The sequence below is a fragment of the Papio anubis genome, chromosome 18 (genome assembly GCF_008728515.1).
Source record: "Papio anubis isolate 15944 chromosome 18, Panubis1.0, whole genome shotgun sequence".
In the NCBI taxonomy this organism is placed as follows: domain Eukaryota; kingdom Metazoa; phylum Chordata; class Mammalia; order Primates; family Cercopithecidae; genus Papio; species Papio anubis.
This window is the reverse complement of record NC_044993.1, coordinates 47,519,791-47,663,429: the sequence shown is the minus strand read 5'-3', so window position 1 is coordinate 47,663,429 and position 143,639 is coordinate 47,519,791. Positions and strand designations below refer to the sequence as shown.

General features: G+C 48.1%; 1 protein-coding gene and 1 non-coding gene across 2 annotated transcripts; both read left to right on the top strand.

Annotated features, from left to right (window-relative positions):
* Nucleotides 1-23,812: 23,812 nt before the first annotated feature.
* Nucleotides 23,813-128,266, top strand: LOC116271249 (translation initiation factor IF-2-like). Its single transcript, XM_031657984.1, has 3 exons — nt 23,813-23,849; nt 24,402-25,184; nt 124,618-128,266. The coding sequence occupies exons 1-3, from the start codon at nt 23,813-23,815 to the stop codon at nt 124,749-124,751; spliced, it is 954 nt and encodes a 317-aa protein (XP_031513844.1). The 3' UTR covers nt 124,752-128,266.
* On the top strand, nt 90,391-90,497 carry LOC116271411. Its single transcript, XR_004179966.1, has one exon. It is a non-coding gene; the product is annotated as a U6 spliceosomal RNA (small nuclear RNA).
* Nucleotides 128,267-143,639: the final 15,373 nt, after the last annotated feature.

Below are 143,639 nucleotides of genomic sequence, written 5' to 3'. Positions count from 1 at the left end.
CATCCTCCCACTGGGGGGTTGCAGGGCTTTTCTTTCCACCCTCAACCACCCCCTGGGGGCCCAGCTCCTGCTGCCCTTCCAGATAACTCTGGGGAGGCGATGGCATTTGAAAAGAGAGTAGCGGCCAGGTGCAGTGGCTCACACCTGTAATCCCAGCACTTAGGGAGGCTGAGGCAGAAGGATCACTTGAGGCCAGGAGTTCACGACCAGCCTGGGCAACATAGTGAGACCCTCATCTCTCAAAAAAACAAAAACAAAAACAAACAACAACAACAACAAAAACCTGACGTCAGACACATCTGCACTGAGACCTTGGACTCATGACTTATGACCTCGGGCCACGGTCATTGACCATCTCTGAATCTCAGTTTCCTCATCTGTAAAATGGGAGTCATCTTGGAAATAGGCCAGAAAGAGCCAGCCTATTTCATTATTTGAATATCTATGTGGATTATTTTGAAATGAATTTTAAGTGATAATTGAAAACAGCAGTACAAAGCTGTACTCCCCAGCCCCCTGGTGTGGCCCAGCTGCCTAGCCTGCCCTGTTTGGAAGGGGACCCCGCCCTTCCCTGCAGCAGCCCGTGCTGGGGCTTCCACGCCTCTCCTCCAGACTCAGGCAGCCTAAGTGCCTGCCAGCCCCTCTGGCCCACAAAGGGAACAGCAGACGGGCAGTGCCTCAGAGGCTATGTGCCAATGCGGCCGGCCGGCTGTGGGTCGCATACAACAGATTTGCCCATCTTCCATGGCAGCTCTGGTGGTGGAGACTGTTTTGTGGGATCAGTGACCCTCCTTGAATGTGAAAACAGGACCGTCCGCCGGCTCCTCTGAGCTCCTCCAAAGCCTTCTGCTGTTGCAAAAATGTCTGTTGCTCTTCCATCTGGCCCAGGCTGCGTTTCTGTTCCTCCCAACTGTCCTCCCTTTTTCTTCTTTCTGTTTCAAGAAAGCCCCTTCTGCAAGCTCTGGGAGGAGGCAGTGAGGGTGGGGGCCCTGGGTTGGGATGCCGGCACTGTGCCCTACTCCCTAAGTGACCCAGTGCCAGTCACCTCAGTGTCCTTATCAAAATCATGGTAAGTATTTTGATATTTTTATCAAAATAATAGGTATAAAGAATCTTTTTATTGTTTTGTTTTGTTTTGTTTTGTTTTGTTTTTAGACAGAGTTTGACTTTGTTGCCCAGGCTGGAGTGCAGTGGCACAATCGTAGCTCACTGCAGTCCCGACCTCCTGGGCTCAGGTAGTCCTCCTCGCTTAGTCCCTCCAAGTAACTGGGGCTACACATGTGTACCATCACGCCTGGCTAATTTTTTGTAGAGATGTGGTCTTGCTATGTTGCCCAGGCTTGTCTCAACCTCCTGGCCTCAAGCGATCCTTCTGCCTCAGTCTCCCAAAGTGCTGGGATTACAGGCATGAGCCACCTTGTCTGGCCATAAATAAACTTCTAAAGGAAAAACCAAACTGTTTTCTCTCTACGCTCACACTCAACACAGAATGTGTCTTAAAATATGTGGGGATTTCTCCTTATCAGCAAGCAGTTCTCCAGTGGACACGCTGGGCATCCTCTAGTTCAATTCTGACACTGTCTACCCGAAGTTAGCATCAGATCCCACAGAATGAGGGCTCAGTCCCACGAGACTGCCCCCCACTTCCGATACCAATCGCAACCCCAGGTTGTTTAACCTGCACTTCTGACCAATGGACTGTAAATCAGTGGGTTCCCACAACCCCCTCCTCAGATTTCATAGATCTAGAGCAGCTCACAGAACTCAGGGAGACACTTTCGCCGTTTGTTTTAAGGGATATGACAAAGGCTGCAGGTGAACAGCCAGGCGGAAGCGGTGCGCAGGGCTGGGCATGCCGGTGGGTTGCGGGGCTTCCATGCGTTCTCCGGGGATGCTATCCTCCGGGAACCTCCACGTGTTCAGCAACCAGGAAGCCCTTCCAAACCCTGTCCTTTTGGGTTTTTGTGGAGACTTCATTACATAGGCATGATTGGTGACATCACTGGACATGGGTCATCAACCTCACCTTCAGCCCCCTCCCCTCCCCAGAGGTCCAACCCTCTGATTACGTGGTTGGTTCTCCTGGCAACCAGCCCCCTATCCTGAGGCCCATACAAAGTCCGAGTCCCCTTGTTATGACAAAAGCCGCTCCTATCGCCGAGGCATTCCAAGGGATTTAGGAATTCTGGGTCAAAAACCAGGGTCAAAGACCGAATATTAGGCTGGGTGCAGTGGCTCACGCCTGTAATCCCAGCTACTTGGGAGGCCAAGGTAGGAGGATCGCTTGAGCCCAGGAGTTTCAGACTAGCCTGGGCAACTTAGTGAAACCCCGTCTTTACTGAAAATAAAACAAATTTAGCCAGGCATGGTTGTGCATGTGCCTGTAGTCCCAGCTACTTGAGAGGCTGAGGTGGGAGGATCACTTGAGCCCAGGAGTTTGAGGCTGCAGTGAACCATGTTCATACCATTGCATCCCAGACTGAGTGACAGAGCAAGATGCTGTCTCAAAACCAACAAACAGCAAACCCCCAAATACTAGAACAAAAGAGTCCCCTTAACCCCCTGTCTACAAGGGTTTTTACTTAAGAACCCACGGCAGAGACTATATATTTCTTATTTTATGTCACAATACGAAAGATATCTTACAATATACCATACCTCATTTTTCTAAAGGAAGTTAATCATAACAGTTTCAAGTTAGGGTTCTTTTTTCTAGAGATAGAGTCTCACACTGTTGCTCAGGCTGGAGTGCAGTGGCGAGAGTATAGCTCACTGCAGCCTCAGCCTCCTAAGCTCAGGTGATCCTCCTGCTTCAGCCTCCTGAGCAGCTGGGACTACAGGTGTGCACCACCAGGCCCGGCTAATTTCCTTTTTGAAGAGATGGGGTCTCGCTATGTTGCCTGGGCTGCTCTGGAACTCCTGGCCTCAAGTGATCTGTCTGCCTTGGTCTCCCAAAGTGTTGGGATTACAGGCGTGAGCTACCACGCCTGGTCCCTCAAGTTAGAATTGTTGAAGGAATTAAATGCGATTGTCCACTTGAATCATGGGCACGTTAAAAAAAAAAAAAAAAAAAAAAAAAAAAAAACCCTACTAAGAATCGGTCCTTATTATATGGTGACTGACCTGGAATCCTAGCCCTTTAACCTACGGCACCCATAACTCTTCTCCCTCTTGCTCACCCGCCTCCTGCCACCCGGGTCTCCTTGCTGCTCCTCACATGGGAACACACTCTTCCACCTGGGGTCTCTGCACCTGCTGCCGCCTCCCCCAATGTCCCATGGCTCCCTCATTCCCCTGCAGGGCTCACACCCACCTTGGGTGTCCACAAAATAAAATGCACACAGCAACCCCCCTTTCCCTTCTCCATTCTCCTGGCACAACTCTGGTATTCTTCACGGTGCTTATCAACACTGGACTTCCTATTTAGTTTTTTGAGTGGAGAGTTATCATTAGTATCCCTTCAAAATATTGGAAATGACCGGGCTCGGTGGCTCACGCTTGGAATCTCAGCACTTAGGGAGGCTGAGGTGGGCAGACCACTTGAGGTCAGGAGTTTGAGACCAGCCTGGCCAGCATGGTGAAATTCCATCTCTACTAAAAATACAGAAAATTAGCTGGGCATGGTGGCTTGTGCCTGTAGTCTTAGCTACTCAGGAGGCTGAGGCAGGAGAATTGCTTGAGCCCGGGAGGTGGAGGTTGCAGTGAGCCGAGGTTGCACCACTGCACTCCAGCTTGGGCAACAGAGTGAGACTCCATCACAAACAAACGAACCAACCAACAAAAGAATGGAAGGTTATACAGCCTGGGCAACATAGCCAGATTCCATCTGTATGAAAAAATACAAAAATTAGGTGGGCATGGTAGTGTACCTCCCAGCTACTTGGAAGGCTGAGGTGGGAGGATTGCTTGATCCCAGGAGTTCGAGACCAGCCTGGGCAACGTGGCAAGATCACATCTCTACAAAAAGTTTAAAAATTAGGCTGAGTGTGGTGACTCATGCCTGTAATCCCAGCACTTTGGGAGGCCGAGGTGGGTGGATCACCTGAGGTCAGGAGTTCGAGACCAGCCTGCCCAACGTGGCAAAACCCTGTCTCTACTAAAAAAAAAAAAAAAAAAAAAAGTACAAAAAATTAGCTGGGCATGGTGGTGGGTGCCTGTAATCCCAGCTACTTGGGAGGCTGAGGCAGAAGAATCGCTTGAATCTGGGAGGCAGAGGTTGCAGTGAGCCAAGATCACGCCACTGCACTCCAGCCTGGGAGACAAGAGTGAATCTCTGTCTTAAATAAATAAATAAAGATGTGGTGGCACGTGCCTGTAGTCCCAGCTCCTCAGGAGGCTGAGGTGTGAGGATCGCTTGAGCCCAGGAGTTTGAGGCTGCAGAGAGCTAGGATTGCACTGCTGCACTCCAGCCTGGGTGACAGAGCAAGATCCTGTCTCAAAAATAATAATAAATAAAAGATTACAAAAGAAGTTTCTAGAAGGTAAGAAACCACTTACAGGGTGCCCTGCCCAAAAAGATACATCCACATCCCAGAACCTGTGGATGTGACCTTATTTTGAAAAAGTGTCATTATCCATTGGGCTCTAAATCCTGTGACAAGTGTCCTAAGGGACACACAGAGGAGAGGCACCTCAAGGAGGAGGCGAGGCAGGGACTGGAGGATGCGGCCAGGAGGGATGCCTGTGGTCCCCAGAGCTGGGAGAGGCGGGGAAAAATTCTTGCCTAGAGCCTCCGGAGGGAGGTGGCCCTGGCAGCCCCTTGGTTTCTGACTTCAGGCCTTCAGAACGGTGAGCAGATGAACTCTGTTGTTCTAAGTCACTGCGTTTATGGTAATCTGTTTCGGCAGCCCTAGGAAACTAATCCACCCCTGTGTGGCCAACACTCAGGCAGGGACTGGAATGTAGCAGAGCCGGCAGCAGCGAACATTCTCTGGAAAGAGCCAGATAGAAAATATTTGAGGCTTTACAGGCCATTGTCTCCGTCTCGAATGCTCAACTCTGCCACCAGAGCATGAACTGCAGCCATGGAGAACACTAACAAATGGGTGTGGCTGTGTTCTGATAAAACTTTATTTATGGACACCAAAATTTCAACTTCAAGTAATTTTCATGTGTCACTACATATGATTCTTTTTATTTATTTATTTGAGACAGTTTTGCTCTGTCCCCCAGGCTAAAGCGCAGTGGGGTGATCTCCGCTCACTGCAACCTCTGCCTCCTGGGTTCAAGGGATTCTCTTGCCTCGGCCTCGCAAGTAGCTGAGACTACAGGGTGGGGCGCCACCATGCCTGGCTAATTTTGGTATTTTTTTTGTAGAGATGGAGTTTCACCATGTTGGCCAGGCTGATCTTGAACTGCTGACCTCAAGTGATCCGCCCACCTTGGCCTTCCAAAGTGCTGGGATTACATCTCACCTGGCCAATATGATTCTTATTTTGACATTTTTCAACCATTTAAAAATGTAAAAGCCATTCTTAGCGTGTAGGTCAGACAAAGGCAGATGGTGGTGGAGTTCGGCCTGGGGGCTGTAGTTTACTGCCTGGTCTAGCAGATGCTCCGTACTTGTTGAAGGATTGAAGGAACATTAGAGGTGACAGCTGAATGCTCCGGTCAAGTAGCCCAGAGACTGTGATGAAGCCACTCGCAACAAAAATCCCTGAGAATTCAGGTAGGGTTGGTGTAAACTGCTGAAGGCAACTGTCTCACCCCAACATCTTCAGCCACAGAGGGCAGGGCCGAGAGGTCACCCAGGTGCCTGGCTGGGGAGGTTGCTCCCAGGCCTTCGGTGCTGGTCAGCGCCATGGTGCTGAAGTGACAGAGGAGACACGGGAAGGCACCAGCCACTCCCTGACCACACTGCATGTGTTCAGCTGTAGGCTCAGTGACGATGGGTCCTGGGACTGGGCTCTGGGTGGAGATCTGGAGCACATTGGAGCCGAAACCCTAACCCAGTGCTGAAAAACTCCAGTGACTTGTAGGATTAGGCCAGGAACGCAGATAAGCAAAGGAGGTCTGATGTAAGACAACAGGGCACGATGGGGGCTCTGGCAAAGAGGGGAGACTACCTTCTATTTAAAGCAGTTACTCAGTCTTGGCACCATGGCCCATGATGGTAATCCCAGCATTTTTGGAGGCTGAAGTGGGAGGATCATTAAGCCAGGAGTTCAAGACCAGCTTGGGCGATGTAGTGAGACCCCACTTCTTAAAAAAAAACAAACTATTTTTTAATTAACTGGGCACAATAGCAAGTATCTGCCATTCCAGCTACTTGGGAGGCTGAGGCGGGAGGATTGCTTGAGCCCAGGAGGTTGAGGCTGCAGTGAGCCATGATTGCACCACTGGACTCCAGCCTTGGTGAAAGAGCAGGATGCTGTCTCAAAAAAAAAAAAAAAAAAAAAAAAAGGCAAGTATTCAGTTTCAACCAATCCTGCCAGGTGGGAATGCAGGCTCCATGGTCATCAGATTTCTAGCTTGTTCTTGAGAAGCTGCAGAATTCAATTGTTTGTGTGAAATCTCCTGATTTAAAATCTTGGCTCAAATAATAATAATACAGAGTCACGCCAGTTTTCTGCATGTTGAGTGGATATTGGAATGCCTTCTTACAGAGAGCTCCGAGAGGCCAGGTTACCTTACTAACAGCGCACAGCTCAGGGATGCGGAACCGGGTGTGGGTGACCTCACAGCTGCCTTCCAGGTGGTGGCTCTTTGTGACCCCATTCACTGAGTGAAGCGGGAGAGGCTCACAGGGTCTCTCTCCAGCCAGATTTGGGCCCCAGACAAGATTTAGAAACCGCTACTATCAGCCAGTCTTGGGGGCTCGTGCCTGTAATCCCCGCACTTTGGGAGGCCGAGGTGGAAGGATCACTTGAGCCCAGGAGTTTGAGACCAGCCAGGGAAACACAGCGGGACCTTGTCTCTACAAAACAAAAAAATTAGCTGGGCATGGTGGTGCACGCCTGTAGTCCCAGCTACTTGGGAGACTGAGGCTCGGGAGGATCACTTGATCCCCGGAGGCTGAAGCTGCAGGGAGCCATGATTACACCACTGCACTCCAGCCTGCGCTGGGCTTTGTAAGAGTGAGACTCTGTCTTCATAACAAAACAAAACTACTACTCACTAGCTTTTTTGAAAACTGTGGTGTTCAGAAAATGGATATGGTGACCATATTATAATTCATGTGGCGTAGTATTTAAACACACACATACTAAAGAAGATTTTTTTTTTTTTTTTTTTTGAGATGGAGCCTTACTCTGTCTCCCAGGCTGGAGTGCAATGGCGCCATCTTGGCTCATTGCAACCCCCTACTCCTGGGTTCAAGTGATTCTTGAGCCTCAGCCTCTCGAGTAGCTGGGATTACAGGCGCGTACCACCACACTTGGCTAATTTTTGTATTTTTAGTAGAGACAAGGTTTCGCCATGTTGGCCAGGCTGATCTCAAACGCCTAACCTCAAGTGATCCACCCACCTCAGCCTCCCAAAGTGCTGGGATTATAGGTGTGAGCCACCGCGCCCGGCCTGAAGAAGATATTAACACTACAACTTGCTCCTTTCTTTGAGAACAGTGGCAATATTATGATTGTTAACGATTATGGTTGTGATTTGATCACTACTATTGCAGCAGGATGAGCCGCAGACGAAACTCCTCAGACACCGGATTAAAGAAGGAAGAGGTTTTTAAGTCGGCCGGGAGCGTCGGCAGACTCGCGTCTTAAGAGCCGAGCTCCTTGAAGAAGAAATATTGGGCCTTTTTAAAGGCTTACAACTTTAAGGGATCCATGTAAAAGGGTCAGGATAAATCAAGCAAGCGTGGAAAACGTGACGGGGGGCTACATGCATCAGCTAACAGAACAAAAAGTTTTACAATGCTTTTTTTTCATACAGTGTCTGGAATTTACAGATAACACAAGTAGTTTAGGCCAGGGGTTGATGTTGTTATTATTACTTTGTTTAACTCTAGGGCTGGGTGGTGGTGCCAAGGTTGTCTGGCTATTTATCTTACTTTTGTTTCTCTCTTTTCTCCTGTCTTGTGAACTAGGCAAGGTGGGGGGAGGAGGGCAGCAGGAGTAGTAGTGGTCTCCTTCCTTACTATACATCTCAGGACTCCCTTCCATATCCAACACCCCACGCCCTGTACCCAGGAAATAAATTGGTTTTAACCATCTGGCTGCTAGACCATGTCTCTCCCACCCCGCCACTACTCCACCCCTGCGACCCAACCATTTGGTCCAGCCCTGCCCAGCCCAGCCATGCCGTCTGATAGACCTTGCTGGCTACCAGTACAAAGGGCTGGTGTTCCCTGTCATCTTCAATCACAGGGGTGCTAGGAAGGCCATATTCAGGTTCTTAGAGGCACAAAGCCATGCGGGACCCTCCTTGGTCGATGGAGAAGTGGGTGGGTGCATACACCCATGTCTGATGGAAGCAGCTGTCACTCGTGTTTGCGAAGGAGGTGGCTTTTTTTGTGAATAAACCTTGGGAAATGATGTTGCTGCCATGCCTGCATCTTTTTTTTTTTTCTTTTTTTTTTTTTTTTTTGAGCCAGAGTCTCACTGTGTCACCCAGGCTGGGGTGCAGTGGTGCCATCTCAACTCACTACAACCTCTGCCTCCCGGATTCAAGCAATTCCCCTGCCTCAGCCTCCCGAGTAGCTGGGATAACAGGCACCCGCCACCATGCCCGGCTAATTTTTGTATTTTTAGTAGAGACAGGGTTTTGCCTTGTTGGCCAGGCTGGTCTCAAACTCCTGACCTCAAGTGATTCGCCCACCTCAGCCTCCCAAAGTGCTGGGATTACAGGTGTGAGCCACTGCGCCCGGCCCATGCCTGCCTTCTTAAGGGCCTTGGAAAGCACTCTGCATGCACGCAGTGGCCCAGCCAGTCCCCTCTGCAAATCCCTCTGTCTGCCCCTCTCATTTCACAATTCCATCAGAATCGGCAGCCGTGCTGGTGAAGAAGGATTTGCTCTTAATGAGCCTCCCCAGAATTGCCTTGTTTTCTTGGCATTGACAAACTATATCCTTTAATAAAAGTTTCATGACTCAATTTAGCATGGGAGGTACGTAATCCCAGCCCCTCCTGCCCTGAAATCAAAGATTGCCTCGGAGTATTGGTCCCAAGGGCACTCCTGGGTTTGACAAAAGCACTGTCTTTGGGGGCATCACCGGCTGAGATTTTCCAGGGGGTGTGTGGGCGGAAGGTGCCCCCTCCAGGAAGTCCTCCCGCTGCTGCCTCCTCCTGCCCTCTTGTGGTGGTCACTGGTCATTCTGGCTGTTCGGCTCTGCCCTGGTCACCCATGGTAGCAGGTTGTTTGCAGAGTCAACCACAGCTCTCCCTCCCATCCCACCAGCCCTTTGCAAATGCTTGTCTCATCAAGAGGTGGGATCTATTTTCTCCTCTCCTAAATCTGGCCTAGTTGGCTCTGCCCAGTAGAATGTGGCAGAAGTGATTCCATGTGAGTGCCCATGAGGGAGCTGGGGAGGCCTTGCACCTTCCACTTTTGCCTCCTTATTTTTATTTATTTATTGATTGATTGAGACAGAGTCTTGCTCTGTTGCCTAGGCTGAGTGCAGTGGTGCGATCATGGCTCACTGCAGCCTCCACTTCCCAGGCTCAAGCGATCCTCCCACCTCAGCGTTTCAAGTAGCTGGGACTACAGGCTCCCACCACCATGCCTGGCTAATTTTTGTTGTTGTTGTTGTTGTTATTGTTGTTGAGACAGGGTCTCCTTATGTTGCCCAGGCTGGTCCTAACCTCCCAGGCTCAAGCGATTCTCCCACCTCAGCCTCCCAAAATGCTGGGATCACAGGCGTGAGCCACTGCACCGGGCTATGCTTTTGCCTCCTTAGACTCCAGCTCTGCTGCGCAAAAAGGAAGCCCTTAGGCCGTGTGCAGGGGCTCATGCCTCTAATCCCAGCACCTTGGGAGGCCGAGGTGGGTGGATCACCTGAGATCGGGAGTTCAAGAGCAGCCTGGCCAACATGGTGAAACCCCGTCTCTACTAAAAATACAAAAATTAACCGGGCATGATGGTGGGTGCCTGTAATCCCAGCTACTCTGGAGGCTGAGGCAGGAGAACTGCTTGAACCTGGAAGGTGGAGGTTGCAGTGAACCGAGGTCACGCCACTGTATTCCAGCCTGGGCAACAGAGTGAGACTCCATCTCAGAAACGAAAACAAAACAAACAAACAAACAAAAAACAAACAAGAAGCCCTGCCCAGCTTACTGGAGGGCGAGGGCTCCTGTGGGGAGAACTGAGGCACCCTGACCAGCAGCTGGTACCAGCTGCCAGATCCGCAGGTGAGGTCATCATTGTCACCCCACGGTCCCAGCCAAGCATGGGGAGACTGCAGCACATGAATGACCCCAGGACAGAGGAGCAGGACTGCTCACATTCCAGGCCACAGGAGAAGCAGGAGGAATCGTAACGGTTGCTTTAAGCGCCTAAGTTTTGGAAGCTTGTTATGTAGCAATGGACCATTGTTATAGCCATCTCTTTTGCATTCTTAGCTGTGACATTTGGGTGGGAATGACCCCCTCACACAGCTCCAGGTGTGGGTCCTGACTGGTGTAAAGAAATGGATGTCACTGCCATGTGGTCAGAGCACCTCATTCTCCCTGTCTACAGTGAGACACCAGAAACCATTTGCTTCTCCACCATCTGAGAAAGAGATGAGGCGTTGAGGATGTGAGGTCAGGAATCCAGGCAGCTGTTTTGTGCCACATGGGACCTCCATGTGGAGCCAGAGGACAAAGGGCTGAAGTTGACACTGAAGGAAGTAAACCAGGAGGCCAGAGAGGACCCAGGTCTTTGACAGCTTTGAGATGCTAGATTCAGCCATACCTCCAGCAAGATCTCTCCCTGAGCTTTTCGGTTTCATGAACCAGTGAGTGCCCTTTAGGTGGCTTCAGCCAGCCCTGAATGACACATCTTCCTCCGAGGTGTGGCACGAGCATATGCAGGAATGTATTTATAGATTTTCATTTTCTTTTTGTTTCTTTGAGACAGGGTCTTGCTCTGTCATCTAGGCTGGAGTGCAGTGATGCCATCATAGCTCACTGCAGCCTCAACCTCCCAGGCTTAAGCGATCCTCCTACCTTAGCCTCCCAAGCAGCTAGGACTACAATCATGTGCCACCACGTCTGGCTATTTTTAGTTTTGTAGAGACGGGGTTTTGCTACATTACCCAGGCTGACCTCAAACTCCTGGGCTCAAGTGATTCTCCCATCTCAGCCTCCTGAGTGGCTGGGACTACAGGCTCGTGCCACCACACCCGGCTCTGTGATGCTATTTACTGAAGAAGATCCCAAGCCCACAGTGTAGCCGGATGTTTGTGTGTTCCAGCTCTTTCTTCCCCCTTACCCATGACATAGTGTGTATTTTGTTAAAGTCTCTTTAACACAATGGACAGTTTTGCCCACTTCTGCTCCTTTGGTTTGTCTCTTTTTTTTTTTTTTTTTTTTAAGAAATGGTATCTTGCTATGTTGCCCAGGCTGGTCTTGAACTCTTGGGCTCAAGCGATCTTCCTGCCTCGGCCTCCCACAGTGCTGGGATTACAGGGATGAGCCACTGCACCTGGCCCATTTCAGCTCCTCATTCCTTTTCAGCTCCCTTGATCTTATACACTTTGTTTTCAGAGAAGCTTTGGGGGTTGTAATGGGAGATGTCTCCAGCTCACTTCTTCCCATCTTGCTGGCATCCTGGCCTGGCTGAGCTGGCTGCCTGGGTCCGCCCGTAATCCCCACCTGCTTCTTACTCCCATGAGGACAGTGCCATGCCCAGGTGGGCAGGGAGAGGGCTCGTGAGAGAAATAACTGGAACACAGATGCCCACTGTATCCGTTAGCTTTTGCTACAAAAATATTTCCTAACAAATGACCCCACATGTCACCCTAAAGCAGCATTCGTTTCTTCTCATAGTGGGTTGATTGGTTGACTGACCTGGCTGGACTTGGCAGGGAAGCTCTGCTGGTCTTGGCTGGGCTCAGCCATGTGACTAGGGGTCAGGTGGGAAGGAATTCTTCAAGGTCATCCTTGTCCCGGGGCTAGTGGGACAGCTGAGGTGTGTTCTGATGGCCCAGCAGCCTCATATGATTGGCAAAGCAAGTCACATGGCAATGGATGGAATGCAGAGGCAGGGACCCAGACCCCGCTAACCGTGGAAGAGCTCTTGCAAAATCTCTTGGCAAAGGGCAGCCAGACACAGGAAGGGACACAGACCTGGGGCCAGCGACGTGACTGGGCGTAACCATGCATCTCAGTGGTGGTGCCCAGTCTCTCTCCCAACCACCCTGGGAGCATCGGAGCTGGAACAAACAGCTGAGGTTTAAAGGCCACAAAGTCAGTGGGGTAAGTGGTCCCAGCTACTTGGGAGGCCGAGGTAGGAGGATCACTTGAGCCCAGGAGGTGGAGGCTGCCGTGATCTATAATTGTGTCACTGCACTCCAGCCTGGGTAACAGAGAAAGACCCTATCTAAAAAAAACCAAAGCTACAAAACCCCACTGACTTCTCCAAAGCCTCCAGGAAGACAGGCTCCTTCTCCTCCCAGGGCTGAGGTCTCCTCACTGCACAGCCACACTCCCAGGTAGACAGGAGAGGCCTCCCTGAGTCACAACCACCCAGTGACCTCACCTCATTGATTTTGACCATTTTAGAGTGAGGTGCGATGAGCTAGTCACACCCAAGACACTCCTGAGCTTGGAGATGTAGTACAATCCCTTTGATTTCCTGCCCAGATCTGCCCTGTCCTGTGCAAGCCCCAGCCAAGCCCCTTCCTAGGTCAGCTCCCTCCAGAATGTGGCTCAGGAGATGGGAGTTCTTCTGATATCCTTAGCCCAGGGGGGATCTCCCCTTGCACTGGGCAGCGTCTCAGCTGGTGGCTGGGCTTGCCTCACTCTCTGGGAGGCAGGAGTGGGCTGCCTCCTCCTCCTCCTCCTCCTCCTATTTCTTTGTCTCCATGCTTCCCTGACTTCACCTCTTTTAACAAAACTCTTCTAATGTAATAGATTTCTTTTGTGGTCAAAAATTTACAGTACGGGTGGGTGCAGTGACTCATGCCTGTAATCCCAGCACTTCAGGAGACCGAGGTGAGAGGATCACTTGAGGCCAGGAGTTTGAGATCAGCCTGGGCAACATAGCGAGACCCTGTCTCTACAAGAAATATTTTAAAAGTAGCCGAATGCGGTGGTGTGCATCTGTAGTCCCAACTACTCCAGAGGCTGAGGTGGGAGGATTACTTGAGCCTAGGAATTGGAGGCTGCAGTGAGCTATGATTGTTCCACTGCACTCCAGCCTGAGCAACAGAGCAAGACCCTATCTCAACAACTAAACAAAGCTGGGCGTGGTGGCTCACACCTGTAATCCCAGCACTTTGGGAGGCTGAGGCAGGTGGATCACGAGGTCAGGAGTTCAACACTAGCCTGGCCAACATGGTGAAACCCCAACTCTACTAAAAATACAAAAATTAGCCGGGCATAGTGGGGCGTGACTGCAGTCCCAGCCACTTGGGAGGCTGCAGCAGGAGAATTGCTTGAACCCGGGAGGCAGAGGTAGCAGTGAGCCGAGATCGCGCCACTGCACTCCAGCCTGGGTGACAGAGCGAGAGTCCGTCTCAAAACAAAAAACAACAAACAAAAAACCACGAAAAACTCCCAGTACACAGAATGGATGTGACCGCTCAGGGGGGCTCCTGGGGAGGCCCCTTCTGGAGGTGATCACTGTTCAGTTAAGGCTTTCTGGACTCCTGAGACTGGTGGGACACAACTGGGGTTGACCCCTAGCTCTGCCGCTGACCTTGTGCAGGTTGTTTCTCTTTCAGCCTCAGTTTTCTCATCTGTAAAATGGGGACAGAAGAGCACCTGCCTTCTAGGGCAGTTGCAAGGACTAAATGAAGTTACGTTTGTAAGGCACTGAGTCCACTATGGTACTTGATGTTGAATACATTGTCTTTCTCTTTGCTTTACTTAGGAGTTTGAATCAATAAAAGAAATGTCAGGCAGGTGTGTGCACGCGCGTGTGTTAGTGTGTGTGTGTGTGAACATTGATGCTGGTTAACAGATGATCTATGTGGTAAGGACAAGGTACTCCAGAAGATAAGTCTTCATCATAAATCCAGGGAAGATAAGGCCGTGCTCAGTGAAAGCAAGATTTCACCCTTTTTCAATGAGCTCGGGGCCCCTCACCTCTGTGACAGCCTGGGACTTGGGTGTGTCTTTTGTGGCCTGTGCCACAACCACAGTCCTGGACCCAAATTTGTGAGAACTCACAGTGTCTTCTAGGGGTAGTGAAAGCTCTGGTTCCCAAGTTTTAGGGTCCCCATGCGATATGGTGTGACTGTGTCCCCACCCAAATCTCACCTTGAATTGTAATAATCCCCACATTCAAGGGCGGGGCCAGGTGGAGATAATTGAGTCATGGAGGCGGTTTCCTCATACTGTTCTCATGGTGGTGAATAAATCTCACAAGATCTGATAGTTTTATAAAGGGGAGTTCCCCTGCACACACCCTCTTGCCTGCTGCCATGTAAGATGTGACTTTGCTCCTCCTTTGCCTTCCATCATGATTGTGAGGCCTCCCCAGCCATGTGGAACTGTGAGTCCATTAAACCTCTTTCTTTTATAATGACCCAGTCTCAGGTATGACTTTATTAGCAGCGTGAGAGTGGACTAATATACTATGCTGTACCCTCTGTCCCATCAGCAGTCTCCCCTTTGACAGTATCATCTGTCACAGTCACAACAAAGTCCTGAAAACGCTTTCCAGTTGACCTCTCCCAGTTCCACCATGTCTGTGCCTCTGTTTCCTCATCTGTCAAAGAGGACTGGAATCCTACCTGCCTCACAGGGTTGCTTATAGATGTAATGAGTTAATGTGTGTAAATCTGCTTACAACAGTGGCTGACACAGAATCGGGATTTTTTTTTTTCCTTTTGAGACAAGGCCTGGCTTTATTGCCCAGGCTAGAGTTCAGTGGCATGATCTCGGCTCGCTGCAACTTCCTCCTCCGGGGCTCCAGCAATTCTCCCACCTCAGCCTCCTGAGTAGCTGGGACCACCACGCACCACCATGCCTGTCTAATTTTTTTTTTTTTTTAACTTTTTGTGAAGATGGGTTTTCTCCACATGGCCCAGTCTGGTCTTGCGCTCCTAGATCTCAAGTGATCCACCCACTTCGGCCTCCCAAAGTGATGGGATTACAGGTGTGAGTCACTGTGCCTGGTCCAGAATCAGGGCTTTCTATTGTTTATTATTATTATTTATAAATTACTCCTAAAAATATGACTTTCCTAGAAGACTCTTTGATGACACTTTGTTATGAGATGGGGAGTGACCATGAAGGTGACTCAAAACAGCTGCTGAACCTGAAGATGAGTTTCATGATTTTCTTTTATGAAAAGACAAATGCCCTAATTTGCTGGCATCTTCTGCAGGTGACATGTGACTGTCAGCTACTTGTCCCCCTCCAAAGAAAGCACAGGATCTGCCCCTTCAAGGGGAAGGTGATTTTTAAACAATGAATGAGAATGTGAGTGCTTTTGAGAGACACTCATGTTTTGGAAAGAGCATATTGAAAGCAGATGTTTGGAAATGTTTCCATTGTTATCAGCTTTTATTGCCAAAAAGCAAAGAAAGTGTGTTTCCTTTTAAAACCTCTCCACGTCTGCACACTTGAAGAACTGGGAAACAGAAAATTCTAGCCAATTTCAAATCTTTCAAAAGAAAACTTTTAGGAAGTTTTGAATCCATTTATTACAAATCTGCAAGTACCAATTTTCTGAATTCTTTTCAAGATGAAACAAATGAGGGATATCCAGGAAGATGGATGTATACAGTACTAGTCAATTTCACCAAAAATAGTTCCCTATTTGGTGAATGGGATTAAAATATGGGTATTGATATTAATATTTAGAAAGCACAGCATGTGGCACTTCTTCCATTTGAATTTACGAATCTTTGTGAGGTATTGTTTGCGGCTCTAATAGCCACTCAAACCAAGTATGGACATCACCCTCGACAGAATGAGATCCTTGTGCGCCACAGCACACAGTATTAACCTAAGCTTTCCAAAAAATAAAAAGGATTCAATTGCATTGCTACCAGGAACAGAAGATTTGGAATGCTCAAATGAAAGCCAAGAGGTTCGTTGTACTGTTAGCAAATAAAATAAAAATATTTCAAAGTAGTGTTTATTTAATCTTCATGTCCTCTGTTGAGAATTCCTAGTTTTTATATAGGTTGAGTAACCCAAATTTGAAAAGCCATAATCTAAAATGCTCCAAAATCCAAAACATTTTGAGTACTGATATGGTGCTCAACAGAAATGCTCATTAGAGCATTTTGAGGCCAAGGCGGGCGGATCACTTGAGGTCAGGAGTGACACCAGCCTGGCCAACATGGTTAAACCCCGTCTCTAGCAAAAATACAAAGATTAGCCAGGCATGGTGGCACTCTCCTGTAATTCCAGCTACTCCGGAAGCTGAGGCAGGAGAATCGCTTGAACCCAGGAGTCGGAAGTTGCAGTGAGCTGAGATTGAGCCACTGCACTCCAGCCTGGGTGAGGGAGCGAGACTCCGTCTCAAAACAACCACCACCACCACAACAACAGCAACAACATATTTCAGATTTCCGGATTTGGGATGCTCAACTGGTAAGTACAAAGCAGATATTCCAAAATCTGAAAAAGTTAGAAATCGGAAAAAGTCAGAAATCTGATGCATATCTGGTCCCAAGCTCTTTGGATGAGGGATACTTTATGCTTTATGTACAGCTCGTAATATATTAGTGCATCATTGTGTAATTCATAAATGTTCCTGCCCAGTTGGAGATCTCTGCTTTTAATCACTTCATTGAATCCCAAATCCCTCACCTGGGCAGTTTTCGTGTCTTGGTGGTGGACATTGGATGGGTGTGGAGGGGACGCTCTTACTGGTTCCGCTGATCAAGACTGGCGGCCCCACTGTTGGCCCCTAGGGGGCAGCAGAGGGAAGCAAAACAACAGCTTTGAAACCTACTCTAGGAAAACAATCGCAGAAGGGCTGGTGCAGGAGACACCTTATAATGTCTCCTTTCTCCCCAATCTTCCTTGTTCTCCCTCCTCAGGAATGGAGGAAAATAAACCATCTGCAGCCCCTGAGGGCTGAGAAAAATCCCACTGAGCGCGGGGAATAAGGAAGGGAGTCAGTGACCCCCAAGGCTCATTTTGAGCAGTGGGGCTTTAACCTGAATACTGTATTTATCCGAAGACGACACAGAGCTGGCCCATGACAGGTAGAGGGGACCCCGGGGGGTCCTGGCCACTGTCCTGGACTCTGGCCACTGTCCTGCTACTTCTTGAGCTGTTTCTCCAGCTGAGATCTAGTAAGAATTCCGTAAGGGTCAATTTAATTGTATCCCTTTGGCTAAAGTGCATGGTATACAGTCGGTGCAAAATCAATGTGTACAGACTGACCTGAGGAGTAACTCTTCCTCATCTCATTTGTTACTGCTCCATCCCACCCAAAGCTATCTGTGACCTGTCACGCACTTCCCTCCCGCGGTGGGTGCTGGAGTCGGCCAGTTTGCGGGTGCTGTGTCACTGCCTCTGAGAGTATTTCCTGGCAGATGTACTAGAGCTCTTGTGTGGCGGGTTTTGGCTTGATTCTTCGAGAATACAGCTGGGGAACAAGTGTGAGGTTCCTTCTCACGGCTCAGAGCAGGCTTCAGTACTTGGCATGGACCATGCGTGAGCCTCCTAACACATCCCCACGACGCCTCACCTCCCATCCAGCCGACCGCGGTTCCCCAGAGCCGCCTTCCAGAAACACAGCATCGTGTGCCTGCTCCAACCGTCCCTGGATCCTCATCGCTCGCGGAGTGACATCAAAGCTCCTGGGCCGGTCTTGAAGGCCCTGGGATAGGAGTCCCCCACAACCCGTCAGCCCTCCAAGACACTTCTGTCTGCATGCCCCACGCTTCTGTCACATAGGCTTGGTGCAATTGATGGAGCCTCTCTGAGCAGCGTCAGTTTCCTCATCTATAAAATAGACACAACTAACCCCTTGAGGATTGAGAATGACGAGAGATGGGCGACCATGTATGGAAGTGCATTCCTGTGCTGAGAACACTCCACACATATTGGTGTCCTTTTCCCGCCGCATTTCACAGATGAGGAAACTGAGGCTCTGAGCGACAGATCGGGAACAGATCCAAAAACACGCAGCCCAGATGCAGCAGAGCCAAGATTAACATTCAGACCTTCCCAGTTATTTCTAAAAATTACTTTTTAATTTTATAATTGACACATAATAATTGCTACATATTTCTCTGGTGCAGTGTAATGTTTCAATGTACATGCATATATTATATAACATCTATGCATTTGGGAAATTTATCACCCGCTTCCCTGTTTATTATTATTACCATTAAAGACAAGGTCTCGCCTTGTCATCCAAGCTGGAGTGCAGTGGCTCAATCATAGCTCACTGCAACCTCCACCTCCCAGGCTCAAGCGAACCTTCCACCTCAGCCTCCCGAGTAGCTGGGATGACAAGCATGTGCCACCACACGCGACTAACCTTTTTTGTATATTTTGTAGAGACGGAGGTCTCGGTGTGTTGCTCAGGCTGGTCTCGAACTCCTGGGCTCAAGCCATCCACCTGTCTCGGTCGCCCAAATTGTCAGGATGACAGGCGTGAGCCACCATGCCTGGCCCCTTGTTCATTGTTGTCTCCCCTTCTAGAACATAAGCCCCATGAAGGCATAGAACTGGCCTGTCTTGTTCACTGAATGCCCAGCACAGAGCAGGAGGCAGCTAAACACTTCTTGAATAGGCAAGGGCTACAACGATTTCAAAGAAAACATAGGTAGCTCCAGCTGATCACTTTCTAATGAAGCTGGTTCCTTTCACCTACGGAGAATCTACCCCCTGGGATATCTCTGATTGCACAGAGCTGGAGGGCCTTCCCTCCCCTGGGATTGGTGGCCCTAAGCCACGAACAGCCTGGTAAGCACTGTGAGGCCGGCTTTCCCCAGAAACCCGGAGTGTCGGGTTAACCAGGGGAGTAAAGTGGGCATTAGGCTTGCATACCTTGGGAGTCAATGCTTAAAAAAACTTCCCTGATAATTGGAAATTGGCTAATCTCTTGCTACAATTAGGAGAGCCTGGAGGCTGGAGATGTTCTGTTTTCCCAAGCTCTGTTTTGAAGGTGTAGAAACCAGGAAGTGACTTAGGAAGCCCAGAAGCTAACAAATGACTTTGTAGTCACGGACGCCAAGGAAATGTGAAATGCACTCGGGACAGTTCCCTTCAAAGCAGATTCATGTTTCCTGAAAAGTATGAATTTCATTATTAATAGCAACAGTTTTTCTGGTAAATTTTCTTGAGTATAAAAACACGAGCCAGGGGCCCACCACCACAACTGGCTAATTTAAAAATTTTTACTCAAGCCTGTAATCCCAGCACTTTGGGAGGCCGAGACGGGCAGATCACGAGGTCAGGAGATCGAGACTATCCTGGCTAACACTGTGAAACCCCGTCTCTACTAAAAAATACAAAAAACTAGCCAGGCGAGGTGGCGGGCGCCTGTAGTCCCAGCTACTCGGGAGGCTGAGGCAGGAGAATGGCGTGAACCCGGGAGGCGGAGCTTGCAGTGAGCTGAGATTTTACAGAGATAGGATTTACTTTTTTTTTGCCAAGGCTGATCTCCAATTCCTGGCCTCAAGCAATCCTCCTGCCTCAGCTTCCCAAAGTCCTGGTGTTATAAGCGGAAGCCACCTTACCTGGCCTCGGAGGCTAGATTCTTATGTGAACTCTCATGATTCTGGAATGTTGGCAACAGATAAAAATGTAACACACTGTAGAGGCCAACTCCACCCAGGCCAAACAAAATAGGCTTAAGGGCCAGATTTGGTCTGCAGGTGCCATGTGGGGTGAGCTGGAGGGGCCCCCAGGCACGTGCGGGAGACAGGTGTGAAAACAGACATCACGGTTCAGTGTGATTCATGATATTGAAGATCAGAGGAGGGATGACCGGCTGCCAGGACGTGGGATGGGGTCAGGAAGGGATTCTGCGGCGGCATGAGGCTTACAACAGCACCCTGAAAGACACGTTTCATGGAGAGGAAGGAACATGTGCAGAGGCCTGGGTACAGTGTGAGCACCAGGTGGTCCGACACTGCACGGTGATTTGGTGCAGCTGTGGCAGGCAGTACAGGAGTGGGCAAAGGGGCTGGAGACGTGGACATGAGCCAGTCACTAGGACCTGGAAGGGCAAACTCAGTCATTGAGGCTTTTGTCCTGCAGGGCAGGCGGTGGGAGCATTTGGAGGGGGTTCGGTGGAGGTGTGTGGGGCTGGTCTCCCTGGAGGCAGGTGCAGGGTTGGGGTGGCCGAGGGACAGCATGGGGACAGGAGGCTGCAGTAAGGCCTTGACCTGTGGCAGTGAGCCAGAGAGGAGGGAACCAGGGACTTAGGCTCCCATTTCTCGCCTCCTCAACAAATCCTGTTACCTGCAACCACTTCCCTCCATGCCCAAGGTAAATTCCACTATATCACTATTTGGGATAAAAATCCCTGTGACGATCCAAGGGTTTTGCTGATGAATTTGGATTCACTTCAGAAGGCTGTGTAGACACCTGAAGTGGTCCCTCCAGGGGTGTAATCTCCACTCACTGTCTTCAGCTTGCGGGAAAGGCCCAGTACAAACTCTGCCAGAATTTTGGATTTTCCCTGTGCCTCACAGGTCTGCTTCTGACTCAGCCAGTAGCAACTCCGTCCCTGCGGGAACTCCTGCTGAACACATCGGAGTCATACTTCTGCGTGTTCCCTCCGTGAGCAAATCCTGCTGGATCTGCCTTTATTTCACTTTTTTTTTTTTTAGAGACAAGGTCTCACTCTGTCACCCAGGCTGGAGTGCTGTGGTCCGATCATAGCTCTTTGCAGCCTTGAACCTGCCCGGCTCAAGTAATCCTCCTGCCTCAGCCTCCCAAGTAGCTGAGACTACAGGCACACGCCACCACACCCAACTCATTTTCAATTTTTTTGTAGAGACAGGGTCTCATTCTGTTGCCCAGACTGCTCTTGAACTCCTGAACTCAAGTGATCCTCCCTCCTGGGCCTCCCAAAGTGCTGGGATTACATGTGTGAGCCACTGCGCCTGGCCTGGAACTGCCTTTAAAAAAGACCCAGAACCTCCACCATGCCTGTCCCCACACTGGTCTGAGTCCTTAGCCTCATGCACTGGAATCCACTCGCCAGCCTCTGTCTGGTCTCTCTGCTTCCACCCTTCTTCCCCTAGCAGCCCGTGTGGTCCTGTTAGACACGAAACCAGACATGGGTCCCCTCTGCCCAGACCTTCCGCCGGTGTGAATACCTTGCTCAGAGTGAACACCTGAGTCCTTGTGTAGCCTCTGCATTCCTATGTGATCTGTCCCCTCCCCTAGCACCTCCCGCCCCCTTTTTTCTTCCTCTGCCCTTTGCTCACTCAGCTCCAACCACACTGTCCCCCAACCCCAAAGGGCCAGACAGGCTCCTGCCTCGAGGCTTTTGCACTGGCCATCCCTCTGCCTGGAATTTCCATTCCCCCGGATGTCCTCATGGCTTGCCCCTACATGTCCTTCAAATCCTTGCTCCGGTGTCCCCTTCTCAGTGAGGCCTTCCTTGAAGCCATCCCCACTTTGATCCCTCCCTGCTGAATTGCTCTCCCTGGCTTTCACCCCTGCATATTCGGCAAAGTTCTTTGTTTTTTCTTTTTGAGACAAAAGTCTTGCTCTGTCGCCCAGTCTAGAGTACAGTGGCATGATCTCAGCTCACTGCAACTTCCGCCTCCCGGGTTCAAGTGATTCTCCTGCCTCAGCCTCCTGCGTAGCTGGGATTACAGGTGTGCACCACCGCACCAGGCTAATTTTTGTATTTTTAGTAGAGATGCTGTTTCACCATGTTGGCCAGGCTGGTCTCAAACTCTTGACTTCAGGTGATCTGCCCACCTCGGCCTTCCAAAGTTCTGAGTGTTCTTTCTTACGAACTTTGTTCACATTCTCTTTTCTCTCCAGTGCTGAGTATTCAGTGAGTGGAGGAGTATCTTAGATGGAAATTTCAAATCCCTCTGTGCATCCTCAGGTGTTTCTGAGACATATCTCAGAAACATGATCCCTGAGACATGGTCCCTGAGACATATCTCACCTGGGCTCTCCTGGCTTCAAACCTGCAGGACACGGTTCCCAGCTGTAGGTCACTGAGCCCTGCTCACATGCACACCAACAACAGCCTCAAGTCCAAAGAAGTACCCTGTTGAGCACACATCGAGGGACTGGTTTTCAGTGGTGCACAGACACTCAGGATGAATACCGCATGCCCGTTTAAAAGTGCTACTGGAGGCTGGGCTCATGCCTGTAATCCCAGCACTTTGGGCTGATGGCAGATTGAGGTCAGGAGTTCGAGATGCCTGACCAACATGGTGAGCCCTTCAAAATATGAAAATAGTTGGGCGTGGTGGTGAGTGTGCCTATATCTCAGCTACTTTTGGGAAGGAGGTACGAGACTGCTTGAACTCCAGGAGGAGGGTGCCAGAGTGAGCCAGATCACCACTGCACCTCCAGCCTGGGCTTACAGAGTGAACCCTCACCAAAAAAAGTGCTACTGGATTCTTTTTTTTTGAGATCGAGTCTCATTGTCGCCCAGGCTGGAGTGCAGTGGCTGGACCTCAGCTCACTGCAAGCCCACCCCGGGTTCACTGCATTCCCTCCTGCCTCAGCTCAAGTAGCTGGGACTACAGGCCCCACCACCTCGCCCAGCTATTTTTTTGTATTTTTAGTAGAGACGGGTTTCACCGTGTTAGGCCAGGATGGTCTCGATCTCCTGACCTCGTGATCCACCTGCTGGCCTCCCATGCTGGGATTACAGGCTTGAGCCACCGCTCCCGGCCTGGATTCTTTATAGCTGTTTGGTGATGATGTATTTTCTCTGTCAACCAATACTCTCAATGCCACCATTATTACATGGAGGTCCTCTCTTTCAAAATAGTTGAGAACCTCTTGCACAGTGCCAGAAAAGGGCTCTAAAAGCAAGTCTGGAGACCCTTGGTCATCCTTCATGCCTGTTTTTACCAGGGACATTGCCCACAACGCTTTCCTCTCACCTACCCGCAGGCAGAGTAGCAGCAGCTGACAGTGAGTGCTGGCTCACCCACAGGAGTAAGGCAATTCATAATCGGTTCACCTTGAATTCTGCAAGGCCCGCCACTCGGCAAGCCGGGGGTTGTCGGAGCAGTTCTCAGCTTGGGCAGAATTCAAATGAGCTCTTACAATCAACATGCAATTAATTGTTGCACACCCTGAGCATCTGGGCAGTAAGCGCTGTGCAGCACGAAGGGAGTTCAGGGAGCGTGGTCATCTTAGAGCAGAGCTGGGGACAGGAGTGCACACAGTTCCCACGTTGCACAAGAGAGTCCGAAGAGGTTTGTCTGAGTTTGGTCAACTGATCTTGGTTCAGATGTTAGTAACAGTGAATTATTAACGTTTATTGAGTCTACTGTGTGCCAAATGCTTTTTGCAGCCATGATCTCATTACAGCAGCCCACTGTGATATACTTTGAAGGTGGGTGGGGGGGTCCTCCCTTTTTTATAGTTATGGAAATTGAGGCTCAGAGAGGGTAAGTGACTTGTTCAAAGCCACACAGCTGGTCAAGCCCTAGATTTACTTCATCCCAAAGTCAGTATGTTTGACCACCCTGCCCCCACCCCAATCTTGAAGATTCTACTCACATTCACATGGTGTGCATGTGAGCAGGGTTGGCAGCCCCTGCAGGGCACCACTGCCTAGTAGCTGCAGTAACTTTGTGGTCGGCATGGGCCCTGCTAGGGCTCTGCTGTTTGGGATCTCAGGTGGGTGCAGTGGGCTGTCTGGGGTACCCCGTTTCCACTCTTCCTGCAGTTGCATGCTGTGGTTGGGAGCCCAGATGACAGTTTCATCCTTGGAAGGGAGCTCTTCCCAGATGCTGGAGGTGACACCCAGGAGATAGAAAAACGTTTCAAACCCTATAACCCCACACTCCAGGAGGGGCGCCTCCTGACAGATCCTGACACTCCAGGTCCAGCATGGGGTGTCTTACCCAGGGGGTCTTGCAGCTCCCTGGCTGTGGGAAGCCCTGCAGGCTCTGCTGTTTAGACTCTTTGGAAAACTCCTTTCTCAGGGTCTGGTGCGGGGCACTTTTTGGGGATCCCCTTCTGGGGCAGGGTCCTGCTGGTCTATGTCCTCTTGGGGGGCCCCAGCAGCCTCTGCCCTTGTTTCCTAGGGCAGGGCCTCTCTGGGTCTCATGAGAATCCCGCTCCCGGTGAGCCGGAGCTGCCCCACGCCCCGGGGATTTTTCTCAGGAGCGCCTTGCCTGGGATTCTCCTTGCGTCTCAGACCCTCACCCTGTTTCGGGTTTCTTTCAGGGGCGTCCCTCCACTCCCAGGCCCCCGCCCGCGCCCGGCGTGGGGCGCCCCCTCTCCCCGTGCGGGCGGGCGCCGGAACAGTGTCGCCGGCCGCCTGCAGGTGTCTCCCCACGGAGGGGCGCGCGTCCCTGCGCCGTGGCCGCTGCCAGGCGCCAGCGGCTCCTTGCCGAGGTGCACTCGCTCTCCGGGCTCCGGGCGCGCCGGAGCCGCTCCTCCTCCGCCGCCCTCCCGCCTTCCGGCTCCGCCCCGGCGGGCGCCCCCGCGCCCCTGCGCCGCGCCCCCACCCCGGGTTAGCATGGCCTGCGCCGCCCGCCGCCGCCGATCGCAGGCGCCAGAGCCCCGGGCGCGGCGGGCAGCGACCGCTGACGCGGGGCGCCGGCTGCCAACTTCGCGCGCGGAGCTCCCCGGCGGTGCGGTCCCGTCCCGGCGGCGCGGGCGGCATGAAGACGAGCCGCCGCGGCCGAGCGCTCCTGGCCGTGGCCCTGAACCTGCTGGCGCTGCTGTTCGCCACCACCGCGTTCCTCACCACGCACTGGTGCCAGGGCACGCAGCGGGTCCCCAAGCCGGGCTGCGGCCAGGGCGGGCGCGCCAACTGCCCCAACTCGGGCGCCAACGCCACGGCCAACGGCACCGCCGCCCCCGCTGCCGCCGCCGCCACCGCCGCGGGGAACGGCCCCCCTGGCGGCGCGCTCTACAGCTGGGAGACCGGCGACGACCGCTTCCTCTTCAGGAATTTCCACACCGGCATCTGGTACTCGTGCGAGGAAGAGCTCAGCGGGCTTGGTGAGTGCGCGCGGGCGGCGGCCAGCTCGGCTCCGGCTCCCCCGGGGCGGCGCGGCCACCGAGGCCCGAGTCCCGGACCCGCTCGCCCTCCTCCCGCCGCCTGGGCCCAGCTCCCGGCGCTCCGCCGGGCTGGGGGCGACGTTCCGGGGCAGGGGGCGCGCGCCGTTCCGGGGCCGGGGACCAGCGCGGGGGGACATGCGGGACGCTCCGCGGTGGAGAGGTGCAGGGCAGACCTCCTACCCTCTGCGGACGCCCCGCGGCTTTGGGGACGCTCCCGCGCCCCGGGAAGGCGCCCACCCCAGCTGCTGGTCAGAGGGGCGCGCGCTGCTTTCCGCGCCTCAACTCATCTCCACGCTCGCCCCCTCCTCCTCTTCCTTTCGCGGGGCACTAGATGCCCCCATCCACCCCGGAACGCCCCTGGGGGTGGAGGTGATGCATGGACTCCTGTTATCAGCCGCCCCTCCCGCCGCAGATCCACAGACCCGGGAGCCTTCCACCCCCATCGCCAACCCGCGCCCAACCTCTCAGACGGGAGTGGGGAGTGGGGGAGTCCACGGGCTCCCAGAAAGCCGCACCCGCCCAGAGGCACCCCTGTTGCCAGATGCCAGGGAGCCCTCTGTATCCTGGTCCCCTCCTGGGAGAGGCAGACTGGGGAACTGGGGACGGCTAGCCAAACTCCGGGTCGAGGAGTCCAGGAGGGCTTAGCTTAGCACAAGGCTCCCATTAGGTTCGGTGGGGGGACTGACTTTTCAGAAAGCAGATCAAGCTGTCCCCTTTGCGTGAACCCCCTCCTCTACATTCCAGAGGCAGCCTGGGCTGGAGTGCGTGTTTTGGAGGCAGACAGCCGGGCTGGGGCAGGGCCCAGGGGACAACTGCCCGACAGCCGGTTGTGCCACACAGCAGGTAGAGCTGGCTCAAAAGACGTGGTGTCTCAGAGGGGTGTCCAGGCGTGGGCACCCTCCTCAGTGAATTGACCTCTTTCTCCAAGGTTAAAACTCGTCCCTGCATGCCTAGCTCCTCAGTGTGGACACCACATATGTGTGTGTGCTCAAGGGTGGCTAAGAGCAGACCTCCACCCTTAGTTTGCCCTAAATAAGCCAGTGGCCTAAGTGGTTTAGAGGGCAGAGGGAGGAAGCTGTGAAGCGAACCCAGCGAAAAGCTCCAGGCCTTTGCACAGGCTGCATCCTCTGTCTGGAATGCCCTTCCCCGCCCCACCTCCTTCTCCAGGGGCTCCTGGTCAGTTTCACTGGGACTCTCTCAACCGCCTTCCAAGTCGGGACACTGAGGAGAGACAACCTTGTGAGCTCCCCGTTGGAGGGAGGGTCTCCATCTTTAGATCTCACCATTGCATTGATCTGCCTGCCACACTTGGCGCTGCCTGACATTTTCTGGGGCGTGTTTTTGGTCACTAGCTTATAGTTCCTTCTCCCCATAGGATGTCACTCTGTGAGGGCCAGCCCGGTTGATTGGTCTCGTTCACTGCTGCCTCCGAGTAGTGTCTAGCGCTTATTAGGTCAGGTCCTCAAGAAACATTTGCAGGGTGCATACTGGATGGGGCCTTGGGACGATGAACTGGAGGTTTCCCGCCGTGCTGCCTCCTCTGTCTCGCTTCTGGGGGTGCCTGACCAAACTTTTCTGTGACTTGAACCGGGCTGGCTGTTTGTCAGAGATACATGGTGTTTGAATAGGGACCTGCCCCTGATTGGTTTCACCCCATCAGACCCACTTCTGCTTTACACTCAAGACTCAAATGTTTACTGTGGGATGCAATTAAAATTACTCACTTCAAAAGGCATCTTGGCCAAAAGTCTCTGCCTTCCGCACAGCCCAACCCTAATCTCTCACACAGAGGCCTCATAACACCTTGTTGTCAGGAATATCTTCGTCCTTGGAGGTAGACATCTTGCTACTGTACATCTTTCTCCAAGTTCAAGAAGGTGTTTCCAAGGTTCAGGAGACCCAACCCTGGGGACATACCACCTCTGCCTCCCTTCCTCTGTGCACACACCTGAAAATACAATGGTGCATCTCTGGCACGGGAGTGGCCCTGTCTCTACCTCTGTGGAGTGTCCTGGTCCAAGCTGGTCAGCTGAGCCTCTTAATTGTTTGGAGTCTCTCTTGGCTGCTCCCTGAAGGTCACGGTCCCAGTACTTGCTACAGTTATTTCCCTGTAGTTCATTCAGGGCTTGACTTGGGATATTTAAGTATTTCAAAAGATTATTAATTGAAAATTATTTTAAAAACAATGTTAGCTAACATTTATTGAGCCTTGAACGTGCACCAGGTCCTGCTGAAACTTCTCATCTCCTGAATCTTGTTGAATCCTGGCTGCCACCTTTCAGGCAGACACTTCTAGGGCACTTGCTTTTTCAGATGAGAAACTTGAGGCTCACAGGGGATTCTGGGAAGGGACCTCAAATTGTCTTCTCGGGAACAGAAAGAAATCAGAGTGAAGGAATCGGGGAAGAGAATAGTATAGTTGAGGGGTCAGGGAAGTTGGCATTTTGGGGGGCTCAGTTAAGACCCTCACTCCCAATACTCTGTGAGTATTTAATTTGTTGGGTAAATAAAAGAAACCCACAGTTTCCTCTTGGTCACTGTGGGCTGGAGATCGTCCCTCCCCCGAAATCACAATTTTCCTCTCTGAGAGCTTGGAAAATAGTTATCAGCTTGTCAGTGCTGGTGAGAAATTTGGGAATCGGAGCCAGCTGGGGTGGTTTCTACAGCTGATCCTGCAGTGCCAAAATCCTGCCTTCTCCACCACTGTGGTCTTGAAAGGGTGATAGCAAGTACCTGGCCTCAAACTTTTGTTGCCATGACAACCTTTCTTCTGGGTTCTGTGACTATTTTATTTTTTTTACTCGAAGAGCAAAAAAACAACAACAACAACAACAAAAAAACACCCCAATAGTCCCCTGAACAAAATCCCGCCATCCCAACCCCCATACATCAAGGCTAAACTTCCCTCCCTTCCATGAAACTACAGCAAAGCTTTCTTTCCTTCTGTGTGTTTCACGTGCACCCAAATGCAAACACCAACCAGGAGATCCTCACCGCTCCGTGAGAAGGAGCTGCTAAATGCTCCCTCCTCTCCAACGCCTGTTCGCCTGTTTGGTCATTCCTTTCTAGGCTCAGAAAAACCTCTCCCCACTCGGGCAGCCACAGGGAAACGTAATAAGCCCTTTTCCCACACTAAAAGTCTACAGCGTTCACCGAGAAAACTGCAGCCTGCCCTAAACAGACATACTTTCACCAGACCCTGCACAAAGAAACCTTTTCTCCTTGCTCCAAGAAGAGCACCCGTGTCCTTCCACAAACAGAAAGGGAAGCGTGGCCTCGACACAGAGTCACCCCAAGCCCTTCACACAAATTGGATTTCTCTTCTGGTTGAGATGCTGGGGAGGGGTTGGGTAGGGAGCAGAGGCAAGCATCGTTCTGGTGGGTGTGGTGGAGGTGGCTGAGGAGAGGCCTGGAGGAGGGGAGAATGAAGGTCTAGGGTGGGGGCGATGGTGGAGCAGGTGGGGGGGGGCTTGTGGCAGCTGGGAGGACAGGTGACGTCCGCACGCGTTGGACTTCATCCTGTATGCTTTTGAGCTGCAGGAAAAGGGTGGCTCGGGAAGACTAGGGGGAGGTGGAGGGGTCTTGGGGGACTTGCCAGGCTGGCAGGAGGGGGGTGAGATTAGAGAGAGAAGGGAGAGACCAGTCCCAGGGCTGGGTGACGACGGGGTGGGTGTGAAGCCAGAAGACCCATGGGGAACCCAGGCTGGAAGCCAACACGCCCCACACTGCGGTGACCCCTCCCGCAGTCCCAGAGATGCCGGGGCAGAAAGGAGCATGTTTCCTTCAGACTCGAAAACACCCTCTGCCCTGTAGAACTGGTGGAAGTTCTACAGCCTCTTACTAGCAGCGTGGTTTCAGGCAGGAACCTCCCAGGGCTACTGTGTAGGTGGGGATCAGAGCAGCTAGCACCCACTGGAGGTGCAAGGATTTGGTGATGTAGGGCAGGGAGTGGGGAGCACCCTCTCGGTGCAGCTGCCACCCCGGGCTGAGCCACCCACAGCCATCCATGTCTCCCACGGACTTCTGCAGCCATCCATCCGCCTCTGCCATCACCCCCACTCCCCAGTTCATCCTGCACCCAGCATCCGAGTCATCATTAGATGTGGGGCACGGCACCGCCTTCCTGTCACTCAGAGTCAAGTCTCCAGCTAGCCTTCCCTGTACCTGTCTGGTCTTCCTTTCTTTTGAACAGAGAACCCCAGCTCTTCTGCTCAGTCCCCTAAATTATGCTGCTACAGTGTCACAAGTATGAGGACCCCTGTGATGTTCCCAACCAGGAGGTTTTTGGTGCTTGGGAGTATGTTAGTGTCATAGTCGATGGGTTTCATGTTGGGAGATTTGTTGGGCAAATATTTGCACAATGGAAGGCATTGCTCTAACTCCTCGACATGTTTTTTTTTTTTTTTCTGGTCTTGTTCTGTCGCTCAGGCTGGAGTGTGGTATTGTGAGCACAGCTTATTACAGCCTCCACCTCCTGGGCTCAGGCCATCCTCCTGCCTTAGCCTCCTGAGTAGCTGGGACCACAGGTGTACGCCACCATACCCGGCTAATTTTTGTATTTTTTTGTTTAGACAAGGTTTCACTATGTTGCCCAGGATGGTCTCAAATTCCTGGGCTCAAGCTATTTGCTTCCCAAAGTGCTGGGCCTCCCAAAGGGCTGGGATTGCAGGCGTGAGCCACTGTGGCTGGCCTGACAAGTATTACTTCCTTTCATCCGCATATAGCCCTATGAGGTGGGTGCCCTGGTTGCTCTCATTCCCAGATGAGTAAACAGAGGCACAGAGAGGTGAAGTGAGTTGCCCAAGGTCACACAGCTAGTAAGTGGCAAAGCTGGGATGTGTACCCAGGCGGGAGGCTCCAGAGCCTGGCTGTTGCCTGCTGTGCTGTGCTGCCCCCCAGTCTCCCCAGTCCAGCTCACTCAGGGTCCCTTGGTTCCTCCAACCAGGCTCGTTGGGCGGAGCACTGCATCTGGAGTCACAAGCCCCGGGTTTGGCTCCAGGCTTTGATGCCAACTTGCTGAGTGGCTTCGGAGAAATCACGCTCCCTCTCTCTCTGGTCTTTTCTTTCCTCGTGTGTAAAATGGAGTTTTGTTGAGTGTTTTGTGTGGATGATGGAGGTGACAGAGCCCTGTCCCGTGACCCATCACAGGATTTGGGCCCAGATGGTCCAGGTTCCAGTCCTCATACCACTGCCGGCTGCTGTGTGGCCTTGGGTAGGAGTCTGCCCTCTCTGGGACCCAGTTTCCTTGGTTGGGGCATGAGGATGATCCTATCTGCCCGACCATAGCATCATTGGGGTTGATCCAGATAACGTGGTCCCAGCACTCCACTGGCCACAGCCAACACTTGGTAAATGGGACTTGCTGCCATCGAGTCCGTGGCTGCAGACAGGTGGCCCACGTGTCACATCTGAACCGTGTATCTATTTGGTTTGGCCCTGCAGTGTTCACGGTGTCTTTGAATAAGTTGCCAACATTTGAATATGGAGCCACTTCATAGAAACATCTGGATTTATGGCATTTCTTGAAAACCTGGCAGATGGAGTCTGTACTTCCAATGGGAGTGAGTGGAGCTGCTCCTTGCAGGAGTCCATGGTCCCCCAACCCCCACCTGTTCCGCCCCCACTTTACATGAATTGCCGCCCTTCCCCTCTAGGGGCTCAGGCCTCCAAACCTCAGTTTGGACGCCTGGTCCATTGGTCCATCCTGCCAACCGGTCAATCAGAAGCCAGTGCATCCCACCTAGCCCTGCAGCTCCCCCTGCTCCTGGCTTTGACTTCATGGTCTGTTTCTCTACCCAGTGGCTGGAGGGTTCCCTGTTCCATTGGAGGCGGATCACCCCCATTCTCCACTCTGGACCCTTCCTCACTCAGTCACAGTCGAATGCCTTCCAAGGACCGCCAGGAAGTCTGCAGTCTGCCTTGCTGCCTCCTGCCCTGCCCTGCTCCCCTCCACCCCCACTCTTCTCCAGCCACACCTGCCCCTTTACCAGCTCTCCGACAGGCTGAGGCTTTTGTACTCGCTGTTCGTTGCCTCCAGGAACTCTTCCACAAGACAACCCCGTACAAGTCTCTGCTCAAATGTCCTCCTGTCTGTGAGGCCTTCCTGGACCGCCCCACTGAAATCAGCCGCTTCGCCGCACGTCAGCACTCCCCTGCACCCCCGATGTCCCCACTGCTCTGATTGGGGTCATACCCACTGCGTATCACACTGGCTTCTCTCTATCGTCCATCTCCCTGCTGGGATGCTGGCTCCCTGAGGACAAGTCTTGTCCCAGTCACATCGTGCTGTCCCCAGAGCCTACATGAGCTGGCACGTCAATGCCGTAGGACTCAGTGTGGCAGCTTGTTCAGGTTCTGGGAGGCAGCACCGTATGACAGGGACCAAGTCTTCAGGAGGGACTCAGGGAACACCTGTGGAACGCACTGGGGCTCTGGGGACTTCTCAGGGCTTCTGTGGGCAGTGAGAGGCGGGGCTCTGTACTCCGTGCCTGTCATTCCCGTGGCTTGTCAGATGTTCTTCTTTCTTCCCTGCTCCCTCTCTTGGTTTATTTCCAAGGAGAGGTGTTTAGTGGCATCCTGTGGGGAGCTCACGGTCACTCCCCCGTGTTTAAATTCTGGGGTGCCAGACTCAGAGCCATCTTGTGAGGATGCTGCAACCTCTGCTGCCTTCAGGACGGTGCAGGTTGGGCTCTTTTGGTCCCAAGTGGTGGAAACAAACTCGACCCCAGATAAGAATAAAAGGGGAATGGGCCAGGCACAGTGGCTCACGCCTGTAATACCAGCACTTTGGGAGGCCGAGGTGGGCAGATCACCTGAGGTCTGGAGTTTGAGACCAGCCTGGCCAACATGGTGAAATCCCATCTCTACTAAAAATACAAAAATTAGACGGGTGGTGGCAGGCAGCTGTAGACCCAGCTACTCGGGAGGCTGAGGCAGGAGAATTGCTTGAACCCAGAAGGCACAGGTTGCAGTGAACTGAGATCCCGCCACTGCACTCCAGCCTGGGGGACAGAGCAAGACTCCGTCTTTAAAAAAAAAAATGGAAAAAAAAAATAAATAAAAGGGGAGTTTATTAGAACAATGCTAGCTGGCCACAATGGCTCATGCCTGTAATCCCAGCACTTTAGCCTCCCTTGAGGAGTTCAAGACCAGCCTGGGCAACATAGCAAGACCCCCATCTCTACAAAAAAAAATAAAAATTAGGTAGTGTGGTGGTGTGTGTCTGTAAGTCCCAGCTACTTGGGAGGCTGAGGTGGGAGGATCACTTGAGCCCAGGCGTTTGAGGCTGCAGTGAGCTGTGATCATGTCACTGTGCTCCAGCCTGGGCAACAGAGGGAGACCCTGCCTCAAAAATAAATAAAAATAAAAATAGCAAAATGCTACAGCTGACAGAGTCCCCAGCAAAGGTGAAATCACCACCCCTCAGAGGTCAGAGCCAGGGCCACTGGGCTCCTGGAAGCTGGACCTTCCCTTGGATCCAGAGCCACCAACTAAAATCCCACAGGGGCCAGGCTGGAAACCTACGAGAGTGAGGTGAGGAAGGGGTAGGGGCCTGCGGGGGCTGGGCAACTGCTTTGTGGTTCCGGAAGGTTTTCTCACCGCAGGAGGGGGTGCTCGTGGGCTGCCTAGTGGTCCATTTTTGTTCAAAACTCCCAGTTTTTATATGACATCTGTTGATTGTTCACATTTGGCAACAAATCCATTTTTTTTTTAAAGACATCTGATCTGCAGGCCAAAATCAAGCCCTTTCGAGGGATGGGTAGACCCTTGTCCCATCAATTTGCAACTTCTAGGCCAGAGTTTTGCTCTTGACAGGATCGACTTCCCAGCTCCCAGTTGCTTTTCTTTTTACGTAAAAATATTTGTAATACTAATATTTTATTTTATTATTTTATTATCATTACGTTTTTGAGATGGAGTCTTTCTCTGTCACCCAGGCTGGAGTGCAGTGGCGCAATCTCGGCTCACTGCAACCTCCGCCTCCTGGGTTTAAGCGATTCTCTTGTCTCAGCCTCCTGAGTAGCTGGGATTACAGGCGCGCGCCACTATACTGGGCTAATTTCTGTATTTTTAGTAGAGACGGAGTTTCACCATGTTGGCCAGGCTGGTCTCCAATTCCTGACCTCAGGTGATCCATCTGCCTCGGCCTCCTAAAGTGTGGGCAGTGTGGGTGAGATGTGGAAGAAGACCTGGCCCCAAGCTTGCCTGGAGGAGGCAGGGTCCCCTCTCAGGGGCTGTCCTTCTTCTCCGATGGCGGGCACTGGGAATGGGAGGTGATGGAGGTTGAGGAGGGTCGGTGTTTCTGGAAGCAGAGCCGGGGTGGGTGTTTGGGCTGGAGCTTGGCGAGGGCAGTGGCCGTGGTAGCCTTGTCCCATGTCCTGGCCTCGCAGAGTGTGCATCAGAGATAGCCACGGGGGAGGAGAGGAGGAGGAGGGCAGGAGACAGAGTCATTGTGAGGAGTGGGGGGGGGGGGGGGGGGGAGGGCGGTGACAGACACAGGTTGGGTGGCACACACAGAATCTGAGAGGGACGCAGAGAGAGGCTGCAAGGGGGACCAAGGGGACCAGAGAGGGAGTGACCAACAGAGAGCAAGGCAGACACATACAGAGGGAGTGAGCTAGGAGAGAGACAGAGACACAGAGAGAGATGAGGAGATGCAGAGGGAGATCGAGGCACATGCGCCACATTGGGTGCACACCCGGACAGAGATGCAGAGAGCAGCAATAAGACAGAAACAGACAGAGACGGAGAAAGGGAGAAATATGTGGGCAGAGAAAGAGACACACGTGTGTGCACACACGCATGCATGCACAGACACACACAAGTGCACGTGCACTCACGCACAGGGAGGAGGGTGCCCGAGAAGCTGGAGAGGAGAGAGGCGAGCGAGGGGAGCCTGAAATAGCCCAGGGGAGGCGGCAGGAGCACACGTGGCCCTTCCCACCTCCCCGTGCTTTTTTCCAGGAAGCCCCTACAGGGGAAGTGACTCTTTGAGGCCTCAGCCCTGGGGGAGGGGCTGTGTCCCATCCAGGCAGATGGAGAAGGTCAGACCCTCCCTCATCCGACTCTGCCCTCCTGTCTCCCTCTATCCCCCCAGTTGGCGGCAGTGGGTGGGTGCAGTGTTTGGAGGATGGGGGCTTCATTTCATCACTGACCCCTCTTCATGTTGCCCAAATAATAATAATGATACACTAATAATAACAACAAAAAGAAGTCTTATGTAAAGTGTGACTAGAAGAATACAAACATCTTAGGAAAACAGTGCTATTTTTATTAGTCATTCACACTCCAAGCAAACGTGGCATGTGGGAAGCAGCTTCTCCCTAAGTCAACTTGATTACCTCTGTCCCCTCTGGACATGTTTGTGGGGCTTCTGCTCCCCTTTGTCTATGTCTGTGTGTCCCCCCTTCTCTCTGGGCTGCTTTGCACCCTGGTTTCTCTATAGGGGATCCTTTTCTGGAAGAGGGGACGGGAGGCTGAAACCCCCACTCCTCTAGCCCCTTGGACACTACTGGCCACACTGTCTGCCTCCCTCTGCCAGCCTTGTCCCAGGCAGCCCCACTTGGCCCGAGCCCCACCTTGAGGGAGATCTTCTGGGTGGTCCTGGAAGGGGCACAGAGGAGGAAGACCCTCTCCAGAACACAGTTGGTTGGGGCGGAGAGGCAGAAGACTTAGACACGAGTCACTGTCTCTGCTTGGTGGATCTCTCCACGTGGGGATCTCACAGGCATCTCAGATTAACGTGTCCCTACCTAATCATCTATTTTCTGCCCTCCTCAGCCAGGGCAGGTTGGGCTATGCTGTTCCAGCTATCTGCAGCAATCTACACATGTGGGAGGTTGCAGACAACCCTAGTGGGCTTCTTACTCCTGTGACATGTCCATAGTAGGTCAGTGGGGGACTCTACTTCTTGGTGACCTCATTGGGGACCCGGATAAAGGATGCTCCATCTCTGAGTTTCCATGGCTGTCGAGGCAGGAAAGGGTATGAGTCCTTGCGTAGAAGTGGCATGTACCATCCTGCTTGCATCTCATTGGTCAAGGCAAATCACATGGCCATGTCCACCTTTTCAAGGACTGGAGAATTTCGGTCCTACCATGTGCTTAGAGAGCAGAGACCTGGGGCCGGCAGGATGGCACATAACTGTAATCCCAGCACTTTGGGAGGCTGAGGTGGGAGGATTGGTTGAGGCCAGGAGTTTGAGACCAGCCTGGGCAACATAGCGAGACCCAATCTCTAAAAAAAAATTTTTTTTTAATTAAAAAAAGAAAGAAAGTAGAAACCAGGGAACACTGATGACAGGTTGAACATTGGTGGCACAGATGACTCCCCCACACCCCACCCCTGCCCCTCTCTTAGCGCCATCTCAACAAATGACAGCTCCATCTTTCCAGTTTCTCAGGCAAAAGACCTTGGAGTCGTCTTTGACTCCTTTCTCTCTCTCCTCACAGACACAAACACACGCTCATCCTCACACAGCTCATTTAATCTATGGGCATATCCTGCTGACTCTTTTCCCAAACACATCCAGAGTCCCACCATTTCTCCCCATCTCCTGGTCTGAGCCTGCACCATCTCTGGCCTGGGTGACTGCAGCATCCCACTCACTGATCATCCTGCTTCTGTTTGTCCCCCACCGTGCTGAGCAATCCTACTGCACACTGCTGGAGTCTCTCCGCTCAGACCTTCCGGTGGCTCCCATGTCATTCCCGGTAAAGCCAATGTCCTCCCGGTAGCTACAAGACCCGCCATCACCTGCTCCATTACTCTCTGCCCCATCTCCCATGATGCGCTTCCTCACTGTCTCTGCTACAGCCCCACTGTCCTGTTGCACACACACCTCCAGGCATGCTCCTGCCCCAGGGCCTTTGCACGTGCAACTCCCTTAGCCTGAAACTCTTTCTCCAGATTTCCACCCCGTCACTTCCCTCAAACGTTCCTTGTGAATGAGGTCTTCCTTGGCCACTCTATTTAAAGTCACAGTCACCTCCCCACCTTATTCCACTACGCAGCTTGTTTTTTGTTTTTTTTTTTTCATAACACTTCTCCCTACCTGACATGCTGCCAATTGCTCGATCTACCTCCATGCCTCAGTGATGTGCAGCCCACGCTTTTGAGAATCACTGTCTGAAAATCAACTCTTTGTTTTATGAACAAGGAAATGCACGTCGCTGCAGGGAAAGACACTTTTCCAAACCATCCCCTAGTCACTGGCTGAACTAGCACCAGAACCTGAGCCCTGCTTTCTAGTTGTTGATCTTTGACTATCCCTTAAGGTTCTGCTAGACCTTGACCTTCAGTTTTATGACTTATGCCCTGTTGGTCAGAATAGCTGTTACTCAAAAAATGCCCACCCCAACCAAAAGCCAAATTTTCTGGGACTAGTAGGTAATGAACACTTGGGATGACTCAGAAGGAGAGGCTACAAATTCTCATTCCTTCTTTCATTCATTTTCATGAGCACCTACTCTGTGCTAGGCTTTGTCTAGCTGCGGGGGACTGTAGCAGGAAACAAGACGGATGAGGGTTTTAGTTTCACGGAGCTTCCATTCCAGAGAAGGAAGACAGATGACAGGAGGTGGTTTCTTCATTTGTGCATGTAACCTAAATTTATTAAGCCCTTACTAAGGTCATTGTGGATTCAGTGGGGTACAAAGCAGACAGTCCTTATCTTCATGGAGCTTGCATTCTGGAGGGGACAGACAATAAGAACAGATACATTGGTGATGGCGGCTTATATGGCACCAGTTGCAGACCAAAAATGACCCCTGGAACTCGAGATCAGGAAGCAGTTGGGCTCCTCTGAGTGGGTGAAGGCTAATAGGCTCTTGACTGTATAAGCCATAACCTTTTTGTGACTTTTGAAGCCTGCTTTACATTTTTCCTCTAATGGTGATGGAGTAGAATTTTGAGACGCAAGGCCATCTTTCCAAAAGGCACCAAACCCTTACCTGCTGGCCGAGTTGTTCCGACCCTTGAAGTATTTCCAGGATACCTATTTCTATCTTTAAGGATCTGTCCTCCTAGCTGGGTGCAGTGGCTCACGCCTCCAATCCCAGCCCTTCTGGAGGCTGAGACAGGAGGATTGCTTGAGGTGAGAAGTTCAAGACCAACAAAGCAAGACCCCATCCTACAAAAAACATTAGCCAGGTGTGGTGGTATGCACCTGTGGTCCTAGCCACTGAGGAGGCTGAGATGGGAGGATTGCTTGAGCCCAGGAGTTCTTGGCTGTAGTGAGTTGTGACTGTACCACTGCACTCCAGCCTGGGTGACAGAGTAAGATCTTGACCCCGAAAAAAAAAAAAAAAAAAAGATTTGCTCTCCTTTATAATAAGAGATCATTTGGAAGGATTTTCTGGAAATTGTCTTGTCTCCTTTGGTATTCATTCATTCATTCATTCATTCATTCATTCATCCATCCATCCATCACATCTGTTAAGCACCTACTCTGTCCCAGGTCCTCTGCGAGGCATCAGGTTCACTAGGTGAACTTCATAAATAAGGTTCCTGCCCACAAGGAGCGTCCATTCCAGTGGAGAGAGAGAAAATTAACTTATTCATTAAACCATAGATAAATCAATAATTTCATATACAGATGTAGTGCTTTGAATTCCATGAAACAGAGTCGTGAGGTAGCTCAGGTAGAGTTTTGGATACAGTGTTGGGGAGACTTTTTTGACAAGGTGACATCTGAACTGAGGCCTGAACGACTTTAAGAGGGCAGCCAGGCTGGGCGCGGTGGCTCACGCCTGTAGTCCCAGCACTTTGGGAGGCCAAGGCGGGCATGGTGGCGGGCGCCTGTGGTGCCAGCTACTCGGGAGGCTGAGGCAGGAGAATGGCGTGAACCCGGAGGGGCAGAGCTTGCGGTGAGCCGAGATGGCACCACTGCACTCCAGCCTGGGCGACTCTGCCTCAAAAAAAAAAAAAAAAAAAAAAGAGGGCAGCCATAGAGTTCTTGAGAGAGTAGAGAGGAGCATTCTAAGCACAATAAGTTAGTCCTTGCTGATTGATCACTTTAGTTTTCCACTTTTCTTTCCACTTGAGATAGGGTCTCAGTCTCTTGCCCAGGCTGGAGTGCAGTGGTGCAATCACAGCTCACTGCAGTCTTGACCTTTCAGGCTTAGCTGATCCTCCCTTCTCAGCCTTCCGAGTAGCTGGGACTACAGGTATGTGTCACCATGCCCACTTAATTTAAAAAAATTTTTTTTGTAGAAGTGGGGTCTTGCTATGTTGCTCAGGCTGGTCTTGAACTTCTGGGCTCAAGTGATCCTCCTGCCTTGGCCTCCCTAAGTGTTGGGCTGACAGGCATGAGCTACCACACAGTCCAGTTTTCTACTTAAGGAATTTCTTTTAAAAGGAATTAAAAGGAATTTTAAAAGTAATTTAAAAGGATTTAAATAAAAAGCCTCTGTTTGATGAGTTTCCTTTTCTCATTCCTGCTCCTGTATATTTTGTGGGTTTTCTTCTCTTTCTAATGGCTTTGTCTTGCTCAAGTCTACCAATGGTGATATGGGCCCTGGTAAAAATTGCTTTCCAGACCTCCAGAGAGAGCTGACTGGCTTGAAACCTTTACATAGGATCTCTACTGAGACTGCACATCCTCAGGCCCCAGGCCTGATTTGTTCTACCCTTCTCCCTTTTTTTCTCCAGCCCAGGTCTTGTCATCTTAGTTGTTTTATTGCCCCCTTCTCCATCTTAAAAAAAAAAAAAAGCCTCATTACTCTTGTATTTATTGATTGTGTTTTTTCAAATTTTCTGATATATTGTACTTTTCTTTTGTTTGACTTTTCTGAGGTTTGTTAATGTTTGCAAGTTTTTACATGGAAAATTTTGTTTTTTTCATAGTTAAAAAATTATGAATGCATTTAATGCTATGAGTTTGCCTCTGAGCACTGCTTTAGCCATATCCTATAAGTGCAGTGCTTTAAAATGCAGCACTTTCTTTGAGATGATTTTCTAAAGATTATGCAATGACAATTTTGTTTCTAAAAGTTCAGAAATTTTGATTTTATTACTTCATTGATCCAAAATTATTTAGTAGAGCATTACAAATTTCCCAGTATAGGCCAGGTGCAGTGGTTCATGCCTGTAATCCCAGCACTTTGGGAGGCTGAGGTGGGAGGATCACTTGAAACCAGGAGTTAGAGACCAGCTTGGGCAACATAGTGAGGCTCTGTCTATTAAAAAAATCCCAGTGCGGCCGGGCGTGGTGGCTCACGCCTGTAATCCCAGCACTTTGGGAGGCCGAGGCAGGCAGATCACAGGGTCAGGAGATTGAGACCATGGTGAAATCCCGTCTTTACTAAAATTACAAAAAATTAGCCAGGCGCAGTGGCGGGCGCCTGTAGTCCCAGCTACTCAGGAGGCTGAGGCAGGAGAATGGCATGATCCCGGGAGGCGGAGCTTGCAGTGAGCCGAGATAGCGCCACTGCACTCCAGCCAGGGGGATAGAGCAAGACTCCGTCTCAAAAAAAAAAAAAAAAAAAAAAAAAAAAAAAAAAAAAAAAATCCCTGTGCCTTGTCTTATTTGCTTAATTTTTTTTGTCATTAATTTCTAATTTACTGAAGGATAGAGAAAGTAGCCTATGCAATTTCTGCCTTATAATTTTTCCATAAATGTTTTATTTGAAAAAGCAGGTATATTCCCTGTGTACAGTTTAAAGCAGTTTTATAGATAGTATTATTTAAGGGCTTTATGTTGTTATATATATTTTTTGAGACAGAGTCTTGCTTTGTCACCCAGGCTGGAGTGCAGTGACACCATCACGTCTCACTGCAGCTTCAACTTCCTGGGTTCAAGTGATCCTTCCATCTCAGCCTCCTGAGTAGCTGGGACTACAGGTGCATGCTACCACACCTGGTTAATTAAAAAAAATTTTTTTTGGTAGAGATGAGGTCTCACTATGTTGCCAAGGCTGGTCTCAAACTATTGGCCTCAAGCAATCTTCCCACCTCAGCCTCCCAAAGTGCTAGGATTACAAGTGTGAGTCACTGCACCCGGCCTCTAAATTGTTATTTATTTATCTTTACTCTCTTTATCTGCCAAAAACTGGGTGAGGTAGGTTAATCTCTTTCTCTTCAATAGGATTCTTCCCCTTTTTACTTGAATTTCTGATAGTTTTTGTTTTCATAAAAAAGTTTGAGTCTATGTTATTCATCACAAGATTCTTGACAGTTATATTTTCATTGTGGAATTGTGGATTTTATCTTTTGTCAAGATAAAATGGCTATTTTCCCCCAGCGAATGCTTTTTACTTTGCATTCTATTTTTTCATATTTTAATATTGCTATCCCTGCTTTCTTTTGTTTGTATTCCCTTGATATATTTCTTACTAGACTTTTTATTTTAACTTTTCCATGTCTTTTTGTTAGGTGAATATCTGGTAAGAACATAGAGTTAGCCTTATTTACTTATTTTTTGGTACAACCCGAGGGTCTTAACCAAATACTATTTACTTCTATAACAAATACACTTGGTCTCACTTCTTTCACTTCTTTCTTTTGGTTGAATGTTTTCGATTTTTAGTTTTTTTTTTTTTTAATCTTTCACTACATAGATTAGGTTTTGCTTCTTTTCTTCTCTACTAATGATTTAAAAAGCATACATACTGATGTTAATTCTGTTTTTAATACTTGGACTTCCATTTTTGTTATAATTATGAAGAACAAAACAGCATATATTGCGTATTTCCTGGTAGGATGAGAAAATTAGTTGCTCTTGAATTCTGTTTTTTTTTTTTTTTTTTTTTTTTGAGACGGAGTCTCGCTCTGTCGCCCAGGCTGGAGTGCAGTGGCCGGATCTCAGCTCACTGCAAGCTCCGCCTCCCGGGTTCACGCCATTCTCCTGCCTCAGCCTCCCGAGTAGCTGGGACTACAGGCGCCCGCCATCTCGCCCGGCTAGTTTTTTGTATTTTTTAGTAGAGACGGGGTTTCACCGTGTTCGCCAGGATGGTCTCGATCTCCTGACCTCGTGATCCGCCCATCTCGGCCTCCCAAAGTGCTGGGATTACAGGCTTGAGCCACCGCGCCCGGCCTTGAATTCTGTTTTTTATTCATAAATGCCACAATCATTGCAACTTAATTCTGTGCTTAACTGGTTTCATGGCTAATTGCAAGTCCTTTTTGTAAACTTTCCCCCTTTTTTATTCATATGGGGGAATACATTTTGAATGCTAGACATGATGGTCTATGCCTGGACACCGTCTATGTGCTGGGTCCCATGATGGAAGCTGGATTCAGTGAAGAGGATGACTAGGTTCCTGTCCTCATGGAACTTCCAGTCGCGTTTGTGCTCATGCGCATGTGTGTCTGTGTGCGTGTGCGTGATACACAAAGAAGCAAACTTTTCCCTCTCTGAGCAGGTGGCATCTGAGTGAGACTGGAAGACTGAGAGGAAGCCGGCCACAGGTGATCAGAGGAAGCCGTGTCCAGGCAGAGGACATGGCAGGTGCAAAGGCTTTGCACAGGCTTTGTGCAGGGATAGAGCGGGGCGAGTTTGAGGAGCAAGGACAAGCCTGACGCGCCAGAGTGCAGTGAACCCGGGAGCTAGGGAGTGGTGATGTGAGACCGGAAGCAGAGGCGGGCCACGAAGACTGGACTTCCGGCCGGGCTTGGTGGCTCAAGGCTGTAATCCCAGCACTTTGGGAGGCCAAGGCGGGTGGATCACGAGGTCAGGAGCTTGAGACCATCCTGGCTAACACGGTGAAACCCCGTCTCTACTAAAAATACGAAAAATTAGCCGGGCGTGGTGGCACGCAGCTGTAATCCCAGCTACTCGGGAGCCTGAGGCAGGAGAATCGCTTGAACTTGGGAGGCGGAGCTTGCAAGTGAGCTGAGATCGCGCCGCTGCACTCCATGCTGGGCGACAGAAGGAGACTCCGTCTCAAAAAAAAAAAAAAAAAAAAAAAAAAAAGAGTGGATGTCCTCCTCAATGCACGTGGCACACTCCTCAGAGCTTGTTTTCCTAGCAATATCTCTCCAGGGCCTGAGGATGCAGATGGCCTCCTGGCTAGGCACAGACCCCACAAGTTTAAACCTTCCCCCTCAACATCCTGCGGGCAGCTCTGCTTGTGTTCTGGCATCTGGTGGTGAGGAAGCGATGTCTGAGGTCAGCCCCAGTTTTTGTTCCTTTATGGGCAACGTTATTATTATTTTTCCTGAATTCCTAGATGATTTTTCCCATTCATCTTCAAAATAGAGAATTTCATGATGGAATATATAAATGTTGGGTCTTTAATTTTTATTTAGTTTGTATTTTTCTGGAGAAAGAACCTTGCTCTTTCCAGCCCCGGCTGGAGTGCAATGGCGCGATCTCAGCTCACTGCAGCCTCCTCCTCCGGGGTTCAAGTGATTCTCCTGCTTCAGACTTCCGAGTAGCTGGAATTACAGGCGCTTGCCACCATGCCTGGCTAATTTTTGTGTTTTGAGTAGAGGTGGGGTTTCACCATGTTGCCCAGGCTGGTCTCGAACTCCTGTGCTCAGGAAATCCACCTGCCTCAGCTTCCCAGAAATGTTAGGTTTTTAATTGGCCTGGTACTTGTTGAGGTCAGCTTAGGAAGACTTGATTTTATTATTATTATCATCATTTGAGGTGGAGTTTCGTTCTTGTTGCCCAGGCTGGGGTGCAATGGTGCGGTCTTGGCTCACTGCAACTTCTCTGGCTCCTAGGCTCAAGTAATTCTCCTGCCACAGCCCCTCAAGTAGCTGAGACTACAGAAGCACACCACCATGCCCAGCTAATGTTTGTCTTTTTTGTAGAGACAGGGTTTCACCATGTTGCCAGTCTGGTCTTGAACTCCTGGTCTCAAGTGATCTGCCCACCTTGGCCTCCCACAGTGCTGGGATTACAGGCGTGGGCCACAGCTTCTGGCCAACACACTTTATTTTTTAAAGCAGTTTTAGTTTCACAGCAAAATTGAGCATAGAGTATCGACACATCCCAGATCCCCACTTTCTTCACATATGCATAGCCTCTCCCATTATCAACATCTCCCACCAGAGTAGTACATTGGTAACAACTGATGGGCCCTCACTGGCATGTCACTATCACCCAAAGTCCATAGTTTACATTAGGGATCACTCATAGCGCTGCACATTCTGTAGGCTTGGACAAATGTGTAATGACATGGACCCATCATTGTAGTATCAGACAGAGTCGTTTTACCACCCCCCAAAAATCCCCCATGCTCTACCTTTTTGTCCTTTATTTCTCCCAAACTCCTGGCAACCACATTGATCCTTTTACTGTCTCCATGGTTTTGCCTTTTCCAAAAACTGTCATACAGTTGGAATCACACAGGATGTAGCCTTTTCAGTCTGGCTTTTTCATTTAGCAATGTGCATTCATGGCCGAGCATGGTGGCTCACGCCTGTAATCCTGGCACTTTGGGAGGCTGAGGCAGGCAGATCACCTGAGGTCAGGAGTTCGAGACCAACCTGGCCAACATGGCAAACCCCCATCCCTACTAAAAATGCAAAAAGTTAGCCAGGTGTGGTGGCGCGCGCCTGTAATTCCGCTTACTTGGGAGGCTGAAGCAGGAGAATCACTTGAACCCTGGAGGCGGAGGTTGCAGTGAACCGATATTGCACCGCTGCACTCCAGCCTGAGTGACAGAGGGAGATTCTGTCTCGGGGGCGGGGGGGGAAAGCATTTGTTGCCTCCATGTCTTTTCATGGCTTGATAGCTTGTTTCTTTGTAGTGCTGATAATATATGCCATCGTCTGGGTGTACCGTAGTTTATCCACTCACCTACTCAAGGGCATCTTTGTTGAGTCCAAGTTTTGGCAATTATGAATCAAGCTGCTATAAACATGTATGTGCAGTTTTTTTATTTGGGTATAAGATTTTAACTTCAACGAACTACCAAGGAGCACAATTTTTGGGTAGTATGGTAAAGGTATATTTAGTTTTGTAAGAAGCTGCCAAAACATGTTTCCTTTCTTTCCTCTCTTTCCTCCCTCCCTCCCTCCCTCCCTCCCTTCCTTCCTTCCTTTCTTTCCTTTCTTTCTTTTCTTTTCTTTTCTCTTTTTTTCTTTTTCCCTCCCTCCCTCCCTCCCTTCCCTCCCTCCCTCCCTCCCTCCCTTCCTTCCTTCCTTCCTTCCTTCCTTCCTTCCTTCCTTCCTTCCTTCCTTTGTTGCCCAGGCTGGTCTCGAACTCCTGGACTCAAGCCATCCTCTTGCTTTGGCCTCCCAAAGTGCTGGATTACAGGCATGTGCCATCATGCCTGGCTAATCTGTGTGTTTTTAGTAGAGATGGGGTTGTACCATATTGTTCAGGCTGGTCTGGAACTCCTGAGCTCAGGCAATCCACCTGCCTCCACCTCCCAAAAATGTTGGGTTTTTAATTGGCCTGGTATTTGTTGAGGTCAGCTTAGGAAGACTTGATTGTATTATCATCATTTTTGTTATTTAATCCAGTTTTGTTTTTATTTTTGTTTTTGTTTTTTTCAGACAGGATCTTACTAAGATGCCTAGGCTGGAGTGCAATGGCACAATCATGGCTCACTGCAGCCTTGACTTCCTGGGCTCAAGCAATCCTCCCACCTCAGCATCCTCAGTAGCTGGGACTACAGGCATGGCCACCATGCCAGGCTAATTTTTGTATTTTTTATAGAGATAGGGTCTCACCATGTTGCCCAGGCTGGTCTCGAACTCCTGGGCTCAAGCAGTCCTCCAGTTTTGGCCTCCCAAAGTGCTGGGATTACAGGCGTGTGCCACCGCACCCTGCCCAAACCATCTTTCATAGTGGCTGTACCATTTTTAATTCCCCTGGCACGGAGTGAGAGCTCCTGTTGCTCCACATGCTTGTTAGCATTTGATGTTGTCAGTGTTCTGGGTTTTACATTTTAAGTGTACGTTTCTCCTATTCCAGTTGCTACTATTTTATACCATCCATCCAGGCTATCCGTGCAGGCTACCCCTCTTCAGGGATACCACTTATTTATGGAATGGCTTTCTGTCCTCCGACCTCTATGTCTCTCGTTTTCTCTGTCATAATTTTAATGTTCTTTTTGTCTCCTTCTTTTGTATTCCAAAATAGTTTAGAAAGTTTGTCCTCCAGCTGTTGGTACCTCTGAATGTTTGAGAGAGGACTCCGAGCCTCAAACCCTTTATACTTTTCTATGCTCGTGATCAAAGCTCTGTTAGACCAGCTTTGAGGATGCCTTTGCCTGGCCTGAGAGATCTCCTCTTGCTTTCCACCCACTGGGCTCCAGCCTGGCTTCTGTTTCGTCTTCTAAAGGATGGCAAAGGAGGTACTTTCACCAAAGCCAGAGAAGGCTGTAGGCCCTAGTTCCAGTTCCATCTCAGAAAAGACACAGAAAAGAAAGAAACAGTCTCTCTGCCCCTAGTGTTGTACCTAATTATGTCCATGACTCATATCAAAATACCTCGTCTTTGGCAGGGAATTAACTTTCTGGAGCTCGGTGCCACTAACACTCTACATTGTTGATTCAATTTTCCGTAGGATTGAGTCTGCTCCTTGTGGCTTCAAATGTGTATTTTTGCTCTGCGTTTGCATTTTTAGCTCCTTTTCAGCCCGTGCTTTCCCCATTTGGCTTCCACTTCACCTAGCCTGCCTTCCTGGCAGCTCTCCTTGGCTAAATCTGTTGTCTGATCTTCCGATCTGCCAAGTCTTCGTGATAGAGTTTATATTTTCTTAGGGACGCAAACACATGCTTTCGTGAATGAGTGTGTTTCCTCTAACAGGCACGTCTCAAAGACCTGCTTTGATTGTCTACCTTGAGTATATCCTTCCTCTTTTTTAGGTGGTAGAATTCTCCCCAGTGTCTTATTTGCAACAATTTCCCCCTTTCTTTTCTGTATGGAAAGGTCTCTTTAGGCCTCCCCTTTGCTCATAAATAGGGTGAGTGGGTTCTCTCTGATACCTCTCGTCTTTCACCTGGTTGCAATGGAGTCTTCCTGACATATCTTCAGTGGTACTGCTGGTTGACATGAACATTACTAAATTGATTTCTCTGTTGTCGGGATTTACTTACATTTTATGACTTTTCTTTTCTTTTCTTTTTTTTTTTTTTGAGATGGAGTTTTGCTCTGTCACCCAGGCTGGAGTATAGTGGCGTGATCTCAGTTCACTGCAATCTCCGCCCCCCCCGGGTTCAAGCAATTCTTCTGCCTCATCCTCCTGAGTAGCTGGGATTATAGGTGCATGCCACCACGCCCGACTAATTTTTGTACTTTTAGTAGAGACAGGGTTTCACCATGTTGGCCAGGGTGGTCTTGAACACCTGACCTCAGGTGATCCACCTGCCTCAGCCTCCCAAAGTGCTAGGATTACAGGCATTAACCACTGCGCCCAGCCCATTTTATGACTTTACTAGCTGGAGATGGGATCTCCCTCTCATCTCCTGGTAATGTGAGCATGGAAAAAAAAAAGACCTGCATGTTATTTGAAGGATGCTTGTAGTTTCTTTCATAACAGAAATGGCGAATGTAAAACCCTAATTCCCTCCATGCACTGTTCCCACGTTCCGCCACGTCTTTGCCCAGTTTTACTTTGCAGCTCATGATGTTGAGTGGATGGAAGCCAGGGGGATGAGCGATCCTGGAGCAATTCTCTCAGAAACTTCCAGCCATTCAACATCTGTGATGCCCAGCGAGGGCACGAGGCTGAGAGGGTAAGTGAATGTGCTTTGCATCTTGAGTTGCGAAGAGTCTAGTGACATAAATACCAACCAGCAGTGATGCTGGTGCTGTGAGAGGAAGAATCTAACAGCAACCCAGTGAAAGGTGAGAAGATTCAGATAACCCACCTGCTCTAAGGATGAGTAAATGACAGGCCTGGGGAGACCTGTTAGGTTTGGATAAATAGGAGGGAAGAGTGTGGCAGACATCTTCACTGAGTTTAGCATAAAAAAGTTGGGAGTAGAATTGTGTTCCACTTATTCATTCATTTACTCGTTCATTCACTCATTCATTCCATGACTACTGCTAAGCTCTGGATGTACATTAGAATTATATCAGGCACTCCATTCTGATACAATATCTTTTTTTTTCTTCTTGAGAGAGGTTCTCACTTTGTCACCCAGGCTGGAGTGCAGTGGTGTGATCTCAGCTCACTGCAGCCTTGATCTCCTGGGCTCAAGCAATCCTCCTGCTTCAGTCCTTCAAGTAGCTGGGACTACAGGCACGCACCAGCATGCCCAGCTAATGTTTGTATTTTTTGTAGAGATGGGATTTCACTCTGTTGCCCAGGCTGGTCTCAAACTCCCGAGCACCAGGGATCCACCTACCTCAGCCTCCCAAAGTGCTAGGATTACAGGTGTGAGCCACCACACCCAGCCTCTGATACAGTATCTTTATCCTGATAGCTACTGGGGATCAAAGAGGATACACTGGGTCTTTGTCCTGCGGGGAATCCTCCGTGTGACCTTAAGAAAACGATTCAACCTAATGGTTCTTCATTTTACCCATCAATAAAATGGACATAAATACCAAACATCATAGGGGTTGATGTGAGATTGAGAGGACACAGAGGTGTGGTCCCTACCCTAGCACTTGGCACAGGCTCAGTGCACAGCGCACATTTGCTACTGTGGGGTCTGTATAAGTCCCTCGGAATGCAGAGAGATGGTCTGGGATGGGGATCCTGGATGGAAAAGGAGCATCTGGCTGAATCTGAACTGATTCTAGGAGGTGCCCTGGTGGTCAGTCAGCACTACCCTGCCTGAGGCAGGGATGTGGGGCTCCAGAGCCACCTACAAGTCCCCCCACCTGCCTGCAGACCCAGATGGGTCAGAGCCCAGTGGAGGGAAGGCTCTCAGGCTTGGGGGCTCTGAGAGCATCTTCATGTCCTGTGGGTCTCTTCTTAGGTTGCTGGAAGGGCATCTGTCCTTGACATTTCATTCATTCATTCACTTATTAGATTTTTTTTTGAGTGCATACTGTATGCCAGGCACCGTTTTTTTCTACTATTATTGTTATTATTATTATTGATATTGAGAATACAGTGGTGAACAAGATGGGGTCTCTACTCTTCTGAATTCGTAATTAATTCTGGGGGACGGTGTGGTGAGGCAACAGATAAGCAAATAAGATGGTTTTAGAGCATGAGAATTACAGTGAAAGAAAGAAAAGAAAAGTGATGGGCTGGAGAGTGATTGAGAAGAGGGAGGCCTCTGGGGGAGGTGACATTTCTCTTGAGAACGGAATGTCAAAAAAGAGCCTCCCTGTGGAGATCTGGAGAAAGAGCCTCAGACAGAGGGAATCGCAAGTGAAAAGGCCCTGGGGTGGGAGAGGGACCTCAAGGGAGGCGTGAATATCTGGAGTCCAGTTAGGAGGCGACTACAGTGGTCCATGAAGGAGATGGTGGCAGCCTGGGCCATGGCGATGGGTGTGGAGAAGGATGATGGGCTCAGCCATTGTTTGCAGGAAGAAAGGACGGGACTATAGTGAGACCAGCGGAGGAAGGAGAGGAGTCAGGGGTCACCCTTAGGGTTTTGGCTCCAGAAGCTGGTGGGTGATGCCGTTTAGTGAGATGGAGAAAAGCAGGGTGGGGCGGGGACAGGTTTAGGGAGAAAATCAGGAATTTTGTTTTTGGACATATGAAGGTATAAATACTCATGTTGACTTCTGATCTTCTGTTGACCAAGGAAAGAAGCCCAAACTGTTGTGTGTGTGTGTGTGTGTTTGCATGTGCCTGTGTGCGTATGTGTGCATGTGTGTGCATGTGTATCTGTGTGTGTATGTGAATGTGTATGTGTGGGTGTGTGTGCATGTGTGGGTATGTGCATGTGTGTGTGTGGTGTGTATGCATACGTGTGTGCACATGGGTGCGTGCATATGTGTGCATGTGCATCTGTGCGTATGGGTGCAGGTGTGTGCATGTCTGTGTGTGTATGTGAATATGTGTGTGTGAGTATGTGCATGTGTGGGGATGCGCATGTGCGTGCACAGGCGTGTGTAGTGCGTGTGCATGTGTGCATAGGTATGTGCACGTGTGTGTGAGTGTGCATGTGTGTGCATGTATGTACATATCTGCCTGTGTGTGCTTGTGTGGGTATGTGCATGTGTGTGCGTGTGTGCACTTATGTGCACATGCTTGTGAGTGTGTGTGCACATGTGTGTGTGAATGAGCATGTGTGGATGTGTTCTGCTGAGGGATTTTCAACTTTGGCTCTGTTAACATTTTGTACCAGATCATTCTTTGTTGTGGGGGTGGGGGACCGACCCTGTGCATTGTAGAGTTTTTAGAAGTCTCCATAGCTTCTGCCAACTAGATGTCAGTGGTACCCACGAATGTCTCCAGCCATTGCCAAATATCTCTTGGGAGGCAAAATTGCTCCTGGTTGGGAAGTAACATGAAACCTTCATATTGGCATTTACCACGTCATAGGGTGGAATGGAAAATGCACAGCATGGGTGCCAGCACTGCCCCCTTCCTTACCCATGGTCGACATCCTTAACTGATCACATTGTTTTTTTCTACAAATCTCAGATGCTCCTTCAGAATCCTTCCTAACACTGGTGACCAGTAGCCATTATCAATGACTAGGATAGGCATTTAGATGAAACCCACTTATTCTCTCGTTTCTAAGGTTAGAAAAAGATCTCAAAATGATCTCTGCAGCCCCCACACCGATTTGCAGTCAAATCCTAGACAGCAATCTTTACACATCTGGGCCTCAGTATCCCTATATGTAAACGAAAACAACCTGAACAGCTCTGTATGGATCCGACAGAGCCTTAAGTGGGAGGATCAATGAGACAATCTCGATAACTCAATTTGAGTTTTTGAAGGTGGGCAGAATGTTACAGAAATGTGCAGCGGGATCATTATCTCAAGGGATGCCATGAAGGTGAATCTGTAAATAATTAGAAAACATTTAGCTGGTATAACATGCCAGGTTTAATCATGGCATAATAAAAAGGCAGGCTCTCAGAAGCAGGTGGGCAGGTTGGAAGGCCCTGCAGTCCGCTCTCTCTGGGTATCGCCAGGAGGACGGATGGTGATGCTTGAGGTTACGGTAATCTATGTGCGATGTTTTGTTCAGGCTCAGGGTAACCATGGAGACAGACTTCCCCCCCTCTCTCTGTAGCACCAATTCCACACTCCTGTGCATATGTATACACCGCACATACACGTCCCCTCTTACCTCCAACCCAGCTCATTCTCACGTGGAAGGGAGGGAGGATTCAGGGGAGACCCTCCAGAGGGGTAACCTCAAGGCCGCTGGACTCTGGGGTTGTGGGTTCAGGTCTCGCTTCTTCCGCTTCCTGAGCGTGATCCTGGATATGTCACATAGCCTCTGGGAGCCTCAGTTTCTTAATCTGTAAAATGAAGTTAAGGTACTTTTTCCTCAGCAGCGTTATTTGGTGGAGATCAGATTCTAGGCTGGATGCGGTAGTGCATGCCTGTGGTTCCAGATACTTGGGAGGCTGAGGTGGGAGGATCGCTTGAGCCCAGGAGTTAGAGACCAGCCTGGGCAACAGAGCAAGATCCTGTCTCTGAAACAAAACACAACAACAAAACAAAATTTATCAGCAGTGAAAAAGTCTGTGAACTCCAAAGTACTCCAGAACATGCCCTTGCTGTGTTCTTAAAATGAACCTCAGGAACCCAGAATTATAGTAATCAAAATCTTTAGCTACAATGGCAACAAAAAACCCTCGAAAACAATGAAACAAAACCCCAGATTCGCGATGTCATCTCACCCAGGTCACTGCGTGGCTTCACTGTGTTTTATTTGCATATTTAATAACAACCCCTGAGGTCCAGACCCTTGGCCAGCAGCCTGTGGCCACGAGCAGTGCTGAGTGCCTGGTCCAGGGCCAGCCTGCTTGGGGTTGGATCTCAGTCCAGCTTCCCTGGATGTGGAACTGCAAATTATTTAACTTCTCCATGCCTTAGCTCCTCATCTGTAAGGTGGGATAATAATTGTACCTACGGCAGAGAGATCTGAAGCCCATGGTGAGTAGCTCTCCTTGGTGCTGATGAGATTACATTTAATCCATGACCTACAGGAGGGATTGGGGCCCTTGGATCCAACGTGTAGATATCAGGCAGTCAGTCATGGGAGGGCTTAGGGTTCAGAGAGGTGGGGAGAGGCTGGAGGTGGCTGCATCTCAAAAGGGGAAATATTAGACGGAAAAACGTACCTTGCGATACTCAGATCCAAAGAGGGAACAAACAGGATCTAATGGGTGAGTCCAGCAACATGTGAGAGACCCCATGGGACTTTGGTCCCTTGTAATTTGATAGAAGAATAAGGGTTGGCTCATAGTAAAGATACATGTGAGTGTATATATTATTATTATTGCATTGTTGCTGCTGCTATTGCTGTTATTGTTATTTTGTATCAGCAGTGAAAAGTGGTTTCCCCAAACTAGAACATGACCTAGAGTTGCATCAATAGAAATATTATATCTAGCATGAGGGAGGTGACGGTCTCTCTTTTCTCTGCCCTAGTAGGGGGCCACCTGAAGCATTTGTGTTTGATTCTGGATGGCTTCCATTAGGGGGACATTTACGAACTGGAATGGGTCTTCTAGAGGGGAAAAAGTTTCTCCACGAAGAAACTGAGGCTGTGTTTTCTTCATCCACTAATGGCTTGTGGTTCTAAGAATTAAGAAAGATACAAAGATAAATTTGCAAGTCTGGGCATGGTGGCTCACGCCTGTGATTCCAGCACTTCGGGAGGCCAAGGCGGGTGGATCACTTGAGGCCAGGAGTTCAAGACCAGCCTGGCCAACATGGTTAAACCCCATCTCTACTAAAAATAGAAACATTAGCTGGGCATGTTGGCATACGCCTGTAATCCCAGCTACTCAGAGGCTGAGACATGAGAATGGCTTGAACCTGGGAGGCGGAGGTTGCAGTGAGCTGAGATCGCACCACTGCACTCCAGCCTAGGCAACAGGGCAAGACTCTGTCTCAAAACAACCCCAAAGCCAAAACAACAACAACAACAACAACCACCGCTACCACCAAAGATAAAGTTGTCCCTGTGAAGTGCACACCCTTCTGGGGAGTATAAACCAGCCATGTGACTGTTACACATGTGGGAAATGTAGTTTCCAGCTACAGAAAGAAGCATTTTAAGGAAATGCTCGAGGAAAGAGGAGACTGGGAGTGGGAGTAGCCTGGGGACATCTGGGAGCTGTGTTGAAATGCATCAGGATGTCTGTAGGGAAAAGCGTCCTGACTTCTCCTATGTGACCCCACAGTCACCATCAGAGAGAGACAGTGATGGAGAGGCCTTATAGAAGCAAGCTCAGCTCAAAGCAGACCTGGCTGCTTGGCTGCTACCTGGGTGGGTCTCCCAGAAGACGACCCTGAAACTAGGATTTGAGAATTCGCATTTGAGCAGTTGATTTGGGAAGGGATTCCAGGAAGTCCTGGTGACGGAGGGGACAGAGAGATGGGAAAGGAGAGGCAGCCGAAGCAGTGTCCTGGGGCCACGTGGAATCCCAGCGGAGGGCCCTGGGAGAGTGTGCGGAGCGTGCCTGAGTTGTCCCCCAGAGCAGGGAGGGAACTGGAGTCTTTCTCCACTAACTCCCATCTACCACTGGTTGAAGGCATCATTAACTTTCAGTCTGTCCTGGGTGCTGGGTGGGCACATGCAGGGGTGAGAGAAAGCTCCGACAGAGGGAGTCGTAGGAACTTGCAGCAAGGAACCTGTGGCCTTCAGGGGACTGGCAGGTACCGGGGGCCGCGGACGGCTTTGGGAGGTGGTAGTGAGTTTCCTGACACAGGGTTATATAAGAGGTGCCTGCCGGCGTGACCATGTGGTAGGGAGCCAGGCGAGTCTACTCTGGGTGACAGAGAATCTTTAAACCATTTTGTACGTGTTGCCCACTTGAGAGATGATGTAATCCCAGGCCTTGTCATCCCACGGATGATTTGGGGAGTTTGCGTGTGGGTGGATGTGGGGGAAGAATAACTTTTTTCAAGCTGTTTTTTTCCCCTCCTAAACCACCCACTCCTGCCTCACTCTTGGGCTAATTCTAAATGAAGGGGCCCACTCCAAGGCTCAGCTTTCGGTCAGAAGTGCCCAGTTTGCTGATCCAAATGAATCCCACATGGATTAATGATGTTTTCCTGAGGGACTGGGGTCTGGAAGCAGTGAAGTGACCCCATAATCTGGGAGAACTGCTGTCATCCCCGCTTTGTCCTTTATGAGCTGTGGGACATCAGACAGGTCACTTTCCCTGGGGTGGTAGGGGCTCAGACTTTCCTTCTGGGCGATGAGGGGTTGAATGAGGAAATCTCTGATTCTTAAGTTGTCATTTGCAGCCTCCGGAAAACTTAGAGTAAGACTTGAAAGCAATTTATTACTTGAGCTGCTGTTAAGCTACAAAGACCCTTGTGTGAAAGTAGGGGGCTATTATCATGATGGAGTGCTTAAAGTAGCAAAGTGCTTCCCGATATTTTATTAATTAAACATGGTCCTGGTAAAGCCCCCACTGCCTGCATATGTGTGCTATAAAATCAGACGGGTCTATGTGAGGGAGATGAGTAGATGGTAAATAGTAATTGTCACTAACTCATGCTACTGAAAAGCTAGCAGTCGGGATTCCCATGAGAGAAATATCCTCACCTATTTTATTTTAATTTAAAAGGCACTCTAAAAGCCATTTAAAGTACGAATACTTTAAAAAATACAGCGGAGGATGGGTGTGGTGGCTCACACCTGGAATCCCAGCACTTTGGGAGGCTGAGGTGGGAGGATTGCTTGAGACCAGCCTGAGCAACATAGCAAGACCCCATCTGCTAAAAATATATATCTATATATACACACACACATACATATATATAGCTGGGTTTGGTGGTGCATGGCTATAGTCCCAGTTACTTAAGAGGCTGAGGTGGGAGGATTGCTTGAGCCCAGGAGTTTGAGGTTACATGATCACGCCACTGCACTCCAGCCTGGGAGACAGAGCAAGACGCTGTCTCTAAATAACAACAATAATAAAATACGGCTGCAATTAGTGAGTACATGGGGTGGGGAGAGATGTTGTCTGTGTGCTAGGCACTCTTCTCCATTGTACAGATGGACAAGCTGGCAGTCAGAGAAGTAATTTGCTAGTATAGGGGTTCTCAACTGGGGGCGATTCCCCCGCACCTCCACCCCAGGGACATTTGTCAATATCTGGAGACATTTTTGTTTATCATGACTGGAGTGGGGGCGTTACAGGCAGCCAATGGGTAGAGGCCCTGGATGCTGCTAAACATCCCACAGTGCACAGGATGGCTCTCCTGCAACTAGGAAATGATCCAACCCCTAATGTCCACAGTGTAGAGGCTGAGAAACCAGATCAGCTCTGTGCTCCCTGAATCCTAACCTTGGCCTCTCCCCTGCCTGTGTTGCCACCCCAAGTCCTGCGTGGGAACCCTGTGAGCCTTGGTCTGGTCTCTGATCTCTAAGATGGGCTGAGATATTGCCAACATTTATGTGTGTGTGTGTGTGTTGTGGACTCCCTTGAAGAGGGGATGGGAGCTAGGGAACTTCTCTCTTCAACAATTTCCCACTTTCCACTGTGCTATTTTCTCTTCTTAATATACTCTTTTGTAGTCTGTTTTTCATTTTTTTCATTAATTATCCCCATAAACATTCCTCTGAATTTCCACAGTCATAATAATGATCAATATTAACGGCTTCATACTACTGCATCCTAACCACAAAGCACTATTTCCTCAGTAATTCCTGGGTTGTTGGACATTTATTTTATTTTATTTTTTGTTTCCTTAGAGTTTAATACACAATGATTATTTTCTTGAATAGAACATTTTTATTTGTTGCATGACTTCTTTAGGAGAATTCCCCAAGAGTATTTTTTTCTCTCTTTCTTTTCTCCTTCCCTTTCTCTCTTTCTCCCTTTCCCTTCCTTTCCTCCTCCCCTTCCTACCTTACTTTTTTCTTTTTTATTTGATTTAATTATGTTTTTTGGAATAATAACATATGAACCTGGTTTAAAATTCAAAGGCAGTACAAAAAAATCTCATTCCCAGCCACCCACTTCCCTGCCCGGGGGCAACCACTGGTGGCATTTTCAAGAATTTATCTGGTAAAATTTCATTTTTAAAAATAAATGGCATCACATCACACTCTATCCACTGTTCTACTGTGGTGGGTATAGACCAGGAGCTGATCTCCTTCAGATAGGGAGGTTGGAGAAGGCTTCTCCAAGGAGGTGACACTTGAGTTACGTAGAGGATGGTAAGAGAGGGAAGAAGTGGTCCAGGAAGGATTGGCAGGTGCAAAGGCCCTGGGGTAGGATGCAGTGGGCAGATCTGAAGAACTCCATGGAGGCCGATGGGGCCACTGTAGAAGGAGAGAGGTCAGATTGCTAGAGAGGGACCCTGGTGTACAGAACCTCATTGGCTGCAGTGTAAAATTTGGACTTTATTCTAAATACACTGGGGTGCCTTCGAGGGCGTTTAAGCAGGGAAATGATGGGACGTGGCTTGCATTTAACAAAAGAGCATTCTGATTGAGGATTGGGGAGTTAATGCATGGAGGCAGGCAGAAATTGAAGGGTTAACTGGTGGGGGGCCAGGTGAGATGCTGGTGCCTTGGCCTTGTGGGGAGATGGAGAGAACTGGATGGACTCAGGACATTGTTTGAAGGAACAGCCAATGGATCTGCTGACAAATTAGATGTGGAGTGAGGGGGAAAAAGGCATTTTTGTACAACTCCTAGATTTTTGGCCTGAAGAGATGGTTGTGCCCATTACTGAGATGGAGAAGACTGAGGTGGGAAGAGGTTTTTGTTTGTTTGATTATTTATTGGGAAGGAGGCGATCTTAAATTCAGACCTGGCCGGGTTATGTTTGTTCTGTCTGTGTGACAGCCCAGAGGCAATGTCAAGTAGACAGGGAGAGAACAAAGTACATCCCAGAGCCTGGAAGTGTGATCAGGCTGGAGACATCAACGGAGAAGCCGCCAGCCCCAGGATGGGCTGAGACGCCCGGAAGAGCACGTTGTGCATACATCAATGTATGAATCTATTTGTCTCACTCTCACTACGCCAGCTCTGCATGTTGTCATTCATGTTTGTTATTCATTTTGTAATTTTCTAATTTTCAAAAGCAAACATGGCCTGTAGTGAATGGAAAGAAATTGTGCAGCTGCTTAGATTCGGATCTTAGAGGCTCTCTTACTTGTTTTAGTGGCTTTACCTAATCTGAGGTGAGAATCCAAGTCTGACGGACACCAAAATTAAGAAAAAGAGCCTTTCTGGGTTTCCCGTCATGTTCATGCATCTCCAGCTATTTCTGCCCTGAAAGTCAGAGCTGCTCACTGGAGAGGAACCTTCCAGTAAAAGAGCCGGAGCTGTCTCTTCTCTTCCATGTCTCCTGAATACCCAAGAGATATGGTTCCCCTGTGATCTTGCTGTAATGAATTCTGGTTGCTTTTTCATTATCAGTCCTAATTTTCTCCACTTCCAGATTATTTTCCTTTCCAGTAGGGTTATAATTCCTTGTCGGAGCCCCAGGGCATGTGTTTTTCCCCTCTGCCATCAAGGCAAGGAATTAGGAAGTGCATGATCTCTGTGGAGTGGCTGCTCTCAGGCCCCTGGCATGGAGTTCGTCTGTCAGAAACAGCTCTACGCACATTCAGAAAGTGAATCTCATATTTATGTTAACGTTTGTATAAGGCGGCATTAACTAATTTAGCTAACAGATATTTATGGAGGGCTATCCGTGTGCTGGGGTCAGAACTGAACCTATCTCTCAGCTTGCCACAGAGAATCTGAAAACTTAAAGTAGGCAGAAAATTCTAGGTCACCTCTGTGTTCAAGCCTCTCATTAATGGACAAATGGGCACAGCCATTTATAACCTCAGGGAGCCTCAAGCTCTTGGGAAAGTTAATAGGTGAGTGCAAATAATAATGCTCCTAGTCTCAGCATGGCATGGGTGTGGTTATCATTATGAGCCAGGCTGAATCCCATTCCATTCCATTCCCACCCCATCCCATCCCATCATCCCATGCCAACCCATCCCATCATCCCATCCCAACCTATCCCATCTCATTCTCATCCCAACTCAGCCGACTTTATTCTATCTATTCGATTCGATATTATATTGTAGCTTCCAGTTTTAGTTTTAGTTTATCTCGACCTTAACTTAGTTCCAGTTTTAGCCGACATTCTATCTCTATTCGAATGATTATCTCGATTCCGAATTTATTCGGATCTCGATATTTTATTCGGTCTGATTCGACACCCGATTTTAATTCGATTCGACGATATTTATCTTAACCGACCAGCGATTCGATTCTCGATATTCGATTCGATTCGGTCTGATGATTCGATTCGATTCGGAATTTATTCACTTTCGAGATCTTGGTCTTAATTATTCGATTCGATTTCCGAGGTTTAATCGATTCCATCCCATCTCATGCCATCTCATCCCATCCCATCCCATCTCATCCCATCCCATCTTATCCCATCTCATCTCATCCCATTCCATCTCATCTTATCCCATCCCATCCCATTCCATCTTGTTCCACCCCATCCCATCCCATCCCATCCCTCTCCCATACCATCTCATCCCATCCCATCTAATCCCAACCCATCCCATCCCGTCTCAACCCATACCAATCCATCCCATCCCATTCCATCCCAACCCATCCCATCCCGTCTTAACCCATCCCAATACAACTCATCCCATCCCATCCCATCCCATCCCATCCCATCCCGTCCCATCCCATCCAAACTCATCCCATCCCAACTCATCCCATCCCATCCCATCCCACCCCATCTCAACCCATCCCAATACAACTCATCTCATCTCACCCCAACCCATCCCATCCCATCCCATCCCCATCCCATCCCATCCCATCCCACCCCCATCCCATCCTATCCCATCCTATCTCTATGGTCCTGAGTTCCTGGTCTGGGTATTGGGATTCAAAAATGAATTGGGAAATTCTATTTGGATGCAAGCTGACAGAATCCAGCTCAAACCAGCACAAGCAAAAAGACAAATTTCTACTGGTTCGTGTGAAGAAAAAGGTAGCGGGGCTTCAGTCTCAGCTGGATCCAGGTGCTCATATAACATCAACTGGTTTCAGTATCTCTCTCAACTTCCCATTGTTCTTCTTTCTGTCTCCTTTTTTTCCCTTTCTATTTCTCAGAGGTCTGCATCCTTTCCTGGTTTCACTCTCTGGCAGTTCTCTTCATGTAGTGGCCCCAGCAGCTCTAGGTTTATATCCACCCAGTTTGGCACCAGTAAAAGTCCCTAGAGGGCTCTCATTTGCCGGGCTTGGATCCATTGCTATCCCTAAGCTTGTCACTGAGGTGTGAGGAATGTGGTGCTCTGATAGGCCAGGCTTGGGTCAGCTGCTTACCTCTGGAGCTGGGGGTCGAGTTAGCCTCAACAGAGACTCACGGACCAAGCTGCTGATTCCCCGAAGGAGAATTAAAGTTCTGCTACTAGACAAGGGGAGGAGGGATGCTGGTGAGCAGAACCACAGAAGAACATCCTCTCTGTCTTTCTTCAAAAAGCTTCTTCATGCCTCTGTGCCTTTTACAAGCAGTTCCCTTCTGAAGTGGCCCTTGTGTGACCCTCCTAGAAAATTCGTTCTTCCTCTTTCTTCAGGGTTGTTGGAGCGCCCTCCATCTGCGATGTTTCATCCCACCTGCTGGCATGCCTGCCATGTCCGTACACACTGCCCACATGCACGTGCATGCACACACACACACACACACACACACACTATCCTTGTGGTTTGAGAGTATTGTGTAGTTGGTATCCAGTACCAGAGGAAAATCCTGACAAAGCAAGTGTTGCATCCTAAGCTGCATTTGGGTTTCATTGCCCATCCATCATCCATCCATCTTTCATTCATCCATTATACATCCATCACCTATGAATCCATCATTCTTCCATCTGTCCATGACCACTCATCCATTCATTCATCTGTAGTCCATCCATCTACCCATCATCCACCCACCCATCCATTCATCCACCCATGCATCCATCCATCCATCCATCCATCCATCCATCCATCCATCCCTTCATGCACCCGTATGTCTACACATCCAGCCATCCATTTATCCATCATTCATAATCCATCCATCTAACAAATATTTGCTGATGCCTTTGCTATACCAGATGGATTAGAAGATCCCTGTCCTGGAGAGCAAAACATAGTGAGACAGACGGACACAAAAACAAAGATAATTCAGAATGATACAAGCGATCCCATCTCAGTCTGGTGTCAGCAGTTTACTTGATGCTGCTGATTCCACTTATAAATAACACACTTCTACTCAAATAATGAAAATGGCAAGAGTTCACATTCGTTCAGTTCTTTACACAGCACTTTCTCATTTGTTTCTTAGGCCCCTTCTTTGGGAGTAGGTGTTGTTATCTCTGTTTCTCAGGTGAGGAAACTGAGGCCCAGAGAAGGCAGGGAACAGCTCAAGGACCCTTACCTTGACCACAGTGGAGAAGGTACTCAGATACGGGCCTCACATACCGCTCCTGATCCGTGTTAGGCAAGGTGCTTTCCATAGGTCGAGGATCTGTTCATAAGCTGATGTGGGTCCCCTAGTGCCCTGCCATGCATCACCCTCCAAAACAAACCTGGGCTGGGAGAGCATAGCTGGCTACTGGTCACCACTGCAGGGTCTGAGAGCTCCCTGAAGCCCAGGCCTCCCCATCTCTAGCCACTGCCTTTCTGGCTGCAGGGGACCAGCACTGTGAAGAGAGGCAGTTCCTGCCTCAGCCTGGAGGCTTAAGGAAAGGGCATATTAGGTCCCCTCTAGATAGTATGATCTGCCCTGAGCCTAAGGCTGGCTCTCTCTTTGTTCAAAAGAGAGATTAGCAAGTGCTACAGAGGCATTAACAACATATCAGCACCAAGCTGAGACTTTCTCCTTGGTATTAATGGAAGGACAGGAGGAACATTAAATAGGAAATAATTTCTTTTCTCTGAGAGTTAAAAGCTGGGACTCTAAAGCAAAACTGCCCAGAATTTAAACTCTTGACCATGCAACGAATGCTCAGTCTTATTAATATTACTCATATTGTTATATTGTTGCTGTGGACAGAGTTTAAAAGCCACAAGCAGAATGAGGCAGTGGTAAAGAGTTTACACTCAGGAATCATAGGCCTAGGTTCCAATCCCGGCTTTGTCACCTCTTACTTTTGTCAATTTGCAAGTGACTTGACCTCCTCAAGGCTTGGTTTATTCATCTTCAAGATCAGGATGAAAATAATAAAGATAGTCAACATGAAGGATTATTTTCTACATGCCTGGCACAGGTCTAGGCACTTCTCATGTAATAACTCCCTTGGCCTTCACAGTCCATCAACTACACTGACTAGATAAGGAAATTGAGGCATCTTGAAGTTCAGTATCTTACCCAAAGCCCCACAGCCAATTGTAGGTGAAGGTGGGATTTGGGCCTAGGGCAGTCTGACTCTTGGGCTTGTGATAGGGTTAGGAAAGACTCATGAAATGACACATGTATGTGACCAGCCAAATGCCTGGCACATAGTTTGGTAAAATAAATAGAAGTGATGCTGCTGCTGAGGCCTTAGGTGTCAGCTCTGTTGCTGAGGCTGCAGTGCAGTGGCACAATCACTGCTCACTGCAGCCTTGACCTCCCAGACTTAAGCAATCCTCCCACCTTAGCCCTCCAAGTAGCTGGGACTATGCCTGGCTAATTTTTGTTATTTTTGTAGAGACAGGGTTTCATTATGTTGCTCAGGCTGGGCTCAAGTGATGCTCCCACTTTGTCCTCCCAAAGTGCTGGGATTCAGACTTGAGCCATGGTGCCTGGCCAAGGCTCCTACTTCTAATGATGGAAACCCTACTAGTTTAAGCAAGTCTAAGAAAATTATCTACTCCTGTGAACTACAAAATCTAGGCGGTGTCAGGTTTACCTGAACACAGGTGCCTAAAAGTATCATCAAATGCTCTTTGATTCCTTAGACTCTATTCCATTTAAAATTTAAAATTCAGTTCTTCATTTGTACCAGTCACATTTAACATGTGACTAGTGGCCACTGCATTGGATGGTGCAGAGCATTTCTATCTTCACTACCAGATTGTACTGTGCTGCTTGCTGTGGAAATTAACCTGGCCCCTTATAAGCCCTGCACTGAAACCCCACCCGCCTTGCAACCCTAGAGGGAAGAGAGCTGCTTTCCCATAACTCTGGAGAAAAGGCTCAGGGAAGGTTCTTATTGGCCTGATTTATATCACATATCTATTCCTGAACCAATCACCATGGCCTGCAGCATGTGAATGGAGTACTCTGATTGGCTGGCTTAGATCATGTGCCTGCTTCATTGGTGGGATAGTTAGGTTTGCCCAGAGCACATGGCATATGTTTCCAGAATAGGGGAGAGAGAAGAGGATGGAGAGTGAAAAATGACATACTGTGATAGATGGTATTATTTGTTTATAATTATTAATTCCCCCCTCCACCATTGCTGTGTGTCCCTGAAGGGGCATGTACCACTCCTGAGTGCAGTGGTGCTATCTCCACCCACTGCAACATTTGTGTCCTGGGTTCAAGCGATTCTTCTGCCTCAGCCTCCCGAATAGCTGGGATTACAGGTGTGCACCACCACGCCCAGCTAATTTTTGTATTAGTAGAGATGGAGTTTCACTACGTTGGCCAGATTGGTCTCGAACTCCTGGCCTCAAGTGATCCATCCATCTCGGCCTCCCAAAGTGCTGGGATTACAGGCATGAGCCACCACGCCTGGCCCCACTCTTGATGACTTTGAATTCGGTCATGTGCCTTGCTTTGATTATTGACTGTGAGCAGATGGGACACGTGTGGTATCCGAGCACAGTGAGGCTCTGCCCTGTCACGAGGATGGGATGCCTCAGACAGTGGCTGTTCCTTCTGCCTGGTCCCAGAATGGGAAGGGACGGGGCCCAGCGTCACGAAGACCAGCCAAGCCCAGTAGAGCCCAGCTGAGTTGCGTCCAGCCTGCTTCCCTCGTGCGACAAGAATGAGAAGTAAATGCCTGGTATTGAGAGCCACTGAGAGGTTAGGACTCTGTTCTGGCAGCAAAAGCCGACTCATGCACACCCTGATCCTCTTCCCGAGTCCCGTCCTGCTTTCTGCTCTAGTCCACCTTGGGCTCCAGCTGAGGTCCCTCGATAGTGATCCGCAGCAGAATCAGACTCCAGCGAAGAGCAAACTGAGGCTGGAGTAGAAGAACTCATGACATTTCTCAAGGGGCTCGTCTCCTGATTCCTCTGAAGCTTGCTGCTGTTCATTCAGTCACACACAGTGACTGAGCTCATGTGATATGCTGGGCCCTGGAACTGCAAGATCTTGCCAGACCCAGCCCCTGCCCTCAAGGTGCCCCCAGTCCGTGGGGAGAGACGTGGGTGAGCAGGTAGTGAATGCAGGCCCATGTCTCTGGCAAACCCAGGCCCAGGACTAGCTGGGAGTTTGGCTTCCTGAATATCGGCCAGCCTTGGACCCAGAGCCACAAGTTGATCTGATGAGTTTCTTTAAAAATGACCCTGGCTAGAAGTGCAATCCTAGCCATGCAGGTCGTCTGGCAAGGCCAAAGGATTCTGGAGATTCTCCTGGTAGCAAGGAGCTGTCTTCCCTAAGCTCATTATCGTCTAGCCAGCGCCTGCTGTGGCATTTCTCTGCCTGGGCTCCGGGTCACATTTCACTTCTGTTGCAGTCCCTGGGGCCATCAGGATGACAGGAGCATCACGCCCAACTGTCAGCCCTCTTCTGTCCCAACACACTGTTCTGACTTCAGACCTTGCCAGTCCCAATTATAAAAGAACAGGCAGGGGATGGGGTCCCTGCTCTTTCATAGTGTCCCAGGCAAAGGCCCGGCGCGCTCTCTCTCTCTCTCTCGCTCATTTATTCGTGAATTTATCTGACATATATTGAAAGCCAATTATGTCTCGCTGCTGGGGCAGGCAGGGGTGACAGAGATGATTAAGATACAGTCAGCCCTTCTAGCCTGGGTCCGGCAGCACTGGGGGCCTGCGGAGCCAGGGAGGGTTGAGCTGGGCTTGGGAGGATGGTGAAATTGATCCAGCAGTGAACATTTTAGGCAGAAATAACAGCACAAGGAAAGGCACGAAGACTGGACATAGGGTTTGAGCACAGTCTTTTGGAGGTGGGCCACATGTCCCCCTTATGTCTGCTTTTCCTTAGATGAGATGGCATGGCCCCTGTCCAGAGTTGCCATCTGGGGAGATTTCAGGTTCCCTGAGCCTCCTGGCCCTAGCTGCTGGCCGGGCCCAGTGTCTCCCTCATCTCCCTTTCCTGCACCTACTCTCCTGGTGACATGACTCGCCGTGCACATCTCCTGGGCAGGTGCAGGACACGGCAACCCTTGGTTCATCTGCTCTTCCCAGAGCCCCAGCCTTTCTCGTGCAGGCTACTGCTGAGCCATGATGCATCCCTCCCAGTCCTGCAAGGTTGGCTTTCAGAACCTTGGAGTGGGGCTTTCTCTTGGTTCTGCACAGGAGCTCTTATCACAGCAGCAGTCAGCATGGCCTGAACCCCCAGGTGGGAAATAAATCAGATGGCTGGGATCATAACACTCCCATTTATTGAGCACCTATTATGTGCTGGGCTCTTTGAGGGCTGCTGCAGCACACAGGGAACTTTGGTAAACATAAGCAAGCCTTCCCCTCTGGGCATGGAGGATGGGCTCGATGCAGCCCTGCTCAGCCTCAGCTAAGTGCCCTCGTTCACGCACAACCTGAACAGCTGTCATTGGCAGCCCTGGGCCTTTCTGGTCAATATCTCATTTAATCCTCACAATATCACTATGAGGTGGGGAGGTGTGTTCTGTTTTGACTCCTATTTTACAGTCAAGGAAACAGAATCTCTGAGAGCTTCAGAAACTTGTTTAAGGTCTCCCGGCCAGCAAGTGTGGGAGGAACGCTTCAGACTGGACATCTCTGAGGGTGACTTCTGCCCTTGCTGCTGTATTTCACCCTCTCTTGCCCTCAACAGCGCAGGCCACCCTTCGCTCCTTAGCTAATTTCCCAGCAATTCTCCCCCGCTGTTCCGGGGCCTGTTGTCTTTCATTATTGTATTTTGTAGCTTCCTAGATTGTTTTATTTTTCGCTCCTAGTGGCTCGTTGCTTGGGAGCAGCTGAGAACCCGGCGGTGGCCCTGCTCTAAATGCATCGTGTCAGATCCAAGTTTATCTAATTTACGATCGGAGTTGGTGGCAGCACCTTGTCGATTCCATTTTGAGCTAATTTCCTCCCTGATGATTTCCACGGAGGTGGTGGGCTACTTGCCTCCCGGGATCTCTGCCAGCCCCAGAGCTGGGCTCCATGTGTCGTCTCACCTGGCTGTGAACCCTGGGGGCATCGAGTTGCCCTCAGCCCCATGGAAGGGGTTATTTATGGCCTATCTCAGGAGCACATGGTAGTTAAGACACAAAACCTTGTATCTTGGCAAGATCTTGGGTTTGGAGGCAAAAGTTCAGAATTCAAGTCCGCTTGCTGCCACTGTTTTTCTTTTTCTTTTTCTTTTCTTTTCTTTTTTTTTTGAGACAGGGTCTCATTCTGTCATCCAGGCTGGAGTGCAGTGGTGCGATCACGGCTCACTGCATCCTCCAACTCCTGGGCTCAAACGGTCCTCCCACCCCAGCCTCCTGAGTAACTGGGACTACAGGCAAGCACCCCCACACCTGGCTAATTTTTTTGTTTATATTTTTTGTAGAGATGGGGTCTTGCCATGTTGCACAAGCTGGTCTTGAACTCCTTGGCTCAAGCGATCCTCTCACCTTGGTCTCCCAAAGTGCTGGGATTACAGGTGTGAACCACCATGCCACTTTCTTGCTCTGTGATCTTAGGCAAATTGCTTAAGCTCACTGAGTCTCAGTTTCTTCACCTGTGAAATGGACAATAACGATGCAGTGTTTTTCTTTCCCAAGATGGCAAAGAAAGAGGAACGCTTTGATGATAGACACGTTGGTAAGGATGTAGGGATGCGGGAATCTTCACACAATGCTGGTAGGAAGGAACTGGCCCGACCGTAATGGACAACAGTTTGTCAATGTGTATTAGAACCGTAAATATTCGTACCCCTTGCCCCAGCAATTTCAACTGGGGTTGTATGTGCGGAAGATGAACGCGTGTGCACAAGAATGTTCATTGCAGTCTCATTCAAAATAGAGACAAATGAGAACAAACAAAATGTTCTTTAATAGGGGGATGGCTAAGTGAATTGTGGAATATTCTTTCTATAGAATGTGCTGCAGCCATTAAAAAAGATGAAGTGATAAAATCTATAGGAGACAAATGGATTAAACTTATTGGCAAGTGAAAAAAGCTGTGCTTAGAAAGATAGAAGAAAGATAGAATGATAAATATAAAACAAAAACAGAACAATATTTTATATTTTCTTAAACAAAAACCTTTTAAAATTATGAATTATGTATACTGGCCAGCTATAGTGGTTCATACATATAATCCTAGCGTTTTGGGAGGCTGAAGTGGGAGGATCGCTTGATGCCAGGAGTTTGAGATCAGCCTAGGCAACATAGTGAGACCCTCATCTCTATTAAAAAAAAAATTAACTGGTTGTTGGCTGGGTACGGTGGCTCACACCGGTAATCCCAGCACTTTGGGAGGCCAAGGTGGGCAGATCATGAGGTCAGGAGTTCAAGACCAGCCTGGCCAACATACTGAAACCCTGTCGCTACTAAAAAAAGCATACAAAAATTAGCCAGGTGTAGTGGCATGCGCCTGTAGTCCCAGCCACTCGGGAGGCTGAGGCAGGAGAATTGCTTGAACCTGGGAGTTGGAGGTTGCAGTGAGCTGAGATTGCACCACTGCACTCCAGCTTGGGCAACAGAGTGACACTTCATCTCAAACAAAACAAAACAAAATAAAAAACAAAAAAAGAAAAATACAAAAATTAGCTGGGCGTGGTGGTGTGCACCTGTATTCCTAGCTACTTGGGAGGCTGAGTCATGAGAACTACTTGAACCTGGAAGGCGGAGCCTGCAGTGAGCCGAGATCACACCATTGCACTCCAGCCTGGGCAACAGAGTGAGATTGTCTCAAAAAAAAAAAAAAAAAAAAAAAATTAACTGGTCATGGTGGTTTGTACCTGTAGTCCTGGCTACTTGGGAGGACCACTTGAGGCTAGGAGGTTGAGGCTTCAGTGAGCTGTGATCACGCCACTGTACTCCAGCCTGGGTGACAGAGTGAGACCCTGTCTCCTAAAAAACAAAAACATGTATCTAGAAAAGTGCATTAAAAAAAGATGATTTACGATTTAATGATTTTTCCCTGATCAAACCTCATGTAATCACTCTGAGGTCAAAAATAGAATATTGCCACCACCCAGCAACTCCCCTCATGGTCCCACCAGCACCCATTACCCCTGAGTCATATCCACTATCCTGGCGTTATTATGATGGTCAGTTCCTTGGCTCACTTTATAATTTTGCCACCTAAGCCTACCACCCTAAACATATTAGTATAATTTTGCCTATTTGGTTTTGTATTCACATTAACGGAATCACAATGTATTCTGCTGCTGTGACTTCTAAGGCTAGGTCACAAAAGGCATTGCAACTTCCGGCTGAGTCTTCTGGTTTGCTGGCTCTAGGGAAGTCAGCCACCATGCTGTGAGGATGCCCAAGCAGCCCCATGTCGAGGCCCATGGGGAGAGGTGCCAGCCCCAACTGGGCTATATTCTGGCATCTTGCTCAACATTATTTTGTGAGACTTATGCCAGTCACTGCTCTGCTATGTAGGATTTTGGGGGACATGAATATGAATATAAATGATTAGGAAAAAAAGATCTAGAAAGGTACTCACCAAAGTGATGAGGTCAGTTTGGAAGAGGAGCCCAGAGGTAGGGACGGAAGAGTTCTAAGGAGAGTTAGGGGTTTTATCTACTATCTGAATTTTTCTAAAGGAGAAATGTATTGATGCGTTATTTAACTGATTAAATTTTAAGAGAAAGAATAAAATGGAAAAAATAAGACCTGTTTGCTGGAGTTGTTGGGGAGATGGAATGCATTAATGTAGGTAAAACCTGGAGCCCAGAGTAGGCACTCAGTTAGAGGGAGATGAATACCGGTGAACACGAACTGAATGTCTTTTGGAAGTAGCCATAGGAGCACTACAGTGGAGTGGTCAGCTGCTCTGGATTGGACAGTCTGTGTTCAACTCCTGGCTCCACTGCTTAGTAGTGGTGTGACCTTGGGCAAATGATTTAACTTCTGTCTCCCCAACCCTGAGTTTTACCATCTGGATTAGTTATCACTTGCCACCTGATAAGTCTGTGTACTTGCACCCCCTTTGCCTTCCACCATGATTGTGACTTTTCTGAGGCCTCCCCAGAAGCCAAGCAGATGCCCCCTCATGCTTCCTGCACAGCCTGTGGAACCATGAACCAATTAAACCTCTTTCCTTTATAAATTACCCAGTCTCAGGTATCTCTTTATAGCCATGTGAGAAAGGACTAATACACCACCTAACAAATCATCCCCAAACTTACTGGCTTAAAACAGCAATAATTGCTGATTATCTTTCATTGTTTCTGTAGATCAGGAATTTTGGAGTGGTTTGGTGTACAGTTCTGGGTTAGAGTCTCTCAGGAGACTGCAACAGGTGTGAGTTGAAGCTGCAGTCATCTGAGACTTTGACTGTTGCTGGAGAATCCTCCCAAGGGGCCTCACGTACATGGCTGCCTGGTTGGGGCTGGCTAGTTAGCTCCTTTCCCCATGAAAGGAGCCACAGGGCTGCTTGAGCATCCTCACAACATGGCGGCTGGCTTCCCCCAGATCCAGCAATCCAAAAACCCTAGCAAGAAGTTGCAATGCCTTTTGTGACCTAGCTTTGGAAGTCACACACTGCCACTTACGCAGTTGTTGGTCACACAAGTCATCCCTGATTCAATATGACAGAGGACTGCAAAAGGGCAGGCAGACCAGGAGATGAGGCTCACCGGGGTCATAGTGGCTGGCTGCAACACCCCCTCTGACGTAGGGACAAGAGTACACACTTCACAGGGTTTTTGTGAGGAGTGAGTGAATCAATCCATGTAAAGGTACTTAGAACAATGGTTGGCATATGGTAAACTTCAGATGAGCACTAGTTGTCATTATTATTTCAGAAATGCTGCCAGACATCCCCTTCATGCATTCTTCTGGGTATTACTTTACTGCTTAATTTTGCAAATGTAGATTGGTTCTCAGGTTCCCTGGAACGACACCCCTTATAACAATGATCATGAATAGCAGCGCTTTGGAGTAACCGCCAGAACTGTTTGAGCCACCGCACAAAGACGGCACCCTGCATAGCCATTTTGCATGTCTGCTTCACTGGGTGGACTGAGTCGCCAATGCCCAGCAAGACAGTAGGGCTGATTTTGATCTCTTTGGGAACAGGCATTGAGTCTTTGACTTCAATCAGTTGCCACATCAATGCCTCTGTGCGAACAAAGGCATTGATGTGAGAGTAGACTTGTTACTTTCAAGCACAGAACAGGAAACTTGACCATCTTCAGTGCTTCAGTCCAAGGATCCGAAACTCAAGTGCCTACAAGGCCAGACAGGTGACCCAAGTTTGGGAAGTGGCCAAGGGTATGAAGAACAAGGTGAGCAAGATGACAGAGCAGCAGTAGACCCCTGACCTTGGTGATGGAGAAACAATAGGGAGTGGTAGGGACTGTGGCAAACAGGAGCGCACATGCCCTGTCTCTGGGGCCACTGTCAGCAGTGCCAGTGAGTCATTGTCTCCAAGACTGTGGTCCAGCATGGCCTAAATTTCTGCTCCCTTCTCTGAGTGCTTTGCTGCCGTGGTCCACCATTCCAGTGACCCTTCGGACGATTGATGCTTGAGTTGTCCTGTAATTTGCATCCAGGTGTTACCAGAAATGTGTCTCGATCCAGACCCCAAGAGACAGTTCTTGGATCCTGTGCAAGACAGAATTTGAGGTGAAGCCATAGCAAGTGAAAGCAAGTTTATTAAGAAAGTAAAGCAATAAAAGAATGGCGACTCCATAGGAGTCAAAGAATGAGTACTCCAATGGCTACTCATGAAAACTTATCCGTGAGCTTTCTGGGCAATTCCTGAAACTGAGGGCTCCTCGTCCTTTTAGACCATATAGCGTCACTTCCAGGCATTGCCATGGCATCTGTGAACCGTCACGGCACTGGTGGGAGTGTCTCTTAGCATGCGAATGCATTATAATTAGCATATAATGAGCAGTGAGGATGACAAGAGGTCACTTTCATGGCCATCTTGGTTTTGGTGGGATTTGGCTGACTTCTTCACTGCATGCTGTTTTATCAGCAGGGTCTTTGTGACCTGTATCTTGTGCTGATATATTGTGCTCCCATCTCATCCTGTGACTTAGAAAGCCTAATCTCCTGGGAATGTAGCCCAGTAGGTCTCAGCCTTATTTCACCCAGGCCTTATTCAAGATGAAGTTGCTGTGGTTCAAACACCTCTGACACAGGGTGTACAGTGGCTCGTGGCCACCTCTACCAACTTCTTCCTTTTCTGTAAGCATGAAGGGCCCATCTCACACCAGAGTTCTACTGGGGCAGATCATGGCAGTGGGGAGCATTTGCTGACTTCCTTCATCTGAGAATTGTCCACTGATTGGCACCATGAAGTATTTCACTCTGTGCAGGTCGCAGCTGGGCTTGGGGATCAAAGGCAATTCAGACCATCCCTCAAGCCTCTATGGAGGAAACAGACACGTCTCAGCACTTCATGTGGGGGCAGAGTGGTATGGGCTCTGGTTTCCAGGTGAGGTGGGATTTGGGTTATCTGACAGATCTGAAGACATCAACAGTGGGACCAATGCATCTAACTTGCCTGTGGGGGGAGGTGGCATTGTGGTTTCCTGCACAATGGCCGTTCCCTCTTCTTTCTTGTTATGCTTCCTTGTCTACCTGACAAGGAGACTGAAAAGGGAAGCTACTTTCCTAGTCTCCCTTGAAGCTAAGCAGTGGTTTAGTGGCCCAGTTCTGGCCAATGCAATGTAAGCAGGACTCTGCTGGGGACTTTTGGGGACATATTTTTCCTCCTGATGGAAGGATGTGGGGGCATATGAGTGAAGTCTTTCTCAACATCCTGAATGCTCCCTATTTCCTGCATTTGGAAGTGGTTGGGTGAAGACGTGATGTCTGGAGCTACTGCAGCCATCTTGTGCCTCTAGGAGAAGTCTCAGAGAATTGCAGACAGATTCCTAATGTTGTTGAGCAACTAGATCAACCTTTAGCTACCTACTTCCAGCCTTCTTGTTTTAAGAGAAAATTGAATGCCTTTATTATTTAAGCCACTGTTAGGTTTTTATTGCAGCCAAAAGTTGCATTTATTGTTTTCGTTGTTTTTATTGTTTTAGTTGTTTTTATTGCAGCCAAAAGTTGCATTACTAATATTACAGGGAGTGTTTGAACACTCCCTGGAGTGGGTCTGGAGTGGGTCTGGAGTGGAAAATTGGGTGCTCCTTAAATACCGATAAGGGCTTGAATTTTGTTATACTGGCTCTGTCCTATTTCTGGGGCTACTTGCTATTTTTTAAATCTCTAAATTAAAAAAAGTGAAATATATCACTTATAAAAAAGAATGTTTAAAATATATCTGCATAGTCTAAAGAGGAATAAGAAAATACCCATATATTCACCGCCTAAGGATTAGAACATTACCAAGTCTTAGACATTCCTTGTGTGCCCCTCCCCATCACACCCCGCCTCTCCCCAAAGTTAACCAGTATCCTCAATTTTGCATGAGTCACTTTCTGCCATTCCTGATCGTTTTAACACCCACATAATCCTAAACAATATGCTGTTTAATTTTGCCTGTCCTTGAATTTCATCTAAACATGTGCAGACTCTACGCATTGTTTTGTAAGCTGCTTCTTTTGCCCTCTGAGTTGTACGGTATGTTTTTGACTTTGTGCATGTTGATGTGTGCAGGACTGGATCTGTTGTTTCCACGGCTGCGTAGTTTTTTGTCGTAAGGCTCTCTTGCAGGTTGTGTCTTTCTTCTGTGGTTGACAGACAGTTGAGATGTCTCTAATTCTTTTGCCATCACCAACCTGTCTGCTCTAAACATTCTTGTCCACGGCTCAGGGTGCCATGGGGAAGAGTTGCCCTGGGGTGGATTCCTTTGAATGGAGTTGCTGGATCATAGGGATACACGTGTTACCTTCATTAGGTAACGCCAAGAAGTTTTCCCAAGTGGTTGCACCTACTTATCCTCACACAGCAGCGACTGAATGTCCGTGTTGCCCACGTCCTCGCTGACATTGGGTCCTGGGCGTGTTCTGCTCTGAATTTCCCTCTGTCCCTGCCAAGTTGACCTCTGACCTTTGAAGATGCCTCTCCCTGTGTGTCATTACATATCAGCATCTGTACTTCTTCAAACAGTCACCGCGGAATGACGCTGCGGTCCTGAAATAAGGCCATTATCTCAGTTCTGGTCTTTATCTTCGGGTTCAACTGATTTTGGAGTTTCCAATAAGGAGAAAAAAACCAATTTGATATTCTCAGACATCAGAACGGTACCTGATTTGATTGATTCACAAGACAGCGGGAACTTTTCCTGAAGGTCAGCCTCCAATCTCTCTCCTTCGGTTCTCTCTGCCTGTGCGTTCTGAATAATCAACTCTAAAGGCGGAGGCAAGATCTAGGATTCTCAGAGTTGCACATTGCAGGGAGATGAGCACACTGTGGACGTCATGGGGCAGGCAAGCGGATTTGGAAGGAGGTGAGAGGACTCTCCGGGCTCTAATGATGGACCTTGGACAGATCACTTAACCTCTCGGAGCGTCAATCTCCCCTTCTATTAAAATGGGATGACACCAGCAGATAATTGTGCGGAAGGGGGTGAATAAGTCATTTAGCACAATGCCGACATGCAGTAAGTTCTCAATAAATGTCAGCAGCTACTTTTAGTAGCAGTTCTCATCTGCATAGTGTTTTGGTGGGGTTGAGAAAGGTTCCAGACGTTATTGCTAACATTCCATACATGCATTCCTATAAAACCTCGTGATCTGTAAAGTTGTGTGCTAATAAGAAAGAGGCTTATGAGAAAAATAGAGTTGGGGTAGATGACCCCTGAACCTAGGGAAGCCTGCACCAAGCTCCAAGCCAGAGCACCAACAAAATCAATAACAATCTTAATAAAATATGAGCACGGGCAAATCCTTGAGGGCATTTGCACCCAGCCACAGAATCAAACGTTTCAGCCGTCAACCCTCAGCATCTGCTTCCTCCTCAAAGATGTAGGTCCAGGAGGACATTTACTTCTAATCAGGATCATTTTTATCCACATTAAAACTATGATTGGGGCCGGGTGCAGTGGCTCACGCTTGTAATTCCAGCACTTTGGGAGGCTGAGGAGGGCAGATCACCTGAGGTCAGGAGTTCAAGACCAGCCTGGTCAACATGGTGAAACCCATCTCTACTAAAAATATAAAATGAGCCGGGCAGTGGTGGCATGCACCTATAATCCCAGCTACTGGGGAGGCTGAGACATAAGAATCGCTTGAGCCTGGAGGTGGAGGCTGCAGTGAGCCGAGACTGTGCCACTACACTCCAGCCTGGGTGACAGAGCAAGACTCCATCTCAAAAATCAAAAACAAAAAACAGTGATTGAAAGTGTAGCGTTTGCCACCGGCCTATTGTTTCAGCAGAGGTGGGAAGGACTTTGTAGCTTCTTCATCTAAATTTGCCACATCCCCAGATTATACAGCCCAGTGGCAGCAGAGAGGTTCTTGAAACCACAAATCCGGCCACCCCTGGAACCAAAGTGGTACCAGTGGCACTTCTGTAGACTCCAGCCTTTTTTCTTCAGTTCTTCAAGTCCTGATAAGGATGTTTCTTTAATTGTACTTGTTCCTGACTACTTAAAAATATTAATGTGCTGGAGAAAATCATGTATGGACACACTTTCCTCGTTATTTCAACATCCTTCCCTTACATATTAATCATGAATGAGGTAACCTGGGTCAAAGGAGCCTGCCTTATAGCAGGATAGACTGTGTCCTCTAAGAGTCTTTCAGCACTGATGTTCTACAATGGGGTTTGGCAAACTACAACCCAGGGGCCGAATCCATGCTCCTTTAGTTTTTGAGACAGGGTCTTGCTCTGTCACCCAGGTCAGAGTTCAGTGGCACGATCAGTACTTGCTGCAGCCTTGAATTCCTGGGCTGAAGTGCTCCTCCCATCTCAGCCTTTTGAGTAGCTGGGACTACAGGCATGAGCCAATACAGCTGGCTAATTAAAACAATTTTTTTTTTGTAGAGAGGGGTCTTGCTATGTTGCCCAGGCTGGTCCCAAACTCCTGGGGTCAAGCGATCCTTCTGCCTCAGCCTCCCAAAGTGCTGGGATTACAGGCGTGAGCCACCGTGCCCAGCCCCGTCCCACATTAGATACGGTGTTGCCCAGGCCCTCATTGTTTAACCATGTTTTGGCCCAAGGAGGTCAAATTTCCTGGTTCCTTGCCCAGGCAATGAAGGCACTGTCTGCCTCTAAGACTTCTGTCTCTGGGAAATCACTGAGCTCAGATGTAACCAACTGGAAATTGATTTCAAAAGCTTCAACAGTGGACTCTGTCCCAGCCACGTGGGACTCCAAGGACTACAAGTTACACCAGTGCCTCCTCTCAAAGCTCACGACCTGGTCGGGGGAGGGCAGTGGCTGGGTTAGTACTGAGAGCAGCTCCTTTTCAGAGAGAGGAAGACAAGCATATTTCTCACTCACTTTAGAAATGCAAGAAAGTTTTGTTATATTAAATAGGCATTCATTGCCAAAGATATAACAGCCTAGTGGGACAAGTGAGGCTGGGCATGGTGGTTCATGCCTGTAATCCCAGCACTTTGGAAGGCCGAGGTGGGAGGTCAGGAGTTCAAGACCAGCCTGGACAACATAGTGAGACCCCTGTCCCTACCAAAAACAAACAAAAAAAATAGCCTGCCTGTAGTCTCCGCTACTTGGGAGGCTGAGGTGGGAGGATTGCTGGAGCCCGGGAGTTGGAGGTTACACTGAACTTTGATTGCCCACTGCACTCTGGCCTGGGTGACAGAGTGAGGCCCTGTCTCTTAAAAAAATGAAAATGAAGAAAATGACTCCCCTTTCCGTGCGCTTATCCCCACTCTTCAGTTTAGTCTGTATTTTTCCAGTTGTTTTCTCTATGATCAACCACGTACCTATGTAAAGAGAAGGCAGCAGAGAGATACAGTTCTACCCTATGCTTTCTCCCCATGACAACAGAACCGAGGCATTTTCCCGTGTCTGCACATGTGAGTCTGCCTCATGCTCTTTAATAACTGTTTATTAGTATGTCCTCCTATAGATATACCTTTATTTATTCAGAATACATACTTCCTTTCAGCTTAGTGCAAATGCCGTCTTCCTCCAGGAAGTCTTCTTTGATTCTTGCAGCACAAAATGGCCACTTCGGCTCCAAACTCCTAGGTCCCTGTCCCTTTCTCAGGCCCTAGAAGAGTCAGGGTAAATCTATGCTGCTGTGACAAAGAGATCCTGCAATATGGAGGCTTGAAGAACAGGGAAGCTGTTTCTCTCTTAGGTCATAGTCCTGGTTGGTGGGGCAGCTCTGCCCCTGCCAGTCATTCCAGGAGCCAGGCTCCTTCCAAGTCATTGCTCTGTGTGCCCTAGGGCACCCCGATCATTGTCAGTGTGGCTGAAGTGAGTCACACAGGAAGCCAGGAGATGCCTGATATCTGCACCCTGTCACGGACTGTCCATTCACAAGCCACTGGCAAGAGCTTTGCATGGCTGTGCCTCCTGCCTGGGAGGCCTGGGGTCTGCAATGCCACGGAAGAAGAGACACCAGCTTTGGTGGACAATCGCTAGTGTTTGCTCTTATACAAACCTTGACGCCTTAACGGGGTGCTTGGGGTCCCCATGCCGTGGGGAGTGGAAATGCTGAGAGAGCAGGATCAAGGGCTGGTCCATCTTCGCATCTTCCTTCATGTCCTATGCAGTGCCTGGCACGTGGTTGGTACTTGGGAAATGCCAAGCCCATGTGTGGACATACAGTCACCAAATCAGAGGGTGGTAGGCAACAGGGTCTGGTAACATTTCCCATGTGCCAAGCTCTGTTCTGGGCCCTGAAGACCCAAAGCATAGTTGCTCTGTCCCCACACATTATAGCCATGATCTCTTTGGGTTTCTGGAAAAGGAGATTCTCTTCCTGTGGCAGGGCCTTTGCACGTGCCATCTCTTCCTTTTGACACCCACCTCCTTCTGCTCGCCAGCTCTCCTCACTTGCCTAGCTGGCTCCTACTATATGACTCTCCATAAATGTTACCTCCTCAAAAGAACGTCCTCTGCCTCCTCTCCCAGACTTGGTTGGATCTCTGCATTATCCACACGTGCATTACATTTCTCCCTTGTAAGGTTTTTTTTGTTTGTTTGTTTGTTTGTTTTTTTTTTTTTGAGTGAGAGTTTTGCTCTTGTTGCCCAGGTTGGAGTGCAATGGTGAAATCTCAGCTCACTGCAACCTCCACCTCCTGGGTTCAAGCGATTCTCCTGCCTCGGCCTCCCAAGTAACTGGGATTACAGGCATCTGCCACCACGCCCAGCTAATTTTTTGTACTTAGTAAAGATGGGATTTCACCATGTTGGTCAGGCTCGTCTCGAACTCCTGACCTCAGGCGATCCACCTGCCTCGGCCTCCCAAAGTGATGGGATTACGGTGTGAGCCACGTCACCCCAGCACTTGTAAGTTTTATCAATTGCATTGAAGTAACTTTTTTTTTTGAGAGGTCTTGCTCTGTTTCCCAGACTAGAGTACAGCGGCATGATCATAGCTCACTGCAGCCTAGAACTCTTGGGCTCAGGTGATCCTCCCACCTCAACTTCCCGAGTAGCTGGGACTATAGATACATGCTGCCACCCTGTATAATTTTAATTTATTTTAAAAATTTTTTCACAGAGACACGGTCTTGCTGTGTAGCTGAAACTGGCCTGGAGCTCTTTGCCTTAAGTGATCCTCCCATCTTGGCCTCCCAAAGCACTGGGATTATAGGCATGAGCCACCATGCTCAGCCAGAAGTATCTTTTTTTTTTTTTTTTGTATAAAATCTCATTTCAGGTCAATCTGCATTCTAAGTTTATAAGCTCTATGATGGCAGGTACAGTTTTGTGTGTTCAGTGCCTAGCATAATACCTGGCCCAATAGACATTCTGTCTACACGTGTTAAATATTTAATCAATATTGTCACCAGTTCACCACGGATGAGAAAATGGAGGCTCAGAGAGGTTGAGTGACTGGCCTAAGATCACACAGCGAGTGAGTTTCAGCACTGGGATTTTGGGCTGCCTCCAGAGCTGCTGCTTTCACAGGCTAATGCAATTAGAATACCACATGATATGTGCCATAACAGGGTATTAATAGGATGTGTTTAAGGGGTGGTGGGAGGGCAGAGGGGGGCGTGACTGACTCAGCCTAGGAGAGGGGTGGCTGCCTGGAGGAAGCGGTGACCTTGGGGGCTCAGAAACCGTGGGGCGTTTGGAGCAGCTGTAGCGACTGCGTGGGAGTATGAAATTTGAGACCAGAGCAGAGCTAGTTGTGAAGCCCCTGCTTGGGGGCGTCAGGGAATTTGGACTTAGTTGAGCTGAGGGGAACGCTCAGAGTTTGCAAGCAGGGGAGTGACATGATCCGGTGGGTTCTGTTTAGAACATCACCCTAGGTCAGGGTTGCAAGCTGACGGCTGCTGGCTGGCAGAGTTGGCTGGGCTCGCTGGGAATCTGAAAATGGAATCTGTGGCCAACTGCATTAGTTAGGAGTTAAGTCCGACTGCTGAGCCAAATACCCAAAATTACAGCGGCTTAAGCGAAATAGAAGCTTTCTGTCCTCTGTCACATAAAAGTCTGAACGAATCAGGCATCTCAGCTCCACTTCAGGGGCCCAGAATCCCTCTAGACAGTTGCTCTGCCATCCCGAGGCACTGCCCTGGTCCACATGGTCCTCGATGGCCGTGAAGGCACAGAAGAAGGAGGCAGATGGGCACTGGGGCCAAAGGGCAGTCTCTCTCATTTCAAACTGGAAAAATCAGGTGATTCCACCCAAAAGCCAGGGTTCTGGCTTCTCTTGGATGACAGGAAGGATCTAGCAGGACTGGGCTGCACGCCGCCACGACTGACTCGAGCTGGACGGTGTCTGCCTCTTTCGGATGGGCCCATGTGCTCCAGTTCATGACAGTCCTCACGCTCCCTTTTGTCCCTGACTGCTGAGGCAGGGTGCCCACTCCTCAATCCTCTTACACCAGCCCCTTTGTTCAGTTTCATGACCCTGTATAAAGCATGTGAGCTCACAGCCCTCAACCCTGGACAGAGGATGTCCTGCAGGCAGCTGGGCTGGGAGGCCTGCTCAGGCAGGGGCGGCTGTCATGAGGCAGGACTGGCAAGGACCAGGCCAGGCCCAGGCTCTGTGCTGAGAACAGCCCTTCCTTCCTTCCTTCCTTCCTTCCTTCCTTCCTCCCAGTGAACACAGTTCCAACAACTGCCTCTGCTTCTAAAACTCATAGACTCTCCAGGGGAAACCTCGTTTGAAATCAGGGTGAGGTTATTTTCCATACAGCCATCTGGGCATGTGTATTGGGCTGCCTTTCATTCACCTGGGAGCTCTTGGGGGCTACCCTCGGGCTCCCAGGCCTGCTTGACCACCCCAGAAAAGGCGGAGGCTGGTACAGGGGAGATATCATGTGACCCGGGACGCCGATCAAACTTCCTGTCAGAGGCAGTTGCGGGCGGCTACATTTGAATTTTGCAATCACCGTCCTGTGGGAGTTCTAGATGACATGCTCCCCGCTCCTGCTGGGCATCAGTTGCCAAGGAATGATTTCCGGTGGAGGGATGTTTGGTGCCATCTTTATCCATTATTCCTGATCGCTGGCCTCCTTCACGGAGACTCCGTCAGGCAGGAGGAGGGGTGGATGGCTTCTCCTGTCAGGGGCAGATGTGAATGAGTTTCCTGGAGCTGGGGAGCAAAGAAGTGTGTTTCCAGTGGGCGCAGGTCTCATGGAGATTGAAGGTCCTTGCAGGCTGGAAATGGCCTTGGCACGGTGGCACCTCCAGATCCAACAGCACTTTTTGCTCTGCAAATAGCTCTCCTGTATTAGTCCAATCCAATATTTTCTTTCTGACCTGCAGCAATCAGAGGGGGCTCTGTGTCCCTCTTGGGGACTAGGTACCTTTTAGCAAAATCCCCCCACAGAGCACACTGTCTTTAGGGTCCAAGCCTTCCCCTACCCCTAACCTGCCTCTGCATTTGGGGTCTGGGTTTCTGGTGGTTGACTCCCTCCTGAATGGGGTTAGTGTCAAGATAAGACGCTGCCCCTTCTTGGGTTTCCATAGTGATAAATCCCTCTCAAAGAGCGTCTGAGGATTTTGCTGACTTTACTGAAGATCCGTGGGAGGTTCCATCACACAGTGCAGGTGACACGGTGCATCTGGCATCCGCCTGGTCCCTCTTCCTTCTACCTGGATTTCCCAAGGAGTTCCCAGTGTCTCTTCCTCATGCATGCAAAGCCGCTTCCCTCTCCCCTGAAGCCTTTCCTGTTGGCAGCCGATATAGAACCCTGCAAGCATGTGTGTGCGTGTTTTGCGCGTGTGTGTGTGTGTGTGTGTGCATGAAGACATTGGGGCACTTGCCTTCTGTACTGAAGCTCTTGTCAAAACATTTTTCTCCACAAAGTCATTTCTGTCCTCAAGAGGAATTCTGGTGCCAGTAGCTAAGATAAGACCGTTTCTTCACTTGTTATGCGGCTAACAGCTGTGAAGTGGGCTGAAGCAGTTAAGTCATCATCCCCATTTTACAGATGAGGAAACTGAGACTCAGAGAGGTGCAGTGACTCCCTCAGGGTCACCCACTGTGGGACTCCGTTCTAGGCTTGCCGACCCAAGGCCAGTGCCCTTTCCACTGCATCCCTGCCTCATGGAAGCCTCTTTGCTGGAGTTTGGTCCTGAATTTGCTTCCATGGTGAGCCTTGCCTGGTAGGGCCAGAGACTGGGGGTAAAAACAAAGCACGCATTTACTCATTCACCAAATAGGTAATGAGCCCGCGCCCTGTGCTAGGCACTGGATACTTGGGAATCAGTGGTGAGTGATACAGGGATTCTGCCCTCATGGAACTGATGGTCCAGTGAGGAATCAGATGAGCACACACACAAATGCATGTGTTCCCACAGGCAGGCTGAGTGTCACTGAGACAAATGCATCAGGGTCTGGGATAAGGGAGTGCAGGGGGAGCGGGGGTGCTATTTTATAATGGGGGTCAGGAAGGCCACTTTGAGGGCACAAGCTCCAAAGGTATCTGGGGTGACAGAGCAAGCAGGTGCAATGTCTGAGCCTGGACAGTGTTTGGTGTGTGCAGGGAGCTTCGAGGAAGCCACAGGGTCTGGAGCACAATGATTGAGGGAGAAGGTTGGGGAAAAAGCAGGAAGGAGAACAAGCATCTCATATGGGGCACATGCGCTCAGACCTGGGCAGTGAAAACAATACTGATGTGGCCAAGCGCCGTGGCTTACTCCTGTAATCCCAGCACTTTGGGAGGCCAAGATGGGTGGATCACTTGAGGTCAGGAGTTCAAGACCAGACTGGCCAACATGATGAAACCCCATCTCTACTAAAAATACAAAAATTAACCAGGCATGGTGGTGCGTAACTGTAATCCCAGCTACTCGGGAGGCTAAGGCAGGAGAATCGCTTTAACCTGGGAGGCAACGGTTGTAGTGGGCCGAAATCCTGCCACTGTACTCCAGCCTGGGTGACAAATCGAGACTCTGTCTCAAAACAAACAAACAAACAAACAAGTACTGACAACTGCACCCCACATTCTGGACATTACTTCTTTCTAAAAGCCCCTCGGGTGACTCAAATATGCAGTGAGGGCCGACAGCCACTGGGCTAGGGCCCTGCCGGCCACCGTGAGGACCTGGGTTTCATTCTAAGTGTGATGAGAAGTCCTTGGCAGGCAGGGAGGGTGGTGATGCAATCTGATGTACTTTTCTAGAAGATCTCCCTGGTGGCTGGGTTGGAATAGATGTAAGGGAGTGAGACGGTAGGCAGGGAGGCCATAAGGAGGCTGCTGCAATGGTCTGGACAAGGGGCAGCAGTGCCTAGCGGTGGAGGCAGCCTCGGCCAGGTGTCGTGCTGGACCCCTCTTAACTTCAGGAGGGATGGTACCAGGTTCAAGAGGCCAAGGAAGAGACCTGGAGCCAGCAAACTAAACATAGGGTTTTGCCAGGCGTGGTGGCTCACGCCTGTAATCCCAACACTTTGGGAGGCCGAGGTGGGCGGATCACCTGAGGTCAGGAATTTGAGACCAGCCTGGCCAACATGGTGAAACCCTGTCTCTACCAAAAATATGAAAATTAGCCGGGTGTGATGGTGCATGCCTGTAGTCCCAGCTACACGGGAGGCTGAGGCAGGAGAATTGCTTGAACCTGGGAGGCGGAGGTTACAGTGAGCTGTGATCACGCCACTGCACTCCAGCCTGGGTGACAAGAGACTCCATCTCTAAAAAAACAAAAACAAACAAACAAAAGCCATATGGTTTACTTGGGCGAACTTACCTACAGAGTGCTCCAGTGGCGATGGGCTGGACAAGAACAACGGCTTGTAAAATGCGTGCAGTTTCTATAGCACTTTCACGTAACACCCTTTCTCCGGCAATCCTTATTCCTTAAGTCTGCCATACAGGGTATGCTTAAGTTGTTATTGCTGTCAGTTGCATCTATCATACACCAGGGTCCTCAGATTACCACAAACTCAGTGACTTAAAACAACACAAATTTAGGCTGGGCGTGGTGGCTCAAACCTGTCATCCCAGCACTTCGGGAGGCTGAGGTGGGTGGATCACTTGAGCCCAGGAGTTTGAGACCAGCCTGGGCAACACAGGGGGACCCCCATCTCTACAGATAATTTTAAAAAATTAACTGGGTGTGGTGGTGCACACCTGTGGTCCCAGATACTCAGGAGATTGAAGTGGGAGGATCACCTGAGCCTCGGAGATTGAGGTGGCGGTGACCTGTGATGGCACTGCTGCACTCCAGCCTGGGTGACAGAGCAAGACCCTGTCTCAAAACAAAAACGCAAACACACAAACCACACACATGCACATTTATTCTCACACAGTTCTGGAGCACAGGAGTCCAAAATGAAGGCATCCACAGGGCTGCACTCCTGGGGGCTTCAGGGAGGAGGTTTCCTTGCCTTTTCCAGTCTCTTGATGCCAGTTATACTCCTTGTCTTGTATCTCCTGCATCTTCAAAGTCCGTCACTCCAACCTTTGGTTTTGTATCATATCGTCTTTATTTTATTCTCTGGCTTCTCTCTTATATGGACCCTGGTGATTACATTGGACCCACCTGGATAATCCTGGCTAATCTCCCCAGCTCTCGATCCTTATCTTCATCACCCAGTAGAGTCCCTTTTGCCATGTAAAGTAAGATATCACAGATTCTGAGGGTTAGGATGTGGACCTCGTGGTGGGGGCATTACTCAGTCTCTGACAGTCAGGGTCCCCTCTGGAGTGGTGGAGGGGCCTATGGGTGGGGCCTGGGGCTCCCTTATCTCCCTGGGGGCTCTCAGCGTCTCCCCGACTGGGCACAGATACCCTCTGGCTTTTCTGTCTGCGTTTAGATGCTGTGCCAGCTGCAAAGGCCAGTGTGTGGGTCCTGCTTCTGTTCCCCAGGGGTCCTCCAGGTGGCCCGGCCTCTCCATGGTTGCTAGGGTGGCTCGCTGCCCCTAGGGTGCACTGGTGTCCACCTGGCCTCCCACCTGAGGACTTGGTCAACCAGATCACCCACTCCCATTTGCCTGGCATTTTCAGAATGTGTTAGTTTTCTGTCGGTGCTGTAATAAATGACCCCACAAACTTAGTGGCTTAAAACAGCATACATGTATTATCTTACAGTTCTGCCAACTGGAACCCAGGACAGTCTCATCCACCTAAAATCAAGGTGACATGGGGCAGACGTGGTGGCTCATGCCTGTAATCCCAGGCCTTTGGGAGGCCAAGGTGGGCGGATCACCTGAGGCAAGGAGTTTGAGACCAGTCTGGCCAGCATGGTGAAACCCCATCTCCACTAAAAATACAAAAATTAGCCAGGCATGGTGATGCATGCCTGTAGTCACAGTCACTTGGGAGGCTGAGCCACAAGAATCTCTTGAACCCGGGAGGCGGAGGTTGCAGTGAGCTGAGATCGTGCCTCTGCACTCTAGCCTGGGTGACAGAGCGAGACTCTGTCTGAAATAAATACATAAATAAATAAATAAAATATAGTCAAGGTGTTGGCAGGCTGTGCCTTGTTCCGGAGGCTCTAGAGGTGAATGCAATTTTTGCTTATTCTGATTGTTGGCAGAATTCGGTTCCTCCAGATGGTAGGACGGAGGTCCCTGCTTTCTTGCTGGCTGTAAACGAAGGGCTGTTCTTGGCTTCTAGAGGTCACCCTGTTCTTTTGCTAGGGACCCCCCACCCCGTCTTCTCCATCTTCAGAGTCGGCAACAGCGGGCCGCGTTTTTCTCTCCTGGCCTTTCCCTCTCTTCCTGCAGCTGGGGAAGGTTCTCTGCTGTTATGGGCCCATGATGACATTGGGTCCACTTGGATAACGGATCATCTCCCCATTTCAGGGGCTGCAACCTTAATTCCACCTGCAAAGTCCCTTCTGTTTTGTAAAGTAACAGTTTCCATCTTACAGCTTCCAAAGATTAAAGCATGGACTTTTTAGGGGCTGTTATTCTGCCTAAATGCACCAAATAGTAACAAAACAAAGACAATGTAATTAACACTTATTAAGCTTTTATTACCTGCCAGGCTCTATGCCTGGATCCTCGGAATCACCTCTGAGGAAGATACTATTATTATGCCTATTTTAGGAATAGGAAACTGAGGCACAGAGGAAACTGAGGCATAGAGAGGTTAAGGAATGTGACAGGTTGAATTATGCCCCCCCATACCATTCATATGTTGAACTCCTAACCCCCAGTACCTCAGAATGTGATCTCATTTGGAGCGAAGGTTTTTATAGATGTAATCAAGTTGAAATGAAGTCTTTTGAGGAAGCCCTAATCCAATATGGCAGATGTCCTCCTAACATGGGGAAATGCAGAAATACAAACCTACATAGGGAGAATGCCATGTAGATGGGAAGGCAGCATCTACAAGTCAGGGAGACAGGCCCGGCTGTAATCCCGGCACTTTGGGAGGCTGAGGCGGGCAGATCACTTGAGGTCAGGAGTTCGAGACCAGGCTGACCACCATGGTGAAACCCCTGTCTCTACTAAAAATACAAACTTAGCTGGGCATGGTGGTGCATGCCTGTAATCCCAGCTACTTGGGAGGCTGAGGCAGGAGAATCACTTGAACCCAGAAGGCGGAGGTTGCCGTGAGCCAAGATCACGCCACTGCACTCCAGCCTGGGCAACAAGAGCAAAACTCTGTCTCACAAAAAAAGGAGAAGGCCGGAAACAGATCCTTCCCCCACAGCCCTCAGAAGGAATCAGCCCTACCAACTTCTTAATTTTGGCCCTCCACCCTCCAGAGCTGTGAGACAGGAACTGTCTGGTGTTCAGGCCACCTATTTGTGGTGCTTTTTATGGCAGTCCTAGCGGACTAATAAGTGTAACTTGTCATTAGTTGTGGCAGCTGGGTTCGAGCCCAGGCAGTCCTCAGTCTTTGGCTCTCTGGCTGTTTTCGTTGCCATGTCTGTCTCCATCTCTCTCCATTTTGGTCTCTTTGTCTGATTTACTCTGTTCTGTTTTTCTCTATCTTTTATTTATTTATTAATTTTGAGACAGGGTCTTGCTCTGTTGCTCAGGTTGGAGTGCAGGGGCGCAACCATAGCTCACTGCAGCTTCCGCCTCCTGGGTTTAAGCAATCTTCCTGCCTCAGCCTCCTGAGTAGTTGGGATTACAGGCACGCACCACCACGCTTGGTAAATTTTTGTGTTTTTTGTAGAGATGGGGTCTCATTATGTTGCCCTGGCTGATCTCAAACTCATGACCTCAAGCAATCCTCCTGCCTTGGCCACCCAAAGCTCCAGCATTATAAGTGTAAGCCAACCTGCCCGGCCTCCTTTTTTTTTTTTTTCCCTTCACTCACTCTCCCTTTCTCTCTCCCCCTGCTTCTGGCTCTCTGGGTTTCTGTCCTTCCCTCCTTCTGGCCCTCAGCTCCTACCGAGACAGGAACTCCCTCACCTCCTCCCTCTCGCTCCCTCATTCCCCTCCAGCCACTGTTCCTCCCAGGACACCCCTTTGCAATTAAACTGCGGATAGACCAAGGCCCAGATGCCAGCATCACTGATGCCCACACCGGCTGTTCTTGGGGCCTTGGCGGCAAGTGAGCAGCCGGAACTGAGGAGAGTGGGCAGAGAGCTACCTTCTCTGAGAGCGGAGGCCTCTGAGCTGCAGGAGGAGCCAAGCTCAGCCCCCACTCACCACCCTGTGGGCTCTCTCCGGCCCCCTCCACCCTGCTGTGCATACAGGTGCCTCGGGCTGAGTGGCCGTCAGCCCAGCAGCCCCACTAGGCCTGGCTGGTGCGTGACGCTCGCAGTGGGCACCAGCAGCTGTGCTGCCCGTGTCGTCCTGCCACACTGACTGCTGTTTTTCTGCTCCTGGTTTCTGGCTTCAAGCTTTTCAGAGCAGTCTTCCTGCCCTCCAGATCCCAGCCTCCATCTTTCTGGGTTTGACCTTTTCCCTTTGTTGCCCCTGCTTCTGGGGTCCCTGTTACCCTGAATGGGAAACTCCCCACTCCCTAAGGTCCGAGGAACCCTGTGGTCTGGCCAGTCCTGGCCCCTGGTTGGGTTGGGGTTGGGGATTGAGATGGAGACAGGAATGAAGGAAGTAAGGGAAGGCTGCCAGAGGGAATTCTGGGAAGCACTGGGGAACGGGCACTTTGGAGAGACCTGTCCAGCCCAGTCCTTCTCCTCTGGGGGCTTCCCCAACATCAGTCATGGCCATGCTGGCAGCCATGTTTTCCTGCAAGGCCATGATCTACCTGGCCATGCTGATTGGCCACTAGAGCTGGACATGTGACCTGAACTGGGCCAATCGGTTCCTCTGTCCTGGGAGTTTGGAGGACTCTGGGAGGTGGGTTGGCTTCTGTAGGGCTAGACACAGGGACAAGGGGTTGAGTGCTTAAGGGAGGCAGGCCTGTGTTCAGAGGAGCAGAGAGGGGCTGAGACAGCCTGAGAGAGGTTGCTCAGTTCCTATAGCTGCCCTCTCCTGCAGTCCCTGCTGCTGGGTTCAGCGGGATGCCGGTGTATCCTTCTGTGTTAACAAGCATCCGTGCTCAAGCTCCTGTGAGTGGGTTCTGTCTTTTGCAGCCACCCAGCCTCCAGATAGCACTTTTAAGAATGCAAATCAGATCACAGTGCTCGTCTGCTTGATGCCCTCAGTGGCTTCCCAGAGCGGCAGCATTTCTCCTTAAGGCTGCCCCAGCACGAGGCTGAGCAACCCGGCCCTGGCCTCTCCCATTGCCCCAGGACTCCCTCACAACAGCCTCTTTGCTGTTTCTCCAGCACTCCAAGCTCATTCTGCCCCAGGGCCTTTGGACTTGCTGTGCCTTTTGCCTGAGATGCTGTCCCCCTGGATCTTTTTTTCTTTTTCTTTTTTTTTTTGAGATGAAATCTCACTCTGTCTTCCAGGCTGGAGTGCAGTGGCGCAATCTCGGCTCACTGCAAGCTCTGCCTCCCGGGTTCACGCCATTCTCCTGCCTCAGCCTCCTGAGTAGCTGGGACTACACTCCCGGCTAATATTTATTTTATTTTATTATTTTATTTTATTTTTTATTTTATTTTATTTTTTTTGGTATTTTTAGTAGAGACGGAGTTTCACCGTGTTAGCCAGGATGGTCTCAATCTCCTGACCTTATGATCCGCCCGCCTCAGCCTCCCAAAGTGCTGGGATTACAGGCATGAGCCACTGCACCTGGCCTCTTTTTTTCTTTTTAATTTGTTTTGAGACATGATCTTCCTCTGTCACAGGCTACAGTGCAGTGGTACACTGCAAATACAGCTCACTCCAGTCCCCACCTCCTGGGCTCAAGCGATCCCCCTGCCTTAGCCTCCTGAGTAGCTGGGACTACGGGCATATGTCACCATGCTTGGCTAATTTTTAAAATTTTTGTAGAGATGGGATCTTGCCATGTTGCCCAGGCTAGTCTCGAACTCCTGGGCTCAAGCGATCCTCCCGCGTTGGTCTCCCACAGTGCTGGTGCCCGGCCACCCGCTGGATCTTTACATGGCCGGCTTGTCCTCATCAGGTTTGAGGTGGAATGTTCTCTCCTGGAGAAAAGGCCCTGATCAGCCCATCAGAGAAGCCTCGCTCACCCTGTGATTCTATCACAGCATCCCATTTTATTTTATTCAGGGCACATATCACCATCTGTTGTTTGTTTATTTGTTGACTTGTTTACATCTGTTTCCCTGCTGGAGTGAAAACATCATGTCTTGCGCACCACTGAATCCTCAGTGCTTCCAACACAGCCTGGCACGTAGTAGGTGCTTAATGAGTATTTGTTGATTGAATGCAAAAATGAGGCAAGATGGCCCAGAGTTAGAGTGCCAGGAGTTTGGCCGGGTTTGCTGGGAGAGGGTTGAAGGACCTATCTCATTCTCCCCGCACAGGAACCCCACTCTTGCCTATACATAGGCTGCTCTGCCCTTGTAGATGATAGTTCTGAAGGTTGCCCAGCAGCGGGTGGAGACGAGGCTGCCAGGCTGCAGGAAGTGGTGATTGTAGCAGAGGTGACTCAGTTCTGCCTGGGCCAACCTTGGGCCCCCTTCTGGGCTGATACATACTCTATCTACTGGGCCAGTGTCTGTTCTTCCTCTCGAGGGCCCCAAAATGATCTTTCCAGGGGGACCTCGTTTGTCCTGCCGCCCTTCAGTAAGGGACAATGATTCGCATCCCCCAAGATTGGAGGCTTTGACCTGGGGGAGGGTCTCTGGTCTAAAAACAAGCCCCGTTTTGGGTAAGCTGGTGGAGGAGACAATTTCACGTGCGAGTGAATTGCCTTTCGTCTGCCTCTCTCTGATTTGTTTTTGAAAATTCATTGTATTTATTAGATATGCCATCACACAATGGTCCCTTGACATATTTCGTGTTGTAAAGAGACAGCCCCTGCCATCAAGCTGTACGCTGTAGCTGACAACACCGGGTGTCTCGTGCACCCTCACGCACGCACTTCCACGTGGGCACACGCTGTTGTCAAGCACACAGACGTCACAGGCTGGTGGGAGCAGCCCTGGGGATGAAAGACCCAGGCTGGCGATGGCTGTACCTCTCCTCCCCTTCCTGGAAAAATGATGGCAATTCTGCACTATCTATGTGAATTGGGGAAGAGGCAGCATGGACAGATAAAGTCCAGGATCCCAGTCGCCTCCCTGACCAAACGGAAGTGGCTAACCAGCCACTAGTTTTGAGGGATGGGAGTTCAGCAAACTTTTCTTTTCCTTTCTTGTCTGCTGGGGGAGGTGCTGAGTAGAACAAAGCCCACAGAGGGAGGGGGAAGCAGAAAGCCTGAGCAATCCACTCCGTGAATAATCAGCCCTGAATAATTGAGAATTGACTTGTAATTGCAATTGTCTCAGCGTGGAGATGCTGACGCTGGAAGATGAGGAACAGGCGAGAAGAATGGTGGGGTTTGGAAAGAGGGCGTTGACTCTGGATTGATTCCGGACAAAGCAACAGGGGGTCAAGGGGAAATTCTTTATTACAATTCTAAACTACAAGGGCAAATGGCTAACACTGTTGGGGGATGGTTGTAGGAGGAGGATAGGAGAGATGTAGCCAAGAAAGAGCAATATTTCTTTCCTGACAGTAAACAACTGCCAAATAAACCCCAGAAATGACACTCTGAGAGCGTCTGTGGGAAGCTTAGAGAGCTGCTTGTCCGGCAAGAGGTATTCGTTTTGTTCAAGCTTCATCTGGTGTTCACTTAAAAGAGTAGATTTCGTTTCCCCTCTTGCACCAGTCCGGAGGGGAAAATCAGCACGTAACATCTGCCTCATGTCATCGTTTAGACGCTTATGAATAAACGAATTCTGTCAGGACTAAGCAAATAGCAAAATGCAAGACCCAGCCAATTCCCGATTAGCTCTTTGTGGATTATCTGCTGGGGGATTGTCCAGAGGAAATGTCCCATCCCAGGGCGGAGTCCTTCCCGCCATGCAGCAAGGTCCTCGGCTTCACTCTCTGAGGTGGACTTTTCATTTTTACTTTTATTATTTTTAGAATTATTTGGTAGAGACGAGGTCTCACTATGTTGTGCAGGCTGGTCTCAGAATCCTGGGCTCAAGTGATCCTCCCACCTTGGCCTCCCAAAGTGCTGGAATTATAGGCGTGAGCCACTGCGCCCGCTGTGGCCTAACTTTTGAGCACACAGAATGTCAGATGTGAGCAAGTAATGGCTAAGGGCTGGCTCTATGCACGCAGACAGATCTGAGGTTGAACTTATCTCTACACACAGTAGCTAAAAGGACTTGGGCAGTGTCTCCATTCCTCTGAACCTCTGCTTCTTCCACTGTACAATGAGGAAGATGATGATTGCAGCTGTAACTCCATGCTTATCAGTAGCCTTGAGTTCCTCTGCATTTCCCAGCATCCTTTGCACTTGGAATGTCCATGTGACTAGTCTGGCCAAAGGGATATGAATGGAAGTGATGAACTGAGGTGGGCAAATATACTGTGTGTCCTCCGTCTACTTTCTCTCCCTCATCTGTGGTGCAGCTCCACTATAGAGGGATCCTGGATCCCTGAGTCACTGCATGGATATAAGTCATCAGAAGAAGCAGCTAAGAAAGAACCTTTAAGATTTTGAGGTGTTTGTAACAGCAGCTAGTATTAACTACCCAAATGAATACAGTAGTACTCCCTTGAGAGGTATCGTGAAGAATTAAGTTAGGGAGGCAGAGCTTATAAGAACTTAGCCAAGTGCCTGGCATATAGAAAATGTTCAATAAATACTAGGTATTAGTATTAATTTATTTATGCAGCAAATATTTATAGAGTTCCCATGATGGGCCAGGCATGTGGAATAACAACAGATGCATAAAATCATATTTTGGATTATGTATGAAATAGTGCACTCCATGGTAAAATAGAAAGAATTTGGTCATCCATTCCATCAGTGATTGTTATTGTTATTATTGCTATTTTTGTTCTGAGACAGAATCTTGCTCTGTTGCCCAGGCTGGAGTGCAGTGGTACAATCTCAGCTCACTGCAACCCGTGAAGCCTCCCAGGTTCAAGTGATTCTCATGCCTCAGCTTCCTGAGTAGCTGGCATTACAGACATGCACCACCACATACAACTGATTTTTGTATTTTTAGTAGAGATGGGGTTTCACCATGTTGGCCAGGCTGGTCTTGAATTCCTGCCCTCAAGTGATCTGCCCGCCTTGGCCTCCCAAAGTGCTGGGATTACAGGTGTGAGTCACCGCGCCTGGCTCAATCATTGATTATTAAATATTAAACCCTCTTATGCTCCAGGCATTGTGATGAATGGTGGGGACATGTAGTTGAATATGTCCGTTTTCACTCTTAAATTGCTTGCAGGCTACTGAGAGATGTACAAGTAAACATATAATTCAAATGCCAAGTGACACGTGTCACATAGAGGGACTTTTTAAAAGTGCTGCCTGTGTCATTAACTCTGTTTGGGGGAAATCAGAGAGGGCTTCATGGAGGAAGGGGCTTTTGAGTTCAACCTTGAACGTCTGAGTAGCATTTGGGCAGATGAGAAAGCATTTCAGGTGGAGGGACTGGTCCATAGTCATAAAGTTTTGGGGTTTTAAAAAAAAATTATTTATTGATTTATTTTTTAGAAACAAGGTTTCACTCTGTTGCTCAGGCTGTAGGGCAGTGGTGCGGTCACAGCTCATTGCAACCTTGAGCTGGGCTCAAATGATCCTCCTGCCTCAGCCTCCTGAGTAGCTGGGACTACAGGTTCATGCCACCATGCCCAGCTAATTTTTTAAATTTTTGTAGAGATGAGATCTTACTATGTTGCCCAGGCTGACCTTGAGCTCCTGGCGTCAAGCAATCCTCCTGCCTTGACCTCCCAAAATGCTGGGATTACAGGTAGGAGCTACCGGGCCTGGTGAGGTCTTGTGTTTGATGAGATGTGACAAATGCTTTGGTAGCTGGGGATATAGGGTATCTGTGCTAGGTGGAATAGTGTCGCACACTCCAAAGATGTCCACATCAGTGCTTGCTCTGGCAGCACATACACTAAAATTGGAGTGATACAGAGAAGGTTAGCATGGCCTCTGCGCAAGGATAACACACAAATTCATGAAGCATTCCATATTTTTCCATTATTCTAAGTGAAGTAACTCCGGAATAGAAAACCAGACTCTGTATGTTCTTACTTATAAATGGGAGCTAAGTTATGGGTATGCAAAGGCACATAGAGTGATACGTGGACATGGGAGACTCAGAAGTGGGGAGGGGCCAGGCACGATGGCTCACACCTGTAATCCCAGCACTTTGGGAGGCCGAGGTGAGTGGATTACTTGAGGTCAGGAGTTCAAAATCAGCCAGGCTAACATGGTGAAACCCCATCTCTACTAAAAATACAAAAAGTCAAGAGTGGTGGCGCATGCCTGTAATCTCAGCTACTTGGGAGGCCGAGTCAGGAGAACTGCTTGAAGCTGGGAGGTGGAGGTTACAGTGAGCCAAGATTGTGCCACTGCACTGCAGCCTGGGCAGCAGAGTGAGACTCTATCTCACAAAAAAAAAAAAAAAAAAAAAAGTGGGGAGGGTGGGAGGAAGTGAGGGATGAAAAACTACATATTGGGTATGAAGGACACTGCTTGGGTAATGGGGGCACTAAAATCTGAGGCTTTACCGCTACACAATTCATCCATGTAACCAAAAACCACTTGTACCCCTAAAGCATTGAAATAAAAAATATAAGTAATAACAATAAAAATAAATAAAATCAACAATAGAAAACAAGCAAAGATGTCCACATCACAAACTTTGTAACCCAACCCGTGACTGTGTTAGTTTACGTGGTGCAAAGGGACTTTCTCAGATGTGATGACTACATTAAGGATTTTGAGGTGGGAGGTTATCCTGGAGTATCCAAATGGGCCTGACCTCATTCTGTGAGTCCTTGAAAGTGGAGAACCATGGTAGTGGGTGCCTGTAATCCCAGCTACTTGGAAGACTGAGGCAGGAGAATTGCTTGAACCCAGGGGGCAGAGGTTGCAGTGAGCTGAGATTGCACCACTGCACTCCAGCCTGAGTGACAGAGCGAGACTCTGTCTCAAAAAAAAAAAAAAGAAAAAAAAAAAAAAGGGGGGCAGAACACTTCCCAGCTGTAGGCAGAGGGAGAGGTGTGTCTATGAAAGAAGGGAGATTTGACATGGCTGGTTTCGAACATAGGGAACCACGAGTCAAGGCATGTGGGCATCCAGGAGAAGGTGGAAGAGGCAAGGACATGCTGTCTTCCTTGGAGCCTCCTCTTGGGGATGTGGCTGGGCCTACACCTTGATTTTAGCCTAGTGAGAACCATGGTGGACTGCTGACCTACAGAATTACAAGATAAGGCCAGGCGCGGTGGTTCACGCCTGGAATCCCAGCACTTTGGGAGGCCGAGGTGGGTGGATCACCTGAAGTCAGGAGTTTGAGACCAGCCTGGTCAACATGGTGAAGCCCGTCTGTGCTAAAAAATACAAAAATCGGCAGGGCATGGTGGCACATGCCTGTAATCCCAGCTAATCAGGAGGCTGAGGCAGGAGAATCAATTAAGCCTGGGAGGCAGAGGCTGCAGTGAGCCAAGATCGAGCCATTGCACAGTGAGACACTGTCTAAAAAATAAAAAAGAAAAAGAAAAAGGAAAAAGATTTATAAGATAGAGATTTTGTATTGTTTTAGCCATTATGTTTTGTTTGCGTTAATTTGTTACAGCAGCAATGGAAAATGAATAGAGCATCTGATGGAGAATATCAAGAGACCACACTAGACAAAAGGGCCAGGCAGAGATGTGTAGACTCATTCTGGTTGACCAGTGGGTCTGAAACTTCAGTGAGGTCCCCACTTTTCCATATACTATTAATATTCTGTGTGAATACTAATTAATAATTATATTCTGAGAGAGAGAGTAGCCTTGTTCATTTTAATGGTTATGATCTTTCCATAAGTTGAATGTATGTTTCTTATTTAATTAATGGAAATTTAGGTTATTTCCAGTCCTTTCCTATTAAAATAAGGTTGCAATGAATGATCTTGACCTTGTGTAATTTTGCACACGTGTAAGATGAGTTCCAAGAAATGGAATTATTGGGTCACAGAGAATATGCATTTTTAGGAGTCCAAATTTTTCATAAATGTCTGAGGGCACAATTCTGGTGAGAGCTAAAGGCAATTGAGGTTCCTGAGCAGAATTCAGATATGGGTTCTACAAGTATTCCTGTGGCTGATGGTGTGGAGGCCAGGAGGCCAGAGGAGAGACTGAGGCAATGGACCTAGAGAGAAATGAGTGTGAGTGACAGAGAGAGAGAGAAACGGTGCTGTTTAGGACTGGGTGTATGGGTGAGTGTAGGTTGATTTTCTTGTGTGTGTTTTTACTTTAAAAAAAGTTGTTTTTTCTTTTTTTAGATATGGAGTCTCACTATGTTGCCGACGCACACTGGTCTCAAACTCCTGGGCTCAAGCAATCCTCCCACCTTGGCCTCCCACAGTGCTAGGATTACAGGTGTGAGCCACTGTGCCTGGCTCTGTGTGTGTGTGTGTTTTAATCAGTACAGGAACTTCTTAAGACATGAGAGGTCCTTCGTCAATGGCCCTGGGTTTGAGAGCCTACTGGAGCCAGGTGCGGTGGTGCATGCCGTAATCCTAGCTACTTGGGAGGGCTGAGGTAGGAGAACTGCTTGAGGCCAGGAGTTCAAGAGCCATTGGGACTGGTGTCCCTCACGACAAGTGAGGCCCACTTTGTGTTCATGTGTCAGACCTGAATTCCACTCTCCATTGTCTTCTGCCTGGCCCTTTTAACCTTGGGGGAGATAATTAACTTTGTGGTTTTGCAGGGGAGGGGGATAGAAGTGTGTCCCTGCGGTCTTTAAGCAAGGTCTTTCTGGTAGATTTCTTCTAAGAAATACGTGGTGACTACAGTTCTTCCTGCCTCTGACTTCCTGATTTTTGGTGCTTATATGATTTGTACAGCATCAAGGTGTTCCAACTACAATATCTCCAATTGTTTCATTTGGTTACGTATTTACATAGATTCTTCACCCACCGTGAGGTTTTATTATGACTTCTCCATTCTTGGGCTTATTTTCCTTGGTGAGCTGTATTTCAATGTCAGCTAGTTTTTTCGAGAATGGCTCATGGATACCATGTTCTCCGAGGGCGTTCATGTCCGAGAATGTCTGCCTGCTGCCTTTACACTTGAACGTGCAGTTCATCTTTTTGCAGCCTTGCTGGGATGATGTTCATGAGTCTCCCCCGAGGAGAGCCCTGGGCCTGTTTCTTCTGTTCTTCTCGAGGTTGGGTTGAGACCCAATGCTGCCTAGGATGCCTGGTGGGCCCCTGAGCTTGGGGATGCTGTAGGCGGATCATGAACAGAAAATAACATAATTTGGAGTGAGAAACTTTGGCTGCCAATTTCAGGGCAGCCAGCCAGAAGATTATCTCTCTTCCCTCGTATGTTTGGGATATTTGTAACTCTAAAAATATCCATGGCAGCTGTGTACAGCTGCACAGGCTGTGCACTGCACGATTCAGGGAATGTTGTTGCTATAAACCACAACGTGAGTGGCGCTCCATTATGTGCAATGTGGTGGCCCTGTGACCTCTGAGACTGGAGTGGGCCTAGAAGCAGATAATTCTTTTATCTCGGTGTTTCCAGACTTTGACTATTTTCATATCACCTTTGTTAATTTATTTCTAGCCACATATTCATCTCCTACTATGATTTTTTTTTTTATTGGCTCACAGTCTTCTTACAAAAATGAATGTAAAAGGGGAACTTTAGGTCAAAACTGGGAGTGGAAAGCCAGTGAAACTCTCCAAAATAGAAGAAATATATATGTGCATGTGTGTGTGTGCATGTGTGCACATGTGAGCATAAAAGAAAAATAATGCCATCAAACTCTAGCTGAATATCGTGAGCTTTTTTCTTTTTGAAACAGGAAGTATTAGGAAGTATTATCAGCAAGAGTTAGAGCAATGTTAAAGACAGGCTTGCACAAAACTGATGTTTTCTTTTGGAAGTCATCTGAAGGGTTGGAAAGGAATTAGAGGGAGAATTGTTCCCTATGACACAACTTAGTGTAGTTTAACACCACATCCCCCCACCATTCTGAACCCTCCGAGGAACCTGAGAAACACTGGCCCAGCCCCATCCTCCATCAGCTGCTTGAATATCTTGGCAACATCTCCCCTTGGTGGTTCAAGCCTTTCTCCTATCCTTATGTTACAGTCTTGCCAATGCACCACAAAATAGTGGTTGTAGCAGTCTCTCATGAGGTATCACCTGGAGTTTTTTGTCTCACGACTAAGAAAAGTGAGGATCATGGACACAAAGGATGAGGTTGGGGCAAAAGTTTAACAAGCAAAAGAAGAAAGCTCTCCTGTGCAGAGAGGGGGCCTGGAAGAGGGTTGCCGTTTATACAGCTGAATGCAAAGGCTTTTATAAGAAATGGATGAGGCCTGGGTGTCTCATTTGCATAAGGCATGAATTTCTGGTAGCTCCACCCTGTCCTCCTAGTGCGCATGTGAACCCTTAGCTTGAGTTACTGCGTATTGCTTTGTTCCCTTTTCTGCACATGTGTCAGGGGACAGAATTTTCCACTGCAGACATGTCTGGGCAAGTCATCTGTGTAGCTTTTCTTATCTGTGTGGCTGTGGGGATGTCTTAGGCAAGTCGCCATGTGCAAGTTTCCTTATCTGTGCCTGCAGGCTGTTCTTTTGCTTGAAAGAATTCAACTAAGGACCCACCCTAACTGCCTGCCTGACCAGCTTCTTCCTTTCTCCTCTCTCACACCATCGGAAAGTTTCGTGCTATTGCATAGGGGCTTTTTTCGAGGCTGGGCCATTATTTTATTATATTGGGCAGAATCCCTCTCCTTGGGCCTGTTGAGCCTGGTTCTACTGTCTGGAGTGCAGCAGAATAGATCAAATCCTTCCTACAAGTTCCATTCCTCCAAATATGATTGAAAGTGGGGACTCTGGGCCAGGTGCGGTGGCTTTCGCCTGTAATCCCAGCACTTTGGGAGGCTGAGGTTGGCAGTTTACCAGAGCTCAGGAGTTCGAGGCCAGCCTGGGCAACATGGTGAAACTCTGTCTCTACTAAAAGTACAAAAAATTAGCTGGGCATGGTGGCGCATGCCTGTAGTCCCAGCTACTTGGGAGGCTGAGGCATGAGAATCGCTTGAGCCCGGGAGGTGGAGGTTGCAGTGAGCCACCATTGTGCCACTGCACTCCAGCCTGGGTGACAGAGCAAGACTCTGTCTCAACAAAAACAACAAAAAGCAAGTGGAAACTCTGGAGTTAGAGTGCTTGGGCGGGAATCCCGACTCAGGTACTAAACCTCACCGTACTTCTGTTTCTCCATTCAAAAGTGGGCATAATAATAGTACCTCTTTCATGTAGTTATTATGAGAATTAGACTTATGGACATTTCAATAGCACCTGGCACATAGCAAGTTCTCAATAAACATTAGCTGTTATTATTTTCTGTAGGCAGGGACTGTGGGGACCTCATTCTCTCATACCTTCTTCTAGATTATAAGGTGGAGGATGTGGGTCCCAACTTCAGCTTAATATCTGACTCATGATGAGATCTCAAGTCACCCAAGGCCCTCCCTGGGCCGTGGTTTCCGTGTCTGGAAACTGAGGGTGGTGGACTCCGTAATCCCTAAATTCCTGCTTCCATCTCTAGCAGAGGTGGATAATTGTATGTCAAGGGAAGACAGAAGAAGAACTGTGTTCTGCAATGAGCAGGTCTATGCAAATCTATCCCCAAAGTCTGAGGGAGCCGAGAGGCCAAAGAATGAGGCTCACAAATCTGGCTTCTCAGAAAAAAAAAAAATTAATAGGAACTTACTAACAGAAGTAATATATCTGGTGGCTGAGAGACAGTGGCTCCCCACACCCACCTTCCAAAAAATATCCCTTTTTTTTTTTTTTTGAGATGGAGTTTCACTCTTGTTGCCCAGGCTGGAGTGCAGTGGCATAATCCCAGCTCACTGCAACCTCGGCTTCCCAGGTTCAAATGATTCTCCTGCCTCAGCCTCCCGAGTAACTGGGATTACAGACACACGCCACCACACCTGGCTAGTTTTTGTATTTTTAGTAGAGATGAGGTTTCACCATGCTGGCTAGGGTGGTCTCAAACTGTCCTCAGGTGATCCACCTGCTCCGGCCTCCCAAAGTGCTGGGATTACAGGCGTGAGCCACCGGGCCCAACCGGAAATATCCTTTATCTAGCAAGCCTTTAGGGTAAAACATGTATAGCTCATCACACCTCAGGCTTTCTTGCAAAACTCATGAGCACTAGGGAGGTTAGATAAGCATCTTGATGAGGGGTCATCTGTGCCACAGGCATTGCTTAAAGACCTTGCTGCGGGAGTCAAACATTAGTCATCATGGGGGTTTTGCTTCAAGATGGCGTCACTCTTGCCATGCAACAGGCTGTCTTCTTATGCTCCACCCCTGGAAACCTGCCCTTACAATCTCACTCACCCACCTCTCCTGGGATAGTCCCTGGGTCTAGAAGGAGGACACTTGGTATGGTATAGCTTTATCAGCAGTGCATTGGCAATGGGAAATAGATTGGGCCCAGTGGGATTCCAAATCAGGGAGATTTGCAGCCTTTGTTGAATAATCTCTAGTCTTTGGAATACCATGATTTTGGTTTTCTCAGAACAAGTAAAACAATGAGAGATACATAGCATTAATAATTTGAATAGTAGAAATATAGGCCAGGCACAGTGGCTCATGCCTATAATTCCAGCATTTTGGGAGGCTGAGGTGGGTGAATCACCTGAGGTCAGGAGTTCAAGACCAGCCTGACCAACATGGCGAAACCTCGTCTCTACTAAAAATACAAAAGTTAGCCAGGCATGGTGGTGCATGCCTGTAATCCCAGATACTCAGGAGGCTGAGGCAGGAGAATCGCTTGAACCGGAGGGCAAAGGTTGCAGTGAGCCAAGATCGCACTGTTGCACTCCAGCCTGGGCAACAGAAAGACTCCATCTCAAAAAAAAAAAAAAAAAAAAAAGGAAAAAAGAAAAAAAAAAGAAATATAATGCACACAAATACTACAATCAAAAAGAGAATTTGTATGCCAGGAAAAAGAAACCAAAAAACAAAAAACAGAACCTATTCCATCAGGGAGCAAACTAAAAACATCACGAAGAAAATTAAAACCCAGTTCTTCTTTAGAGACTTGTAGCCAGGAAATAATTCAGGATTCAGTCCAAATTGTAGGCAAATAATAAAAACTCAGAAACAATGGTCAAGGCTGGAATCTAATAACAGGTGTGTTATAGTTTTCTTCTGAAAGATAGTTTTTCTGTCTCCAATTCCCCTTTTCTACCAAAGAAAAATCATAGTAAGACCTAGTTGATTTGAAAAATAGGTTTTAGCCTTACTACAGTTGGCCTGATTATTTGCATAAGGTGGAACAAGACTAGCGATTGACCACACAGACTCTTTTTAAGTTGGCTTTGCTGGAACATAAGGTATTTTGAATTAGACTTTTGAAGGTCTGGATTTCGGAAGCCAAGTCATGGATTCACCATCAAAATGTGCCTGAACTACCTGTATGAATTGGGTGAATTCTTTTCTTCTTGAGGTCCCAAAATATCTTGAGGTTCTTGGACCTGCTAGAAAGTGACATTCTTTATTTATCACAGGTCAGGAACCTTGCAAGAGAACCATAAGCCAAGGAACTAGGTCAGTCTTTCCAAGGCACCTTTTATTGGCTCTATTAAGTCAACCTCAATTCCTCAAAGCAGAATGGTCATATCTAAAAATACACCATTCTAGTCAAAACCTTGGCATAATAACAAGTATCTCCAATGTGTCCAGTGGCAAAAGAAAACATATTCTTAGTGAATGCATGTTCATACCTATATTGTAATAAAATAAGAATATTCATGAAAAGTTTCCAAATTATGGAGAACTTAGACAGAGGGAAATGTAAATGTCTCTGTTTTGCTCACAAGTGTATACTCTGCCCAATCGCTGTAGCTATAAATAGCTCGAAAGAAAAAAAAATTTTGACTCTGAAAAAGAAAACATAAAAAGAAACAGCAATGGTTCAAACAAAAGGTCATAAAAATGATTTCAGTCCTTTATTGGTTCAGGCCCCCTGTGAGTAATTCTTGTTTTGCTTGATGTTGGGCTAGCAGTTCTCATAAACACATCAGCTAATTAAGAGTTCTGTAAGTTTCTACTAGCCGAATGGTATCATCTCCAACGTTATCAGAAACCTGTTATTTAAGATGACTTGTCAGGGTCCTTTCCGTGAATTTCCTCGAAGACACAGCACTTTAGCGTTTGCAAAAAGTTTTTAGGAAAAAGAATCAGAATAAAGCAATTAACTGCATATACTAAGACATATTAGACCTTTAGGAATTTCCTACAATTTGGGGACACATATTAATAACACATTTATACAAATACAACTCAAAAAAGTTAAGCACGCTTTCTTATTTGACAATGTTTCCCATATACTTGTTTTGTTTTAGACTGAGTCTCATTCTGTTGCCCCCTGGAGTGCAGTGGTGTGATCTCGGCACACTGCAACTTCTGCATCCTGGGTTCAAACGATTCTCGTGCCTCAACCTCCCAAGTAGCTGGGACTACAGGCATTTGCCACCATGCCTGGCTAATTTTTGTATTTTTAGCAGAGACGAGGTTTCACCATGTTGGGCAGGCTGGTCTTGAACTCCTGACCTCAGGTGATCCACCTGCCTTGGACTCCCAAAGTGCTGGGATTACCGGTGTGAGCCACCGCCCCTGGCCCATATAATTTTAACGTAACAAATAAGCCTAATATACCTCTCTTGGCCTTTCAGGGACCCTATTTGTTATGTCTAAGTTAGTTTGGGTTAAGAAGACTTAAGTTTAGAATCTGAAAGTTGCTTTTGCGAAGTATGTCAAGTATCAAAGGTTTAAAACACTTGATATCAAAGTAAGAAAGCTTTAAAACACTTTATCAAAATAGGATTCCAGGTGACTGCAAAATAATAGTCATTTAGCCAAAGTAATAACTCAAAGATGGCAAAAAGCAAAAACTTTTACTCTTTGATAGAGAGGAGACTGAGTTTTCCAAATAATCCAAAGCCCTAATAAAGACAGCATGAAACTGTCTCTCCTCTCCTTTTTCTGTCTTTTTTTTTTGTTTGTTTTGTTTTTGTTTTAGACAGAGTCTTGCTCTGTCGCCTCGGCTGGAGCACAGCGGCACAATCTCGGCTCACTGCAACATCTGCCTCCCAGGTTCAAGCAATTCTCCTGCCTCAGCCTCCCGAGTAGCTGGGACTACAGGCATGCACCATCATGGCTGGCTAACTTTTGTATTTTCAGTAGAGACGGGGTTTCACCATGTTAGCCAGGATGGTCTCAATCTCCTGACATCGTGATCTGCCCACCTCAGCCTCCCAAAGTGCTGGGATTAGAGACGTGAACCACCAGGCCCAGCCCTCTCCTTTTTTTTTTTTTAAATTGCAGTTGACTGAAAAGGTAAATGAAAAAATTTATCTCTTATTAATATGACATAAATTCTTGTTTAAAGGAGAAAATGAAAATTTACTTTTATGTTAGTGTATTATCAATACAAAAGCTAATTTTAATAAAACCTTATAAACAAATCCATCCAATTTCAGTCAGCTTTGAACCACACAGATAAGATTCCCACAAATCCTTTGTAACTGCTTATAAGATTTTTTTCTACTTTTTTCTTACCTCAACTTTTAAATTCATTTACTTTTATCTATACATTTCTCCTTCATTTTGAAACAACCTTTAAATAACCTCTAAACTAGAAAAAATTACTTTTCCTGCAGCAAAAACTACATCCTCATGTCTTTTTAATAACATTTCTTCACGTAAAATACATTTTGCTTTCTTTATACACTCTGTATATAGAATTGTTTCTCTTGTACCTAGCAGTTTAAATTACTATAATTTTAACTCCTAGTGACCTTAATTTCCAGTGAAAAACCCAGGAAGTAAGTAATTTTGTGCTGTCTTATATCAGTATTTGTGGATGAAAACCATTTCATAATTTTTCAGAAAGATGTTTCATTAATTTTTTGTTTATTAACAGATATATTTAAAGTATACAAACTTAAACTTGTATTTTTAAAAGTTAATAGTCCAGTATTTTACCTAGAAATGACTCAGACATTTTATGATGATCTGTTACTTCATTTAAGGTGACATGACTTTAAGATTTGAAATTACTGAAAGGAATATGAAACTATGACACAATTATCTTTTCTGTTTTTTGTTTTTTTGTTTGTTTTTTTTTTTGAGACGGAGTCTTGCTCTGTTGCCAGACTGGAGTGCAGTGGTGTGATCTCAGCTCACTGCAACCTCTGCCTGCCGGGTTCAAGTGATTCCCCTGCCTCAGCCTCCCTAGTAGCTGGGACTACAAGTGTGCGCCACCATGCTTGGCTAGATTTTTGTATTTTAGTAGAGATGGGGTTTCACCATGTTGGCCAAGATGGTCTCGATCTCCTGACCTCATGATCCGCCCACTTCGGCCTCCCAAAGTGCTGGGATTACAGGCGTGAGCCACCATGCCTGGCCCACAGGCATCCTTTCTAATGTCTTTCCCAGTCACTCTGGGTCCCAAGTACCCACACGGCACCCAGGGATGGCTATGAAGGCAGGGCTTGTCTGGGTCCTGAGTTTACACACCAACTCTAAAGCTCAAGGCAGAGGACAGAGCTGTGAAGATAATGTCTGACCCTTCCCAGCACAGCTAGGGGGCACAGCGGGGGCAGGGAGATCTCCACACCTGTCCCCTAGCCTCACCATGGCCATTTGCTTAGAGTCTAGAATCGAATGGCTCCAAGACTTAAATTCACAGACAGAAGCAACAGTTTTATGGCCTTAAAACATCCAACAGAGATAGCCTAAACCCATCTGACTATAGACCCAGGCAAAAATATCTGCATTATATTTAATACTGATAATTCTGAAGACATTTCTATTTTATTTTATGAACAATTTAAAAACTTTTTTTTTTTTTTTTTTTTTTTTTTTTTGAGATAGAGTTCACTCTTGTTGCCCAGACTGGAGTGCAGTGGTGCAATCTCGGCTCACTGCAACCTCTGCCTCCCTGATTCAAGCGATTCTCCTGCCTCGGCCTCCTGAGTAGCTGGGATTACAGGCACCTGCCACCATGCCTGGCTAATTTTTGTAATTTTAGTAGAGATGGGGTTTCACCATGTTGACCAGGCTGGTCTCGAACTCATGACCTCAGGTGATCCACCTGCCTGGGCCTCCCAAAGTGCTGGGATTACAGGTGTGAGCCACTTGTGCCTGGCCACTAACTTTATTTATGAAGGATTGCTAAAGTCATGTGAACTTGAAAAATATTTGGGCTTAGTAACTTATGACCACTCACTTATTTCTAAGTCCATTTGGTACCATGTAGACAATATACAAACAGACCTATCACAGATATACATAAAATACAGGCAGGCAAATATTTCATGGCTTTGATATACAAATTTTAGCCATGAAATTGGTAAAATTCACTAGTTTACTTTTATTTTATTTTTTAAATATAGAGAAGGGGTCTCACTAGGTTGCCCAGGCTGGGCTTGAACTCCTAGGCTCAAGCTATCCTCTTGCCTTCGCCTGCCAAAGTGCTGGGATTACAGGCATGAACCACTTCACCTGGTCACAACTCACTAGTTTAAATGGACAGTTGGAGCCAGGCATGGTGGCTTATGTCTATAATCCCAGCAGTTTGGGAAGGTGAAGAGGGAGGATCATTTGAGGTCAGGAGTTCGAGACCAGTCTGGCCAACATGGTGAAACCCCGTGTCTACTAAAAATACAAAAATTAGCTGGGCATGGTGGCAGATGCCTGTAATCCCAGCTACTTGGGAGGCTGAGGCACGAGAATCGCTTGAACCCAGGAGGTGGAGGTTGCAGTGAGCCGAGATTGCGCCATTGCACTCTAGCCTGGGTGACAGAGCAAGACTTGGTTTCAGTAAAATAAAATAAAATAAAATAAAATAAAATAAAATAAAATAAAAGGACAGTTGGATTCAAACTTTGTAAATGGAACAATTAAAGTTTGTCCCACATGGCCAAAATTCTTACTGAGTTTTACTGAAAACAAGGCAGCTATTTTACATCTCAAAACATGGAGTGTGAATTTAAACTTCTTCTTCTTCTTTTTTTTAAGGGGTTTCAATGTGTTAGAAAAAGATCAAAAATGGATGCCAAAGTAATGCACAATCATAGGGATCCACCGCAGAACTTTATAAGGGGACCAATTTCATTTATTTATTTATGTATTTTTTGGAGACGTCATTTCGCTCTGTCTCTCAGGCTGGAGTGCAGTGGCACAATCTCGGCTCACCGCAACCTCCTCTTCCTGGGTTCAAGCGATCCTTCTGCCTCAGCCTCTCGAGTAGCTGGGATTATAGGCATGTGCCACCATGCCCCGCTAATTTTTCTATTTTTAGTAGAGATGGGGTTCCACCATGTTGGCCAGGCTAGTCTCAAACTCCTGACCTCAGGTGATCTGCCTGCCTCGGCCTCCCAAACTGCTGGGATTACAGGAGTGAGCCACCGCGTCTGAACTGAGACCAATTTCATTTTAGATGGTTAGCTTCTGATTTAGTCTCCATCTTCCAACTGGACCACTGGGCTCAGCGGGGAGCCTATTAACAATAAGACCAACGAAGGATTTGCAGTTTCCGGGGCCTAATACTTACAGAGTTAAATATTAGAAAAAAATTATAACCTGAATATTAGCTTTTAATTAAGCTGACTTCTGATTGTAGAGCTCTAAAAAAAAAAATCTTTCTAATTATAATTCCCCCTCAAGCCATTTTACTTTTGCTTCTGTTGCTAGCTGGGCTTTCGTCACCCAACGGGCAGCCCACAGAAGCAGCAATCCTGGCATTTTTGGGGCATCCTCGTACTCATGCCATGGTCCAAAAGTGTCCAAAAGATGAGCCACACCACTCCACATAGAAGTGGCTGGCTACCCTGGGATGTCCCCCATAGATGCTTCATTCCCTCTGCCCATTTCTTGGTCTCTCAGCTCCTGGCTGGATTGCTACACGTTCTGCAGTGAGCAGGCCTATGCAAACCCACCTCCAAGGGCCGAGGGAGCTGAGAGGCCAAAGAAAGAGGCTGACAAATCCGGTTTCTCAGAGAGAAACATTAATAGGGGTTTATGAACAGAAGTGGTGTCTTGCGGCCATGCAACAGTGGATTCCTGCACCGACCTCCAAAAAATATCCTTTCTCTAGCAAACTTTTAGGATAAAAAACATGCATAGCTGGTCACATCTCAGACTTTCTTGCAAAACTCATGACCACCGAGGATGTTGGATAAGCATCTTGACGAGGGGTTATCTATGCTATGGGCATTGTTTCTCTATGAGGGGTTATTTATGCCACAGGCATTGTTTAAAGACCTTGCTGCAGGAGTCAAACATTGTTTTTCATGACAATTTCACTTCAAGATGGCGTCACTCTTGCCATTCTACAGGCTGTTTTCCTACAAGCTGAGATGCAGATAATCATGGGCCACAATCTCACAGTGTCAGCCATAGTATGCCTCCAAAAAAACTCCCCAATATCCCTGCTCCCCATTTGATTTCTCTTTCAAAGCATGCTCTTGGAGAATGAGATAGGACAACTGAGGAGGGAGGATTACTTGAGCCTAGGAGTTTGAGACCATCCTGGGCAACATAGTGAGACCCCATCTCTATATTTAGAAAAAGGGCAAAAATAAGACTGAGGTAAGGGGAAAAATATTTGCCTTGCTTTAAATCAAACCAAACATATGGGATGACATTACAAAAAAATCACAATTCTTTTATTTATCAAACTTCCCTGAAACTGAGTCCTTGTCCTGCACCACATGCCTCACATGTATTACCTCATTTGTCTCCAGCTACCCCTCCTCTCTCTTGCTCCTGCTCTCACCTTCCAACATGAGTAAAAGCTTCCTGAGGCCTCACCAGAAGCAGAGTAGATGCTGATACCATGCCTATACAGCCCGCAGAGCCATGAGCCAAATAAACTTCACTCTCTATAAATTACCCAGTCTCAGGTATTCCTTTATAGCAACACAAAATAGACTAACCCAGGGGACAAAGCAACTTCCAAATTGTTCCATTTCATGCAGGCTTAGAGCCCTTTGCATTTAGGTGGAAGAGGAAAGAGAGGGTACACCCATTTCATAAGAACCCTCCCTAGGAAGTGCCTCACTTCACGCACACACACACATCGTATTGGCAGGAACTAGTCACGTGATTCACAGCTCACATGACCCCACTGGGATACAGGGGATGCTGGGAAATATTGTGCCTGGCTGGGCTGAGTGCAATGGCCCAATCATAGCTCACTGCAGCCTTGAACTCCTGGGCTCAAGTAATCCTCCCACCACAGCCTTTTGAATTGCTAGAACTACAGGTGTGTGTCACCACATCAGCTCATTTTTAATTTTTTATAGAGACAAGGTCTTGTTGTGTTGCCCAGACTGGTCTCAAATTCCTGGCCTCAAGTGATCCTCCCTCCTCAGCCTCCCAACGTGCTGGAATTACAGGCATGAGCCATGGTGCCTGGCCAGGGCAGCTACTTCTTAGCAGTAACTCCATACTACAGAAGATCACTTCTTTTGGTGGATAGCTAGCTGTTTCTACCATACCTTATGTGGTAGAGGTGACAATTATAACCATTTTACAGATGTGGAAACTAAGACCCAGAGAGTCTGACCCCTGGGTCACAGAGCTTGTACGTGGCAGAGCTGGGACTTGAATTCAGGACTCCCTATGTTTAAATCTCTTACATTTAATCGCTATAATTCTAATTTTAGAATAGCATTTAGCTTCTTCAGCTGTAACATGCTTGAGAACAAAATTCTTCTCTGGATTTATTCAAAAATTCCCAAATGCCCAAGCAACGTATGTCTGGAGGCCACGGTGCTGCAGTCATGATGCCAGGCGGGGATTTAGTCCTCAGTATTTCATCCACTTGTAGAAACGATTATCCCCAGAAAGTTGACCTGCATTTTGGACTCCTGCCAGAAATCAAGGCATGGTACCATCTGTAAGAGATAAATAAATCAAAATATCATCAGCAGAGAAGTGTGTGCCATCTGCTGCCCCGTCAGTTGAACTGGCAGAGGCCTCCGGAGAATCCAAGGAAGTGCTTGCCAAGGCTCTGCCGCCTGCCCAGATAGTGAGAGGAGAAGCTTCACACAAGATCTGTTGGCATTTTTTTCCCCCAGCTGAATTCCTTGAATCTGGCCAGCAAAGGTGTATGAACTCTCGCCCTTGCCAAACAGTTAGAATCATTCCCCATTGGCTGCATTTGCTGGGGACCAGGACTGATTCTCTACCCGCCCAGGAAGTTGAAAGCACCCAACTATAGAGAAAATTAACCATGCACCTGCCAAAAAGCTTCCCTGCTTGTGGAATCTGGGTCTCAGAACCAGGGTCAAACTTTGGACCAGGCAGATTTGAGTCTGCTTCGCTGGGCATGTCTGGAAGGCTGCTAGGTTCTCCTGCCATGTATGGGGTCTCTGGAGGGAGTGCGGGACTTCTCTTAAGAGGAATGAATTTTACTAGGACCTGCCTGCTCTGCTAAGATGTAGTACAGAGGAATGACCAAATCAAAGGCTCTGTGCCAAGCTGTCTTGATTGGAATTGTGGCTCCACCACTAGCTGTGTAATGGTAGACAAGTGATTCACTCAAATCTCCCTCCGCCTCAGTTTCTTTTTTTCTTTTTCTTTCTTTGTTTCTTTTTTGTTTTCTGTTTTTTGAGACGACCTCTCACTCTACTGCCCAGGCTGGAGTGCAGTGGCATGATCTTGGCTCACTGCAACCTCTGCCTCCCAGGTTTAAGCGATTTGTCTGCCTCAGACTCTTGAGTAGCTGGAATTACAGGCACTTGCCATCATGCCTGGCTAATTTTGTATTTTTAGTAGAGTCAGGGTTTTACCATGTTGGCCAGGCTGGTCTCGAACTCCTGGGCTCAAGCGATCCACTCGCTTCAGCCTCCTAGAGTGCTGGGATTACAGGCATGAGCCACCATGCCCAGCCAGGCTCAGTTTCTTTATCTGTAAAATGGGCGTGGTCATAGGAGCTGCCTTCAAGGCTGTTGTGCAGATTAGCAATTGATGCATGTAAAGCACTTAGAACACACGTTGGTAGGCATATAATGCACGTCAGCACGTGTTATTAGTTGGCTGACTTTGTGAAACTGGTGCTACTGCCTCTCTCTGTTGACCCTGCCTTCCCCACCTCTCCCCACCTCCTGACTCCATGGAAGCCTCAGCAACACCATCTGGTGGGGTATGGAATTAAGTCACGATCCTCAGACCCAGGATCTGGGGATTCAGCCAAGGATGCTGGGCTTCTCAGTGACCCCCTCCCCCTGTCTCGTTGCCCACATCTCTGCTGCCAACCAAGACCTGGGCGCCCAATGTCCATGCCAAGGGTAACTTGGCAGACCCTCAATGCTCTGCACACCTTCTGCCAGCACTGGGCATCTGCCTCTGGCCACCCCCTTTGATTTTGCCTGTGGCCCTGCCAGGTTCCCCCCCACCTGCTCAGGCTGAAGTTGCAGAATTACAGCCTCCTGCTTCTGGCTTGGGAAGACGCCCGGGCTCTCCTCGGGAGGAGCGACATGTGTCTCTAACTTAGGATCCAGGGAAGGAATTTTTAAAAAGCTCTTATTTATGGAGCCAAGCACAGGGCAGGCATTTTCACACACTTTCTCTCATTTCATTTCTTTCTCTTTCTTTCTTTCTTTTTCTTTCTTTCTTTCTTTCTTTCTTCTCTCCTTCCTTCCTTCCTTCCCTCCCTCCCTCCCTCTCTTCTTTCTCTCTCTTTCTTTCTTTCTCTCTCTTCTCCTTCCTTCCTTCCTTCCTTCCTGCCTTCCTGCCTTCCTGCCTTCCTGCTTTCCTGCCTTCCCTCTCTCTCTCTCTTTCTTTCTTTTCTCTCTCTCTCTCTCTCTCTTTTTTTTTTTTTTGATGGAGTTTCACTCTGTCACCCAGACTGGAGTGTAATGGCGTGATCTTGGTGGCTCACTGCAACCTCCACCTCTCAGGTGCAAACTATTCTCCTGCCTCAGCATCCGGAGTAGCTGGGACTACAGGCGCTAGCCACCACGCCCGGCTAATTTTTGTATTTTTAGTAGAGATGGGGTTTCATTATGTTGGCCAGGCTGGTCTCAAACTCCTGACCTCAGGTGATCCACCCGTCTCCGCCTCCTGAAGTGCTGGGATTACAGGCGTGAGCCACCGCGTCTGACCTTTTTTTCTTTTTCAAAAATGGGGTCTTGCTATGTTGTCTAGTGTGGGCTCAAGTGAGTCACCTGTCTCAGCCTCCCTAGTAGCTGGGAATACAAGCCTGAGCCACCATGCCTGGCTTGTTTGAATCCTTTTTGCAAGCCTGGACGGAAGGTGCTCTGATTTCCATCTGGCAATCAAGGAAAGGGCTTAGAGAGGTGAAGCCACTCGCCTGAGATTGCATGGCTTTGAGGAGACAGAGGACGGATTTGAACTTACATCTTGTGGCTTCTGAGCCTAGACACCTCCCTGTGTTGGCGCCTCCAGACCTGTGATGAATGACATTGAGGGTGTGGGTGTCAAAACATCGAGCTGATTCCTTTGCAGATGTTGTCTGAATTCAATCCTAACTGAAGATGCCTTGTTTTATGCCAATGACCTTATTTAGCCTTCCCAGCAACCCCAGAAGGCTGGAATGGTCAACTTTAATAGCGAACAACTACGAAAAATAACCCAACCAAACAAATTAAACAAAACAAAACAAAACATTATTTACTCCCAGTCCCACAGCTAGCAGGTGGCACAGTGGGGATTTGAATTTTTTTTTTTTTTTTTTTTTTTTTTTTACGGAGTCTTGCTCTGTCACCCAGGCTGGAGTGCAGTGACATGATCTCTGTTCACTGCAACCTCCGCCTCCCCAGTTCAACAAGTCTTCTGCCTCAGCCTCCTGAGTAGCTGGGATTACAGGCGGGTGCTGCCACCCCTGGCTAATTTTTGTATTTTTAGCAGCGACGGGGTTTTGCTATGTTGGCCAGGCTGGTCTCGAACTCCTGACCTTGTGATCTGCCTACCTTGGCCTCCTAAAGTACTGGGATTACAGGCGTGAGCCACTGCACCCAACTGGCACAGTGGGGATTTGAATTCAGGTCTGCGGGAAACCAGAGCCCAGCTTTTAACCAGGGAGCACACCCTGTCCGGCTTCCTGGTGACCCTGGTGCACCCCGTGGCTCCCCTTGCTGCCTTCACACGGGAGCTTCTTTCTCAATTAAACCAGACCTACAGGAGGAGACCTGGAGGTGGAATTCCTGGAATCAGGCCTGAGTGGTGAGCCAGAGTGAGGCAGCTGTGACCCGGCCAGTTCTATCTGAGGTGGATTCCTGGAAGCCTCATTTCTGCTGAGGGTCTGTGCCAGGCTCTCCGTTTCATGGCAGTCTCGATGTGCCTGCTGACAAGCTCAAGCTGCTGCACTGAGGGCAATTTCTGAGTGATGCCCCCATCCAACCTCACTCAGCCAGAGCCCCTGGAGACAGTGACTCAGAGGGGTTAGCGGTGAGGGGAGGTCAGGGCCTCCTGGATTTTCTGTTTGCTTGTCATGCTGCAAAAAGCCAGCTGCCCCATAAGGTGACGCCACAGGGTCTAGGAAGAAATGACCTTCCATTTGTCTTTTCTGAACGGTGGACACATCCCTGAAAAACATATCTAAGTTCAATTCTGGAATTTGTTTCAAAATAATCTCATGGTGGTGGGGACAGTGGGGTGTAGAGGTGACAAGACTGGCTTTGAGTTGATAAGTATTGAAGCTGGTGATGGGGACATGGGACTTTTTGTACTAGTCTCTCTACTTTTGCAAAAGATGGAAATTTCCCATAATAAATAAAATATTTTTTAAAAAATTTTAGAGATACCTGATCTGGCCATAGAATGCGTTCTGGAATGTGTCCTTGTCACTTTTTTTTTCTTTTTTTTTTTTTTTTGAAGCAGGGTCTCACTCTGTAGTCCAGGCTGGAGTGCAGCGGCACAATCTCAGCTCACTGCAACCTCTTCCTCCCAGGTTTCAGTGATTCGTGTGCCTCAGCCTTGACTATGGGTGCACACTGCCATGCCAGCCATTTTTTGTATTTTTAGTAGAGATAGGGTTTGACTATGTTGGTGTCAAACTCCTGACCTCAAGTGATGCGCCTACCGTGGCCTCCCAAAGTGCTGAGATTACACGCATGAGCCACCACACCTGTCCTGTCTTGTTCCATTTCTCACCAAGTCAGTCCCCTGCATGACAACAGAGCCTTGGACAGACAAAGACCTGAGTCTAGATCCTGATTCTGCCATGTAGTGGCTGTATCACCTTGGGTAGGTCACTCCACCTCTGTGAGCCTTAGTTTTCTCATCTGCAAAATGGGAATGGATTCAGACCTCGTGCCATTACTGTGATGAATGCCAAGTCTTTTGCGTGGGGCTTATCCTGGACTCTCTTTCGGGTTGTAGGATCCTGACTCTAAGGCAACATGACAAACTCTAGCCTGGGGTGGGATCTGCCTCCCAAGGGGGCTTAGCAAGGGGGCCAAGCTATGCTTAGGGTAGCACGTGACAACATGATGAGCAATATTGCAATAAAACACTTGGGAAATTTAGAGTGGGGAAACGTTGCTTCTGGATGGAGCAGGTGGTTGGTGAACAAGACAGGCTTCATGGCGGGAGAGTGGGGTGGACATTTGAGCTGGATCTTGAAGGCTGGGAATGGTTCAGACTTAGAGAAACGGAGAGAGAGAAGATGTTGAGATTAAGGGAGTAGCAAGAACAGAGACCCAGCCATGGAAAAAGGCCGAGAGTGGAGATGTGATGGCTAAGGTGACCTCCCACTCTCCAAGTCTGCTGCCTCGTGGCAGGTGTAAGCCTCAGTGTGGCTGCCCAATGGCTGCTGTTGGAGCCCTCAGCTCTTTCTTGGTTAGTGTAGAGATCCCTATCTGTATGTCTCTTCTGTCTTAGATTGCTCCCAAGATTCAATATCTGTCTCACTGTGGTCATACCTCTGGATTCTGCAGAGTAGCCCCTTGCTTTTGTGGGATTCTTGAGAAAGATGATATGAAGTGCTATTCATTGCTTCACTCCACAATCATGCCTGCAGCACCAATCACTGCTCCAGGCTTTGAGGACACAACAGCGAACAAGACATACATGGTCAGGAAGTTTCTATTTGTTACTGAAAACATGTGGCCTCCGTGTTGCATTGTCTGGGCATCACTATTATTATTGTTATTATTATTACTGAGATGGAGTTTCGCTCCTGTCGCCCAGGCTGGAGTGCAGTGGTGCGATCTTGGCTCACTACAACCTCCACCTCCCAGTTCAAGCAATTCTCCTGCCTCAGCCTCCTCAGTAGCCGGGATTACAGGCATGTACCACTATGCCCAGCTAAATTTTGTGTTTTATGTAGAGATGGAGTTTCACCACATCTGAACTCCTGACCTCAGGTGAGTTCTTGAACTCCTGACCTCAGGTGATCTGCCCACCTCAGCCTCCAAAAGTGGTGAGATTACAGGTGTGAGCCACCACGCCTGGCCTGTCTGGGTGATATTTAGAAGGGCCAGGGAACATCATTTTTTGGAAAGGGGATTCCAAAGAATTACTGATATGTACACGTTAACTTGAGAATGGAAGTTCCATGAGGGCAGGGATTTTGTCTGTATGGTTCGCTGCTGTATCTCCAGCACCTAAAACCAGACTGACACATAGTAGGTGCTCAATAAATGTTGACAGGATACAACTGTGTGAATATAAAACATTGACATTGAGAACGTAAGAGAAGAGAAGTGTACTTTTAGGGATCAAGATTAATTCAGACACCTTCAGATATCACTACTTGATGTTGCGATTTTGATTCCTAAGATAGAGAGATGGAATATGAATTATCAGGATTTCAGGGCACGCAGCCTCCAGCCTGGTCTAGAATGTGGTTAAGCCCACAGTGTGCACAGGACTACATGTAAATAGATCCCAAAGCAGAGGAAAATCCCTTGCACATCCTGTAGAGGACACAGGTACTAAACAAGTCGACAAATCCATATACAGGACAATTTCAGAGTGTGATGGTGGTCTCACTATGGAAGAAAAGCAACGCAGGTGCAGGAATAAGCGTGATGGGGTGAGGAGGGGTGAGGACCACCTTAAGTAGGGTGGTGTTCTTAAGTAGTCCAGCTGTTCTCCATCCACCCCTCCCTGTCCATTCCCTGCCCTTCTCTGTGCCCTAGGAACTGCCTGGACTCTGTGCCCATTGGTTTTGGCCAATAGGAGGCACCTACAGGGAATCAAGAGGGCAGAAGGAGAGAAAGATCAGGGCATTACTTTCTGGCTCGTCTTGTTCTCTCCCTGTTGAGGTTTTGACAGTGACTACATTTCTCTAAGGAGTGGCTCTCAAAGTGTGGTTCCCAGGCCGGCAGCATCAGCATCCTCTGGGAACTCATTAGAAAGACTGATTCTCAAGTCCTGGCCTGGAGATGCTTAAGTTCTGATTCTGAGACTTGTTAAGTGTGAATTTGGCTCCTGGTGGCAGCTCCTCCTCTATGGCTTCACCTTTTCCAGGCTTCTTTCCCTCCCCTGCCCCTTCAGACCTGGGTTTCCCATGGTTACCAGCCCCTCAATCCTGTCCACACCTCTATAAATAATTTCTTCACTCATCAGTCTTCAGTGAGCCCCTTGGAGGTGCCATCTGTTTCTTGCAGGGACCCTGACTGTTCAGATGACCAGCATGTCAGTTCATCCCCATCTAGACAGGGAACACCCTCTCCCAGTCACTGAGTCCCCACAGGCTCGCCTCAGTCATTGCTGGTCATTGAGATGGCTTGAGTAGGTGACCTTGAGTTGAGGCTGAAATTTAAGACCTGTCTCTGTGCCCCTGGCCTGCAAGCAAGATGCAAGGGTGTGCAATGGTGAAGGCAATCACACAGGCCATTTCTCTTTAAGGCTATGGTGGATATGAACAGGCACTCTCACTTCTTCTAGCCGAGGAATGCCCTAGTCATTTACTCCTCTAGACCCAGTAGGATAGACCTCTGAGCTTCCACTCCCCAGGATAGCAAAAAATTCAGTCTCCAGTTTTTGAGATTTTCTTTTAGCCCCTGGGTTGTATGAAGTTTTCAGACCATGTGAGAGAGCACTCTGGTCTTCCCCTACTCTTCCCCTCCCCATGGCTGGTGGTCATGGGCACCATGAGCACCATGGTACCCTCAATGGGTGCAAGATTTTGACTGAGCTAATAACCTCTGATCCCAAAGTCCAGCTTTCCTGAGACGTTTTTCTTTGAAGGCCCTGAGATCTTTTAGGGTGCTGTGGATCCCCAAACATCTTCTCCCCTTGGAATCTGCTGGCCACCCTTTCCTTCTGCATGAATTCCCTCTGCTGTCCCCTCCCTGAAGCAGGAAGACATCACCCTCCAGTGGGCCTCTGGGAATACAAGGGGCCTTTAAGGAGTCTCCTTCCTGGGGTGGGAGATGCCAGCTCCATTCACCTTTGCTATCTTAGCAGCCCAAAGGGAATCAGATGGGGAGGGGGTCATGGGAGAAAGGGCATCTTCAAGGGCCAAAATGAGGCCATTCCCAGGCAACATCGATGGGCATGGTGGAGACAATGGAAGGCGGAGGGCCAGGACCCAGGCTGGGGCCCACCAAGGAACCCAGAGCATCCCTGCAGCAGCCTCAGGCAACCTGGACTGCCACCCACTGAGTTGTCCCAGCTGTACCCCCTGGTGGTTGACAACAAGCTCTGCCGACCTACCCTATGATATGCACTATAGAAACACCAGCGTTGGTGATCTTCATGTTTTTATAGGTAGGGAAACTGAGGCACCAAAAGGTTCATGTTGATGTTACACATACAGTGAGTGATGGAGCCAGGCTGCACCCAGGCAGGCCTGGCTCTAGAATCCCTGCTCCGAACCAGGGCATGATCCCCTGGCCATGTGCTAGTCTCTGATGGTACCTGCATGTCACTCCTGTTCCCCCCAGTTAGGCTGCAGAAGACTGTGGCTCATGTTTCCTCTGACCCCCATGTAGGTGAGAGTGATGATGACGAAAGCCATCTCCTAAGTACCCAATTTTTTTTTTTTTTTTTGAGACAGAATCTCTCTCTGTCACCCAGACTGGAGTGCAGTGGCACGATCTCGGCTCACTGCAAGCTCTGCCTCCCAGGTTCACGCTATTCTCCTGCCTCAGCCTCCCACGTACCTGGGACTACAGGCGCCCGCCACCATGCCCAGCTAATTTTTTTGTATTTTCAGTAGGGACAGGGTTTCAACATGTTAGCCAGGATGGTCTCGATCTCCTGACCTCGTGATCCACCGGCCTCGGCCTCCCAAAGTGCTAGGATTACAGGCATGAGCCACCGCGCCCGGCCAGCACCCACTCTTTTTTTTTTTTTTTTTTTGGAGATGGGGTCTCTGTTGTCCAGGCTGGAGTGCAGTGGCACGATCTCAGCTCACTGCAACCTCCACCTCCCGGGTTCAAGTGATTCTCCTGCCTCAACCTCCTGAGTAGTTGGGATTACAGGCACATGCTACCACACCCAGTTAATTTTTGTATTTTTAGTAGAGACGGGGTTTCACCATGTTGGCCAGGCTGGTCTTGAACTCCTGACCTCAGATGATCTGCCCGCTTCGGCTTCCCAAAATGCTGCGATTACAGACGTGAGCCACCGCTCCTGGCCCTAAGCACCCACTTTTTCCCAGGCACTGCATCTAAGCTCTTTGCCCATGTTGAGTCTTCACAAGACCCCTACAGGTGCTATGCGCATTTCACCAACAAGGAAATAAAGACACAGAAAGATGGGAGGACGTGACAGAGCTAGCATTCGCACTCAGCTCTGCTGATTCCAGAACTCAGAATATGGAGCTATTCTGCCCCATAAATGCCCCCGCCGAAGGATGGGCCAGTGCCATCATATGAGCCATCACTAAAATGAATCTCTGTTGCTTTTCTAATGTTGGAAGGATATTTTTAATAGGCTGTGATTCTTACCCTGAGTGCACATTGGAATCACTTGGGAGCTTTGAAAACTCTACCGATATATGGGCCCCACCCGGACCAATTAAATCAGAATATCTGTGGGTGGGGCCTGAGATTCACATTTCTGGGGTTAAGAACCACATAAATTGGTTGACCTAATAGGATTCTTCCCAGCTTTCAAGTTCCATGGTTCACCAAAGGTATGCTGCCATCAGGTGGCAGTAACATGCCACAGCTCTATGATCTAATTGTCAAGCCTCAGTCTGAAGTGTGTGTGATTGAGAGACAAGAGCACCTGTCTTAAGGTTTAATGCCCAAAATAAATCCCTTAACTAAACATGTAAACTTAATTGCCATTGATTTTGATATGGGTCACTTCCAAAAGCTGCAAGCCAATATGGTGCCATTTAATACCTAGCTCATTAATCCTTAGATAATCTTTATCACAGAGACTAAGGATTTGGAGGAAAAGCATCTCTTCTGTGTTTGAATTTCAGCTGTTAGACTTCTGGCCATTGAAGTACCCTGTGTTCCCTATGTCATCTCTATGACTTTTCCTTAAACCTCAGCTTTGACCTGCCTGGGCAGCGTGGGCTAAGTTTGATCATCTCTGCTTAAACATTTTCTGTTTAGCCTTGTCTATGTAGCAGAAATAGAAGTGTGAGAGCCATTTATTTTGGCCTTTCACGGATTTTCCCTGTCTCCATGGAGATATATTCCCAGGGGATTTCTTTCAGGACCACCCCCTGCCAGCTGTCCACGGTGGGAACATCTGGTTCTAGTAGGAAATCCTGACATAGCGATGGGAGCAGAGAGCTGGGAAGATTTTAGGATGTGGAGTGTGGAGTCTGCAGACCTGGGCTGAGTCTTGCTCCATTTCTTACTGGCTGTGTGGTTATAGGCAAGTCATTGAAAGTTCAGACCCTCACTTTGCTTGTCTTGAAAATGGAGATTCTCATTGAAGTTTGTTGTGGCACTAAAGAGACGGCAAATATCCTTTCATCATAAAACTGCTCAACAAACTAGGAATAGAAGGGAACTTCCCCAACCTGACAGAGGGCATATATTTTTTAAAAACCCACAGCTAACAACAGATTTTATGGTACAAAAATGAATGCATCCCCTCCAAGATCAGGAACAAGATGAGGATGTCCATTCTTGCCACTTTTATTTAATATTATATTGGAGGTTTTAGCCAAAGCAATTAGGCAAGAAAAAGAAATAAAAGAGATCAAGATTGGAGATGAAGAAGTAAAACTATCTCTGCAGATGATATGATTCTGTATATAGCAAGTTCTAAGAATCCACTAAAACTGTTAGAACTAATAAATGAGTTCAGCAAGATTGCAGTTTACAAGATCAATATACAAAATTTAATTATATTTCTATACACTGGCAATGAACAATTCAAAAATGAAATTTAGAAAACAATTCCACTCATAATAGCATAAAAATTATAAAATACTTAGGAGTAAATTTAACAAAGTAAGCATGAAACCTATATTCTAAAAACTACAAAACATTGTAAATAGAAATTTGAATAGATCTAAGTAAATGGAAAGGCATCCCGTGTTCATGGATTTGAAGTTTTAATATTTTAAGATGGCAATACTTCCCAAATTGGTCCCATTACAGATTCAATGCAATCCCTTTCAAAATTCCAACTTGCTTTTTTAAAGAAATTCACACATTGATCCCAAAATTCATATGAAAATGCAGGAGACCCAGAATAGACAAAATGATCTTTAAAATGAAGGCCAAAGTTGAAGAATCCATATTTTCCAATTTCAAAACTTACTTCAAAGCTACAGTAATCAGGATAGTGTAGTATAAGGAGAGACATATAGATTAATGGAGTAGAACTGAGAGTATAAAATAAACCCTTTTACTTATAGTCAATTAATTTTTGGCAAGTTTGCCAAGACAATTCAATGGAGAAAGAATAGTTTTTCAATAAATGCTTCTGAGACAACCGGATATCCACATGCAAGAGAATAAAGCTGGACCCCTTTTATACACCATACACATAAATCAACTCTAAATGGATAAGAGACATAAATAGAAGAGTTAAAATTACAAAAGTCTTAGGGGAAAGAATAGGAGTAAACCTTCATGATCTTGGGCTAGGCATACCCTTCTTAAATATGACACTAGGCTAGGTGTAGTGGCTTATGCCTGTAATCCCAGCACTTTGGGAGGCTGAGGCAGGAGGATCATTTGAGCCCAAGAGTTCAAGACTAGCCTGGGCAACAAAGTGAGACCCCATCTCTATTTTTTTTTAGATGGAGTCTCACTCTGTCGCCCAGGCTGGGGTGCAGTGGCATGGTCTTTGTTCCCTGCAACCTCTGCCTCCAGGGTTTAAGCGATTCTCCTGTCTCAGCCTCCCAAGTAGCTGGGATTACAGGGGTGCACCACCATGCCCAGGTACTTTTTGTATTTTTAGTAGAGACAGGATGTCACCATGTTGGCCAGGCTGGTCTCGGACTCCTGACCTCAAGTGATCCACCTGCCTTGGCCTCCCAAAGTGCTGGGATTACAGGTGTGAGCCACAACACCCAGCCTCTATTTTAAAATTAATAACAAAGAAGATATGACAACAAAAGCACAAGCAACAAAAGAAAAATAGATAAATTGGACATCATTAAAATTAAAAACTTTTCTGCTTCAAAGGATGTCATCAAGAAAGTGAAAAGACAGGCCACGCAATGAGAGAAAATATTTACAAATCAGATAACTGATAAGGGACTTGTATGCAGAATATATAAGAATTAATCATCCATAATAAAAGGACAAATGACACAATTAAAAAGTGGGAAAAGGGTCTGAGAAGATATTTCTCCAAAGAAGATATAGAAATGGCCAATAAGCCCATGAAAAGATGCTGAACATTGTTAGTCATTAAGAAAATGCAAATTAAAACCACAGTGAGATACTGCATGGCACTGGCAAGGATGTTCATAATAAAAAAAGACGAACAATAGCAAGTGTTGGTGAAGACATGGAGAAATTGGAACCCTCATATGTTGCTGATGGGAACATAGAATGATGCATCTGTTTTGGAAAATAGTGTTGCAATTTCTCAAAATGTTAAACACAAAGTTACATATGACCCAGCAATTCTATTCCTGGGTATATACCCAAGAGAAACAAAAACTTGTCCACACAAAAACTTGTACATGAATGTTCATAAATAACCAAAATGTGGAAACAAATTCAAACATCCATTATCTGATGAATGGATAAATAAAAGGTGGTATCCACATCATGTAATATTTTTCTGTGATATAAAGAAATGCATTACTAACATAGGCTACAAAGATGGTTGGTCCTTAAACACATTATTCTAAGTGAAAGAAGGCAGTCACAAAATATTATTATATGATTGTATTGTATGATTATATGATTCCATTTATATGAAATGGTATTTCATATATTGTATGATCATATTGAGTGTATTCTATGATTCCATTTATATGACTCATACAATATTGTATGATTCCATTTACATGAAATGACCAGACTAGGTGAATCTATAGAGACAGAAAACAGATGAGCTCTTCCTTGGGGGTGGAAGGGTTGCAGGAAATGAGTGACTGCTAATAGGTACAGCTTTCTTTTCAGGGTGATGAAAATGTTTTAAAATTGATTGTGGTGATGGTCACACAGTGTTGTGAATATGCTAACAGTATACTAAAAACCATTGAATTGTATACTTTATTTTATTTGTGTATTTTTATTAATTATTTATTTATTTTGAGACTGAGTCTTACTCTGTTGCCCAGGCAGAAGTGCAGTGGGGCGATCTCGGCTCACTGCAACCTCTGCCTCCTGGGTTCAAGTGATCCTCCTGCCTCAGCCTCCTGAGTAGCTGGGATTACGGGTATGTGCCACCACGCCCGGCTAATTTTTGTATTTTTAGTAGAGATGGGGTTTCACCGTGTTGGCCAGGCTGGTCTCGAACTCCTGACCTCAAGTGATCCACCCACCTCGGCCTCCCAAAACGTTGGGATTACAGGCGTGAGCCACAACACCCAGCCTCTATTTTAAAATTAATAACAAAGAAGATATGACAACAAAAGCACAAGCAACAAAAGAAAAATAGATAAATTGGACATCATTAAAATTAAAAACTTTTCTGCTTCAAAGGATGTCATCAAGAAAGTGAAAAGACAGGCCACGCAATGAGAGAAAATATTTACAAATCAGATAACTGATTTGAATGTATGAATTGCATAGTATATCAATTATATCTCAATAAAATTGTTAAAGAAAAGGGAAAATGTCTAGCACATAAATCTTAAATATTATTGAGGTGCCCAGTTGGTGGTGAGAGCTGGGGGCCTGCTGCAGGAAGGCTGGCATCTTCCTTAGGCTCAGGAGGCACAGAAGGGAGGGCCTAGACTACTTCTATAAAAGTCCTTGCCTATGAAAATGTTTTAGGGCCATGAAAATTCTATGGGCCCATGAAAAGGATTTAGAGCTAGGCGTGGTGGATCATGCTTGTAATCACAGCAGTTTGGGAGGCTGACACAGGAGAATTGCGTGAGCTCAGGAATTTGAGACCAGCCAGGGTGACAGAGTGCGATCCCATCTCTACAAAAAATTAAAAAACTAGCCAGATGTGGTGGTATGTGCCTGTGGTCTCAGCTACTCAGGAGGCTGAGGCAGGAGGATCACTTGAACCCAGGAGTTCAAGGCTGCAGTGAGCTATGATTGACCCACTGCACTCCAGTCTGGGCAACAGAGTAAGACCTTATCTCTAAAAATAAAAATAAATAAAAAAAAAAAAGAAAAAAATAATTTATTTTAAAATCAGAAGAAAATATAAACTTTTAGGTGAAGAAAATGCTTAATATTTAATATATTCATCTTTATGCCAATGTGGTTGTAAAATAGAATTCTTCTTATTATGTTTAAGAAGGGCCCCTAATAGGCAAAAGTGTGCAAGGCCCACCAACATTTTAATGTGGCCTTGGGTGTTGGTCTGAATTTGGCCATTACATCTCCTCCATTCCAGCAATATAACATTACAGAAAGTTTAAAACAATTCACTCAAAATCCATCCACTTCAGCACAGCATTTTTAAATTAAATTAAATAAAATTAAATTAAATTTAATTTTATTTAATTTAATTTTATTTTTTTGAGATGGAGTCTCACCCTGTCACCCAGGCTGGACTGCAGTGGCGTGATCTCTGCTCACTGCAACCTCCCCCTACCAGATTCAAGCGATTCTCCTTTCTCAGCCTCCCAAGTAGCTGGGATTACAGGCATATGCCAACACATCCAGCTAATTTTTGTATTTTTATCAGAGATGGGGTTTCTCTGTGTTGATCAGTCTGGCTTCGAACTCCTGGGCTCAAGTGATCCTCCCCCCTGGCCTCCCACACTGCTGGGGTTATAGGCATGAACCACCGTGCCTGACCAACACTTTTTAATTTTAATCCTCCCTTCTAGTTCTTGGCTGTCAGCAAACATCTCTGTCAGTAGGCTGTACTCTGAGTACCTCTAACATGCTGTGTGGCCCAGGATGGTCTCTCAGCTGCCCTGGGCCTTATTGTCTTTGTCTGTAATGGAAAGCGTGAGTCCTGCATCTCAGCACAGAGCATGGGGCGGGGGCAGGGGAAGCCAGAATGCTGGAACCACAGAGCAGGGTTCACCCATCTGTGGCCTCGTGATTCTTTGGAAGGAGTGACATAAATAAGAGAGGAAGCACCTCCTTGTCTCAACACTTAAGACCTTTTGTGATCTGACCCCTGCCTTCCTTCTCAGACTCATCTCCCACCGCTGCCTCCATCTCTGCCTCTGCATTGATATGGGGCTGGCAGGAGGTTCAGGAGGCCAAAGGGGCTTCAAGAGACCTTATCAGAGAACCTAGGAAGCTCCAAGCAGACGAATGAGTTGAGAATGCTGAAAGCTTCTAGATCGTTTTGACTCTTCAGCCCACATTGGTTCCATTTTGACCCAATCTGTCTCTTTGCTGGGATCAGCAGTAATATCCTGAAACCAGGGGTTGCAAACTCACCCTAGAGTTTATCCAATCTAGCGTCGCAGGGGCCATCTTGGTGGTTTTGGTGAGGCTAGGGGCAGAGCGGTAGTGGGCGGTGGGGACTGTGGCAAACCAGAGAGCTTGCAGGTGCAAACCAGAGAGCTTATCTAAAGGAGGCACAGCTGCCCGGCCCCAGGTGATTGCTGCTGTGTGGGATTGCGGGCTCAGCACAGTCAGATCTTCTGATTCTTTCAAAGGAAATTACAAATCTGAATTGGTAGGTAGCAATGTACCTATTTTTATGATCCCGTGTAGGTCAAACAAAATGCGTTTGTGAGCGTAGGTCCAGCGTGCGCCCCCTCTCTGTGTGAGAAAGGTCTACAGGTTGGGCCATGATTTGCTCAGTGCTGCATCCTTGGTGGCCAGCACTGTGTCCCCGGCATCAGGGAGGCCTGGGAGGAAAGACTGAAGAGGGGAAGCTTCTCGTAGACATAAGGTTTCAGTGGCAGTCATTCATTCATTCATTCATTCATTCATTCATTCATTCATTCGGTCGTGTGTTCATTTGCTTGCTCATTTGTTCATATATTCCTTCAACATTGTTTGTTTGTTTCCTTTTTCCTAGACAGGGCCTTGCTCTGTTGCCCAGGGTGGAGTGCAGCTTACTGCAGCCTCAACATCCTGGGCTCAAACGATACTCCTACCTCAGCCTCCCCAGTAGCCAGGACTACAGCCCCGTGCCACCACATCTGGCTACATTTTAAATTTTTTTGTAGAAAGGGGGTCTCGCTTTCTTGCTCAGGCTGGTTGGAAAATATTTATTAAGCAGTCACTGTACCCCAGGTTCTGTCGTAGCTGTTAGGAATCCATCCAGAAGGGAGATGGAGCGTGTCAGGGGAGGGACGTTTGGAATTTTAGATAGATTAAATGGAAAGCCCTCCTTGGGAAGATAACATTTGAGAAAAATGATAAGGGAGAGGAGGAGTAAACCACTCAGTGCGAGTGAACAGAGTGAACAGTGCTGCAGGCAGCAGAGGCAGCCAGTGCAAAGGCCCTGAGGCAGGAGAATGTCCAGCATGTTCAAAGACCAGCAAAGAGACCAAAGTGACAGGAGTGGAGTGAGCGAGGGGGAAGACAGGAGGGAAAGAGGTCAGGGTGGTGATGGAGAGACACATCACAGGGGATCTTGCAGGCCGCAGCGAGGACTTAGGCTCTAACTTAGGGTGAGTTGGGAATGCTGGGAGGGTTCTGAGCAGAAAAGGGACATAATCTGTTTTAGGTTATATCAGGATACTTCTGGTCACTGTGAGGATGGGGCAGAAACAGACAGACCAGTGTAGAGGCTACTGCAGTGATCCAGGGTGGGAACCGATGGTGGCTGGACCAGCGGAGGTGGCGAGAAGTGGCTGGATGCTAGATGCTTTGGGAAGCTAGAGCCACAAATGAGATAAAGATGGCACCAGGGTTTTGGCCTGAGCACCTGGGGATGGAGGTGCCATTTACTAGCTGGGGATGCAGTGTAGACTTGGCCCCTGTCCTCACAGAGCTTGTAGCTTGCTGGGGGAAATAGACATTAATGTATGTGTAAGCCGAGTCCCCTGTGAGCTTCTATTTGTAAGAAAGGGTCTGGAAGAAGTAGAAAGTTCAGAAGAAGAAAAGGAAACTTTTAGGTGAAGAAAATGTTTAATATTTAATAGTAATATTGTATATTCATCTCTATACCAATGTGACTATAAAACATAATTTTAAAATTATTTTTAAGTTAAATTAAATTTTATTTAAATTTAAAATTTTTGGCTGGGCGCAGTGGCCCATGCCTGTAATCCCAGCATTTTGGGATGCTGAGGCGGATCGCTTGAAGTCAGGAGTTCGAGACAACTTGGACAACATGGAGAAACGCCATCGCTACTAAAAATACAAAAATTAGCTGGGCATGGTGGTGGGTGCCCGTAATTCCAGCTACTTGGGAGGCTGAGGCAGGAGAATTGCTTGAACCCAGGAGGCGGAGGTTGCAGTGAGCCAAGATTGCACCACTGCACTCCAGCCTGGGCAACAGAGTGAGACTTTGTCTCAAATAAAATAAAATAAAATAAAACAAAATAAAATATTTAATTTTTGTGGGTATTTAGTAGGTGAATATATTTATGGGGTACATGAGATATTTTGACACAGGCGAACAATTCAATTACACTCTTTTAGTTATTTAAAAATATACAGTTAAGTTATTATTGACTACAGTCACCCTGTTGTGCTAGCAAATAGTAAGTCTTATTCATTCTTTCTAACTATTTTTTTTTTTTTACCTATTAAGCATCCCCACTGCCCTCCCAATCCCCTACTACCCTTCCCAGCCTCTGGTAACCATCCTTCTACTCTCTATGTCCATGAATTCAATTGATTTGTTTTTTAGATCCCACAAATAAGTGAGAACATGCAGTTTGTCTTTCTGTGCCTGGCTTATTTCACTTAACATAATGACCTCCAGTTCCATCCATGTGGTTGCAAATGATAGCATCTCATTCTTTTTTATGGCTGAATAGTACTTCATTGTGTGTATGTACCACATTTTCTTTATCCATTCATCTATTGATGGTTAGGATGCTTCCAAATCTTGGCTAGTGCTGCTATCCACAATTGATAAATACAACAATTGTGCTATCCACGATGGATAAATACAACAATTTTTAATTAATTATTTAGTTTTTATTTAGGAAGGGGCTCATTAAGGCAAAATGGCCCAAAGCCCACCAATGCCTCAATGTGGCTGTGGATGCTGCTCTGCACTTTTTTTTTTGAGACGGAGTCTTGCTGTGTTGCCCAGGCTGGATTGCAGTGGTGCGATCATGGCTCACTGCAGCCTCCGTCTCCCAGGTTCAAGCGATTCTCCTGCTTTAGCCTCTTGAGTAGCTGGGACTACAGATGCGTGCCACCACACCGAGCTAATTTTTCTATTTTTAGTAGAGACGGGGTTTCACCATGTTGGCCAGGATGGGCTCCATCTCTTGACTTCTTGATCCGCCCACCTCGGCCTCCCAAAGTATGACCTGCACATTGGATTTCCCTCCCTCTAGCCTTTGAGGAAACAATGTAACAGTAAAGAAAGTGTAAAGAAATTCGTTCAAAATCCATCCACTCTAGCACACCACTTTCTTTTCTTTCTTTTAAATCCTGCCCTCCAGTTCTTGGCCAAGTCAGCACACTCTCTCTTTTTTTTGAGATGAAGTCTCACTCTTGTCCCCCAGCCTTGAGTGCAATGGCACGATCTCAGTTCACTGCAACCTCCGCCTCCTGGGTTCAAGTGATTCTTCTGCTTCAGCCTCCCAAGTTGCTGGGATTACAGGCGCCTGCCACTACGCCCGGCTAATTTTTATATTTTTAGTAGAGATGGGGTTTCACCAAGTTGGCCAGGCTGGTCTCAAACTCCTGACCTCAGGTGATCCGCCCGCCTCGGCCTCCCAAAGTGTTGGGATTACAGGTGTGAGCCACCGCGCCTGGCCAGCACACTCTCTTTCAGTAAGTTATCATCTCAGTGTGACTAACTTGCACTCGGGATGACATGCAGAGGCAGACTCGGGACGGTGACCGTGCCCCGTAGAAAACCAAGGTGCTGTGAGAGTCAACAGCAGGAGTGTGTTCCAGGTGGGGAACAGCATGTACAAAGCCATGGTGTGGGGGCTGCACAGGGGTGTACCCAGAACGGGGGCAGAGGGAGAGGGCAGTGGGTGGACAGGCCAGTCAAGGCCTATTCTGGGTCCACATACGGGAATTTGAACTTTCTCCTTTGGGAAGTCATCGAAGAGTTTCAAATAGGAGCAAGCTGTGTGTGTGCCTGTGTTGGATGTGATCAGAGCTGTTTTGAAATGACCCCTTCAGCTGCAGCGTGGAGAATGAATCGGAGAGGGGCCAGAGTGGAGGCCCGGGGAGGCCAGTGTGGAGCAGCGTGGATTCTGGGGGGAGGCTGTGGAAAGGGACCCAGTTGCTATCGCCGAGGTGGAAGCAATGGGCCTGGATGGATGGGGACAGGAGGTGGGAGAGTTGGCAGTTTCGCCATCCACACTCCTGGGATGTTGGGCATCTAGGAATCAGGGTTGGAGAAAGATGTCACTGGGCTTGGGTCAGAGACACTGGCTTGCTCCAGGGCTCGTGGGACGGGGGCAGGCAAACCTCGGAAGCCCACGTGTCCTCTCACATTCTGAAAACGCTTCTCTTCTTTTCAAAGGTGAAAAATGTCGCAGCTTCATTGACCTGGCCCCGGCATCGGAGAAAGGTGAGTGTGGCCCCAGCTCAGCTGTGGCAGCTCCGCCCTCTCTGGGGACATCTTTCCTGCCTTGGTGGCTCCCCAAAGCCCTGTGATAGCTTCTCCTTCAGCATCCCTGGGCAACAGGGTCCTGGAAGCCAGACACCCTGTTGCAAAGCCCTGAGTTTCTTGAGCTCTCAGTAGAGTGGGAGAGGCTGGTGAATGGGGACTGCCTGCCCTCCCTGTCTGACGGAGTAGTCCTGAGGGTCACCACCCTTCCATTCTGTCCAGCGCATGCTGGGACTGTGGGAGGGATGATGGGGGTGTGGACGTTTGGTTCAGGCAAGACCGGTGTTGGGGTTTGCCTCCAGTTGTAGGATTTGACCTTGGAGGAGGGAAGCCAGGTGCCTGGCCTTTGTCATCTCACAGGTGTGGGGAGGGCCAGTCTGATTGGATGCTACCATCTAGAGAGATCTCAGTGGTGTTCGGAGCCTGACAGCAGAGGCTCTGAGCCCACAGAGATGTTCAGAGCTGTGCAAGGCAGTGACTGGATTATCAGGAGCGGGGCACAGCTTGAGTAGGGGGATAGCAGTCAGGATTAGGTTTAGTTGCAAGTAATAGTGACCCTAAATAACTGATTTCAATGGAGAAATTTATCTCTTTTGTAAAAGTTTGGAAGTAGGCAATCCAAGGTAGGTCTGCTCCATGAAGTCCTCAGGATCCTGGCCCCTGCTGCCCTCTCTGTTGTCCCATTTCCCTTTTCTTCATGGTCTAAGATGGCTGCCAGAGCACCAGTCATTGCATCTGCATTCCAGGCAGCAGGATGCAGGAAGGGCAAACTCTAAGGTTCCCAGAAGTTATCCTACAACACCTGCATATATCTCCTTGACCAGAACTAGTCACATGGTCACACCCAACTGGAAGGGAGGCTTGGAAATGTGGTCTTTATTCTGGGCAATGATGTGCCTGGATGAAAGTCAGGGATTTTGTTATTGTGGAAGAATGAGAGAATGGACACAGGAGGAGAGCCTGCGGCAGGGACATGGGGGAGTGTGGCTGCCTCCCCACCTGCTTACCGTCTGCCACCCAGGAGATAGGCTGCCAAGAGTGAAACAGGTATGCATGTCTCTTCAGTTAGCCTGGAGATTAAGAGAGGGCTCTGGGCTTGGGAATCAGGGGAGGGGAAACTGAGGCAAAAGGGCACCACGTGTTCCAGAAGCTGGTGACATTCTATTTTGCAGACACCATCTCCTTGGAGCGCTCCAATCAAGTGGAGCTGGTGAAGTTGAGGAGCAAGAGACAGGGAACCCACTGGGCCCTCAGTTCCCAGAAAGCGACAAGGACTCCCTACCCCCTCTCGACAGTCAGGACCGCCTCCTCCATTTCTTTGATGTCCCCATGGCTGTGTCCTGTTTAATTGCTATATGTGGCCATCTCTGAAACATTTTGCTGTGCAGCTTAAGCCATAGCTTCCAAATTGAGATCACTGGAAAATACAATAATACAACCACTGCATGGCTGCTATTTGTTGAACAGTTACATGTGTCGGATACAGTGCCAAGCACGTTACAAGCATCAACTGAGAAACCTCCCCACAACCCCGTGAGGAAGGGGCTGTCATTTTCACTGCCACCTGACAGATGAGGAAACCAAGGCTTAGACAGATGAAGTCACTTAGGTCTCACACCTCATGAGGGGCAGAGCTGGGTGAAATCCAGGCCCGCGCTTCACACCTCTCCACTGTCTGCAGCCCTCTGGGATGTGCATCCCATAATTCCCAAGGCCTTGGAGCTCCTGGGTCAACTTTGCTCCAAATCTGGCTTCCAGAAAGCAGAGCCTGTGTGTGTGTACATGCATGTATGCACGTGTCCCGGGTGAGGGTGAGCATGCGTGTGCACGAGCAGCTGCTGCTATGTGTGTGTACGCATGCATGCCTGTGGATGAGCAGGGTGAGCGTGTGTGAATGTGGGCATGGAGGCATGTACACATGCATGCACACATGCGTGCACATGTGAGTGCAGGTGCCTTGTGTGCCCATGTGTGCATAAGCACAGGTGCGTTCTAGGGTGAGCACACACGGGTTATGTGCCCGTGTGAGTGCACGTGTGAATGTGAGTACGTGTGTGTGTGCATGCCTGTGTACAGTGGCAGGTGGGTGGCCTGTGCGCCTCCAGAAGGCATCAGGCCTTTATTTTGCTGCTTTTACAAGAGCCCCAAAGAGGTCATATCTTTGTGTTTTACTGGCCTTGTGATTTTACTTTTAGGGCTTGGCAGCCACGCCGAGAACCTTCTGGCTGTGTATATAAAAATGTTTACAAGGAGGCTGAGTGGGCTGGCTTTGCCACTGAGGTGCTGAATGATTTTCATGTACTCGCTGTCTCTCAAACACTGTAGCTCTTGCTTGGGATTGGCAGCGTTTGGTCCAAGGCAGCCCATGTGGCCTCTCCCCATGTATACGGGCCCAGCCCTTCCAGTAGACACCAGCAGTAACGTGACACCCTCAGACCCATCCATTTTCTCCCCACCACACTCAGCTTCTCCGTTTCACAGAAGAATCCAAAGGCAGAGAGACGAGGGACTTGTTCCCAGCCACACTGGGAGTGCAGAGTTGGATGTCCACACCCAGCTGTGTTCTCACCCAGTGAATACTCTTTCCTTAGGTTGTGGCTCCTGCACTGGCTCCCTCTGGAACCTCTCTTCTGGTATCTTTCTGATCTGCCACATATGCTAATCACGACACTGGCCCTAACTGACTTTCATATGGTACTTACTGTGTGCCAGGTGCTATGCTGAGAACTCGGCACACGTTGGCTCCTATAATCCTCCTTTTACAGGGGAGGAAACTGAGGCACAGAGCGACCACACAGCTGGAAAATGGGGGAACTGGGATTTGAGCCTGAACAGTCTGGCTCTTAAATGCCTGGTTCTCCTGCTGAAAAGCTTAGGGCTTCTGAGGCCTGGGGGATATCTGTACCCGCTTTATCAGCTGAGGTCCGGTGAGTGCTTCCCTTCCTGCTTCCAGCTCCCACTACCTGGCAAACCGTGGGCATGATTTCAAGATTTCCAGGCTCTTCTCAAATGCCACTTCCCCATTCCCATTTTCTGCAACACCCTCTTGTCCCCTGCTCACCTACCCTCTCCCTCCTGGCAAAATATTTGTCCGTCATCAGTTTCTTACCATAGCATCACACATTTTTCTTCATTTGCCTGACTATTCTAGTTTTGTGTTTTACATGGGAAATGTCTTTTTTGTTTTATGCTAACCTAAACCACAACCATTTTTAAAATCTGGATTCCTGCCACAATCTTGTAAGTGGTTACCTTCTTTCATTATTGCCCCCTGATTTGCTTGGTATCCTTTATGATCTTTATTTTATATTTTGACATGGGGTCTTGCTCTGTTGCCCAATCTGTAGTGCAGTGGTGTGATCATAGCTCACTGCAGCCTTGAACTCTTGGGCTCAAGCAATCCTTCTGCCTCAGCCTCCCGAGTAGCTGGGACTACAGGTGCACGCCAACACTTCCCAGCCTGGTGCCCAAATGGCCACCTTTTCTTTCTTTCTCCCTTTCTCCCTTCCTCCCTTCCTCCCTTCTGCTCTTTCTCTCTTTCTCTCTTTCTTTCTTTCTTTCTCTTTCTCTCTTCTCGTCTCTTTTCATCTCTTCTCATCTAATCTCATCTCGTCTCGTCTCGTCTCTTCTTTTCTTGGCACAGTCTCACTCTGTTGCCCAGGCTGGAGTGCAGTGGTATGATCTTGGCTCACTGTAACCTTCACCTCCCAGGTTCAAGTGATTCTCCAGCCTCAGCCTCCTGGGTAGCTGGGATTACGGGTGTGTGCCACCATGCCCAGCTAATTTTCTTTTTCTTTTTCTTTTTGTATTATTAGTAGAGACGGGGTTTCCTCATGTTGCCCAGACTGGTCTCAAACTCCTGGACTCAAGCGATGCTCCTGCATCGGACTCCCAAAGTGTTGGGATTACAGGCATGAGCCACTGCGCCTGGACAAGTGAACCCCTATCCTGAAGCTACCTAGGAAACCCCAACCACCAGCCAGTTCATTAGCACACGTAAGACACTCTCATCACTCCAGAGGTTTCAAGGGCTTTAGTAGCTGTTTGCCAGGAACCATGAGATCAAATATATGGTTTTTATTTTATTATGTCACAGTGTCATGATTATACACATTTGTTATAGAAATTTTAACAACCCCGGCCAGGTGCGGTGGCTCATGCCTGTAATCCTAGCACTTTGGGAGGTTGAGGCGGGCAGATCACCTGAGATCAGGAGTTTGAGACCATCCTGGCCAACATGGTGAAACCCCGTCTGCACTAAAAATACAAAAATTAACTGGGTATGGTGGCATGCGCCTGTAGTCCCAGCTACTTGGGAGGCTGAGGCAGGAGAATGGCTTGAACTGGGAGGTGGAGGTTATAGTGAGCCGAAATTGCGCCATTGCACTCCAGCCTGGGCAACAGAGCAAGACTCCATCTTAAAAAATAGAAAAAGAAATTTTGATAACCCCAAGTGTGTAAATTACAGATGAAAGTCTCTTATAAACCCACCCTTGGGTATTTAATATGAATGGTTTGGTTTAACAGTTCTTGAAAAAAATGTATACATACACACACATGTATGTACGTACATATATTTAATACATAAAATCATGGATTGTTTTTCATGTCAGTACACAGAACTCATCCTTATCTTGAAACAGGTGTAGGATATTCCATCGCATGGTGACTGACATAGTCTTTTTTTTTTTTTTTTTTAGATGGAGTCTCACTTTTGTCTCTTGTTGCCCAGGCTGGAGTGCAGTGGCATGATCTCGGCTCACTGCAACCTCCACCTCCCCGGTTCAAACGATTCTCTTGCCTCAGCCTTCCAAGTAGCTGGGATTACAGGCACTCAACACTATGCACGGCTAATTTTTGTATTTTTAGTAGAGACAGGGTTTCACCAAGTTGGTCAGGCTGATCTTGAACTTCTGACCTCAGGTGGATCTGCCCGCCTCGGCCTCCAAAGTACTGGGATTACCGGAGTAAGCCACCATGCCTGGCCTGTGACTGATATAGTTTGAACTGTGTCCCCTCTAAATCTCATTTTGAACTGTGACCTTCAATGCTGGAGGTGGGGCCCAGTGGGAAGTCTTTGTGTCATGGGGGTGGATCTCTCGTGAATGGTTTGGTACTTTCCCCTTGGTAGTAACTGAATTCTCACTGCATTGGTTCACACTGGAGCTGGCTATTTAGAAGAGCCTGGCACCTCCTCCCCTCTCTTTCTCACTCTGTTTCTTGCCATGTGACATGCCTTCTCCCCCTCCATCTTCCACCATGAGTAAAAGCTTCCTGAAGCCTCACCAGAAACCAAGCAGATGCTGGCACCATGCTTGTACAGCCTGCAGAACTGTGAGCCAAATAAACCTCTTCTTTGTAAATTACCCAGCCTCAGGTATTTATAGCAGTGCAACATGGACTATCATGTATATTGACATGTGTTTAAACCAGGCTCTCTAGCTGAACTGTACTTGAGTGTTCTGTGTCGTATTGTAGCTGAATAACAGTGACTTGTGCACATCTCTCTCTCCCTCACAAGCCCAGGGCCCTCGGTGGGTAGCATAATTTCTTATTTACCTCTGGGCCTCCAAGTCCTAGCCCAGCATTGGAGTACCACTGGCAAGACAGTATAATAAGCAGTATAACAAAGGTCTGCACAGTAGATTGTGCCAGGCAGAGAAGAAGAAATTGATCAAAGATGCCTGAGCAACTTACAAAGATGAAATGTACAAACACAGATCAACAGCAATGCCTCCATGTTATGAATTATTATTATTATTATTTTTGGTGGAGTCTTGCTCTGTCACCTAGGCTGGAGTGCAGTGGTGCCATCTTGGCTCACTGCAACCTCTGCCTCCTGGGTTCAAGCGATTCTCCTGACTTAGCCTCCCAAGTAGCTGGGACTGCAGGTGCGTGCCACCACGTCCCCAGCTATTTTGTATTTTTAGTAGAGACTGGGTTTCGCCATGTTAGCCAGGCTGGTCTCGACCTCCTGACCTCAGGTGATCCAACCGCCTCAGCCTCCCAATGTCCTGGGATTACAGGTGTGAGTCACTGCACCTAGTTGATGTTGTGAACTTGATACTGAACATGCAGAGAAAAGTTTCTCCTACTTCCTTGTCTTCCTCTTCAAGGCTTCCTTTGTCTCTCAAAACCTCAGTCATTTATTCACTAGGGCAAGAGTCTCCTACCAAATAATTGCGACCCATAGGATAATCTTAAAACCTGGTGCATAGGTCAGTGAGACACACAGTAATGTTGTATAATGAGCTATCACACAGCTCAGTGGCATTCTCACGGTTTTTTTTTTTTCCTCACATGTCTTTGGGTTTTCTTGGGTTTAGCTCATGTTGGAAGGCTTGGTTCCAGGATATAGGCTGGGATCAATCTGCCCCACTTGTGTCTGTTCAGGTAGAGGAGATAGTAGGTGCTTGGGGGAGATTTTTTCATGGTAATGACAGAAATGCAAGATGGGGGGCCAACTGCACAAGCACATTTTAAACCTTTGTTTGGATCATATCCACCAACATCCCATTGGCCACAGCCAATCCCATGGCCAAGTCCAACATCAATGGGGCAAGAAGTATACTGCTCACATGGAGGAATGGGTGGGGTGTTTGGAGTGAACGTTTGCTGATCAATAATTTAAGGGACCACACCTGGACTTTGACCATAGGTCTCAAGGATGGGTGGCAGCTGGAGCCAGTCTGGCTGGATTTCTGGTCATGAGTGTGAGACTCATTAATTTGCTTGTCAAGGTCTCCCCTGGTCATTGTCAGGATCTTTATTTCTCCCAAAGTGACCTAAATATTTGAATATTTATCTGTAACCTGGTTAGCATCAGGCTGCTAAATGGTCTATCACTTCTTCATGTTCTGAGACTGAAGAACTATTTTATGTGCACAGCCTTTGGCCAACTTTCTGGTTAAAAATGGATAACTGTTAACTATCATGAAACCTTCCAGTTAACCAACTATCATTAAACTTTCTAGTTTCAAAAGAAAAGTGTTCATCCTTTTTGCAAATTATTGGCAAATCTGTAAATGTTCTCTCAATGTCTTCAAAGACAACTGGCTAATTATAATAACACTTCCTCCTTTCCCTCCCTCCCTCCCTCCCTCTCTTCTTTCCTCCCTTCCTTCCTTCCCCCCTTCCCCCCTTCCCCCTTCCCCCTTCCCCTCTTCCTTCCTTCCCCCCTTGCCCTCTTCCTTCCTTCCTTCCTTCCTCTTCTCCTATGGAGTCTTTTGACCTCCAGCCCCATTTTGACTCAATGATTATCTAAGGCCGTTATTCTGGAAGCCCTTTTAACCATTATTTTGAAATTTCCTCCCCTCTCTCGTGTTGGCTCCAATGCTTCCTGTATCCCAGGTAGTCTTCTTTCTGGGTTACTTCTTCATTTTGAGGAAAAATATCTTCCAGTAACTTCCTGAGAAAGAGAGCATGGTTGAGACCCTTTATGTCTCATGTTGTTTTTATTCCTCTGTCACACTTGTCTAGATGCTTTGCTGGGTATAATATTTTAAGTTGGAAATAATTTTCCCACAAAATTTGGAAAGGATTGGCCGCTCCCTTGTCTTCCAGACTCCAGTGTTGTTGAGAAGTTCAATGTTATTCTGATCCTTTTGTGTGATCTGATTATTTTCCCCTCTCTGGAAGCTTTTAATATCTTATTTTCTGTTCTCACTTTTTTTATTTTCCATTTTCATTTTTGTTTGCCTTTTTATTTATTCCTCAGATACTTATTCAATTTTTATCTTTCAATCAGCCACTCTACTTTTAACATTTCTACAGTCATAGTTTTAATTTTAAGAGCTTTTTCTTGTTATAGGAATGTTCTCTTTTTATAGTCTCCTGATTTTGTTTTATGGACACAATATCTTCTCATATTTCTCCAAGGATATTAATTTTTTTTAAGTTTGCTTCTCTATCCTTTAATGTCTCTGTTTCTTCCAAGTTCTTTTGCCTATTTTATTTTAATTTCAACCTCTGTCTTTTATATTGTTTTCCTTAAACATCTGATGTTCATGTTTAAGAGTGAGGTGCGAACTTACTATTTTGAAGGCCAAGGTGCAGTGGAAATGGGGAGAATATTGGCCAATGGACTTCCTAATCATCTGGGCTATAAATCCCTCATCCACAAAGTTCATGATGGCTCACGTCTGTGATCCCAGCACTTTGGGAGGCTGAGGCAGGAGGATTGCTTGAGGCCAGGAGTTCCAGACCAGCCTGGGTGACATAGTGAGACCCCTGTCTCTACAAAAAATTTAAAAATAAAATTAGCTGGACATGGTGGTGTGCACCTGTAGTCCCAGCTACTTAGAAGGCTGAAGTAGGCGGATTACTTGAGCCGGGGAGTTCAAGGCTGCAGTGAGCTAGGATTGTACCACTGCACTCCAGCCTGGGTGTCAGGGCAAGACCTTGTCTCAAAAACAAAATGAAACAAAACAAAAAGTTCATCTGGGCAACCCATACCCGCTGTCACGAGGCTTTTTCTCTTTCACTGATCAGTGTCCTGCAAGAGGAACTCTCCCATCTCCAGTGTACTAATAAACTCAGCCACCAGCATTCTGGGAATCAAATGGGGGGCCTGGGAGGTATCTCAGTGGCACATATGTAGATTTTCACTTAATTCTTGGTTTTCAGTATGGAGCTCAGCTGGGTCTGGTTCCTCTATTCCAAGGATTTTCCGAAGTTTCCTCTGGCTTCCTCCATGCAGATAGTCAACTTCCAGCCTTCTCCTATCTGCTAAGTCATTAACCAGCTGTCCATGAAATTTCTAGCTTTTAAAATGTTGCTGCCATCTTTTTTTTTTCTATTGTTATCTCCTGTCACATCCCCTTTGTTCTGAGGATTTATGACTTTCTTATTCCTTAACTGTAATGATTGGCGGTATTGAAAGAGAGCAGTGGCCTTTGGTTCAGTCCCATGTTCAATCCCAGGTTTGACTTTGTAAACCCAGGTGTCTCTCCTGAGCTCTAGATTCCACCTCCAGCTGCCTCCTGGACACTTCCTCCTGAGTGTCCCCAGGGACTGCAAACTCAGCTGGTCCACAATAGAAAACACTTCACCCTTCTTTATCCATTGTCCTGTCTTCACCATTATCTGCTCTGATTCCCAAGCCAGGAACCAGAAGGTCACCTCAACTCTTTCCAAATTCAATTATTTGACAAGTTCAGTTTCTTTTGTTTCATAAATATCTTTGTTTGTTTGTTTGTTTTTTCGGGCTATAGTCTTGCTCTGTTGCCTAGGCTGGAGTGCGGTGGTGCTCTCTCTGCTCACTGCAGCCTCTGCCTCCTGGGTACCAGCAATTCTCCTGCCTCAGCCTTCCGAGTAGCTGGGATTACAGGCATGCACCACCATGCCTGGCTAATTTTTGTATTCTTAGTGGAGGTGAGGTTTCAACCATGTTGGCCAGGCTGGTCTCGAACCGCTGACCTCAAGTGACCTGCCCGCCTTGGCCTCCCGAAGTGCTGGGATTACAAGCATGAGCCAACGCACCCGGTCTGTCTCCTAAATATCTTTTGCATTGGTGCGTCTTCTCTATCTCCACTGCCACAGCCCCTTTCTGCTTCTCATCACATCTCTCTTGCCATGACAATCATCTCTCAGTTGGCCTCCCAGACTCCAGTCTGTGCTTCTTAAAATCCATTCCTCAATGCTTATCAACACACCTAATGGAAAACTATACAGCAGCGAGAATGAACAATGTACAGCCAGGCATGGTGCCTCATAACTATAATCCTAGTGCTTTGGGAGGCCAAGGTGGGAAGATCGCTTGAGGCCAGGAATTTGAGACCAGGCTGGGCAACACAGCAAGACCCTATCTCTACAAAAATTTAAAAAATGAGCCCGCACCTGTACTCCCAGCTACTTGGGAGGTTGAGGCAGGAGGATCACTTGAGCCCAGGAGGTGGAGGCTGCAGTGAGCTGTAATCATTCTGCAATCCAGGCTCGATGACATAGTGAGACCCTGTCTCTAAAAGAAAAAGAAAAGAGGAAAAGAAATACGACTGCTCACAACATGGATGTTAGGTAAAAGAAGCTGCATTCAAAAGAACATATTCCATATGATTGTATTCCTATAAAACTGGAAAATACAGAAGCCCCGTCTGTGTTGTTAGAAGTCGGGTCAGCGGTTGCCCTTGCAGAGAATGTATAACCGAAAGGGAACTCGCGGAGGGCTTGGCAGCTGGCAGCGTTCTGTTTCTTGATCTGAGTGCTAATTATGTGTATGTGTTCAGTTTAACGGAAGTTCACCAAGCTGCACGCTTAGGATATAGGCACTTTTCTGTATGCATGTTACACACTTCGCTAAAAAGGAAAGAAAAATATTTCCTATGCTGAATTTCAAATTATCTTTCTAAAATGAAAATCCAGTTACATCAGGCTCCTGCTAAAAACCTTTGCATGGCTCTCAAACATATACAGGGCATTTTGACCCGGCATTTATGGCCCAGCACGGTCTAGTTCTTGTCTGACTTTTCAATCCCTGACTCCTACAACCCCTTACGTGAATGAATCCTGTGCTCCAGTCCTGATTCTCTGCACACATCCATTTCCCCCAAACTCTCCATCACCTCTCATGCTTCTGTGCCTTCGCATATGCTGTTCCCTCTGTCTGACTTGCCTTTACTACCTCTTGTTTGCTTTGCAAACTTATATTCATCCTTTAAAATCCAGCTTAGAAATGACCTTTTGTGAAAAGCTATCCCTAAACCCCCAGAGGAACCTACTCACAGTGACTGGTCCTCTGAGCACTGATCCCGCTGTGTTGTGGTGACCTCCTCCCGCAGGCTGGACAGTCCCTCAACACAAGCACTGCATCTTGTTTTTGTGGTGCCTGTGTCCCAGAAGGGGCTGGTACAGAGCAAGAATTTAGTAAAGGTTTGTTGAATGAATGAATGAATGAATGAATGAATGAATGAATGAATGGGGGCCAGGTTATAGATACTGGGTGACCCATTTGGGCTTAGCAACCTGGATCTGACTCCTGAAGCTGTGATCTCTGACCCACCTGGGTTGAGCTGTGTTTTAAGTCGTCCCTGCTCCCTGCCCCTGTTTCTCGGTGCCCTGGGATTTCTGGCAGCTACCAGCCAGCAATTTTGTGAAACAATCTCCAAAGCTTGTAGGTTTCATTTGTTTAATATTTCAGGGATGTGTAACAATGTGGTTGGCTCCATGGCCACACTCCTGAGTCTTGCGTGAGTCATTTCTCACTTCAATTCCTATAATAGTCTCTTGTTGGTTCCCTCAACCTCTCTGTTCTCCGCCTGAAATCGATTTACAATTCTGCTGCTCACTTAATTTATTTAGTGCATTTTATTGATTTATGTCATAGAACTGAAACGTGCATAGATCAGAGCATGCTGAGCAGAGAGGGGAGCCCCTGTCCGCAGCTGCTTCCACAGCTGCCCGAACTGACATCTGAGCTAAACACAGGTCAACCTGCTGGCTGCAGCCAGAAGACGCCAGGTGGCTGGAGCATCTTTGTGCCTGAGGGTTAATCCCAAATGCTCTTTACACGCCTGGCTGTCTGGGGAACCCTCCATCAACCTTCATGAGCCAACTCAAAGGTCCTGCCTCCACAAAGCCCTCCCTCATCTCCAGACTGCATCCATTAATCTCACTCGATGCTCCCGGGGGACTGGGTACCTCCTGGTGGTTCGGGGCCCAGAAACGTGGAAGCTGTGATTCTTTCCATTTCAAAGAGACAGATACTTCAAGGCACAGAGTGGCAGAATACTGGTCACACTCCATTACTCCTCACCTGCCATTCCCAGATAGTATGGCGATAATACTTGCAGCCCTCCGGCCCAGGTTGGGAACTGTCCACCATCTGAATGGCCCTGCTCCATCGTGGAGCTCTAGAATCTTCCTATGATGCCTGGCTATTGTCAATCAACTCACGGCAGAGGCTGGCTCACCTGATACCGGTTAATTCTCGGAGGCAGGGCAGACTGCGACCTCGCTTTCAGGAGTGGGCTGTAGTGACCTTCATCCACCTTGCCTTGGGCCAGTCGTCAGTATCCCTTGATGCCAGGGTGTGTGTCAGGAAATAGGGCAGGGAGAGAACCATCCCTAAACTTGCTCTGTTCTTGAAGAGCTCATCTGCTAGTGGGAAGGCAGAAGAGGGGATCCAGAGTCACAGTCCTTGAGGGGAGACAGAGGGCTGCGGTGTGATGGCAGTCTAGGAAGATTGAGTGGAGGAACGCCATTTTGGAAGCATCTCAAAGACAGAGTGAAATTCCTCCTCATGCATGAGGGGTGTCAGAGGACAGAGCTGTAGAATGAACAGCCTGTGCAAAAGGCGACACTGAGTATCTCAGTGCTGGGAACCTGGCAGATGCTCTGTGGACATAACCGAGCGACTGAAGGGTGGAAGGAAGGGAGAGCCCAGAGAGGTCAACTGCCTTGCTCAAGGTCACACAGCAGGTTTAGGTCAGAGTCAGGCTCAGCCTCTAGGCTTCCGAGGTTTTCAAGCCTGCCCTGCCACCCACCTTCCTTCCCAGCCATCCCTCGAGACGTATCTGCTCGAGAAACACACCTGGCCCTCCCACCTCCTTAATTTTGAAGTGCTGGTTCTGCCACTTTCTTTTCTGAATTTCTGGATTCCTCTAATTATGTGCTCTTATTAAAGGTGATTAAATCCCTAAGCCTGGTGGAAGATTGCTCCTGGAGATCACAACATCTAATAATTGCTTTAGTTGCTCTAATTCCAATTATTCAAGATTATCTTTCCAGGTAATTAGGTATTTGGGCAGTCTTGCCTGCTCGCTCTTTCACAGAGCATTATATTAACCCCAAACGGTGACCAGCCTTCATGTTTCGTAATTGGAAACAGTTTCTCCATGGCGAATAGACTCTGTTAAGGGTAAACAGTGGTCATTTAAAATTCTAAATGGCTCTGTGGTCTTAGTATGCTTTGCTGTGGGAAATGGTAATGTAACTCGAAGGCTCACAATTTGTACTGATCTATATGAATGGCGTAGGGTTGGGCAGTGAAAAACCTGTGTGAGGGACCCAGGAATTCACAGATAGGGTTAAAGAAGACAACATCTTCATACATGTCTATACTCGCACCTCATTGCCAAACCATACTGCCTGTGTTATTCTGGGAATCTGGAACCCTATTTTGTCATGTTTCCTTTTTACTTTTTAGAGATGGGGTCTCACTCTATCATTCAGGCTGGAGTGCAATGGTGCAATTGTAGCTCCCTGTAACCTCGAACTTCTGGGCCCAAGCAATCCTCCCGCCTCAGCCTCCCGAATAGCTGGGACTACACGCTTGCACCACCACACTTGGCTACTGTCTTGAGAAATTCTTAATAATCTTTCAACGAAGGGCTCTGCATTTTCATTTCACACTGCCTTCCCAATTTCGGCCGTGTGCCATACCCGCCTCCCATACCACACTCATTTACTATTTCTGTTCGCATTCATTCACTGAAAAAGTCTAATTATTTTAGTCTCATCCTGAGCAGTAATATCTGTCAACTGATAGTTTTAGTACGCCAGTTTATTTTTTCAAGATGCTTTCAAATTAGTAATAATAATAATGATAGAGTAGGTCAGAAGTTCAAGACCAGCCTGGCCAACATGGCGGAATCACGTCTCTACTAAAAATACAAAAATTAGCTGGGCGTGGTGGTGGGTGCCTGTAATCCCAGCCACTTGGGAGGCTGAGGCAGGAGAATCATTTGAATTCAGGAGGTGGAGGTTGAAGTGAGCCAATATCATGCCACTGCGCTCCAAGCTGGGCCACAGAGCGAGACCCTGTCTCAAAATAACAAGAAGAAGAAGAAGGAGAAGGAGAAGGAGAATACCAAAACCTTATTTCTGTTTTGGTGACATGCCAGGCCCACTTGATTCCCCAACAAGCTGAAGAGGTTGTGCTGCTGTTACTCTAGGTTATGGTTGGGGAAACTGAGGCCTGGGAAGTTTACATCATCTTGCCCAATTAAGATCATGTGCATTGTAAGTGGCAGAGGTGCCTCTGAACCTGGGTAGGGGCTGCAGAGTCCTAGGCTTTGCCATTTTACTTCCTGTCCCCAGGTGAACTAATAAAATAGAAAAGACTCCCCCAGCAAGCCTTGAGTGGGCAAGGAGTGAAATCCAGTGAAAGGAAAGGGTGAGGTAAGTGTCGGCCAGGTAGGGCTGGGAGGAACAAAGGGCCATCACACCACGGGGGTGACACTTGTGATTCTCTGAGGCCCTCCAGCCTCAGGCACCTCCTTCTGCTTTCTTCTTGTTGTGCTTCTAGTTCCAGGGAAGTAGTCTGACGCTCATGCATAGAATGTCAGAGTGCAAAGAGGCTCAAGAGAGCGTTCCATGCTCCATTCCTTCCCCGTCCTTTCTTTCTTTATCCGCTCTCCGTTTCAACCCTCTGTCCACCCCCCACTATTCCACCACATGTTATCCCTCCCTCCTCCCTCCCTCCCTCCTCCCTCCCTCCCTCCCCTCCTCTTTCTTTCTTTTTTTCTTTCTTTCTTTCTTTCTTTCTCTCTCTCTCTCTCTCTCTTTCTTTCTTTCTCTTTCTTTCTTTCTTTCTTTCTTTCTTTCTTTCTTTCTTTCTTTCTTTCTTTCTTTCTTTCTTTCTTTCTTTCTTTCTCTTTCTTTCTTTTTCTTTTCTTTCCTTCTCTCTCTTTCTTTCTTCTTCTTCCTCCTCCTCCTCCTCCTCCTCTTTCTTTTTCTCCTTTTTTCAGATCAGGAAGCTGTGCTCAGAGAGGTTAAGAAACATTAGCCAGGCATGGGCCGGGCATGGTGGCTCACGCCTGTAATTCCAGCACTTTGAGAGGCCGAGGCGGGCGGATCACGAGGTCAGGAGATCGAGACCATCCTGGCTAACATGGTGAAACCCTGTCTACTAAAAATACAAAATAAATTAGCCAGGCGTAGTAGTGGGCACCTGTAGTCCCAGCTACTCCGGAGGCTGAGGCAGGAGAATGGCGTGAACCTGCGAAGTGGAGCTTGCAGTGAGCTGAGATCGTCCAGCCTGGGCAACAGAGCAAGACTCTGTCTCAAAAAAAAGAAAAAAAAAGAAACATTAACCAGGCGTGGTGGTGCATACCTGTAGTCCTAGCTACTCGGGAGGCTGAGGCAGGAGGATCGCTTGAGCCAGGGAGGTCGAGACTGTGGTGAGCTGTGATTGCACCACTGCACTCGAGCCTGAATGACAGAGCCAGACTCTGTCTGAAAACAAAGCAAAACAAAAACAAAACTTGCTCCAGGTCAGTAGCAGAGCTTGGATTTAGATGCAGAGCTTTGAGAGCCAGGCTCTGGGTTCAGATTCCAGCTCTGGCTTTCTGGCAGTGGGGCCTCAGGCATGCTCCTGATCCTTTTAGTGACTCCATTTCTTCATCTGTAAAATGGGGATAACAGCGTCCACTTTGTGGGATTCTTCTGAGCATCAAGTGGGATGATCCATGTGAGGAGTTAGCACAAGGTCTGGCTCAAACTCCAGCTTGAATATCCTGTTGGATTTCCCCCATCTCTTCAGTGTGGCCCAGCCAGCTGGAAGGCTAACTCGGAGTAACTCAATTTGTGTTTATTTCTACTCAGCTAGAACATTCAACTAAGCTTTATAGAATAATGCACAGAATTCCATTCACAGCCAGATACTCTTATACCCCTTGCTTCATTTAATTCTTTCTTTCTTTCTTTTTTTCTTTTTTTTTTTTTTGAGACAGTCTTGCTCTGTGGCCCAGGCTGGAGTGTAATGGCACAATCTCAACTCACTGCAACCTCTGCTTCCTGGGTTTAAGCGATTCTTTTGCCTAGGCCTCCTGAGTAGCTGGGATTATAGGCGCACACCACCACACCCAGCTAATTTTTGTATTTTTAGTAGAGATGGGGTTTCACCGTGTTGTCCAAGCTGGTCTTGAATTCCTGACCTCAAGTGATCTGCCCACTTTGGCCTCCCAAAGTGCTGGGATTACAGGCATGAGCCACCGTCCATGGCCTCATTTAATTCTTTCAACAGCTCTTTGGGGTAGGTACTATGACCTCTGCTTTACACCAGAGTGGCCAGGCAGCTGACTCAGAGAAGTTGAACCACTTGCCTGAGGTCACACAGCAAAGTGACTTATCCCTTCGGTTCCGTGCTATTTCGGCCACACCTCACAGGTCCTTTCACCCTGCCTGGTGCCTCCCGGTTCCTCTTCCACTGCTCAGGCCCAGAAATTTCTTCGGGCTGCTTTGTTGTGTGTTCTGACCTGGCGGGGAGGCCCCTTGGCTCACAGCTGTCAGGGCCTGCGTGGAGCAGGAGGGAGGCGGCAGCTGAGGGGCCCCGAGTTACCCTCTGCTCCTCGGGCATCCCATCTGCTGGCTCCTGCGGCCTCATCATTTGCAACCATCTGTCGGGCTCCCTGGAGATGCTGCAAAGCCTGAGATGTAGCACAGAACCTCCAAGTGTGCCACCTTCACCCTGCACGGGGAGCAGAGGGGCCCATGGCCCTGAGACCCCTACCTGCTCCTTGAAGCCACCAGGAACTGGACACTCAAGAGAGAGGCCCTTTCAGAGGAACAGTTCCCAGAGGGCTGGAGCCCCCTCTCCCATTGGCTGCCCGGGAATTGGCTCCGCAGAACCGGCTCGGGTTTACTTTGCTCGGGCTTCTGCTTGAAATTTCATTTTGGATTTAGAAAGTCCTCCGTCTCTTGGCGGGGATGCCTTGGCCCCTGCTTGTCTGCAGAATCTCTGGCCTCCTGGGCTTCTGATCTTCCGCATGCGTTTGCCAAAGGCGGAGAAAGGGTCCGATGTGGGACTGGGGGCTTCTGGAGCAGGGGGAGGGGCAAGTGATTTCTCCAAAGCTGGTTTCTGTCTGGTTGATCTTGTCACACATGCCTCTCCCTGGCCCATCTCTGGCGGTGAAGGCAGAGGCTGCCGATTTTTTTCATTAGTTTTAAATTCAATAAATTTCTGATAGCAGCTTGATTGAGATGTAATTCACTTCTGTTCAATTTGCCTGTTTAAAGTGTGCAATTCAGTGGTTTTTAGTGTATTCACAGAGTCGTGCAATCATCACTATTAATTTTAGGGCATTTTCATCATCCCGAAAAGGGACCCCATTTACTTTAGCACTTCACCCTCAATCCTCCCACCTCCTAGAGACAGAGGCAATCACTGATCTTTTTTTTTTTTTTTTTTTTTTGAGACAAGGTCTCCCTCTGTTGCCCAGCCTGGACTGCAGTGGCACAGTCATAGCTCACTGCAGCCTCCACCTCCTGGGCTCAAGTGATCCTCCCAACTCAGCCTCCCGAGTATCTGGGACTACAGGTATATGCCACCATGCCTGTCTAATTTTGTTTTATTTTTTATAGAAATGAGGTCTCACTATGTTGCCCAGGTCAGTCTTGAACTTCTGGACTCAAGTGATCCTCCTGCCTGGGACTCCCAGAGTGCTGGGATTACAGGTGTGAGCCACCATACCTGGCCCTGATCTACTTTCTATCTCTACAGAGTTGCTAATTATAGGCACATAAAAATGAAGGCATAGAACATGTGAACTTTTGTGACTGGCTTCTTTCGCTTTAGCATAATGTTTGCAAGGTTCATTCATATTGTGGCAGGTGTCAGTACTTCATGTCTTCCTTTTTTTTCGAGACAGAGTCTCGCTCTGTCGGCCAGGCTAGAGTGTAGTGGTGCAATGTTGGCTCACTGCAACCTCCACCTCCTGGGTTTAAGTGATTCTCCTGCCTCAGCCTCCCGAGTAGCTGGGATTACAGGTGCTTGCCACCATGCCCAGCTAATTTTTGTGTTTTTAGTAGAGACAGCGTTTTGCCATGTTGGCCAGGCTGGTTTCAAATTCCAGACCTCAGGTAATCCTCCTGCCTCAGCCTCCCAAAGTGCTGGGATTACAGGAGTGAGCCACCGCGCCCGTCCCATTCTTCCCTTTTTATAGCAAAATAATATTGTATTGTGTGGGTAGACTACACTTTGTTGATCTATTCATGATTTGTTTATTTATTTTTAAGACCTGTTTCAAATTGGGAAATTAGTACAACGCAGAAAGGTACATAACATATACATATATAGCCTGACAAATTATTGTAAGGCAAAAACTTTATTACAGCTAAGGTCAAGAAATGGGTCATTGTCAGCCTCCCAGAAGCCCCTGTACCCCTTCCTGGCCACTACCAAATCCCTTCCCCCAGGGGAGGGTCATCACTGCCTTGCTTAACTTTCTAACAAGGATTGCCAGACTATGGCCTGTTGTGTTTTTTTGTAAATAAAGTTTTATCAGAACAGAGCAACTCTCACTCCTTTTTATTTATTTATTTATTTTTTGAGACAGAGTCTCGCTCTGTCGCCCAGGCTGGAGTGCAGTGGCCGGATCTCAGCTCACTGCAAGCTCCGCCTCCCAGGTTCACAGCATTCTCCTGCCTCAGCCTCCCGAGTAGCTGGGACTACAGGTGCCCGCCACCTCGCCCGGCTAGTTTTTTGTATTTTTTAGTAGAGACGGGGTTTCACCGTGTTAGCCAGGATGGTCTCGATTTCCTGACCTCGTGATCCACCCGTCTCGGCCTCCCAAAGTGCTGGGATTACAGGCTTGAGCCACTGCGCCCAGCCTCACTCCTTTTTGTATGGTCTATGGCTGAGACCATCTGGCTTGCACAACATAAAATATTTACTCTCTGTCCCTTTATAGAAAATGTTAGCTGGCCGGGCATGGTGGCTCACACCTGTAATCCTAGCACTTTGGGAGGCCAAAGCGGATGGATCACTTGAGGCCAGGAGTTTGAGACTAGCCTGGCCAACATGACAAAACCCTGTCTCTACTAAAAATGCAAAAGAATTAGCTGGGTGTGGTGGTGCACACCTGTGGTTCCAGCTACTTGAGAGGCTGAGGCACAAGAAGAGCTTGAACCCTGGAGGTAGATGTTGCAGTGAGTCGAGACTGCACCATTCCACTTCAGCCTGGGCGACAGAGCAACACTCTGATTCAAAAAAAAGAAAA

Coding starts and splice junctions, on each gene's coding strand:
- LOC116271249 (XM_031657984.1), top strand. CDS start 23,813: ATGGGCCCTGCTAGGGCTCTGCTGTTTGGGATCTCAG. Junction 23,850..24,401: donor TCTGCTGTTTGGGATCTCAG/GTGGGTGCAGTG, acceptor GGTTTCTTTCAG/GGGCGTCCCTCCACTCCCAG. Junction 25,185..124,617: donor GGAAGAGCTCAGCGGGCTTG/GTGAGTGCGCGC, acceptor TTCTTTTCAAAG/GTGAAAAATGTCGCAGCTTC.